This window comes from Dreissena polymorpha, chromosome 2 (assembly GCF_020536995.1).
Source record: "Dreissena polymorpha isolate Duluth1 chromosome 2, UMN_Dpol_1.0, whole genome shotgun sequence".
In the NCBI taxonomy this organism is placed as follows: Eukaryota; Metazoa; Mollusca; class Bivalvia; order Myida; family Dreissenidae; genus Dreissena; species Dreissena polymorpha.
The window spans coordinates 134,675,892-134,797,589 of record NC_068356.1 but is presented as its reverse complement, the minus strand read 5'-3'; the positions used below and the strand labels follow the sequence as shown (position 1 = coordinate 134,797,589).

The 121,698-nt window shown below is 35.6% G+C and overlaps 4 protein-coding genes and 1 long non-coding RNA gene across 6 annotated transcripts; 4 read left to right on the top strand and 1 right to left on the bottom strand.

Annotated features, from left to right (window-relative positions):
* The first annotated feature begins 428 nt into the window (after positions 1 to 428).
* Positions 429 to 3,676, top strand: LOC127869088 (uncharacterized). The gene is made up of 3 exons (XM_052411403.1): positions 429 to 1,788; positions 2,296 to 2,485; positions 3,407 to 3,676. Exons 1-3 carry the CDS (start codon positions 536 to 538, stop codon positions 3,482 to 3,484), a joined length of 1,521 nt encoding a protein of 506 aa, XP_052267363.1. The 5' UTR covers positions 429 to 535; the 3' UTR covers positions 3,485 to 3,676.
* A 5,545-nt stretch (positions 3,677 to 9,221) lies between these two features.
* LOC127869081 (leucine-rich repeat serine/threonine-protein kinase 1-like) lies at positions 9,222 to 89,909 on the bottom strand. Its single transcript, XM_052411370.1, has 32 exons — positions 89,785 to 89,909; positions 88,731 to 89,025; positions 82,084 to 82,127; positions 80,122 to 80,287; positions 79,026 to 79,061; positions 76,843 to 76,969; positions 71,879 to 72,011; positions 67,304 to 69,126; positions 63,764 to 63,938; positions 62,429 to 62,596; positions 61,432 to 61,577; positions 56,643 to 56,754; positions 54,759 to 54,905; positions 49,859 to 49,981; positions 48,675 to 48,933; positions 47,793 to 47,925; positions 41,606 to 41,703; positions 41,039 to 41,158; positions 40,355 to 40,533; positions 36,977 to 38,026; positions 34,958 to 35,068; positions 33,246 to 33,314; positions 31,363 to 31,608; positions 30,438 to 30,692; positions 29,130 to 29,252; positions 27,825 to 28,032; positions 23,907 to 24,022; positions 20,924 to 21,015; positions 17,677 to 17,913; positions 15,752 to 15,945; positions 13,857 to 13,964; positions 9,222 to 13,076 (listed from the first exon to the last, which is right to left on the bottom strand). Exons 2-32 carry the CDS (start codon positions 88,924 to 88,926, stop codon positions 12,685 to 12,687), a joined length of 7,386 nt encoding a protein of 2,461 aa, XP_052267330.1. The 5' UTR covers positions 88,927 to 89,025; positions 89,785 to 89,909; the 3' UTR covers positions 9,222 to 12,684.
* Positions 89,910 to 89,940: 31 nt separating this feature from the next.
* On the top strand, positions 89,941 to 102,373 carry LOC127869093 (ADP-ribosylation factor-like protein 6-interacting protein 1). Its single transcript, XM_052411410.1, has 6 exons — positions 89,941 to 90,068; positions 94,143 to 94,282; positions 94,734 to 94,853; positions 96,519 to 96,636; positions 99,422 to 99,506; positions 100,402 to 102,373. Exons 1-6 carry the CDS (start codon positions 89,964 to 89,966, stop codon positions 100,515 to 100,517), a joined length of 684 nt encoding a protein of 227 aa, XP_052267370.1. The 5' UTR covers positions 89,941 to 89,963; the 3' UTR covers positions 100,518 to 102,373.
* A 564-nt stretch (positions 102,374 to 102,937) lies between these two features.
* Positions 102,938 to 106,020, top strand: LOC127869094 (uncharacterized). The gene is made up of 2 exons (XR_008044395.1): positions 102,938 to 103,694; positions 103,831 to 106,020. It is a non-coding gene; the product is annotated as an uncharacterized LOC127869094 (long non-coding RNA).
* A 977-nt stretch (positions 106,021 to 106,997) lies between these two features.
* LOC127869089 (WSC domain-containing protein 1-like) lies at positions 106,998 to 120,954 on the top strand. Of its 2 annotated transcripts, none has more exons than XM_052411405.1 (4): positions 106,998 to 107,067; positions 117,910 to 118,481; positions 119,136 to 119,287; positions 120,286 to 120,954. In XM_052411405.1, exons 1-4 carry the CDS (start codon positions 107,024 to 107,026, stop codon positions 120,313 to 120,315), a joined length of 798 nt encoding a protein of 265 aa, XP_052267365.1. In that variant the 5' UTR covers positions 106,998 to 107,023; the 3' UTR covers positions 120,316 to 120,954. The 2 variants fall into 2 exon arrangements, with proteins under 2 accessions (XP_052267365.1, XP_052267364.1); XM_052411404.1 differs by having other exon boundaries at positions 119,136 to 119,420.
* The last annotated feature ends 744 nt before the right edge of the window (positions 120,955 to 121,698 follow it).

The following is a 121,698-nucleotide window of genomic DNA, read 5'->3' as shown; positions in this document are numbered from 1 at the left end:
ACTACATTTTCTTTAAGTTACTTTTTAATCTTCGGTCATAGAAAATATGAAAAAATGCCGACATGCATAGAAATGCGAAAATGTGTGCGTGTATGCATATAGTTGTACCTACAGGCTTTTCTTTTTTATTCAAACGAAAAGACATATACGCGTGCATGGACGTAATGCCGCCTACCATTACTATAATATCTCTGCGCCTTTCGGCGGGTACCATAATCCACATGATTTTATTGTACGCGTAAGAGTGTTATCATTTTGGTGTGTTTATCAGAAAACCCCTTTACTGTTCATCATTATATAATGTTTTAATGTTTGACGGTTTCTTCAAACGTTTTATTCGTAGGAAATCAAGCTCAAACTCTGATATTGATGACACGTCAAAAGATATTTAATGACCGCATACCGGGAAAATGAAGCTTAAAGATTGACGCCGAAATCAAAATGACGTCGTGAAACGCGACGTCATCAACAAAATGGCTGCGCCCTTAAAGCCTTAACTAAAGGTACCATAAATAGTAAATATTTAGCATTAAATATGTCTATCGTTTTACCGAAACGAAAGAAGAAGAAAGATTTCTTCGTTCCACGAAAGTCATTCCAAGAGGTCAAAGAAGCCATAGGGCCGGCGTTCTTTGATCCAACATTATTGGAATGCTCGAAAAATGTTGCAGAGTTAACGAAACTTACCCACCGTTACGAAGATATAGATAAAGAACGGAAAACGGTAATACGTGAGATAGATCGCGAGAAAAGGATCTTAATGCGATCCGTTAAACACACTTTCTCATCTTCGAGAAAAGATGTCACAAAATCGCAGCAACAACGGAACATCGATCTTATTGAGACAAAACAAGGTATTGAAACGCTTGACGGCAGACAGGTGACGCCTGGTTTCCGGTACACGTCTTGTGGGAACATCAAACCTTCGACGATGTCACTACCCCTGTGCCATATGGATTCAGACAGTGACAACGAAACTGATGAAAACCAACGCGCCGCTGAGTGGAGGAACATGCTAGCTTACGACACAAGTCGCGCGTCGCATCCCACTTTAAAAGTTGCATACTCGTATAAAAACGTCTCTGATTATGAAAGCATCGATTACGATCAAGAAATAAAGAATCTCAAGATGGCAATCGACGAATTGTGCCAGGAGCTAGAGAAAAGCAAACTAAATCCAAGCGACAAGACACCATCAAACCAAGACGGGAAAATTCGACCGTTTTTACGCGCTCATACAACGGATTATCACTCAGAAAACTATTTGACAGTTTTACAGATACCAGACAGACGAAACTCGCTTCAAAAGCGGTCTCCCCATCTGAAGCATTCCAAAGGCGATCTATACCGTAGAGCGGTCAGCACGCCGTCTCATCGCTCATGCGTGGGGTGTCAATTCCGGTTGAAAGAGCAGTTTGACTTAACGTTCTCGGATCAAGTCCGAAAATTCGACGAAGCTAAAAACGTTTTAAAGCGTAAATGGAGTTATGTTCCTCACGGGAAGTACGTACATTCTTCAACAATTATGGCGTCACAAACGACACTAGCTAAGTCATCGTCGTCGCTACCGTCTACGTCGAACAGGAGCTTTCACCAGAAGCGGACGACGCATGCAGCGCCGCTACACGACGAAGCAGACGAAATAATAGACACGAACGGCAGGCGATCAGTTGTGCACTTTAACACAGAACATAACAACGTTCGAGAAAACAATAAGAGTTCAAAACTTAATAATGGGCAACCAAGAATGTATGCCAAAAGCGCTTCAGATGTGAACTATTGGGACAGGTAAAGTGTACATGAACTGTTTCCATGATCAGTCATGCTTTTAATTCCGCCTCATTCGGGTTTGGTAGAAACATTCACTTTTTAAATTGGCCTCACATGAGTAAAAATTGTTTATTGATCCATTTTATTTATAACGAGGGTCTCCGCACTTAAAATTGCATTGAGAACACGATTTGTCATCGGCCTGCATGAATAATATAGGACGAAACTTGCATTATGCCAAGTTTTCCCTGAACGATTCTGAATTTTAGTGTAGCTCGATAGACAATAAAGCTATCCACATAAATGTGTCTGTCCGTCTGCAATTAACACAAACTGAGCATTCCTCGTGTGTGTACTTTGCCTTACTAAACGTTGTGAATCATCCATTTTCATTGATATTATGTTAAAAATTGCTCCAGTAATAACAGTGTTCATCAAGGTATTTCTGTGAAATAATTGTTTCAAGTTGCGTTCCACGCTTAGGGTATTCGTTACTTTTTGCAAAGCTGTCATTATTTCTTTTAGACCCACAACCACACGCTCGAACACCAGAACCGAGAGCGCGCAGACCGGAAGTACGGTGCTTGAGATGCGCGCGGGACTCAGCCTCGATTCGGCTATTTCCGGTAGATCCAGTGGCCGCATGACGTCTCGAAACGCCTCTCGTATGCTCATTGACTACGACTCTAGGCTAGAGATACTAAAGGAATTACAGGCGAGTTACCTCTTCTTTGTGTGTTGAATTTTTTCCACTACGTGTCGCTTTTCAAATTATCCTTTAGAATACAACACCAACGTCATTTTAAATCTATTTGTAAATTAGCGTTTTTTAAACTGTATGTGCAACATTTTTATAGTTACTTGTCGGATGGCTTACCAGATTGTTTTTGTTGTTTTGTGGCCTGCCATGCTTTCAACATTCGCCCGCGCACATCTAGAAATCATGCCTGTAAGGTGTGGTCAGACAGTGAGGTCCCTGGGTCATGCGTGGAAGCACGGAACAACGTGTGAATAAACATATCTGAGATACGAAATCACAAAAGTTTATGACTACAAGATAAAACAAACGGCACTGAAAATACAATGTGTGTATATTTTTGCAGGTTCGCTAGCGAATCGTCTGTACTTTTTGTTAATTGTTGCCTGTTCGATTCGTTTTTCTTTACGCACGTGCAATTAAAAGTAACCCAAAAGTAGAGATATATATCCGTCAAGCAAGCGGCATCAAGTATTCAAAATGAAAGCCAAGTTTTGATAACTTACATCGTCAGAATCAGAGAGACGTAAAGGCTGACGGGATTCCGTCGTTGAAATGGCGTAGAAACGAAAGAGTTTATACGTACATTATTGATTTGAAAAGACAAAGACGATTCAGCAATTCAAAATCGTTATTTTATTTTGCTTACTAGCATCTTTGCACAATTGACTTAACGTCGCACAAGCCAGCATGAGTAAGCGGATGCATAATGAAATCCATATTGAGAGACCTACCGGTAATTCATTTAACGTCAGGCCAAGTCTGCAAATCGATGTATTAATGCGCTCCGTTCGCGGTGCATAACGGGTTTAAGCACTGCAAAAGTAGTTCATTTAGATAGCTGAATTCAAAATATAATGTTGCTTTACTGCTTTTCAGGTCGAAAACGACAAACTTTGCGACATGCGAGTAAAGAGTTTCCTGTCCACCATACAGCCGCCGCAGAAACAGCGATGAACCGCCCATCTGTAATGTCACATGGTGTCGTTGTTGGTTCATAGTTCGTCTCTTCCTCGCCGACATGAGCCGGGCCATTTTTCCCCGTGTAAAAGTATGACAACACGCCATTCAAACTTTTCAATGGTCAAAGCTGGCCCGCACATATCATGTTTTTTGTACATTCTGGTATAAAATAGATAAGAACATAAAGTCCGTCGTCATTCTCATGATGATAATAATTATCCTTGTGTTCATCATCGCCGTCTTCCTCTAGATCATCATCATCATCACCACCATCATCATCATCCACCTCCTCCTCATCATTATTATCCCTTCCACAACAATCACAATCACCTTAATTGTCATCCATCATCATCATCATCATAACTTGCATAGAAATTATCATCACTATCATTTGCAGTTGAAACATCACATTAAAATTAGTCTAATTAGCAAGCAAAATCTTTCAACATAATGAATAAGAAGTTGAATATAATTTTTTGCATTGTTAATGCCGTCTTGTATGCGTCCTTACAAAAGCAGGACAAATGTTAAAAGTAGGGCCAAAAGAAAAGTAAGGCCAATAATTTAAGACAAGATGGCCATGATTGCCCTAAAGCGCTCACCTGATTTCATGGTCGCCAATTGCTGAGTTCACGGACATCAATTGTTGAGTTCACGGACACCAATTGTTGAGTTAACAAACACCAATTGTTGAGTTCATGGACACCAATTGTTGAGTTCATGGACATCAATTGTTGAGTTCATGGACACCAATTGTTGAGTTCATGGACATCAATTGTTGAGTTAACAGACACCAATTGTTGAGTTCATGGACACCAATTGTTGAGTACACGGACACCAATTGTTGAGTTCATGGACACAAATTGTTGAGTTAACAGACACCAATTGTTGAGTTCACCAACACCAATTGTTGAGTTCACGGACACCAATTGTTGAGTTCACGGACATCAATTGTTAAGTTCATGGACACCAATTGTTAAGTTCATGGGCACAAATTGTTGAGTTCATGGACATCAATTGATGAGTTCTTTGACACTTATTGTTGAGTTCATAGACACCAATTGTTGAGTTCACGGACACCAATTGTTGAGCTCATGGACACTTAATAGTAGAGTTAACAGACACCAATTGTTGAGTTCATGGACACCAATTGTTGAGTTCATGGACACCAATTGTTGAGTTCACCGACACCAATTGTTGAGTTCACCGACACCAATTGTTGAGTTCACGGACATCAATTGTTGAGTTCATGGACACCAATTGTTGAGTTCATGGACACCAATTGTTGAGTTCACCGACACCAATTGTTGAGTTCACCGACACAAATTGTTGAGTTCACGGACATCAATTGTTGATCTTGGACACCAATTGTTGAGTTCATGGACACCATTTGTTGAGTTCACAGACACCATTTGTTGAGTTCATGGACACCAATTGTTGAGTTCACCGACACCAATTAATGAGTTCATGGACATCAATTGTTGAGTTCATCGACACCAATTGTTGAGTTCATGGACACCAATTGTTGAGTTCATGGACATCAATTGTTGATCTTGGACACCAATTGTTGAATTCACGGACACCAATTGTTGAGTTAACGGACACCAATTGTTGAGTTCATGGACACCAATTGTTGAGTTCACGGACACCAATTGTTGATCTTGGACACCAATTGTTGAGTTCACAGACACCAATTGTTGAGTTAACGGACACCAATTGTTGAGTTCACGACCACCAATTGATGAGTTCATGGACACCAATTGTTGCGTTCACGGACATCAATTGTTGATCTTGGACACCAATTGTTGAGTTCACGGACATCAATTGTTGAGTTCACGGACACCAATTGTTGAGTTCAAGGAAATCAATTGTTAAGTTCATGGACACTAATTGTTGAGTTAACGGACACCAATTGTTGAGTTTACGGACACCAATTGTTGAGTTTATGGACACCAATGGTTGAGTTCATGGACATCAATTGTTGATCTTGGACACCAATTGTTGAGTTCACGGACATCAATTGTTGAGTTCACGGACACCAATTGTTGAGTTCATGGACATCAATTGTTGAGTTCATGGACACTAATTGTTGAGTTAACGGACACCAATTGTTGAGTTCACCGACACCAATTGTCGAGTTCATGGACACCAATTGTTGAGTTCATGGACACCAATTGTTTAGTTCACGAACACCAATTGTTGAGTTCACGGACATCAAATGTTGAGTTCATGGACACAAATTGTTGAGTTCACGGACACCAATTGTTTTTTGAGTTTACCGACACCAATTGTTGAGTTTACGAACACCAATTGTTGAAGACTTGACCAGGTAATTGTTTTTACCACTCTTGACCCAGACTACAACATGGCTTCTATATTGGTGGATGCATGTGATCAAGATTTAAACTTGACCTACATATTGTCTAAATAAACATTCTGAACAAGTTTTATTCTAATGGAGTCATAAATGTGGCTTTCAGAGTGGTGACACGGTTTTTCTAAGATTTGACCTGGTGATCTAGTTTTTGGATGCACTAAGAATATATTATGCCTTGATAAACGTTCTGGGCAATTTTCATCAAGATTGGTAAAAAATGTGGCCTCTAGAGTGGTAACAAGCTGAAAGTTGACGCCACACGCTTCAATGATAATTTCATATTTCGTTTAAAGAAAGTGTCTTCTTAGGAAAAGTCAAGTTTAGGCAGAAAGTGTTGTCCCTTATTAGCCTGTGTGGACTTCACAGGCTAATCTTGGGACGGCACTTTACACACATGCATTAATACCCCTTTTCATAGAGCACCACTCATATCTAAGTGATTTAGGGTTAAGCACTTCATGCTCAGGTGAAAAATATAGTAGAGCAAGTTTATTTTCCCTTGCTATTTTTATTGGTTTACAAGAACATATCATAATCATTCATATAAAATTCATAATATATTTATTTTTTATCTTACCACTTGAAAACAATTAACAGCATATATCTGTTAGTAATTTGCAATTATAACAATTATAAGAAAACTGTAAAATATCAAAAACTACACTGAACTGTTAAAATATAAAGGTATTTTTCAATGTATCAAACAGTGATTTACTGATTTTAGTTGTGAAATTAATGATAAAGCCAAGCAAAGCATCAATTAACAAAAGCACCGCCTTGCGGGTGCAGACCGCTCATCTATTTTCTTTTTAAAGGCGAAGGGACTCTCATTTTCAATCACAAAGGAGGGAGGGGTGAAGAGGGGTGTATAGTGTGGGGGTGTGGACATTTATTACATTATTTTCCAAGAATGCGGAAAAAAAATGCAAAAAATTCGGGGGTGGGGGGGGAGGGGGGGGGGGATTCTTGGGTGCGATGGTTGGATGGTATTTCAAACATAAAATAATAAAAATAAATATTTGTGATTTGTGTTTTTAACCGTTTCAAAAAAAAAAAAATTGATGGGGGGGGGGTGGGGGTGGGGGGGGGTATAGTGTGAGGGTGTGGTGGTCATTTGTGAGATGATCTTAAAAAAAAAAAAAAAAAAAAAAAAAAAAAAATTTAGGGGGGAATTCGGGTGGAAGGAGGGTGGAGGGTGGGGGGGATTCTTGGGTGCGATGGTTGGACGGTTTTTTAAACATAAAATAAAAAAAATAAAATATTTGTGTTTTTTAACCGTTTAAAAAAAAAAATTGGGGGGGGGGGGTGGGGGGGGGGTATAGTGTGAGGGTGTGGTGGACATTTGTGAGATGATCAAAAAAAAAAATATGGGGGGGGGGGGATTCGGGGGTGGGAGGGCACGGGGGATGGTTCGGGTGGAGTATATTGTGGTATGTCAGGTACGAGTAGTTTTGTCAAAGTATCAATCAAATAATCAAATCCAATCATAAATAAAGAAGTTATGGCAATTTTAGCAAAATTTAATAATTTGACCTTAAGAGTAAAGGTCATTCAAAGGTCAAGGTAAAATTCAACTTGCCAGGTACAGTAACCTCATGATAACATGAAAGAATTTGAAGTTTGAAAGCAATAGCCTTGATACTTAAGAAGTAAAGTGGATCGAAACACAAAATTTAACCATATATTCAAAGTTACTAAGTCAAAAAAGGGCCATAATTCCGTAAAAATGACAACCAGAGGTATGCAACTTGTCCTTGTACTGTACCCTTATGATAGTTTGCGAGTGTTCCAAGTATGAAAGCAATATCTATGATACTTTAGGGGTAAAGTGGACCAAAACACAAAACTTAACCAAATTTTCAATTTTCTAAGTATAAAGGGCCCATAATTCCGTCCAAATGCCAGTCAGAGTTACATAACTTTGCCTGCACAGTCCCCTTATGATAGTTAATAAGTGTTGCAAGTATGAAAGCAATAGCTTTGATACTGTAGGAATAAAGTGGACCTAAACACAAAACTTAAACACATTTTCAATTTTCTAAGTATAAAAAGGGCACATAATTCTGTCAAAATGCCAGTCAGAGTTACATTACTTTGCCTGCACAGTCCCCTTATGATAGTTAGTAAGTGTTGCAAGTATGAAAGCAATAGCTTTGATACTTACAGAATAAAATGGACCTAAACACAAAACTTATCCAAAATTTTCAATTTTCTAAGTATAAAAAGGGCACATAATTCTGTCAAAATGCATGCCAGAGTTATCTTACTTTGCCTGCCCAGTCCCCTCATGATAGGAAGTAAGTGTACCAAGTTTGAATGCAATAGCATTGATACTTTATGAGAAAAGTGGACCTAAACGCAAAACTTGACCAAAATTTTCAATTTTCTAAGTATAAAAAGGGCACCTAATTCTGTCAAAATGCACGCCAGAGTTATCTAACTTTGCCTGCCCAGTCCTCTCATGATAGTAAGTAAGTGTACCAAGTTTTAATGCAATAGCATTGATACTTTCTGAGAAAAGTGGACCTAAACGCAAAACTTAACCGGACGCCGACGCAGACGCCAAGGTGATGACAATAGCTCATATTTTTTTCAAAAAATAGATGACCTAAAAATGATGTCAATTAATAAGCTAGAAGACAAGTTGAATTTGCTATTACAAAGGAACACAATTTAATAGTTAACAAGTTTAATAAAACGAATCACCAGTAAATATATAAAATAAAAACAAAGCAGAAGTAACACTCGTTGGGTCATTGTCGACCTGAAATGGCCCAAAAGTCACCCGGTGGTGACTATAGAAGCCGATTGTTGTCACGCTAAGGTGACTTCAAGCCAATCCATGTTACCCTGGGGTGACATGAATCCGATTCTAGTCAGCCAGGAGTGACTAGCATCGGCATGAAGTCACCCCAGGGTGACATGAATCAGCTTGAAGTCACCCTAGAGTGACTTCAAGCCATTTCAGGTCGACAACGACCCAATGAGCAGTAGTAACAACAAAGCAGTTGTAACAACAGCAGCACCAATAAAAGCAACAGTATAAAAAAGTCTGCAAAAACACATGAAAATCATTGGCACAAGTAGAATTGACTGAGAAATATAATCTGATCTGCTTAAAAAAAATAATTTAAAATAATTTCTGTATTTTTATGTAACTTTATTTACGCACACAGTGATAAAATTATACACACTAGAATAATATAATATACATAACAATGTCATGGGTTACAAATATGGAATATAACGTGTAAAAAAAAACAAAAAACAAGTTATTTATTTTTAAGGCATAAAAGATCATCACATACTGAATTAATCTTAAATAAATTATCTCATATCAAAACAAAAAGAAAACAGGTTACTGCCTTTTTATTTTGTTATATATCAGGTAAGGCTTAGAATAAGATAACGTGTGAAGTCTAATGTAATACAAAACGATAGGACAGTAACTTTTCCTTCTGATTATCCAACCCTTATAATCCCATTAATAATTATTTTTAAAAAATCGTTGCAGCTATGCATTTTCAGCGGGAAACATTTTGATGACATTTGAGTGGTTAACCATTTTGTCTTCAGCACATGCTGTTAAAGTATCAAATTGTTTACTTCATTTAATCTGATACATTTCTATCGAAAAGGATGACTTTATAGTTGAGTCTGAGAATATATGATAATGTCAAAACATTGATTAACATTAGCACCTACTGACCTGATATCAACATTTATATTCGGCACCGTTCTATCAGGTCGAAATCAGCAGTAGGATGAGACAAAATTTCAACGAGTTATACTGAACAGAAGTATTTGATCTCCTACCCAGGGAAGGGTTTATTGGGTCTCCTGGGTTTATTTCTCAAACATAAACCAATGGGTTTATTTCTCAAACATAAACCAATCACACATAATGTAAACAAATAATTACTTATTTACAATGGACAACGGTTCAAGATTTGCAAAGGACAAGGATACAAAAATCACACACAAAACCAAATATAATACTGAAAATGTCTTATCAATTGGTTAAAAAAGTAAACAATCTGTGTGATACAACCCCCAAACAATCATTAAATTTTCATAATAATACAAATACAAATAATAAAAAAATAAGCAGAATACATCTGACCAATATAAAAACTACAACCAACAAGCTACATTAATCAATAGGTCATTACCAGACAAGTCTATGCCTGTATTAGTGTTGAGAAGATTATGAGGTCTGTCCACAATGTTTGGACCTAGAGCATGTCCTTACAACCTCACCAGACTCACCAAACGTTGGGACGAATTTCGAATTCGAAATGTAATTTTATCTGATTAGTTTTTACTGCAGTACATGTATATTCAATTTTGGTGTTGTGTTCTGCTGTTGACCTAAGTACTCATGGGAAACTCCACCTGCCCAGTATGGCAATCACAAATTTAAGTCACGTGCAACATGTGAGGTGGGGATTGAATCCAGGTTGACTCGATGTAAAGGGGGCATTACAAGAACTGCACTAAGCCCAATGTTTACCCCAAATTAACCAAAGGGTTATATATCTCATTTATGCAGTAAGCAAAATATATTTTGTATCCAAAATAAGTATTAACAATTTAGAAATGAGATCCGTTGTATTTCCTGAATCAAACAGACAGGTTCACTATAAGATAAAACTGCTAAAACCTTCGGTGCAAAATCTTTCAAGTTTCTAACACGCTAGAAGACAAGAGCATTTAAAAATTGCACTGATAATATTTCCTGAGATATATGCACAACTATGTAATTACTTTTACCGTCACTGCTCAAGATATTAAGACCTGATTTCTCAATATTTTTTTTCCGTACTCAACTTCAGTATATTAAATCATTAGTTGAACACTATCATTTCAAGATTAATTTTTAAACAGAAATTATCAATTATTGTCATCATCTGACAATCAATTTTCATTTATTCCTTACATAAAAATTTGCATAAAAAGCAATATTTATCTATTGCACTATAAAAATAAAGCGCATTAGGTAATGCAGTCCAGTTAGATCACACTTAAGACTGTTTGAGACAACAGGCCCATGTTCAAAGATAAACTAAAACTTGACTGAGTGTCAATTGCAAATACCCGTTCTTACCAATTCGAATTCTTGTCACATTTGAGAGTTTAGTTTGAATGATTTAATGTTTAAAACAAAGAATAAAGTTATCTTATGTATCTTTTTAAGTATTTTTTTTAATACAACCCGGTTTCACGCAACTGAATTAAACACACTTCACCTTCATATATAAAGCATAATGTTGACTTAGACCAAAACCAGCTGTTGACATAAAATCACCAGACATGTGTCATTTGAGTGGGACACAGTAATACTTATTGCAATGGATGCACCATGTTAACCGATTAAACAACTGAAACAATCTGTTAGGCATTTTTCTAAAAGTTTACCAGAAATTTTTTGGAATAACGATCTTTTTACGATTCTAATACTTGTGCGTGACATACTGCCTACTTACACTGTTGACTACTATGAATAACATGCACCACAAAGGGACATTATGACACTGTATTAAAGCAATAAAGCAGTACTTTTGCTAAAACAAACATGGGGTAGGTTTTGATAATTGGCATTATTGTTTTTGTTTTAATCCTGAAAATTTAAATTAAAAACTGTTGGGAGTTTGGGCTCCTAGCGTAGAGGTTATTGACACATTTATTTAACTCGCTATAAAAATGAATTAGTTCAGACTTTTGTTGGCTTATGTTGATGTTTTGTTACCCAATATCCAACACAGATTGCATGCAAAAATGAAGTATTTAGAAATAACAAGACTATTTCCAAGCAATAAAAGTCCCTTACCTACTCAGGATCCACCATTTTCAGAAATATTTCTAGTCTATTTGTTGCCATAGCAACCAGATTTCTTGATGTAGGAACACAATGAAATGACGTGCATAATCTCCATATTGCCAACTGTCCATGTTTCAAGTTTCATGAAAAAAATATGAAGAACTTTTATAGTTATCGCAGGATCCAGAAAAGTGTGAGAGACTGACGGACACACAGAGCGCAAACCATAAGCCCCTCTCCAGTTTCACCGTTAGGGGACTAACAATTGTATCAAGATTATAATTAGTTGTTAAAATCTTGACAAGTTAATGTCGTGTTTGCTCTATCAGAACTTTTTAGTAGTAGTAATATGCGTCATCAAAATTGCCACCTACCTGCAAATTTCAATAAAGATAACACATTATTAATATAATTAAATTTTAAAACAAACAATCAAACATTTATTTAAAAAATAAAATCATTAACAGTAGTATTTATGTAAGTTTTCCAAGTTGCGCAGTAAGGAACAGTATGATAAAAACACATTAGTGACTTGCGGTATCTGAGATCATAATACTTTGAAACATTCCTTTTTAAAGCATACTTACACATGATAAGGTTGTTCAGTTAACCGGTTAATAACTGGTTACATTAATAGGTTAAGCAGTTTTTTTGCAACATGTTGCATCCTTACTTATTGTCATTTTGTCCTTCAAAAACTTGAAAACACTAGACAATTTTGTAATCCGAAAATTGCACAATAATAATCACAAATTTGCATTCATGAGCACATTGAAAAATTCTAATTAATTGCTTATGAATACACAGTATTTCTCCCTTATCTACCACAGACTGATAAAAAAGTTGAGCATATTTGCGCAAATGCCAGTTCCAATAATGGGTAAAGATGTACCATGACATTGAATAAAAAAGGGTCAGAAAGACAACCTGGAATGTTCTGGCCACCTTAGGCAACTTAAAAAAATACAATGGCAATAAACATTTCATGATGATAACTTAATAAAATTTCCAGTGATTGGCATTCCAGGACAGAACATATGTGTTAAAACGTTCGGGCAAAATTGAATTATTTTCGACAAGGCCGTCAGTTTCCTCTATTTTTTGTCCTTTCTGCATGACACGTTTGATCATGTCAAAGTATCCCTGACCAATCGTGACAACCCCTGAAGCAAAATCGCTGGCATTGTTATCAGCACTTTGAGTCATTCTGCACGGGTTGCAGAATGGACCAATCGGCAGAATGTTCTGGCACCTTTCGTTTCCATGACAACGAAATATCGATAACAACTTCATGTTCGCGGCATCTGCTACCAGAATGCACCCCCATGTTGTGCTCACGTAGAGAAACGTCTGGTACACGAGGAGGGACAGCACCTGGGCATGCGCAACTGAAACAATAACAACAATAGCGGCCACTGAAATTCCTCTGTAACAAGAGATGTGTTTGTCAGAAACACAATGCCCCCTATTGCGCTACTTTGAAATAAAATTTCAATATATCATTTGGCAGGTTTCGAAATTATCTCCCTTTTAAAGCTCATTACTTCCCTTGGATTGTATTTTTTACTTTTGACCTTGAAGAATGACCATGACCTTGCGTTTCACCACTCAAAATGTGCAGCTTCATGAGATACACATGCATGCCAAATATCAAGTTCCTATCTTCAATATTGCAAAAGTTATGGCCAATGTTAAAGTTTTTGGACAGACGGACTGATGGACAATTCAACTGCTTTGTGCCACCCTACCGGGGGCATAAAAAACAGATTTTCTACAGGTAAAATTTGTGCAATGTGGTTATAGAACAAATATGCGGCCACTGAAATTCTTTAGTAAAATTTGCAGATTCTCTACAGGCAAAATTGGTGCAATGTGGTAATCAAGTAAAATGATACAATGACCACTATTAATAAAGTTATAGTCTTTAAACAGTTATTTATATCTACTAGCAACAAGCATGTGGCCAACCAAGGTCAAATTCAACATATTAGTTGAAGAACGTGTATGAAGTATGAGGAAAATATTAAAAGACAATGATAAAGAAATAGAAAACATAATTATTTGGGGAAAATCAATAATTTTTTCATGACAACATTATTAAATACCCCATACACAGTTTAAGGAAAACCCATAATGACTTTCAGTAAATGTGTAAAAAAACTTCTTACCATTTAACCTGTGCGTGAATGCTGACTCGAGTTTTGGAATACAGAGGGAGCAATCTAGCTCCAAAATCTTTTCGGTGGTGTCTGTGTTCCACATATATACCTTGTTACCTGTAACAAAACATGTAAAATATTATTGGATATTGCAAATGTTTTACCATTTAAAGCCACTAACAAACAGATTACAACGTATCACAGAAAAAGCAACAACAAACAAGAGCTGTCTCCATAGGATGACATATGCCCCCAATAAACGCTTTGATAGAAGTTATGAGCATTTTTGGAAACCTATACACATTTTTCGAAACCTAAACGCGGACCCTAAGTTCAAGGTCAAGGTCAAAGGGGTCAAAATTTGTGTGCATATGGAAAGGCCTTTTCCATATACACATGCATACCAAATATGAATGTTACATCTGAAGTGACATAGAAATTATGAGCATTTTTCGAAACCTAAGCGCAAAGTGTGACGGAAAGACAGACTAACAGTACGATCACTATATGCCCTCCTTCAGGGGCATAATAAACATTGTTTGTCCAAGATATAGTTCAAAATACAGTTACACAATTCTCTCATGCAACTCCTGTTACAGAGATATTTCCATCTAAAACTAATATCTTCAAAACACTGCAATTTATTAACTTCATGCCAAAACCAATAAACATAACATTATTAAATAGCAAATAAACAGTGATCATCTGCATGTCATTGAGGCTTAACAGGAGTTGTACAAAAAAAATTATATAATGACACCGCTTGCATAAATCTCCAAGCTAATGTTATCCTGTTTCTGTTGCGAACAGTGACCTAATAAAGCAGTGACCATATAAACTAGTTGATATCACGTGATATACATGTACCATAAATATATTATATTCATATGCACTCATAAACATGTTCTCGTATTTGAAATTTATTAAATTGCGACATCTGAAAGGTTTTGCTGGATTGAATGAGCGGGGAGATCAAATTCATTTGAAAACTGATTCTTTCTGTGCATTTGATGATAACCATCGTTGTCGCAGAGATTTTAATACCCATGTCTTAATGTGTGCTATATTTAGACGTCCAGCCAAGCTCTGCCGTGTGTTGTTGTTTAGATTACATATCATCCTATATTGCTTCTACACTGAAATGTATCTAAAAACCGGCTTTCAGTACTTTTAATTGTTCATTCAAATGATAACGCAATTTATGACTTATCACAGGTGATGAAATTTCTGTGACATAACACACCAGTTTCATGTAAATTCTCTGGATTTTAATGGCGACAAGTCAGGCATGGTCCAGTGTTGGTATTTATATAAATGTAAATATTTTTTAAAGCATCAAACAAATTCAAAACGTATTTCAGATGGTGTGATTTTGATGCATAATTGTAAAACTTCATAGGAATAAAACAACTCACTGCAACATGATTACGATTTCTAAAATCATGTTTTGGGTCAGAATGGTATATCAACATTTTGCCTACTGAAAAGTAGAAATGAATTCTGTTAACAGGAGTGTAATCTTTAAGCTAAAACGTTTTGATCAAATAACCAAAGAACCCTTTTATCACACATTTTTTTTTTATTAAGTAAAAATGCTGTATTGAACCCTCTCCCCCATCTTTGTCAGTTATGTTCGATGGAAAATAAAACAAAAACTCGGTAATGTGTAAATTATAAGAGATACAAAATGAAAACCAAAAGAATGTTTTACCAGCGGTGTTACCTAGGAACAACCTTAGAAGAAAATATCACACCCTTGGTTCAAGTTAACTCTTAATTTGTACATAGATCCAGGAAAGTTATCAACTATTTGTCAAATAAGTTGACATTAAAAGGGAGAATAGAGCTGAATGGTCAAGGAGGAATCACACAACTGTTTTACTGATACAATTAGCAAGCCATACCTGGGTAGTTGTAGGTCCATGCAAACCCCAGCAGGGAGGGGCTGTGCTGGGGCGTGGCTATGAGCAAACAGTGTACGTTCTCCCCACAGCTTGTATTGGTGGGCTGCAGGTATGTGGACAACTCCGCGGAGCAGGGGTTATCTCCCTCCAGGACCATCGTCCGGCCTTTGTTAACCCCCACCCATATCTGATGACTTGAGAAAAATGGTGCATATTTAGTTTAAACTAGGGATGGCAACCAATATCTGAACATGCGAAAATTGGCTGAATATTGGAATCCAAAATTTATATTTGATTATACGATTTATACTCCAATAAACTTTAAAAGTCGCAGTTATGGTTCAGTGTATAAGTTGAGTATAAGTCATTGTTTGGAAAACAGCTGCCATCAATTAACAAGCCGATAATTCGAAAACAGGAAGGTATTAGGAGAGGTGTAGTGTCTTTATTGGTCTTATGTGGGAGTGAACATGGATGTTAATACATCGTCAAAAGACATCTATTAACTAAGATAATTGACATGTTATTTATAGTTCAGCTTCTCGCAATTAAGACAACAAAGACACGATCCACTTGGGTTACATTCAAAAGGCCAATCATTTTAATTACTATACCTATATATTTAATCATTAATTATCTAATTTAGAATTTAATTTTTCAAATATTAAAAAATTGTATCGTCGTGTTTCTTGATTCCATTCAGAAAATAACAGAGAAAATGAAATCCTAAATCTTTTGTAGGGGAAGCAGTCCAAATCAATAGGAAAGTATTGAAATAAATTACAACTACGTTAATGTATTTTTGAAAATGTCACATGTTATGAAAATAAACAATTTTTAGTAAAAATTTAGAACATCATTTTTCATTTTTTTTTGTATCTATCCAGTTCTTCAAAGCTGCATATATGATAAAATTTATAGTGGCATTTGTTGCTCCGGACGGTCCTAAGTTGGGACATTCGAATCAAGGTCTAAAAATCGAATATTTGAATATATTCGAATAATGACAAATATTTGAATATCATTTTCAGTATTGATTCCCATCCCAAGTTCAAACCGATTTATTTATGATCTATCGCATCCAAAGCTGAAGGCTTATTGAAAGGTTTGTGAGTTTGTTTCCTAAGAAAAAACCAGTACTAGATGTCTTTTCGTGTGATCTCCAGAAAACTCCCACAGTGGTGATCCAACCCATGACCTTCCGGTGGCTAGGTTTTACATCCTATCAGATATCAATTAGGCCACTGATGTTTATTGCTGGTTTAAGCTTATGATTTCATTTTACTTTATCAGTTGTCGAATAAAACATTTCATCCGAGTAACAATATCAGCTATATACATCCATAGGTGACAGAAATGTTTAGAACATTACAATTTCTTATTTTGACATCATACATATTAACTTACTACAATAACAAAATGTTCATCTGCCATGTACAGAGAACAAAAGTGCCATTGCTTTGTAGTCATTATTGCTTGATAACATCTTTGTTTAAAAATCAAAACATTCTGTGCTGTTTGAAAATGCATAGATTCACACTTAAAATTTAGTCGTTGACATTTTACAGGGTTTACTGGCAATAGCTTTTATTTACTGAAAAATGGATTATATATATCATTGTTTTAACCCTTTCCCCCATATGAAGCAAAGTGAAAATGGCTTTTGCAAACAGCATAAAACCAGAACAGCCTGTGAGTAACTCGCAGTCTGTTCAGGTTTTATGCTGTTTGCTGCTCATCAGAAACTAAGGGTTAAATAATGAAGCCTTTAAAACTTAAATCTAGTAAGAAAGGTCTTAAATTAAATATAAATTTCTAAGGGACTACAAATGCTTGAAAATATGTATCTAAGTGATGAAGGGTTAATTAACATACATACAGTAGAACAATTCGGCAAGTGCAGCTTGTCATGCTAGATGAGATACCTGTTTTTTGATTGGACGATGGCCGCACAGGAAGCACTCCTGACCATCGGTATGCTTTCGGTCTTCCGTAATTTCCCATCTTCAAGAGACAGAAGCACCAGTGTCATCTGGTGCGTGTTGTTCTGTGCCAGTATCACAACCCGATCGCCACACTGATGAAAGTAGGTCATTGTGCGGACATAAACTAGTTGACTAATAGGCAGTTGTTCACATTCTGATTTTTGGAAGGTTATAGAGCTGAAAGGAATAATAGTTTTTTTTATTAAAAAAAGAAGACAAAAATGAATTCAGGTGCTTTGCTAATGCAGAGTGTTGAATTGATAATTAGTATCAAAGCCCTTAATAAGAAGTATTAATATTAATCGAATGGTCAACTTGGTTTAACCAAGAATTTCAACTTTCTGAATTCATTCTAGTCCAAAAGTAGATAATTGTCAAGGTCAAAAGAAGGTCAGGGTGACATGGATGTATTTTTAGATTTCCTAGATAACATCCATGCTTGTATCAAATCTCTGTAGCAAGTGATATTGATGTTAGAAGACTTAGTCCAAGATAATGTGAATGTAATGGTCAAAATGAGGCGCGATGATGTGGGTGTGTTGACAGTAATCACAGGTAACAGCCAAGCAAATATCAAAGCTTCGAAGCAAGCAGTATTGATATAAAACGAAACGCGTCATTTTGAGGTAACTATAAATATTGAAGAAGGCAATGTCAACATCAAAATTAGGTCAGGTGATATGGATGTGTTGAGAGTGCTTATAGATAACATTGATGCAAGTATAAGACTTTGAAGCAACGTTATTGATGTCATAAGAAACATATCACAAATGGTTAACCTTGTAAATACTGACAAAAGGACGAAAGGACAGACCAATTGCTATATACCTCCCAGCATCAATAGAAGTCGAGAGCATACAAATATAACTTGGTTCAAAACAATTTTTGAAAGTTGGCAGAATTTATACACAAGAAAAAAAGAAAAGCCTTTTTATATAATTTAATTATAAACTATACAACTTATAACTTTTATACAATTTTTACACTTTAATTTTGTGCTTAATATAGTAAAATTGAAACTATTTTATTTTATCTATAAAAGTGAGGAGACACGTTATAGTTTTTGCTTATGGTATCATAAACACCATTGAAGCATAAACAAGTAGCAGGATTCACATTCTTACATGAGTGGCATGGTTTATTGATGATTCAATATATACTACATATTACTTTTTAAAGGTTTAAGGGATGTTAACACATTTGTATTTAAGACTTGAACCATTCTCATGGAAAACAACAAATTTTAGTTTCAACTGAATTGGTTGCTCACAAAAAAACATTTATGATTAATAGGTCTAAACAAGGATATCAGTAAAACAAATGGATGCTCCCCATTGATGCTTTGACGATATATGGTTTTATTGGGTGGAAAAAAAGGGTGACCTTGAGAAATTCTATTATAAGCCTCAGTGACCTTGACCCTGACCCTAATGACCTCAAACCTCATCAAAAAAGTAGAGGTCCATGCAAGGTACCTACATCCCAAATATATAAGAGATCGATCAAACATTAAAGGAGCTATGAGAAACTGTAACCAAAGTGTGACCTTGAGAAAATCTATTATTAGCTTTGGTGACCTTGACCCCAGTGACCTCAAACCTCATCAAAAGGTAGAGGTCCATGAAAGGTACCTACATGCCAAATATGTAAGAGATTGGAAAAATATTGAAGGTGCTTTGAGAAACTGTAACAAAATTGTGATGGAAAAACCTATTATTAGCCTCAGTGACCTTGACCCCAGTGACATCAAACATCATCAAAAGGTAGAGGTCCATGCAAGGTACCTACATGCCAAATATGTAAGAGATCGGTAAAATATTGAAGGCGCTATGAGCAACGGTAACAAAAGTGTGATGGAAGTAAGAAAGGAACCCCATAATATATATGGCGAGCATAAAAAAGGCCATATGAATTTTTGAAAGGAAATGAATTTTACTGAATTAGAATAACCATAAAGGTTAGTGGTTAGAAATTGTACTTCGTAAAATTGAATGGACAATATACATTTTGTATACAGTCAAAACTGAGAACAGCGGTCAGTAAAGGGAAATTATCAAAGTGGCCGTTATCCACAGGTGACCGTTGTTTTCGGATCAAAATTTTTAGATGGTTGGTCAGTTGGTAGTATTGATACGTCGTAACCCCACCCAGTCATTTGCATACAGTGTAAACAAGATGTGTTTGAGAAACACTATGCCCCCCAGCATGCCAAATATGAAGTTGCTATGTAGTGTTTATTAAATGAGCAATTTTGACCCATATATTTGACCTTTGACCGTGAAGGATGACCTTGACCTTTCACCACTCAAAATGTGCAGCTCCATGAGATACACATGCATGCCAAATATGACGTTTCTATGTTCATTATTGCAAAAGATATGGCAAATGTTAAAGTTTAGTGACTTTGACCCATATATTTGACCTTTCACCTTGAAGGATGATCTTGACCTTTCACCACTCAAAATGTGCAGCGCCATGAGATACACATGCATGCCAAATATCAAATTGCTATCATCAATATTGCAAAAGTCATGGCCAATGTTAAAAGTTTTGTGGACACACACACAGAGATACACACAATGACAGACAGGCCAAAAACAATAACCCCAAATCATTTGACCGGGGCATAAAAATACGCCCAGTGTTTGTAGAATTGCATTTCGTGACGCATGTTTTTTTACGGGAATTATGTAATTAAATTTGTATTTGCGTTTTTGTACGCTTTATTTTGAATTTGATTACATTTTTGGTTATTTTAATTGCGTAATAACGCAAATACGCTTTTTATCTATAGCCCTGCGTGTTTTTACTTTTTGCTACTTGAAACGACTGACGCGTGACCGTTGTTTTCAGTTCAAACATGAATTTCAGAGAGGAATATACTGGCGGTTTGCCGTTATTGACCATTGACCGTTATTCTCAAGTGTAATATAGAGTGATTTTCGTCGGGGGGAATCCAAACTGACCGTTGTATGCAGTTGACCGTTATTCTCAAGAGACCGTTTGGTAAGTTTTGACTGTACATTTTTGTATACAATATACATTTTGTACAATATTAAATCATTAACTCTAGCTCTGTCAAACAAATCATTCCAAAACTTACTGTATGGCTAAACACAATTTAAATCAAAACTCATTATGAGGTATATTACAAGAGTATTTTTTCAAGCTATTCTATTTCCCGCACCTGTATTTATGCAGCCCGCCATGAAAATCGAGACACCAGACGTTCTCGCCAACAGAGCAGAGCGCCAAAAGCTTCAAGTCGTGAATCACCTCCTGGAATATCAATTAGAAGAGATTCAAGCATAAATGACAGCATCTCTTTCAGATATTTTAACTGAGCCTCGCTCTGGGAAGAAAACATGGCTTAATGTAAAGTGTCGTCCCTGATTAGTCTGTGCAGTCTGCCAGGCTTAATGCATGTGGGTAAAGTGTCGTCCCTGATTAGCCTGTGCAGTCTGCACAGGCTGATCAGGGATGACACTTTCCGCTTAAACTGCATTTTCTCTAAGAAGAGATTTCCTATAAACAAAAAATATCATAAATGTGGAAAGTGTCGTCCCTGATTTGACTTGGCAGACTGCACATGCTAATCTAGGACGACACTTTATAACAGTTTCACAAACTGAATTAGAGCTCCTCTTAAAATACTTATGCCTCATTTAGGTTTAAATGTATTTCAGATGTAAATCCCCCTGAAATATTGATAAGTTGAGAATCAAATGTAAAATTACAGTACAGTCAAAACTGACCTAAAGGTCACTTGAGAAAAACAGTCAATTGCAGACAACGGTAAGTCTGGATTTCCTCCAACGAAAATCACTCTATATTACACTTGAGAATAACTGTCAATTGTCCATAATGGTCACTATTTCACAGCATATTTCACTCCAAAAGTCATGTTTGAACTGAAAACAATGGTTAAGCGTCAGTTGTTTCGAGTTGCGAAAATTAAGAACACAAACACAACAGGTGCACATAACAATAAGAATGTGTATTAGTAGCAATTATCGGCTGCATTCAAAACGACTAAGCATGAGAGTGTGAATAAAGTCAATAGATCTTTATCGCTGATAAGGTGTTAAAAACAACACTAAGCTGGTGAGTGTTATCATAAGACGGCGATAAAATGATAAGTGATCATCTGTTCAGGAAAAATATACATTGAATTGCAAACTAAATATTTTTTTTTTAAGATTTTGGAGTCTTTTTCTTCGACTTAGAACAATACAGTTATACTGTACTTTCGGTTTATGACAGTGAATCCGCTTTTATATTTGTTAGGACATGACGTCAATGACACGTGACAATCTTTACTTAAAAATACATCCCAATTAATGTAATACGAACTGTCGGATTTACGGAATGAACGAGATGCATGAGTAAATAACAATTCTATTGTTAATAAAGTCATATATTCAGTTAGAAGATAGTTATGAAATTTAATCAATTTATAAAACATTATTCTGTATTATTGAATAGAAAATAGTTATGTTGTTATTCTTCAGCCTAGTTTTTGGCAATGAGCCTTTGTCTTACACTGTGTGCGAACGACTGGGTGGGGTACCGACGTGGCAATACATGAACTACCAACTGACCAACCAACTAAAATGTGGTCATCCAAGAATAGCGGTCACTCACTGACAACCGTCACTTTGGCCATTTCCCTTGACTGACCGCTGTTCTCAGTTTTGACTGTATATAATTAATTAAGAGTAAAATTTATACCTGATATTTGTTTGCTTTCCGCATAATAAAAAAAGACAGTAAAGTGAGAAAATAAATATTTTGTAAGCGAATTTGGAAGTGTAAATGTGTAAATTTTAAGCTTTACTGAGAAATATAACTAAGGATATTACCCCAAAAGCAAACTTATTTTATTTTAATTAAATATCAGTTACTTTTCACATGTTTTCTACCCGTATCATTTCTAACTGATGCGTAGTATTTGGGTTTAACAAATCAACATTCAACAATCATATGACACGTATTTCAAACGTTATTTGCAGGAGATGCTTTTGGCCCTCCTATTACACAAAATGAATAGGCCCATCATGTGTTTTGAGCCGAGAAGTAGCATTGCATAAATTAAGTTTTATAGTGCAGTATAGGCATAGACAAAGTGTTAACAACAAAGAGGCCCGGTCAGAACATTGCAGTGCAGATTGATCTATTGAAATATCGCCCTAAAATGAACAAGAGCTGTCTCCATAGGATGACATATGCCCCCAATAAACGCTTTGATAGAAGTTATGAGCATTTTTCGAAACCTACACACATTTTTCGAAACCTTAACACAGATCCTAAGTTCAAGGTCAAGCTCAAAGGGGTCAAAATTTGTGTGCGTATGGAAAGGCCTTGTCCATATACACATGCATACCAAATATGAATGTTACATCTGAAGCAACATAGAAGTTATGAGCATATTTCAAAACCTAAACGCAAAGTGTGACGGACAGTACGATCACTATATGCACTCCTTCAGGGGCATAAAAAGTACTGAAGATGTACCAAGTTAAAGTTTTAGTAAACTGGATTAATGATGGGTATTTTTTCTGTATTCCAAAAATTTCAACTTAACTGAATTGAAAGGGTGGCCAGGTAAAACCATTGTCCAATATGAACAAGTTTTGATTGAAAATAATCTGGATTTTAGCTCCAATGCCTGGTGGGTTTAATCAGTGCCCTTGATATAATGTCAGAAGGTTGCCTTTGCTCAACACAACTGAGGAGGCCAAAGTTGTGTGGATTAAAGGGGTAAGATCAAATGTTTTGTTTTCCAATAAACACTTTTATAATAAGTTTTTGTGATCATTAACAGTACTTATAATATTTACAGCTATTTGTCTCCTTTTTTTAATGATTTACCAAATGAATGTGACAAGATATTCAAATAAATGTCAAATTAAAATTTTTAAGAATTTAGTCCCTAGTCAGGTTCATCACTTTAAGTCTTAGCATTAAATTAATGTTTCTCATGTAAGACTCTCAAGAAATATTCCTACCCAATAACAGAAACAAAACTTTTTGGGGGGTCACATAATACACGTCAAGGATTAACTTCTTTAAAACTTGCGAAACTGAAAAACATATTAATGTCTCCCAAACAAAAAATCTGTTCAATTATTGTGCATGCCACTAACCTCAATTCCAGCCCGGTTACGTACCTGGTGTCGAATGCACTTGTTGTTCGTGTTGTAGGACAGGATGTCCATACGGTGCGTGTTGGGATCATGGTTGAGCAGGGACAACACCCACACCTGGCTCTCCACCCCAGTCTCCTCTGTTACAGAACATATGAGTCTCGATTTGGAAAAACTTGTGCATAAATTATCGTCTCAGATTAGCCTGTGCTGTCCCCACAGGCTAATCAGGGACAATACTTTCCTTATCGAAGAACTTTTCCATTTAACCCTTTACCACTTAGATACGTATTTTTACGCATTTGTAGTCCCGTAGAAAATTATATTGAATTTAAGACCTTTCTAACTGTATTCAAGTTATAAAGACTTTATTGCCAACCCTTAGATACTGATGAGCTATTTTCACTTTGCTTCTGAGTGGGAAAGGGTTAAAGGAAGTCTTTTCTAAGCAAAATCCAGTCCAGTAGGAAAGTGTACTTCCTGATTAGCCTGTGTGGCCTGCACAGGCTAATCTGGGATGACACTTTACGCAATGCATTAAGTGTTCAGATTGTGATCAAGCAACAACAACACCTGGCTCCCCACCCCTGTCTTGTATGTTACAGAACAAAAGAGCTGCATTTTGGGAAAACTTGTCTTAATACATATATGTAAAGTGTCGTCACAGATACTTTCCGCTTGAAATGGACTTTTGCCAGTTCAGAACGGACATTCTTTAAACAAAAAATTCAATACAAGCGGACATTGTCCTCCCTCATTAGACAGTGCTAAGTAAATTCCTTTCATTAGAATTATCTAAACATAAATTAATTAAACATTGAAAGTTTGATTGTGATATTCCCAGTATTTAAAGAGGAGTTGAAAACACAACATTTTGGGTCTCGATATTCTATGGTGGGAAAACCAGACAAAGGGCCATAATTCAGTAAAGGGAAAGTAAGGTAATTAAACTGCAAAAGTTTTAGCGCAATGCACCCAGTAGTTAAAGTTTACTAAAATGTGCCGATCAATAATAATTACCGATTTTTAAATATTCTTTGCATATTTTATTTATAAAGGTTATCAAAAAATAATAAACTTCAACACCGTTATTTCGAACACCGATAATCCGAAGTCACCGTTATTTCGAAGTATTTTTCCGGTCCCGACTTTGGTTCTTCTTTGTTTAATGTAAAATTTCATTGTTAATCCGAACTTCGTTAAACCGAAAAAATCGTTAATTCGAAGTGATTCTGTCGGTCCTAACACTATAATTCGAACCTTATCATCAATCTTTAATCTGAAGTCAAAGCTGTAAAACGCTTCGCATAATTTCACACCTTTGTCGTCTGGGCGTGGCGCGTCAAAAGCTGATAATTACACCTTTGTCGTCTGCGCGTAATGTCGTCAAAGGCCCATAATTACTATTTATGTAGTTTTGCATTCTTTAGCAACAAATAAACGTGTCACTATAGGTCTGAGTAAATGTGGTCCAATGAACTTCATCTTATATAAACTCTAACTTCTGCGAGCAAAACACGGGCGGAAGTGAGTTTTTTAATGTCCTTGACAAGTTGGAGAAATATGTTACACGCGTCCAGTTTAGTGCTGCTAAGGCCAGTGTTCAGAGAGACATCACGTCTTATTTACGAAAAATGTTAATTCATCTCCGAAAATGTACTTAGAGTAAACATAAAAAGAAGAACAAGAATCCTTTTATTCCTTCGTTTGTTAAAACAGGGACCTATACAAACAAATTTTGTTTGTATAGGTCCCTGGTTACAAGTACAAATCTATTGCAATCTGACTAGTTTACGTTTTTAAGTAAAACAATTATTAATAGTAGCGTGTAACCGAACCATGCGAATTTCACAACGTTTTATTATTACAGAATCAAAGAAGTCGTCTGTCAAATGTTTATTTCGAATAATCGTTAATCTGAAGTTTTTTTAACGGTCCCGATGACTTCGAAATAACGGTGTTGAAGTGTATATATATGCTATTGGACATTACTATAAAAAAATGAGCAATACAACTTGTTTTGAGCTCAAAATACAGTGTCCTCCAAGTCAATTGTGTTTATAAACAATCAGTTTATTTACATCGCTGTTTACTCAATCATGCCGGGCAATTCCAAGCCGGTTTTACCGATAACAAATTTTGATTGGTCGGCACAAGACACGTGCAAAGTCGCAATTACAATCAAGGCAAAAGATTATATTTGGAAAAGTAGCACATGGGGAACCCCAGATTGGGAAATGTAGCCACATGGGGAACCCCTGATTGGGAAATGTAACCACATGGGGAACCCCTGATTGGAAAATGCAGCCACACGGGGAACCCCTGATTGGGAAATGTAGCCACATGGGGAACCCCTGATTGGGAAATGTAGCCACATGGGGTAACCCTGATTGGGAAATGTAGCCACACGCGTAACCCCTGATTGAGAAATGTAGCCACATGGGGAACCCCTGATTGGGAAATGTAGCCACATGGGGAACCCCAGATTGGGAAATGTAGCCACATGGGGAACCCCTGATTGGGAAATGTAACCACATGGGGAACCCCTGATTGGAAAATGCAGCCACACAGGGAACCCCTAATTGGGAAATGTAGCCACATGGGGTACCACTGATTGGGAAATGTAGCCACATGGGGTACCCCTGATTGGGAAATGTCGCAACATGTCGAACCCCTGATTGGAAAATGTAGCCACATGGCAAACCCCTGATTGGGAAATGTAGCCACACGGGGAACCCCTGATTAGGAAATGTAACCACATGGGGAACCCCTGATTAGGAAATGTAACCACATTGGGAACCCCTGATTAGGAAATGTAACCACATGGGGAACCCCTAATTAGGAAATGTAACCACATGGGGAACCCTTGATTGGGAAATATAGCCACATGGGGTACCCCTGATAAGGAAATGTAACCACATGGGGAACCCCTTATTGGGAAATGTAACCACATGGGGAACCCCTGATTAAGAATTATAGCCACATGGGGTACCCCTGATTAGGAAATGTAGCCACATGGGGAACCCCTGATTGGGAAATGTAGCCACATGGGGTATTCCTGATTTGGAAATGTAGCCACATGGGTTACCCTGATTTGGAAATGTAACCACATGGGGTACCCCTGATTTGGAAACGTAGCCAAATAGGGTACCTCTGATTGGGAAATGTAGCCACATGGGGTACCCCTGATTGGGAAATGTAGCCACATGGGGTACCCCTTATTGGGAAATGCAGTCACATGGGGTACCCTGATTGGGAAATAAAGCCAGATGGGGTACCCCTGATTGGGAAATGTAGCCACATGGGGAACTCCTGATTGGGAAATGTAGTCACATGGGGAACCCCTGATTAGGAAATGTAGCCACATGGGGAACCCTGATTAGGAAATGTAGCCACACGGGGAACCCCTGATTAGGAAATGTAGCCACATGGGGTACCCTGATTAGGAAATGTAGCCACACGGGGAACCCCTGATTAGGAAATGTAGCCACATGGGGTACCTTGATTAGGAAATGTAGCCACATGGGGAATCCCTGATTTGCACATTGAGGCATAAGCGTACCCCTAAGCTAAAACGCCGTAAAGAGAATCCCGATACAAGTGTTTTTTATCACAATTTAAGGAATGGGGCCATGGCCCTTTAAATTGGGAAAAAAATGCTGTTTTGACTAAAATTGGGGATTTGTGTACGTACTTGTTTGCTTGCAAATACTTTAAAATTTAGATTAAGTGTTTAAATAATTGTTTTTACTAAAGTTGAGCCAATAGAGCCGCATAGGAAAATGAACTAAATATTGCATTAATGAAAAAAAAATTTTTTTTGGAAACCTTCAATTGGAACTTTAGGCAGAAATTTTCGAAAAATATATACTTTATAATTAAAAGAATGGGACTAAAGAACTGCCCCAAGTTTGACACAAAAAAAAACACTGGACATCATACCAGTGCTGTATGATGATGACATGTCCACGAAGGTTGAGCATGCTGACAGCACTGCGCATTCAGTCTCCATGGTGACCACGTCTGCAAGGTGACAGAACTGGGGTGTGGCAGCCATGTCCCTCACCTGGTCTGCAGACGGACGGTTGCTGGGGTTGTGGTCCCAGCAGATCGTCATCAAGTCGAGCATGTGTGATGGAAAGATGGCCTCCTGAAGCGCGGAAATCATATGTGTTAACAATTTGAAATATTGATGTCATATTTCCCTTTCCAACTCACAAATAAAATGAAAATGACTATATGCAACAAGCATAAAACCAGAACAGCTTGGGAATAACTCCCAGTCTTTCAGTGTTTCATTTATTTTCATTTTCTAAGGGAAAACCAACAAATAAAAATATGTAACTAAAAGAAAAGAAAAAAGAAAATGACAGAATGTGTAAAAAAATAACGAAACTTATGAATTGGACAGATTGGATTGAAAAATGTATTGCATATCCTCCTAAAAAGAGCAGTCCGCTTTTCTTGTGCTTGTCAGAATTTTCCAGTATTTGTAATTTTCTTTTTAAGTATTAAACAAGAGATGTGTTTGTCAGAAACTCAATGCCCCCTATTGCGCCGCTTTGATGCCATAAATTTGACCTTTGACCTTGAAGGATGACCTTGACCTTTCACCACTTAAAACGTGCAGCTCCATGAGATACACATGCATGCAAAATATCAAGTTGCTATCTTCAATATTAAAAAAGTTATGACCAAATTTTAACGAAGGTTTAAGTTTTAGGAAAGAAAAATACAATGATATTTGACCTTGAAGGATGACCTTGACTTTTCACCTCTCAAAATGTGCAGCTCGGTGAGATACACATGCATGCCAAATATGAAGTTGCTATCTTCAATATTGCAAAAGTTATCAAACTTTAACCAAGGTTAAAGTTTTGGGACACACACAATGAATGAATGAATGAATGAATGACAGACAGACAGGCCAAAAACAATATACCCCCGATCTTTTGATCCGGGGGCATTAAAACGATGGAGCAAATCAACATAACTAATTGAGCCTAATTCTGAAAGAACTGGGCTAAATGCATGTTCATAAGTGTTGTCCGAGATCAGAGACCACAGCTTCCGCCTAAACTTGATTTTCATTAAGAAAAAACTTCCATTAAACAAAAAATTCCATACAAGAAGAAAGAAGTGTACCTGATTAGCATATGCAGACTGCACATGTTAATCTGGGACAACACTTTACAGCCATGCATTAAGCCCAGATTTCCCAGAACAAGGCCTAATTTCTGCCCATACCTCAGTGGTGAGTGTGGGCCTACCGCCACTCAGGACGTGCATGCTGATGTTGTGTATCTCCTCCAAGGGCTGTCTACACGTCAAAAGTTCAAACAGGAACATGCCGAATGAGAAAATGTCCACCTGAACATTGAAAATAATAAAATAAAATTTTGCTTGCATTATGAATATACCAAATAAGAAAATGTCCACCTAGTTTTTTTTATTTGTGTGTGTATTATTATGAATACATGTATGCCAAATGAGACGATGTTCATCTAAAAAAAGCCTTGCTCTTGGGAAATGTACGTGCATAAAGTGTCAACCAATATTAGCCTATGCAGTGTGCAGTGTCAACCAATATTAGCCTATGCAGTGTGCAGTGTCAACCAATATTAGCCTATGCAGTGTCAACCAATATTAGCCTATGCAGTGTGCAGTGTCAACCAATATTAGCCTATGCAGTGTGCAGTGTCAGCCAATATTAGCATATGCAGTGTGCAGTGTCAACCAATATTAGCCTATGCAGTGTCAACCAATATTAGCCTATGCAGTGTCAGCCAATATTAGCCTATGCAGTGTCAGCCAATATTAGCCTATGCAGTGTGCAGTGTCAGCAAATATTAGCCTATGCAGTGTGCAGTGTCAACCAATATTAGCCTATGCAGTGTCAACCAATATTAGCCTATGCAGTGTCAGCCAATATTAGCCTATGCAGTGTGCAGTGTCAACCAATATGAGCCTATGCAGTGTGCAGTCAGGCTTATCAGGGACAACACTTTCCGCCTACCGTGGTGTTTGTAAATAAGAGACTTTTTTAGACGAAAATATACAATAAAAGTGGAAAGTATAAACCCTGATTAGCCTGTGTGGACTGCACAGTCTTATTTTGGATGACACTTTAACCATATGCATTAAGCCTAATTTCTCCAGAGCAAAGCTAAAATCTTTTGGGCTACTTTGTTTGTAGACTAGGATCCCCTATAGTGAGACTCTAGGCTGTATCCCTGCATCTTGTGCAATGTTGGCTAAATTTTAATTCTTCATTTAATATAGAGGTTTTCATTAAAAAGGTCTTCATTATATAGGTGGTCTTCATTACATAGGTCTTTATTACATATGTCTTTATTATATAGATACATATAAATATTTAAAAGAACAATTACATACTTTACAACATCAATTTCAAAATATGATGACTAACTCATATTTTAATATAAGTCAAGATATATCATCTTTTATTACAACCAGTATTTTTTTATAACAGAGAGCAGAATTTGTCTTGTTTATTTTATGTTAAACAAAACTTACAAATCAGCATAGTTATACCTTTTCTGTATATGTATCCCGTCCAGTGTGCACGATTATTTCAGGGGCAATAAACGGTGGAGTTCCAGCAAAACCCTTTGCCTCGCCTCCCGGAAATACAGATTTGCTGATCCCATAATCCGCTAATTTTACAAGGACCGCCGCAGTCGGGTCAAGGTTATTTGGTGCAGGGAAGTGCCAGACCAGAACGTTGTCAGATTTCAAATCTCTGTACACGATTTTTCGGTTGTGAAGGTAGTCCAATGCATCGATCACCTTTTGGAAGAAACAAGGTACATGGTATTCTAACTGAGGTATGTCCCGTGAAATCACGCTGAAATGCATCTGCTTGCAAAATGAAAAATGCATGGCAAAAGGTTTTTCCAGAGAACATTGCACGACAGTAAATTTGAGAGGAATGGCCTGACTATCACATTTTGTTTACCCATTATGCCCACAAATGATTTTCATCAAATTTCATGAAGATCAGACAAAAACAACTGGAAGTAAAAAAAGTGCTCTTTAAGAAATCCTCACCTGAACAGACAGAGATAAACCTTGACAAATTTGAAAGGGATGGGTAGGGGGGTCATTAAAATGCTTGAAATAAAAACTGCACCAATGTGGGGAATTTTTTTTTTTTTTAATCACTGACGCAGTATCATCAAAATTCTCCATTTTCTTGCTCAACTCAGAAAATGAGATTTGAGTTTTCTCTCAGCTAAGTATTTAATACATTGAACAATCTCAAATCTTAGCTAGAAGCATTTGCTAATATCTTTCATCAAACTTAGGATTGAGTCAGACTCAAAACTCAAAAAAAAGCTTTTGTTAACGCCAAATTGAGCATGGTGGTCAATCTCATCTCAAAAATTGAGAACAAAAATCAAAGTTTGCTATGAATATTGACTTAAGTATGTTTGCAATACTAGGCCTAAAGTCTCACCTGCAGAGCAACCTGCCTGACCACCCACACAGGCAGCAGCAGTCCATCTCTGAGCTGAGTCCTGAGGATCTTGGTAAGGGAGCCCAGAGGGGCCAGGGAGAGGAGCAGGGCCAGTGGGCGCCGCGCGAGACCCAGCAGGGGCACGATGTGGGGGTGCTCCACGGTCTGAAGGATGCTAACCTCCTGGCGGGCGTTTGTGTATGCCGCGCACACTGTTTCTAGGCAGATTTGAGGCATCAGCTGACCCTGAAAGGAGATTAGAACATATACCTGGAGATATTATCGAACATCGATTTATATTACATTGAAAATTTTGAAAAAGTTAAATAACAAGACAACTTTCTTTTAAAATAATTGTAATGGTTATGCACAAATCTCTATGATTACAGAACTTAATTTCTTTCCCCATCTTTCACATGCCCTTTATGTTGGAAGCATTTTTATAATAAGTTTGAGCCCCGCTTTCGGAAAACCTGGCATAATACATCTGCCTAAAGGTTCATCCAAGGTTAGCCTGTGCACAGGCTAATCAGGGACAGCACTTTCTGCTTAAACTTGATTTCAGTTTAAAAGAGACTTCCTGTAAATAAAAAAAAAATCCATAAAAATGCAAAGTGTCGTCACTGATACGCCAATGCAGACTGCACAGGTGAAATGTGTAGACATTTTACGCACATGCATTACCGTAATTACTCTAAGTTTTCGGAACTCTTAATTTTAGGACACCCCTTTTTTGGGCTAAAATAATTAATTTTCCTGCCTCAAAATTTGGGAACAGACATATTTTTGTCCATAATTAAGACTTTAAATTTCGGACGGTCAATTATACAGCGCTATTTAACCAGATTTCCGCCCTGTTTTCGCATACCCTCCGATCATTTTTACGACCAGTTTAATTTATAGCTGCCTGAGTGAAATGGACCATTAAATGTGCATTATTGGGAAACCAGTAATAAACAGTTGTGTCTTCCAACAGCATATGAAATGATATTGTATTAAGAAAGCAATATGTTAATGTTTGTTTTTGTTTTTTATGTAAAATTTCTGGTAAGTTATTGCAAAGATGTGAAGTTGTATTTATTTCAAATTAGAGAAAGAAGAACACAACACAATAAAATCATTGCACTTTTATTTATTGTTTTTATATAAATATAATTATTGACAAACAAACATAACATTTTTGTCTCTAAATTTTCGGACACCTGTATTTTTTGAATATTTTTTGTATCTAAATTTTTTCTTATTTTTAAGTGACCAAAAACTCCGAGTAATTACGGTAAACCCGCTTTTCTCAGAGATTGCTATAAATTATAAATTTATTGTGAGCTCAGAATTCAGCCTTGACTTATACTTGTTGAAAGATCTTTGATAAGGCAAAGCCCAAGAGCATAATTTAGCAAAAGGCCACAAGCCAGTGTTTCCCACATTTGGTGGTGGGAACCGAAATTTCTGTCAAAACTTCTTACGTCCTGTATATAACTAGCACTGATAGAATAAGTGTGGGAAATTGTAGTCAAAAGGTTATTGTTTATGACATCATGAGATTTCAATTATACAAATGTATGTCATGTGCTTTAATACTGATACTTATTTGATATTAGAATGAACAGAAAAAATAGACACTAACGTTGACACTTTGTGTTCCAACAAATTTCAAACAATGCGTTTTGTGAACCTGGGAATAGATAATTCGGTCACTGAAAGTAATTATGTTAGGGTCCCCATAACATTTGTCAGTATATAGGGATTTTTTTCAGGTTCCTAGACTCCTGATTAATCATTTCTTTCATCAAACTAAACATGTGAATGTAGGACACAGATGTCTCAACATTCCACCTCACTTTTGTAGATTTTATCTGAATTTACCAACAAACTTTACAAACCTTTCTCTTGTCTTGTGCCTGCGGGTCATACAACACTTTGACGGCTACACTACACTGATTGTGCTCATCCTAAAAACGATAAAAGCAAAGAGAACTTAGATGACTATGATTCACAAAAATGTATATGGGGAACTTTTATTCCCTTTTTCCCCCAATATGCTCAGTTAAAACTATTTAAGAACAAAATTAATATATACTTTGCATGAACTATTTAATATTAGGTCCTAAATTGAATGAAATAACATTTATGCATGGTAACTCCTTCAAAATAAAAAAATATTTGTCATTTCAGAAAGTTTAGGTTATGAAGTCATAGGAAAGCCAATTAAGCGTTGGCGTTTGCATGGTGAAAAATATTGGGCTACTATTTTAAGAAAAACACTCAAAGATTCTGAATGATTTAGTCATAATCAACAGATACATGAACTGTCTGTAAATACATGAAAACACACCTTAATAACACAAATAATTAACTACAATTATTTATAATTAAGACTGCACAGTGTTAAGAAAAACATTTTTCTCTTGGTTCAAGCGTCCACAAGGCACTCATGTACCCCCACCCCCCCCCCCCCCCCCCCCCCCAGCGCAAGACCACATCAAAATTGAAATTCTTTCAGTAAAAAACTATAACAGCTTTTATATTGCAGTTAAAGTTCAAAATGTGTCCCAACCTTTGTGAGACTAGAAAGTTTTGCACCCTCAGTCTTGGAAGGATATAATTTTGAAATACACACACAGAGCATTTATTGCTCAAGTTCAGCACAGAAATAATAAGGGACTTTATTGTGGACCAAACACACTGTGCAGCAAAGCATATCAGTGTGCCAGACATTCCTGAAACTAGAACATTCAAGCACCAAGTCCACCTGATATATTTACCGTAAGTAATCGTGTGTGTATGATGCACAATTTTTTACCCCCAAGTTTCAATTTAAATAGTTGGTGCGCCCTATACATTGATAAAACGCTATCCCAGCTATCATAAAAAAAAAATCATTACGTTATAATCATTATTCATTCACTGCGTTTTTGCATTTTGATTCATTATAAATTCATAACAAAAAACAATAAGATTGTATTGTTCTGTATTAACAATATTTGTGTAATGACTATTTCATATCACACTAGCATACACTCTTGAGGACTCAAACACACCCTGTTGAGGACTCCATCATACCCTCTTGAGGACCCCAACATACCCTCTTGAGGACCCCAACATACCCTCATGAGCTCAGACCCCAACATACAATCTTGAGGACCCCAATATACCCTCTTGAGGACTCAAACATACCCTCTTGAGGACCCAAACATACCTTTTTGAGGACCTCTGCATACCCTCTTGAGGACCCCAACATACCCTCTTGAGGACCCAAACATACCCTCTTGAGGACCCCAATATACCCTCTTGAGGACCCCAACATACCCTCATGAGGACCCCAACATACAATCTTGAGGACCAAAACATACCCTCTGGAGGACCCCGTGCATATCCTCTTGGGGACCCCAGCATACCCTCTTGAGGACCCCAACATACCCTAATGAGGACCCCAACATACCCTCTTGAGAACACCAACATACCCTCTTGATAAGCGCAACATACCCTCATGAGGGCTCCAACATACCCTCTTGAGAACCCCAACATACCCTCTTGAGAACCCCAACATACCATCTTGAGGACAAAACATACCCTCTTGAGGACCCCAACATACCCTCTTGAGGACCCCCGCATACACAGTGCCAAACGCCCCATGACCCAGCTGCTCGGTCATGTGGATGACTTCATCCTCAACCAGCATGGACAGGTCAAGGTCGTGGAACACCTGCCAACAGATTGGAAAGAAGAAAAAGTAAGCAACTAGTGGTGACTGTCATTGGCACCAGTCTGCAAGCCCTGCACTGATAAATTGGCACCAGTCTGCAAGCCCTGCACTGATAAATTGGCACCAGTCTGCAGGCCCTGCACTGATAAATTTGCACCAGTCTGCAAGCCCTGCACTGATAAATTGGCACCAGTCTGCAGAATAAAACAAGCTCAAAGTTTGTCCAAAAATGCAAAACTAACGAAAATTTCAAATAAAAAGATTTAAGGAACAATATGCTTTAACAATAATCACAGGAAGCATCATCCATTCTTTATCTGTAGCATTGTTATAAATCAAAACAATAAATCAGAGCACCTTCCTTCTTCTCTTCATCACATCATCATCATCATCATCACTATCACAATTTTTAAGGTAACATGAATACTCAAAATACAAAAATATTTTGCAATATAGTTTGTAAAACAAGAGTTCCGCGGTCGGAGATGACCGCATTGAAGCCGGATTTTTGATTTAAATGACAGGAAAGTACCTTTCGTGTTTTTGTCAATGCAATACTTAAATTACTGAAATATTGTTCAAAGGTCAAAATGAAATGTAAGTACTTTTCAAGGCATGAGCAAACCTTGTGTTATGTTTTGAATGCATGCATATACATGAACAACAATAACATTTAAGGTCACAGTGACCTTGACCTTCAAATGAATGACCTTGAAATGTCCAGTGGTTACTTACTAGTTCTGGCCAACCTTCATGTCAAGTTTCAAGACTCTAGGTCCAAGCATACCAAAGTTATAACAACTTTAACATTTTTACATTAAAGGTCACAGTGACCTTGACCTTCAAATGAATGACCTTGAAATGTCCAGTGGTTACTTACTAGTTCTGGCCAACCTTCATGTCAAGTTTCAAGACTCTAGGTCCAAGCATACCAAAGTTATAACAACTTTAACATTTTTATATTGAAGGTCACAGTGACCTTCACCTTCAAATGAATGACCTTGAAATGACCAGTGGTCATCTGTTAATCCTGGCCAACCTTCATGTCAAGTTTGAAGACTCTAGGTCCAAGCATACCAAAGTTATACCATGAAATAAGAACTTTAACATTTTTACATTCAAGGTCACAGTGACCTTGACCTTCAAATGAATGACCTTGAAATGACCAGTGGTTACTAACTAGTTATGGCCAACCTTCATGTCAAGTTTCAAGACTCTAGGTCCAAGCATACCAAAGTTATAACAACTTTAACATTTTTTATATTGAAGGTCACAGTGACCTTGACCTTCAAATGAATGACCTTGAAATGACCAGTGGTCATCTGTTAATCCTGGCCAACCTTCATGTCAAGTTTGAAGACTCTAGGTCCAAGCATACCAAAGTTATACCATGAAATAAGAACTTTAACATTTTCGAGCACGCCGCCACCCCGCCCGCCCGCCCGCCCCCCCGCCCGCCCGACAACATCAATCTATAAGCCGAGATTTTTTCGAAAAAAATCCGGCTAATAAAGTTATTGCATACAAAATCAGTGTTCTTTATTGCAATAGCCAAAATGTCAACGCACGATGTGGTATGGTAACATAGATTTAACAAGATATAAAATCCTCATTTATGTTTTTTGTGCGACAATATATTCCATCTTAATTTCTCACCACAATATCCACATTTACAAAGTTGCACGAAGCCAATCTCGCGTTTGCTCGTAAATATACGAATATTTGTTGATTTTGAGTGTTTACGGGCTTTTAACATGTATAAAAACATTAAGATAAACATATAAGCATAATCACTTTCTAGAAAGAAAGGTCTTTAATTTAAATTTATTTTCTTTGGAACTCAAATACAGAGTTTAAATGCATATGTGTGATAAGATCAAATCTCTTGCTAAATAACATGCTACTAACGAAATCTGGAGCAATGTAAAACTGCCGGTGGATGCCGTCTTTGTCTGTCATCATCATTGGGGAGACCGCATTATGGATGTCACAAATCTCGTCCAAACCATCGAATACATTCTTTATGCATCGCTCAACCAGGAAGGTACACATCACCCGAGTTTTGGCAGTGGCATTCTTTGGACTGTCGGTCATTTCCGGATTGACGTCCGATACCGAGACAGACAGGGATGTGTCATCCACAGAATTACTGATAAGGTCCCAAGAATTTTGCGCCCCAGATTGGACAGAGACCTCCTTTTGAAGGCATAACGGGCAAGGAATTACCCGAGTCACAAGATATCTTCCGAGGCACGTCTGGTTGAATCGGGATTCCCCAATTTCGGGAAACCAGTCTTGCAATAAATTATCAATATGCTCGACTACTTTGGCAAGTATCCCTGTCTTTGCTCTTTCGTCATGAAAGAAGTCAATCTGTTCTATGAAAGGCATCAAGGGTTGAACGGAATTCTGAATGTTTAGACTGAAGTTTGCCGTCAGCTTGTCGACCCGAAAGGAAATTTCGAGAATGACGCTGTCTTTGATGTCGAGTTGGCGCCACTCATTGTCGAAATGACACCGAATGGATAAATGTTCGTCGGCATAATTGCATAGTCCTCTTCCGTAGACTGTGTCCCCACAATGCACCTCTTTCACCTGCATGATGGTGTTATTCAGGTACTCAAGTTCAAAACCAGTCTGCCAACATCTCCAGGAGGGTTTCGCCTTTTGCAAATCGGGGCATCGCAGTTTGAGCTCTTTTGGTATGAAAAACAAACTTGCGGCATGTTCTGAGAATGATTCATCTGACAACACTTTTGTGATTAGCCGCGGCCAGAACCCGCTTGGAAAGTAGGTCAGAAGATACAGGCGAGTGTTGGAAAAAATTGGATTCAGGAAGGGCCTGACACTATTCATGACCATTTCACCACGATGAATTGAACCATGTGGAAATTCTGGTTCCATATGTGTGCCCACTGGTCCAGAACCATTTGATATTGTCCTTGTGCGTAAAGGGATCTGAAAAGATAGAAGGCAAAGTTTGGCAACATTTATGTTTTCGAATGCTCTTAAATTTCAGACATCCATGTTTTTGGCCAAAACAATAATTTTTGATGACTTTATTTTTTTCAGACATCCAAATTTTTACCCATATTTAAAACTTTTTATTTTCGGACATGTTGTATGACACTCATAATGTAAAACCTGATTTCTTTAAAATCCTATGACATATTCAACATAAGTTTTGCCACAGGATGATGGTCATTAATTCAAAAGACAATTCATTTTTTACACCGAATTCTAATGACATTGTACAGCGAACAACAGTATGAGTCTCAATTTGTATTTTTTTTTATCACACGCTGCAACTTTTGAAGATATTAAAGATATCAGTTGAAGAACAAACACCAAACTATTAGTCCGCATAAGGTATTGGATAAATTACATATTCTCATTTCATGAGATGGTAAAATACATAATTGTGGCTTCTTTTTGTAAAACTAATTCATACCTGTGCATGTGACATTATACAGCATATGTCTGTATATTTGTCATTGTGTATCTTAATTATCCAACACCTGTCATTCGGGATTTATTGTTTTTCAGTTTAAAGTTTTCAGACACAATTTTTGTTTAAATTGTATATAAACTTATAGAGTTTTTACAGTAAAACAGCTGAATTTATTATCTCCTGTTTTCTTTTCTTTTTTTTTAACCTTAAGGACTCTTCAATTAAATTTCATTCCTTTTTTTACAAGTAAATATCTACCAATACAAATTCTTAACACAAATCTTAAGACACAATACATAAAACACAAAAACACCCAAGAAGTTTCATGTTAATATCTTATATAGTTTCTGAGATATACACTGTAACTCCAATATAGCGCGGTCAATGGGGTCCAAGCCGCGAAACAGCGTTATAACGGATCCGCGTTATAGGTTTTGAGCTCATTTACTGCAGGGCGCTATAAACAAAACAGGTATAGATTAGCCTATAATATAGGTCATGTATATATATATTGCCATGCTGACGCAAATACATGAATATAAACCGAATCGTATCGATAACAGTATACATACTGCTTTTCTTATGTGAACATTTATCCGATAATCCAATAAAATTGCAACATCACTTAAAAAATAATAATCTTGAACATTAATGACGATATATGTTTAAGAAATTCGTAAACACAACCGTACGCATATTACTCCTATAAATATGAGGTCGATTTACATTAAGCGGGGTAGCTTACGTCTAATTATTTGGACTATACGCATATATGCCATTTTCAGAAGTGTTAAGAGTACAGTGCATTATGGGGCAGAGCTTTCATTGGACGAGCGACTTTAAATTTAGATTGAATGCAATACGACTCATGTACAAAAATTGTTTTATTGCGTCATACGCATGCAAAAAACGTGTTTCCCGGGGACTTTCTGATACCGCGCGAAAATGAAAGTGAAGCTCTGTTAACAATTGCCGGTACACTGCGTTCGCATGTAAATAAATCGTCTGCATTATTTAATTTCTTATACACGAACTGAAAGATTTAATGACATAATACTAGAACGATAATAAAATGACAGAAAAAGTAGTTTTATACAGTAGGCAGTATATTTCACAGCCGCTCATTTAATATAGTCAAACTGCAACCATATCAAAGAAAGAATGTTTCAATCGTTTTGAATTACTTGAATTGTATAACTATCCCGCTTGCACTTAACTTATGGAAATTATCGCACTGAACCGCACTGATGAGGAAAACATGTAATGAACACTGACACGCGAGTTTTTCACACCTTTATTGACATTACACAACAGATTAACACCAATTAGCTGTCGGTGTTGTTTAACCTCGAGGCGATTATAATCGGTTCAACGGACGGTTGAATAAAGCAATCAACATAACTGTGATTGCCGCCATCTTTGAATTGTCTGAAAATACATGAAGTTGCATTATACGGATTTGAATCAGAAATAAAATGGAAGGTTGGAGAAAAAATGGGATCCAAGCACCCTCCGCGTTATATTGGATTCAGCGTTATAACGGAGCGCTTTATATTGGAGTTACAGTGTAGCCTTGAAACGTTTTGTAACTGACGGACGGACGGACTGATGGACGGACAATGCTTATTCTATATCTTTCCCCCTTTTGCAGGGGATATTTATCTCCCTTTAAACAACCACTTCTTATATATGCCTAACTTGAAGCTACAAAGACAAAATCGCCCTTAAAACCGTTAAATGACCATCCTGGAATGTCACTAAACAAGACCCAGGAATCTGACCAGAAATTTAGCAGCAATTCGCCCCTTTTTGTAAGTTACCTCCCTTCACAGTACCTTTGGCATTTTGCCAGGATCTGTTATATCCTTGTGTGTAGGCAGCAGTGAGGGCAACAATATTTGATCGTTGTCAATGGCGAGTGCTACTTCAAATTTGTTCAGCAAGCTGTCTATCACCAGCGACATATTCCGCGACTCCTTGTAGATATCCTCCAAAACAGTCTTCTTCATAACTCCTGGGGAAAAAAATACATGAATTGACTGCACGTTGTAAAAAAGGGGCTAAATACATTTGCGTAAAGAGTCGACCCTGATTAGCCTGTGCAGTCTGCTTAGTCTAATCTGTGACAACACTTTCCGCCTCAACTGGATTTTGTATAGTAAAGACTTAGGAACCTTTCAACAACAAAAATCCATAAAAGCAGAAAGTGTAGCCCATGATAAGCCTGTGCAAACTGACACTCTACACACATGCATTAAGTTCTGTTTTCCCCGGCTCATTTATAAGAAACCGTAGAAAAGATAGAAATTTTGGGATCATACTGAAATGAAAGTACATTTATGTTGCACTTTAACAGTTTTTCTCTTAGATAATGCAACATTTTTTTTAAAGTATCATGTTTCATGAATATATTTGACTAGTGTCACTTATATATTGATATTTATGGAATCTTTCAAAGTATACATTTTTTCTTCTTTAAACAGGATCTTGAACAGTTTGGGATAGGAATTTTGCAGTACCTTCATTGCGATATCCCTGCAGCTTATGGCTGACCACCTTGGCCAGTTTGTCGCACAGCCACTGAGGCTGTATGAAGTACCAGTCCCGCAGGGCAATGTCCTCAAAATGGAGTATCACACCTGGCAATTTAAAATAGAAAGGTATCTAAAGTTGTCCTTTAGCAAGCCAGATTGGGCAGGGGTGCGGGGAAGGGGAGGGTATCAATTTTTGTGGAAAATAGATTGTTGAGACTGTCTGGCTTGCAATTAAAGATCGGTAACAAGAGAGATAAAATCCAAAAAATATATAATTGTACAGCCATAAGACAGAGGGCGGGGGAGGGTTCCTATTTGGTTTCTTATACATTGATTAGACCTTATGGCATAAATTGAAAGATAGGGAATAACTGAAACTTGAGCAAGTCACAATAGTGACTCTGCAGGTTGTTACATGAAACAAGTTGTATTATTTATGTTTTGGAAATGCTAAGCAGAAAAAGGAGCAAACCAAACATCAAATCTATCATTAACATTTGACAAATATCCTCTACCTCAATATTGGTTTACAGATATGGTCAATTTAAATACCATTTTCATGGAGGAATCTAGTTGCCTGATCCACATCGTTCTTGTTCCTGAAGGTCACATCTGGGTCCAGTTTCTGCATCTCATCCATGACAAGTAACCTAGAGAAATATGGAAAGTGATGAAATAATACAAGCAACCTAGAGAAATATGGATAATGATGAAATACTACAAACAAGCTAGAAAAATATGGATAATTATGAAATTATACAAGTAACCTAGAGAAACATGGATAATGATGAAATAATACAAGCAACCTAGAGAAATATCGATAATGATGAAATAATACAAGTAACCTAGAGAAATATAGAAAATGATGAACCAATACAAGAAACCTAGGGAAAGATGGATAATGATACATGAAACCTAGAGAAATAAGAAAAATGATATAAAAAATAAGAACAAGAGGCCCATGAGGGCCTGAATTGCTCTTCTGCTATAAACACTGTGCAAGTTTGGAAAGAATAAGATGGAAACTGTGTACTTAATCATGCAAACAAGGAGAATTTTCTCAAATCCAAGGGGAGATTATTGTGTACTTATTTCTCCGATACTGCTCATATTCAATAGGGTTCAAGTCCTCATTGATATAAAGATACTGTGCAAATTTGGAAATAATTGGATGAAAACTGTGGAATAAATTGCGAGAACAAGCGGGATTTTAAAATTTTCTCATATTCAAGGGGAAGTCATTCTGGACTTATTGCTTCGATATTGCTCTTTTTAAACAAGGGCTGTTTGTAAAACATGCCCCATATGGGCTGTCAGTTGAAGTGGCAGCATTGTGTAAATACGTTTTTTGTCACTGTGACCTTGACCTTTGACATAGTGACCTGAAAATCAATAGGCGTCATCTGCCAGTCATGATCAATGTACCTATAAAGTTTCATGATCCTATGCCTTATTATTCTTGAGTTATCATCTGGAAACCATTATACTGTTCTGAGTCACTGTGACCTTGACCTTTGATCTGAAAATTAATAGGGGTCATATGCCAGTCATGATCAATGTACCTATGAAGTTTCATGATCCTAGGCGTAAGCATTCTTGAGTTATCATCCGGAAACCATTTTACTGTTTCGAGTCACTGTGACCTTTACCTTTGACCTAGTGACCTGAAAATCGATAGGGGTCATCTTCCAGTCATGATCAATGTAGCTATGAAGTTTCATGATCCTAGGCCTAAGCATTCTTCAGTTATCATCCGGAAACCGTTTTACTATTTCAAGTCACTGTGTCCTTGACCTTTAACCCAGTGACCTGAAAATCAATAGGGTTCGAGTCCTCATTAATATGAAGACACTGAACAAGTTTGAAAAGAATCGGATGAAAACTGTGGACTTTATTGGATAAACAAGAAAAAGTAACTATTTTACTATTTCTATTTCAAGTCACTGTGACCTTGACCTTTGACCTAGTGACCTGAAAATCAATAGGGGTTATCAGCCAGTCATGATCTATGCACCTATGAAGTTTCATGATCCTACCCTAAGCATTCTAGAGTTAACATCTGGAAACCATTTTACTATTTTGAGTCATTGTGACCTTGACCTTTGACCCAGTGACCTGAAAATCAATAGTATTCGAGTCCTCATTAATATAAAGACACTGAACAAGTTTGAAAAGAATCGGATGAAAACAGTGGATTTTATCAAATAAACAAGAAAAAGTAACCATTTTACTATTTTGAGTCACTGTGACCTTGACCTTTGACCTAGTGACCTGAAAATCAATAGGGGTCATCAGCCAGTAATGATCAATGTACCTATGAAGTTTCATGATCCTAGGCCTAAGCATTCTTGAGTTAACATCTGGAAACCGTTTTACTATTTCAAGTCACTGTGTCCTTGACCTTTAACCCAGTGACCTGAAAATCAATAGGGTTCGAGTCCTCATTAATATCAAGACACTGAACAAGATTGAAAAGAATCGGATGAAAACTGTTGACTTGGCCGGATAAACAAGACAAGAAGGCCATGATGGCCCTGAATCGCTATCCTGACTAACCAAATAAAATCCCAACCCAGTTTTCATCAAGATAAACATTCTGATCAAATTTTATAAAGATTGGATGAAAACTGTGACCTCTATTGTCTACACAAGGTTTTTCTAATATTTGACCTATTGACCTAGTTTTTGACGCCAGGTGACCAAAATACAATCCCAACCCAGATTTCATCAAGATAAACATTCTGATCAAATTTTATAAAGATTGGATGAAAACTGTGACCTCTATTGTCTACAAAAGGTTTTTCTATTTTTGACCTAGTGACCTAGTTTTTGACCCCAGATAAGCAAAATACAATCCCAACCCAGATTTCATCAAGACAAACATTCTGACCAAATTTCATAAAGATTGAACGAAAACTGTGACCTCTATTGTCTACACAAGGTTTTTCTATTATTTGACCTAGTTTTTGACCCAAGATGACCCAAATACAATCCCAACACAGATTTCATCAAGATAAACATTCTGATCAAATTTCATAAAGAATGGATGAAAACTGAAACCTCTATTGTCTATACAAGGTTTTTGTATTATTTGACCTTGTGACCTAGTTTTTGACCTAGTGACCTAGTTTTTGACCCCAGATGACCCAAATACAATCCCAACCCAGATTTCATCAAGATAAACATTCTGACCAAATTTCATAAAGATTGGATGAAAACTGTGACCTCTACTGTCTACACAAACAAATTGTTGACGGTTTTTCTATTATTTGACCTAGTGACCTAGTTTTTGACCCCAGATGACCCAAATACATTCCCAAGCCAGATTTCATCAAGATATCAAATTTCATAAAGATTGGATGAAAACTGAGACCTCTATTGTCTATACAAGGTTTTTTTATTATTTGACCTAGTGACCTAGTTTTTGACCTAGTGACCTAGTTTTTGACCCCAGATGACCCAAATACAATCCAAACCCAGATTTCATCAAGATAAACATTCTGACCAAATTTCATAAAGATTGGATGAAAACTGTGACCTCTACTGTCTACACAAACAAATTGTTGATGGTTTTTCTATTTTTTGACCTAGTGACCTAGATTTTGACCCCAGATGACCCAAATACATTCCCAAGCCAGATTTCATCAAGATAAACATTCTGATCAAATTTCATAAAGATTGAATGAAAACTGCGACCTCTATTGTCTACACAAGGTTTTTCTATTATTTGACCTAGTGACCTAGTTTTTGACCCAAGATGACCCAAATACAATCCTAACCCAGATTTCATCAAGATAAACATTCTGATCAAATTTCATAAAGATTGGATGAAAACTGAGACCTCTATTGTCTATACAAGGTTTTTCAATTATTTGACCTAGTGACCTAGTTTTTGACATAGTGACCTAGTTTTTTACCCCAAATGACCCAAATACAATCCCAACCCAGATTTCATCAAGATAAACATTCTGACCAAATTTCATAAAGATTGAATGAAAACTGTGACCTCTACTGTCTACACAAACAAATTGTTGACGGTTTTTCTATTATTTGACCTAGTGACCTAGTTTTTGACCCCAGATGATCCCAATACATTCCCAAGCCAGATTTCATCAAGATAAACATTCTGACCAAATTTCATAAAGATTGGATGAAAACTGCGACCTCTATTGTCTACACAAGGTTTTTCTATTATTTGACCTAGTTTTTGACCACAGGTGACCCAAATACAATCCCAACCCAGATTTAATCAAGACAAACATTCTGACCAAATTTCATGAAGATTGGAAGAAACCTGTGACCTCTATTGTCTAAACAAGGTTTTTCTATTATTTGACCTAGTGACCTAGTTTTTGACCCAAGATGACCCAAATACAATCCCAGCCCAGATTTAATCAAGACAAACATTCTGACCAAATTTCATGAAGATTGGAAGAAACCTGTGACCTCTATTGTCTAAACAAGGTTTTTCTATTATTTGACCTAGTGACCTAGTTTTTGACCCAAGATGACCCAAATACAATCCCAGCCCAGATTTCATCAAGAAAAACATTCTGACCAAATTTCATAAACATTGGATGAAAACTGCGACCTCTATTGTCTACATAAGGTTTTTCTATTATTTGACCTAGTTTTTGACCTAGTGACCTAGTTTTTGACCCCAGATGACCCAAATACATTCCCAAGCCAATTTTCATCAAGATAAACATTCTGACCAAATTTCATAAAGATTGGATGAAAACTGCGACCTCTAATGTTTACACAAGGTTTTTCTATTATTTGACCTAGTTTTTGACCCCAGATGAACCAAATACAATCCCAGTCCAGATTTCATCAAGAGAAACATTCTGACCGAATTTCATAAACATTGGATGAAAACTGTGACCTCTACTGTCTATACAAACAAATTGTTGATGATTTTTCAATTATTTGACCTAGTGACCTAGTTTTTGACCCCAGATGACCCAAATACAATCCAAACCCAGATTTCATCAAGATAAACATTCTGCCAAAATTTCATAAAGATTGGATGAAAACTGCGACCTCTATTGCCTACAAGGTTTTTCTATTATTTGACCTATTATGTGACCTAGTTTTTGACCTAGTGACCTAGTTTTTGACCCCAGATGACCCAAATACAATACCATCCCAGATTTCATCAAGTTAAACATTCTGACCCAATTTCATAAAGAATGGATGAAAACTGTGACCTCTATTGTCTACACAAACAAATTGTTGACGGACGCATGCACATACAACGGACGCCGGACATCACACGGTCACATAAGCTCACCATGTCACTTCGTGACAGGTGAGCTAAAAATGAATAAACAAGAGATGTGTTCGTCAGAAACACAATGCCCCCTACTGCGCCGCTTTGAAATAAAATTTATATTTAACATTTGGCAGGTATATAAATCATCTCCCTTTAAAGCTTATTACTTCCCTTGGATTTTGTCCAATCCAACCGGAGGGGGGGGGGGGGGCAGTCAGACATCACTGACAACCAAGGCCTGTGGTTTATCAAAGAGATCATAGCCAGCGTTCATCATTTATCTATGGACATAAGTCCACAGGTATGTAATTAACCCTACCATTCACAAATTAGTACAGGAAAGAAATTATAATTATATCATTTAAAAAAAAACTTTGACAAATCAATCATTTGAGTTATCAATAATCAAAAAAAATAATCTGTACAGTAACTGTGAAAAGAACTTAAATTCTTGGTAAGGAAATATATAGTTTGAGATTTATAATTATATAAATTACTTCCCTTGAAAATAATTGTCTCTAACAAATCTCTATTTTTAGTAGCAAATAATTAAAAGCCACTACCGTGACTGTCGATTCACCACTCAAAATGTGCAGCTCCATGAGATACACATGCATGCCAAATATCAAGTTGCTATGTTCAATATTGAATAATTATCTCCCTTTAAAGCTTATTTCTTCCCTTGGATTTGTATTGTTGACCTAAGACCTTGAAGGATGACCTTGACTGTTACCTTTTACCACAATGTGTTTGTCAGAAACATAATGCCGCCTACTGCGCCGCTTTGATTTATTTAACAAAAATATATAATTTGGCAGATCAGATAATTATGTCCATTTAAAGCTTATTTCTTCCCTTGGATTTGTTTTTTCGACCCCGTGACCTAGTTTTTGACCTGGCATGACCCATATTCGAACTTGACCTAGATATTGTCTAGATAAAACTTCTGACTAAGTTTCGTAAAGATAGGCGTTAGGCCCATTCATTGTAAAGCACTGCGTCTTTTTAACGCTTCTTATAAATGTTAGATATTTTTAAACCTATAGATTTTTATTAAGGCACCGCACCAACACTGCAAAGTTTTATATTTATACCAATGGTACAGCCCAGTAAAATCGGGCTGTCCATTTTATGGCCGTTTTCGGCTTTTTTATGAGTTCTATGTTAAGCAGTGTGCTCGGGCAATGGTTTTTAACCGAAGTCCCGAGGGTAAATAACCCCATTAGTCAGTTTCGTAAAGAAAGATGAAAACTATTTGAATAAGAGAGCGGACACAAAAAGTGTGACAGACTGACAGACTGACGGACAGTGCAAAAACTGTATACCCCCTTTTCTTTAAAAGGGGGCATAATAAAAATATATAAGCAACCCAGAGAGATATGGTAAATGAAGGACTAATGCTGTACACGTAACCTAGAAAACTTTGAAACATAACACAATTATAGAAGTAATATGTTTGCCTACATGTAGTGATTGTTGTCCAGAATGGGGTCCTTCTGCTCCTTGAGGCGGCTGTTTGCAATGATCTCTATGCATTTCTGTAAATTCAGGTATTTTTTTGGTACCTTGTGACCCAGCAGCTTCTCGGTCTTTCGAGCTGTCGAGAATTTTTTTTATTGCATGACATTCACATTCATAGAAATTTGAAGTTTGACCAAGAAAACCAGAGCAAAATTATGTTATGAGCCCACCAATGAATTTAAAACCCAAGCAAGCAAAACTAAACTTGAAAGCTAGACTTAAACATTTAAAGGCACCAGCAAATTGTCATCAATGAGTAGATTGTTGACCTTGCCATACAATTATAGGGAATATTTATAGGTGCAGGAACATTTTAAATGTTTGTATTACCTTTGTGAGAAAAAATTTCTCCATTTAAAATTCTGAACATGTACACAAAGTGAACAATTCCATATGGTATACACAACCAACTCATGTGCATCTAAATATGACAGAATTTTAATTATCAAGTCAGATGCCCGTGAAATGAAACAAACCTTGATCAATAACAAGAGCTTGTACATAAATATTACAGCTCATGATGCAATAATACCTGAATAATTAACCCTTTCCCAATCAGAGGCAAAGTGAAAATGGCTATGTGCAAACAGCATAAAACCAGAACAGCCTGCAAGTAACTCGCAGTATGTTCAGGTTTTATGCTGTTTGCTGCTCATCAGCATCTAAGGGTTGGAACTGAAACCTTTAAAACTTGGATCTAGAAAGAAAGGCCTTTAATTAAATTAAACTTTCTAAGTGACTACAAATGTGTTAAAATACGTATCTAAGTGGTAAAGGATTAATCGACAAGAGTTCATTCAAAAGTTAGTATTAACACCGCCACACCTGGATGCCTCAGCTGAAACACGTGACTGTAGATCCTGTTCTTCAACTCCTCGATATACTTGGGACTCTTTCCAGCGGCCACGCTGAAAATGTCAATAACGTTTGGAAGACCGTTGTTCTCGTTATCTTGGCGGCAATACTTGTCTCTGATCTTTTGCTCCATTTCTTTCTCCCAGGTTTTCGTGTACAGGCCCCTGTTTTTCTGAATCTCGTCCAAGTGGGTGCCCACAATCATGACAGCTGACCCCTGGGCTTGCGCCTGTATAAAATGTTAAAACTTAAACATTTGAGCATTGATCTGGGAACACGGGGCTAATAAGGGACGAAACATTAGTGAGTATGTGTGCTAAAGTATGGCAAGATTGCATGTTGAATGATGAAGTTACTTCTGATCAAGCTGGTTTTTGGCCAAATTTAACCTTTGACCTTTAAATTTGACCTAGACCTTTGAGGTAGAGACAGATTTTACATGAAACACATTGTCTCCTAATGGTGGTAATGTGTGATAATTTATTTTAATTGCATGATTGAAGTTATTTAATGGCACAGATAAACTTCATAAAGTCTTGTAAAGCTGTTTAATGGTATAACCAAATTTGACGTTTGACCTATTAGGATGACCTTGAGGTAGTGAGACAGGTGTCTCCTTGGACTTCATTTCAGAAAAGTATTTAAGATATTTTAAAATTGCATGATGAATGAGAAAATAACAGTCTTAACGAGCCATTTAATTGCAAATTTGACCTTTGACCTTTTAGTCCTACCTTGACTTTGAGGTAAGGAGACAGTTTTTTATGTGACATGCCATATCGTCATGGTTGTCTTAAGTGTTAAAAGTTATTTTAATATTGCATGATGAAGGACAGTTAAACAGTTTATGGTAAAATTAGACCCTTGACCTCTCTACCTGTAACCTTGACCTTTAAGGAACAAAGAAGGGTGCTACATGTAATGTTATGATGGTGGTCATTTGTGGTAAGTTATTATCAAAGTGCATGCTGAATAAAAAGGTTACAGTCCCGACAAGGAGAATGGCTTTAACAAATTTGTATATGGAAAGACAGCAGGGTGGCAGTCTTATGAAACAGAGTGATAGCAATATAGGCACCGCTACCTTGTGGTATTGAAGGCATGGCAATTATCATAATCATTGCATAGAACACCGAAATACCTGGACAGCTCACCTGTATGTTGACGAGCCACTGCTTGAGATCCTCTATGCCCTGTTCCCCCTGCTTGAGGTTCCAGAGCACCAGGTACAGGGAACGGGGACTCAGAAAATACTGATGGGTTGCGTAGTACTCTTTCTGAAATGGCGGGAAATCGTCAGTATTGGAAATGGTCAGCTGAGCTTGACAGTCTTCTAGTGAGAGAATTTCAGAATGTTAGCCATGTTCTGGAAACACTGGGCTAAATGCATGTGCCTAAAGTGTCATCTCAGAAAAGTCTGTGCAGTCTGCACAGGATAAATAGGGACGACATTTTTATGTTTTTATAGAATGTTTTGTTTAAAGGAAGTTTCTACTAAATGAAAAACCAGTTTAAGCAAATAGTGTTGTCCCAGATTCACCTATGCAGACTGCACACACTTATCTGGGATGACACTTTACATACACTTATCTGGGATGACACTTTACATACACTTATCTGGGATGACACTTTACATACACTTATCTGGGATGACACTTTACATACACTTATCTGGGATGACACTTTACATACACTTATCTGGGATGACACTTTACATACACTTATCTGGGATGACACTTTACATACACTTATCTGGGATGACACTTTACATAATTATATGCAATTTTCCCAGTTTTGCCAGAAACAGGCTCATTTTATTTCTTCATGATACCAGCATTAAGGAGGTAACACACGTCTGGTAAATTTTCATATATTCAACAGTATTGATACAGCAAACATACGCATTATAGTGATGTATTTTTGTTTTATTTTTGTGACATCATTTGATGTTTTAGGGTTATTTTCAGTTACGTTTACCTTTAAAACGATGAAAGAACAAGAGCTGTTTTTGTGAAACACAATGCCCCTACTGCGCTTTGCAGCCGCACGGCAGCTATTTTAGAAACAAGGTTATATTTCGAATGTATGATAAAGCTCACAGTGACCTTGAACTTTGACATAGTGACCTCAAACCATGTTTGATTGTAGATCTCAATGAGATGCATGCACATGTGAAGTTTAACGAACATAGACCCAAGAGTTTTCATTTTATGTGCAAGGTTAAAGTTTTGGGACAAACACACACATACAATGACAGACAGACAGGCCAAAAACAATATACCCCCTCTTCTTCGAAAAATACAAATATGATGACAAAAAAAGAATACTTGAAACGTGTTGAACACAGATAAGTTTATGCTATCCGCAGAAAAACCCGAAACCACCTGCCAAGGCACGTGGTCTAGCCTTGCTAAACAAACTTGTTTGTATTTATCACTTAACAAGTATTCTCTGCTTTGTTCATTTGAGGCCCGATAAAGGGAGATTGGACAGAGCAGTACTGGTGGATCACCAAGTACACAGTCTAAAAAGGTGGGAAATTATCATGCATTGATGACTCTATAAAAAATGGCATTATGAATTTTTTTGACCTTGGCCCTGTTTCAAGCCTATACTTAAAATTGAAAGAAGACCATTTAAAATCCATCAGGTCAAATTGACAAAGTAATTTTCAAGAAAAGCTTCAAAGTGACCATGCAGGGACGTTCTCATAAATAATCTTTCAGTTTTTCTAGCAGTCATATTAACACTTTTTCCTCCGACAAAACCTCCAACAATATTAACTGCAACTCTGTTATATTGAAGATGTCCAATAATTGGCCAAATGTTTAGGTCATTGGGACAATGTGCAGAAGGCACAAGTAAGTTATGCTGGCTCAAAATCAAAGTCAACATTTTCAAGTTAAAAAATGTTGGCAGGGAATATAGCTGTCTCTTAGACTGTCTTGTACAATATACACAAATGTATTTGAAATTATTAATGCATTGTTGTATGGCAGAAGATGATTCTAATAATGGAACAAGTGTTTTCCTACTGTCTCTATGATTTCTGTATAATAATAATAAAATACGCCATTAAAGTTGTCCAGTTGGTTTATAATTAACCAATATATTAAACTACTCACATTAATTGTACATATGAGTTTATGAAGTACTTAATATTGCACTCTTTGTATATCAAATATAACAATGATAACCATGTAATTTTGATTCCATCTGCTGTATGAATAAGACTTAAATATTTATTCATTTTACTGTCTGAAAATTGCTTGAATGATTTGTACATACAGTCAACCCTGAATTCAGCGGTCAGTCAAGGGAAATAACCAAAGTGACCGTTGTCCACAGGTGACCGTTGAATTCGGATCAGAATTTTAAGATGGGTGGTCAGTTGATAGTATTGCTACGTCGTTACCCCACCCAGTCGTTTGCATTCAGTGTAAAACAAATGCTCATTGCCGTTATCTAAGCATAATAACAGAATTTACTTACATTGAATAATACAGAATAATATCTTATAGATTGATTTAATTTCATATTGTTAAACTAAAGCAATGACTTTATCAACGCTAGTATAATTGTTTACTCATGCATTTCATTCATTCAGTAAATAAAGCTTGTCACATGCCATTGACGTCACGTCCGTACAACTCTAAAAAGCGGATTCACTGTCACAAACAGATAGTACGGTTTAACTGTACCATTCTCATTCAAAGAAAAAGACGCAAAAATTTTGTTAAAATTTATTCGTTCACAAACATCACACAAACAGCATTTTCATTCAACAACCTCATTCAAAATACAAACATTCATTCCTTCTTTAAAACAACAAAAAAACATAGCACATCATGCACAAAAAACAAGATAACTTATCACGCAAAAAACTTCAAAATACACACAACCATTATCACTCGCAACAATCAAAACAATTCACTCCACGCTAAAAAACTCGCTAATCTTCTTTTGAATACTAGAACACTTGACCCGGTGCGCAAAGAATTCGTCTTGAAATTTCATGATGGAGTCAAGCATTGCCTGGTTATTCTTTGACAAAGCAACGCTCTTTAAGTGACCGATGTACTGGCATGTTTTGCTGACGGAGCAAACGGTGCTGGATGGTGGAAGTGCAGAGTACTAATTAGTGGTAATTTAATCAGCTATAATTACTTTAAACGTGTCACAAACGCTGACATATTTTCTTTTGAAGATACCCCCACGATTATCCCCAGAAAACAAACCTTCTCAACACCTTATTATTTGTTTACTCGCAGCAGGCCGCTTTTATCATATCAAAGGCAATTACATTTGTACCACTATCAGAGGCTTTAACCGCAAAATAGACGGACAAATTACGTGCTGTGTTTTTAATTTTTGCGACTCGAGACTACTGAGGCGTGACCGTTAAATTTAGTTCAAACATGAATTTTGGAGTGGAATATAGTGGCCATTGGCTGCTATGGACAGGTGGCTGTTATTTTCAAGTGTAATATAGAGTGTTTTTTGTCGGGGGGGATTCCAGACTGACCGTTGTCTGCAGGTGACCGTTAATTTCAGGTGGCCGTTAGGTCAGTTTCGACTGTTAATGTTTCATAGTTCACAGATGTTTAGTTAACAAGTAAAAATGAAATATAATGTGTTTTACCTTGCCATAAGTTGAGCACTGTAGCTATCAAAATAATCTCCCAAGAAATAGATCTTAGATCTTTAAAAATATGCCCCACTTATGTTCGAAATATCAACAACTTAACTTATGAATCAAGATTCCGGACAGACCATGACAGACATTGTTTGGAGCTAAAATCTAGCCTTCAAGCCATGAATCCAGAAGGAGATGTATCAGATGATATCTGGAGAGGGGGGCTGCCCTCCATAATTAGCATTCAATTGCAGTGGACTATATGGTGCGGTGTAACCTGTCTATGTCTGTTACAAATGTGGGATTAAATATAGGGGTCGTGGGGAATTATTTTTAGATTTTCTGTTTAAGCGATACCATACTTTTTTTACAAATCACCATTTTGAAATTGCCTGATACCAGATGGTGGTAAAAAAGTATGTAAAATATATCAATTTGAAAAATGCACCTAATATTTAAAAGAATAAACAAGCAAATAGTTTGTTTTTTTATATTGAACAAACTGAACGGCAAAGAAAAACACATATAATAGATATTCAGGGTTCTTTTTTGTCCTTTAAACATCTAATTATTCATCACACTTCAGTAGTGCGACAAACACTAACAAAAATAACCCCCATTTGCCGTACATCAAATATTGCCAGTTTTATGTCATCGCACGTGTCACCTTTGACAATGTTCTCTATTGAATTCGCTTTTACAGCCAGTCCCCACTTAAAGGTGTAGACAATTACTGTAAATGTAACAGATCAATACTGAGCTACCTACAGGACTTTAACCCTGTAGATACAACGTTATGACTTGTTTTTAATTAAGAGAAAATGTTTCCACATTTTTTTTAATGCCCAAAAGTATAAATCTTAGAGTTAGTTGTCTCAACTGCGCAAAGAAGTTTGTATTCAGCAGTCAAATATTAAAGCCCTCGCTTTCTCAGAGAATGAATGGTGTGATGTTGTACATTAAGTGCAATTTTTGCATGCCTTTGATCAGTACAAAGGATTTAGACGCAATGCATGAGAAATATTTATTTGTAGCTAAAGTTTGTTAACTTTACCTGTACGATAAAACTTGTCAATTATTTTCAGATAACAAACTTAATCAAACGCATTTGAATATACTTTCCATAAATATATTTGTTTGTTATACCTATGTATAACAGATGGATATCACACATATTGAGATAAGGCTGGTAAATAACATGTTTTGAGATTGCCAAACTATGAAAAAGCATACATATGTGTGCATGAATAGTTGTATTGCGATCAAGATATATCCTGATCGCGATCTGTGGATCCTGCAAATTGAGATGTAACGAGATGTAACGGAGTTGCAGTATCCATTGTGAGGCGGCATAAAAATCATAGAAAGATTCAAAGAGTGAGTCTAATTCTTATTCAACTCCAATGTGGTCTTCTTACCTGCCCAGCAAAATCCCACGTGCGGAAAACGACCTTTCCTTGGTTTCCCTCAATCTCTAGCTGGCAGATGTCGATACCCACCGTTGACAGAGGCTTTCCCTTCTGATCAGAATAAGTCAGCCCGCCTTCCTCTCGTTGGCTGTAAACCTACGGCAAAACAAGGAAAGGGTTCTTTTTTCCTCTGTAGAACAATGTATTTGTTTTTATAGAGGAAACAATTTGAAAGAGATATATGCATGTGACAACTTTTCAATCTCCTGAATCCTACCTTCCTCACACTGGTTGAAATGCTATAATTTTAGAAACACATTTACATATGTTTAACCCTTTGCATGCTGGAAAATTTGTCATCTGCTAAAATGTCGTCTGCTGAATTGCTAAAATTAGCATTTTCTTCGATTTTTTTTCAAAGAATACTTTCAGAATAGCAAACAGTTTGGATCCTGAAGAGACGCCACGTTCTGTGGCGTCTCATCTGGATCCAAACTGTTTGCAAAAGGCCTTTAAAATTCGGTTCCCGCACTGAAAGGGTTAAGAGGTGCAAAATCTCATTTTTGAAAAAAGCCTATGTGCAACTTATCTGTAAATGACAATTTTTGATTGTTTGTTAAAGGGGCCTTTTCACAGATTTTGGCATATTCTGAAGTTTGTCATTAAATGCTTTATATTGATATTGTAAACATTGGATCTTAAAAGCTCCAGTAAAAAAATCAAGAATAAAATTTAAAAAAGTAAAAAAAAGTAGCTGGTACCAGGGCTTGAACCAGTGACCCCCGGAATCCTGGAATTTGTCTGAAGTAAAAACGCATTAGCCCTCTCGGCTATTCCGCCGGGTATACACAGTTTAAGTATTTTATACCTTATATAAGCAATCTTCGTAGTTTCATAAATCTAAACGACAACAACAGAACTCTCCAAATTATTCAATCGTTTGGCATTGCCACGCTTTATAATTTTTAGGTTTTCAAATCGTCAAAAGATACATATAATGGCTATATTGGACTATAGTAAATGTTCAGTAATAGTGTTTCCTCACAAATATCATAACTAAAACGAAAATTTGCGAATCTGAAACAACTTTTTTCAATTTTGTCAATTTACCAAACCGTGAAAAGATCCCTTAAAGTAGTTTTTTCTCCGTCTTCAAAACTATTTCAGTCATATGAGGGCAGTTAGAATACCAACTCACATTGTTCCTGGGAACATACTGATGCCAGTAATTGACAAATGAACTACTTGAATGAGAGGAGGGGAAGATTGGCCATATAAATTGTTTCATGACCTATTTTCACACAAGTTATATGTCACAGGAATCAAACCTGCAATCCTCTAAGCAGCCAGTATACTTTAAAATTGTATAAATGTTTAATTAACACAAACACACCATCTTTTGAGTCGCTTTCGTTATTGTTAATCTTCATTGGTCATTAAAGTTAAAAGAAACTGGGCCCAAATATCAACACAATTTATTAGTTTTCACAAGCAAAACTGATCTTGAAAGTTTGGTTGAGTATTCACAAGCAAAACTGATATGGAAATTTAACTTAAGTATCCACAAGCAAAACTGATATTTAAAGTTCACTTAAGTATTCACAAGCAAAACTGATATTGACAGTTTGGTCAAGTATTTACAAGCATAACTGAAAATTTACTAAAGAATTCAAAAGCAAAACTGATACTGAAAGTTCACTTAAATATTAAAAAGCAAAACTTACACCGAAAGTTCACTTCAGCACATGTATTCAGAAAAATTATAAATAATTGAAAGTTTATTTAAGTGTTCAAAAGCAAAAATGATTACCAAAAGTTCACTTAGGTATGACTGGTTACCACAAACCAATTTGATCTTTCTAGAGGTTGTTTGTCACACCTAGTGAAACCTACTGTGTAAGGATTTGTGATGCGTCCTTTCTTCATGAGATGGCCCAGCAGTGACGTCTTCCCGATGTCGTATGACCCAACCAACATCAGGTTCATACAGTTGTACTCTACTGCTCTGTAAAAAGGTTACAAGCCTTCTGTGAAAGGTCTATTTGATGTGTAACATTATGAAAAATATAGGGCCTTCTTTAAGGCCTTGTTCTGGAAAAACTAGGATTAATGCATGTGCTCAAAGTGTTGTCTCAGATTAGCCTGTCCAGTCTGCACAGGCTAATCTCACTTTCATTCTCACACAACTCATTTCGCTTTTATGGAATTTTTCAATTTAAAGTTGTCTCTTTAAAATGAAAATCCACATTAAACAGAAAGTGCCATCCCTGATGAGCCTGTTAGGATTGCACAGGCTAATCTGGGATGTCACTCTAAGCATATGCATTAAGCCCAGTTTTTCTAGGACAAGGTCCATTCAATGTGTAACAAAATGAGAAATTAGTGATTTTAGTTGTCTTCCTATTATCTCCCTTGACAGATTAAGACCAAGTTAGATCAAATTCTTCATGGTTCCTATTTGGATTCCTTTGTTTTTATTACTCACTGTACAATGTTTTATTGTATTTGTATAGTCTTTATGTTATATTAAGGACGCAGCAGTATTAAAAGGCTTTTAGTAACGCTTTTTTGACAATCATGTATTCAAAAACACAATCTTTTTATTTAAAGCAGATTTAGGGACAACTTTTTCTTGTTATAAAAATTAACATTTTTATGAGATATCATATAACCAAGACATATAAACACTTCCTTTTCCACATATAATCTTATTTTTGAAAGTAAAAATAATGTATTAACAGTTGATATGCCCCTTTAACATATTTAATGCTCAAGTTGTTTTCACTTTAATGTATTTGTAAAAAGCATTAGTGCATTCAACACTTTGATTTTATCTGCTGATATTTTTATGCTATTTCTAGATAGTGCAATCATTAAACAAAAAATAAATAAATATCTCCTTCTAACAGTAATTTCACACCAAGCACGTGACTGACCTGTTTCCCAAAAGCTTAAAATCTTTTAATTTAAATTAAAATAATAGTTCACATGATGGTTAACACACATGTCTTTTAAAAGTTACAATAAAATACCAATTAAAATGTTTTCTCACAAATAAAATGTTGCTTTACACATTTAAACAAGAAACTGTCGGAGACGGGTGATGCTCCCCAAAGGTTTTTTGGGTCACAATATTGCACTACATAATTATTCAGATAAAAGGAAACGTCTTGAGGGCACAGTAGTTGGGGGGACAAGAATTTTTTATAGAAAATTTCAAAGGGCTATAACTCTGTGAAAAATCATCCGACCAGAACCCGCTGATAATATGCACATCTCCTCTTGGTAGTGAAGCTTCCCATAAAGTTTCATTGAATTCCGGTCATTAGTTGCTGAGAAATAGCCCGGACAAGAATTGCACTATATGTACAGTTAATGGAAAATTTCAAAGGGCCATAACTCTGTGATAAATCATCCGACCAGAACCCGCTGATAATATTCACATCTCCTCTTGGTAGTGAATCTTCCCATAAAGTTTCATTGAATTCCTGTCATTAGTTGCTGAGAAATAGCCCGGACAAAAATTGTGCATGGACGGAAAGACAGAGGCACACACACCACACGGACAGACAAAGCAGCAACTATATGCTCCCCCCAAAATAAATTTGGGGGGAGCATAAAAAAATCATCAATATTTTCCTTTTAACGATAGTAAGATTGGATATTTGCGTGTATTATTTTGCAATTTGATAAGGATATTAAAGGTACTGTCAACCACGAAGACGAAGAAAAGTTGTAAAATACCGTATTTTTTTACAATAACAAGTTTATATTGATTAAAATATCACGACTGGTAAATAACATTACTTGAAAAAAGTTGTTAAGTTTTCATATTTTCAGTATATTCGGTAATAAATTTTACTGGGTACCAGTAACTACAAGTAAACGAAAGTAGATTGATCATCATCGTCACGTAGTAAACCCAGGAATGCAAACTGTGCATGCATAGTGAATTGTATATATTTTATGTATAAAATGATCAATCTACTTGCATTATTTATAGTGCGTGTATCGTTATGTCACCTATTTTCGCGATGTACTTTCGATTTCACATCGCACAATTTTATTACCAAATATACTGAAAATATTAACTTTTTTCAAGTAATGTAATATACCAGTCGTGATAATTTATTAAATATAAACTAAAAATTGTAAAAAAAATAAGGTATTTTACAACTTTTTTTTTTTTCGCCGTCGTGGTTGACGGTACCTTTAAGGGGAGAAATCTTCCAAACATCTCTTTCACAGATATAATTTTTAAATGTAACACTTGACTTACACTAAATTTTGCAAATATGATTATATAAGGTATGTATAATACAAAAAAACTCGCGCTAAAATAACCCAAAAAATTTAAGGTCGACACACAATGTGGGGTCAGTAGTTCATTTGAAACACTCGACTTTATTTCACGCATTACAAAAACACAAAAGGTAAGAAACATCACTTGGGACAAGAGTCACCAGACATAAAGGATAAACTATTATCCCACTTTTACAGCGAATTCGTTTGATTAAAGCCCCATTGATTAAATATCAATATATATTCAACGGCGGGAAATGACCTCAATATTTCGACGAAATGACGTCATAAATCCAGCGAAATTATCCAGTCAAACTAATTTTGTTTAAATAAAAAGGTTTACAAAATAAAAAGTGGGATAAATAGAATAATAGATTAGTGTTGATTATAGATCAGGTTTGTCATGCTGGGCACGAAAACGAAAAAGCACTCGCCAAGGCTCGTGCTTTTTGTTTTCTAAGCCTTGCATGATAAACCTGATCTATAATCAACACTAACCTATTATTCTCTATATACAGGACTTTGCAAACGCAGACATGCACAGAGGATGTGGGATAAAATAATAAAATCTGTATACAACAAGCAAATTCGTTGATTTGGTATCCCCTGCCAGATTAATTTTGTTTATGGATGGGTGCAAATCCCTTGAATAACAGTATAATCCTAAAATAATAATTAAGTTAGGGTAATTGTTTTTATGCATTCCAATTCTCTTCAATCATATCTATACACACATGAAGTTTCATATTGAAATCTTGTAGCGTATCTGAGATATAGCCCTGACAAGTGACATCATACAACAAGGGACAAAATTGTCACAAAACCAGGTTTTCATTGTGAAAAAAAAATCTGATAAAGGGAGAAAACTCAAACTGAACTTTTGAAATGAACAAACAAAATTAACCCCCTTTGTAAGTTTGTTTTTAAAAAAAATCTATTTTTAGTCGTGGCGACCTTGACATTGGAGATATTGACGTGATTCTTTCGTGCGACACACCGTCCCATGATGGTGAACAAATGTGCCAAATGATTTTAAAATCTCACAATGAATGACATAGTTATGGCCAGGACAAGCTCATTTATGGCCAATTTTGACCTTTGAACTCAAAGTGTGACCTTGACCTTGGAGATATCGACGTAATTATTTCGCGCAACACACCGTCCAATGATGGTGAACAAATGTGCCAAATGATTTTAAAATCTGACAATGAACGACATAGTTATGGCCCGGACAAGCTTGTTCCGCCCGCCCGCCAGCCAGCCCACCAGCCCGCCCGCATTTGCCAATCTCATAACCAGTTTTTTCCTTCGGAAAACCTGGTTAAAAACAATAATTGGCAATAACTCTTAGTTAAGAAGTGTAGGCTTATGGGTCTTGTGTGGCACTTCTTCCCATTTATTTCTACACACCCATGTTGAAATATTGTATCATTTCTAAGATATAGCTCTGGAAAGTGCCATCATACAAAAACAACAAAGGGCAATAACTCTTAATTAAGAAAGTGTAGGGCTATGGCTCTAAGCATATCACTTCTCCTAATTGATATCAATACACCTATAAAGTTTCATGACATTGTTTAAGTCTCAATTTCGGACTCAATGAGAGTATGATTTATTTGTAGTTACGTAACTTTTTCTTAGGAATATTGTTGGACCAAGTGTGGCATGGGTTTTTATCAATCGCTGGATGCATGCAAACACAAGACAATGCATCAATACAAAACAAGTATAAGGGCGAACAAAACTTCGCTAAACGGCCAAACTAGCAACAACAAGTTTTACCTTTCACTTCAGGAAACATTGAAAATAAAACAAATTGAAGGTACATAATCATGGAAAAAACATATGATCATATCAATTTATATTTTTGTATGTTTTTTTAGCCATTTCGAACAGTATTTCAGTGAAATGATGGCCATCAGTTAAGCTACTCACACTTGTTGTGGTAAGCTGGTTTACAAACTGCACATTCTTATTTTCAGTAATTGACAACAGCTCTTCTTGAAACAGAGGTAGTGGAAGAATGGCCACAGTAATAATTTCATGACCAATGCCAACACAAACCAATGCCAACACAAATCAATGCCAAAACAAATTGCATGGAAGCAGAGGCAATCCTGCAATCCTCAGATTTGTAATCTAGAATTCTACAAACTTAGTCAGCCGGCCCAGTTTGAGAACATATTGAAAATATTTCAATTGTTTTGCCATGAAAGCAAAAAGAGATTTGCTTGATATAGTAAGCTTCCTAAATCCTGTACCAATCTAAGGTTAATGTGGAACATATAACAAGTTATCAATTTCAGACTATAAACCTGACTTTTAACCCTTTGTTAATCAGATTGAAGGGTCAATATGAAAAAAGCAGCATGGGACTCACTCTTCATGAATGGAGCGCAGGAAACCAGTGACATCACTGGCCTTGCTTTGGCTGGTCCTGATCACGTCCTGTATGGGGCCCTCTAAGGGGCAACTCTGTACCTCAAGACAGTGGAGTCGGTCCAAGAGGCCCAAGGCAGGGGGAAGCTAAAAATAGCATCAACAATAAAGAATGGGGCCCTCAAAGGCGCAACTCTGTATCTCGAGACAGTGCAGATGGTCCAGGAGGTCCAAGGCAGGGGAAAGCTAAAAAATTTATAAAAAATAAAGAATGGGTCCCTAAAAGAGGCAACTGTTTACCTTGAGACAGTTGATTCGATCAAAGAGGCCCAAGGCAGGGGGAAGCTTAAAATAGAATCAACAATAAAATGGAAAGCTAAAAATAGCATAAACAATTTGAATTCAAATGTCTGTCTGTCTGTCATATATATGGTTTTCAATCGAGAAAACAACATTTGGTTAATAATAGAACATACTCACTTTAAATAGGAATAAATAATTTTTAAGCATGAGGATGAGGCCAAATTAAATATTATTGGGTACTTGCGCAATTCTCAGAGAAGGTAATTTGTTGTTTATTTTTTTATGAAGGAAAATGTTCAAAGTAATAGAATTTTTTAAAGGGATAGGAAGCTTTAAGGACACATACTTTTTAAGAAAAACAATGGGACCTCGTTTTGGACCCATATTGGCCGTACAAATAAATATCAATATTGTAAATAGCTTTACAGAACAACCCATGCTCTTGGAAAACAGTGCTAAATGCATGTGTGTAAAGTTTTGTCGCAGATTAGCCTGTGCTGTCTGCACAGGCTAATCAAGGACAACACTTTCCGCCCAAGCTGGATTTTCATTTGAAAGAGACTACCTTTAAAGAAAATATTCCATGAAAGCTGAAAGTGCGGACAGCACAGGCTAACATGAGACGATACTTAACGCACATGCAATTAACCCTGTTTTCCCAGAGCAAAGCTAACATCCACACGGCAAGTACTTGCCGCTATGAGATGGTAGTTCTGGTTGAGATACAGGGATCGGAGGCACTTCAGTTCCTTGATCTCGTCCGGGAGGCTATGTAAGTCGTTTGCGTTGAGGTTGAGAATGCTCATCGAGGGCAGCAACACAAGCCGCTGTAACTCCTCCTCCTTCTGCTCCTTGTCATGAATCTATGACGGAAATACATATATCACTCAGAGATCCCACTGACTTAAAAAAAATAACAAAATTTATTGAAGAAAACATACATTCTTTACATTTAATCAGTTGTATGGGGTTTTGTGACGAAAAAAATGTAGCCATATGTAAATTTCTCTAGCCAATTTTTCCTATTTGTAGCCATTTGCTAATTTGGCAAATGGTGAATGGCAGAGCAGGCCCTGCCATTAGATATTTCTAATGTTATAAAACTGTTGAAGCTGCTTACATAAATGTTATAGCATCAGGGTATTTTTAAAAGTTGTTCTTCTAACATTCACCATTTGATTGTTAGACTTAAAAGTCTATAAAAAAAATAGTCTTAAAACTGTAATTTTATATAACTACTTGTAAGCCATGTCTTACATGGCACTTAACAACCATAACTACATCATTTTTTTATTAGGAAATACGTTAAGGATAAAGTACCATTTTAAGCCTGTATGTGAGGAATTTTTATTGAGTCTAAGACTATTCTTTATTATTAACTTGACAGAAATGAGAAATTTGGTCTCTGGACATTGAGCATACTCTGTGAAAGTCTAGGGGAATTGAAATACATTTGATGAAAATCTGCAAAAAATTGTTTTTTAGACCCACCTTATTTAAACATTTATCAACAAACCAACTGATCCCATATCCCCTAACTGTGATTCAAAATTTGTATTTAAGATAATGCAGAATAAAAAAAAAATGCTAACGAGAATAACATAAGAACTCTTGATTAACCTTAATGGCAGTACTAAATAATTCGATGTATTACTCCCGGCCTATCTTGCATTTTCAGTTTAATAAATCTATTTATTTGATATGATTAGGGTCGATCTAGATCAGTGTTGTATTATTTTATATGAATATGGTCAAATTGATATAGAATCATCAAGCATATTATCCTTTGAATGTACATACTAATAAAATTCTCCTTTTCCCCATTTTGCTCATGCCATTATATAAGAAATATTTAATCAACAAAAAGACCTTTCTTCAGTAAGATTTTTTATTAACGTTTTGGGTATACAGTCTCTTCATTATAATAACCACCATAGAGCAAATGTTAAGTCAAGTGACCTGATGTAAAACGGGAAGAATATATAGAACTTGTTTGTTTCACTGACTGCAGAGTAAATTCAAACACTTACCGACTTGCTCAAAATCATCTCTTTCAGACTTGACCGCAGAACGATCAGAGACTTAATTCGGTTGTTTGAGAGGTCCAGGTTCTCGAGATTTTCCAGCCGCACATTCCCTCTATGCCTGCAGCACCCAGGGTATGGATTTGGATTCACAAAATTACCAGACTTGGTTACCTGTACTCTGTAAACAAAATGAAGGTCTATGAGGCTTGCAAAATAAGTGTTACATTAAATACTATAAATGAGTCTAGGTGCGGAAAACGGGGCATAGTGTATGTGCCTTTAGTGTTGACCCAGATCAGGGTTCTCAATAAGAGCCGGCCGCCGGCCAAATCGGCCGTTTTGAATCAGATTTTGGCCGGTTGAAAATCGCTCAGATTGGAAAAATCGGCAATTGACTTTTCGAAATTTGCCTGTCTTTTAGGTAAGTTTGCTCCTTTTTGCTATTAAGCAAAGACGTCGCTTGATTATCTCCCTTAACGCATTACAACAACAACAACAACAATGAAAAGGCTCAAATTGGAATCGGTCAAAAAGCAGTCAAATATTTTGACGTTCTTTTCACCACATGGTGAGTTTTTGTTCCTGATTGCTTGCGTTTTTTGTGTTAATGCAAAGTTTTTGTTGTTGTGAAAGTTTGTTTTAATTCAGTTACGTCTCAAACTAGAAGTGTCACGCAAAATGTGCATGGTAGACGGACGATCAGGAAATGTCAATCTGCAACCCAAGAGATGAGATATTAAGGTCTGTCATCAAAGATATACTATTAGAATAGATGCTGAACTAAGCGTTTGTGAATCTGATGACAGTAATGGTGACTGGGATGATTAGTAAATGTCCAGAATCACGAGTTAAAATTTTACAAAAGTAATAAAGAGCTTTTTTCATTTATCTTTTGTTAGTTAAAAAAGCTTAAATTCATAAAATGCACACAAACATTCTCAAATTAAAGTGCCTGGTTGACCATTAAAATAGCCATAATATAAATGCAGGAAATCAAGTGCTCAATAAAAAAAAAATCCTGGGGAGCAGGCCCCGAATCCCCCAAGAAGACCTGTTGGTTTCACATTTTGGCCATTTGGCGCAAAAGTTATTGAGAACCTGGCCAGATGTGGACTTATCAGGGACTGTACTTTCCGCTTGTATTGTTTTATTTCTTCATTTTAGTGAAGTCTCTTCTAAAGGAAAATCCACAAGAGACAGAAAATGTCCACACAGGCAAATCAGGGACAACACTTAATGCACATGCATTAAGCCTAGTTTTGCCAGAGCAAATCTTAAATGTACCACATTGCGCCACGTATGACATCATGTGCGGTCGCTAAAAAGCAGTGAAATTAATTTATCTTACCATTCCAGGCCTTTTCCTGGCATAAACAGACCCATTTCCAAATGTATTTAACAATGTCAATTTTTTTTATAGAAAAGAATGTCTTATTATTATAATGTTCCTCAAGTTTATTTCAATATCATCTATAAAAAAGTATATAACTATTATTTATATGATCTTGTTCGTCTAATTTGAATTATTATAAAGAATTATATTAAATTCGTTTTTTTCCCAATTCAGTGGACTTTTTGCCCCAAAAATACCAATTCCAACATTTGTTTTTCCCAAAATGGCCAGGAAAAGGCCTGCATTCTTTCCCAAGCATTAATTTTATAACAGGACAAAACTTAGCTTACATTGATAAATGTAGCTAACGTGGAATCACGAATTGTCATGGAGGTCTACTTTTCACCGTAGTTAAGCAAACACAATTGCCCTTATTATGGAGAAATGAGAATATCTACCAATTTAACAATAAGTCAGTTTCTTTGCAGGGAACACATTCACCAATATTAAAATGTACATTTATTTTGTTTTATATATTTTAAGTTTTACAACATAAAATAATTATTGCATTTTATGCCATATTGTGCAAGATTAAAATTTCGAAGATTTTCGAAATCTGAACGATTGCTGTTCAAATAAGGTAAACTGACATTCCTTATCAAATTAAATTGCATGTGTCGGCTGAGTTTTTCTTAAATTCTGCTTTAAAAACATGCAACATCATCATGCTGACATGTTATCTGCATGGAATCATGGGACTTCAGTTGGCAATGTAAGAGCATTGAAGCGCAGAGAACATTATCATCTTTACTTTTGTGTGAAAAATTTATTGGGAATAAAATTTGTCTATTTATGAAAGCATTATACACTGTTTTGCAAGTTGATATACTGAGCAAAGAATGTACGAGCCAAATTGGGAGAGTTAATTGAAGACAGTTTTCAATAAACACAAAGGTTGTCCATTTGTCATAGTGTGATACAAATTATCTGTAGTATACATCAAACAATGCGACCCCTATTATCCAGATGATGAGACATGGATCCCTGCCAAATAAGACCCTTATCCTCTACCAAACAGTGCACTTATTTATTTTAAAAGCAGTAATAAAAGATTGTGAATTGCATAGATCAATCCATGCACATTCTGCTGAATAAAATTTAGTCTCTTTCTAACTTTACCATTTGCTTATTTAATACATGTACAGCATAAATATTTCCGAAATTAGAATGCTGTGAAATTTGAGTCAAACAAATTTAAAGGATTCCACAAAACAACATATTAAAAGTAATCTTGCTTATTTTTAATGATGTCACAGTGCTCCAGCTAGGATTTGAAAAGGGCAGTGGGGGGGGGGTTTTGTCAAAAGGGCACTTTGGACGCGCAGTATTTTGTCAAAAGGGCACTTTCGAGCGCCCGGGCATTTCTGGAATGCTTCCTCTTGCATGTTAATTCATATGTTATTATTAATTATTAGAATATATTATTCCCATTATTATTAAACAATTCAAATATAAGGTCTACAAGGAGGAATAAATGAATTACAATGTATTGTAATAAAAGATTTATTAACCATCATTTTTTTTAATAAGAGCAGGGGGGGCCCTAGGAAGGGCAGGGCGGATGTTCAGGAGGGCAGGGTGGGGCGCCCTTCAATTTAGGCCTAGCTGGAGCACTGATGTCATTTTTTTAAAGTAAACTTTGCTTAAATATTCAGAAAAATGAAAATACCATTATTCAACTCAGGGGCCGTAGCATAAGTTAATGATCTCAAAAATGTATATCTCTCACCAATACTTTAAAAACCTTATGCAAAAAAGCGAGCTTCAAACAAACCTTAGATCAACTAATATAATTTTCTGTCAAAACTTTTACATATGAGCAAACCTTCCGAAATCAGAGGCTAAAAATTTAGTTTTGAACACAAGGCTTGTGCATATCTTTGTTTGATAAACATAACATGTTTTTAAATCAGCTATATGTAAAGTGTCATCTTGAAATAGCCTGTGCAGTCCACACAGGCTAATCAGGGATGACACTTTCTGCTTGGACTGGATTTTTTTTAAAGAAAAATACTTCCTTTGAAGAAACAATTCCATTAAAGCGGGAAGAGGTGTCCCTGATCAGCCTATGCCGATCACAGGGTAATCTGGGACGACCCATCACATGAATACAAGAGCCTTGCTCAAACATATTCTATCAATATACTTACATTCTCTCCCTTGAGTAGCACTTCTTTCTCTCATCCTTTTCCTGCCAGTCGGCCATGCTTTCGATGCGATTGTCGCTGAAATCCAAGTTCTTCAGTGACCGGGGATAAGCAGAAAGGTTTCCCAGGCGAGTCAGCTTGTTCTTCTTCATTTCCAATGTGTCCAGATGCAGGCAGCAGCAAGAGAGAAAATCAGGGAACACTTCGATGCAATTGTAGTTTAATTTCAGGACCATGAGACCCAAGGTCTGCGAGTTTTTCACGTCGTCGTCGCTGACCACCAATTTGTCCATCCAATGATTGGCTCGTTTAATGCTGTGTATGATCACGTGATTGTCTTCCAAAGAAATGGATTGGTCGGACGACAAAGATCGATCAAACATACCATATTCCTCCATATCCCCTTCCACATGCTCTGAATTACGTTCAGCCGACACCCTCGGCAACGGTAGCTTTTTAATTTGATTATAACTGAGGTCAAGCCACTTAAGCGAGTTTGCTTCCCATAAATTGTATGGAAGCGTTTCTATGGCATTGCTGCTAGCATTCAAGGTCTTAAGTTTTGGAAGTCTGAACAAATATTCCGGAAGTTTTGTCAGTTTATTTTTTTGCAAAAGGATTTCTTCGAGGCTGTCAGAAGCCACACCAAAGTCTTTTTCTGATGGGAATGACGTGATGGCATTGTCCGACAGGCAAAGTGTCACTAACGAAGGCAGCTGCAACACACAGCTAGGAACAGTCGTTAAATAATTGACTGAAACATCTAGTCTTGTAATTGCAAAGCGGTTGAGTCTGAACTCACCATGTTGAGCGTTTACAAAATTGATCGCCATCGAAAGCCATTTCTCTTCAATTGTCATTAAAACTCGAAGTTCTTTCCATCGAGCGTGCACAGGCTTTTTTGGAACAGCGTTGTCAAATTCCAAACTTGATGCAAAATTATTGGATCCTCCATTTTGCAATGACCAATCCATGAAAGACTTTCGCATCAACGCCTTATTTATATTGTTTTGCTTATCTTCGCTGGCTTTGTACTTCAAAAAATGGCCCACATAATTCGGTTTCGACTTAACAGCTTCTTTTAAAACAAAATTATTAACATCTGGGACTCCATAATGAAGCAATTTGTTGAGCATTAACAGGTCATTGTTATCAAATGCCAGTTTCAGCAGAACGGAGTACTTTTCATCATTTTCCAGTCCAACCAAATTTGTAGCAGCATTTGCTTTCACTAACGCATCAACTACCTCCAGATATCTATTTTTCACAGCAACATAAACACAAAATCTTGAATAATCACCCGGATTCACCCTCTTGTATATTACTGCATTAGTCTCACCCGATGAAACTCTTTCACCGATTTGCCTTTGATACAAATCTGGTGGCGCTGAATCCATTAAAATTGATTTAACTGGCACAATTTCATCGTTTTGAACATTAATGGGATGATAATCAAACTCGCCCACATCTGAACCATCCTGATTGGAATCAACACTTTTCATAGCAGGACCATCGCCTTGGCTCTGATTGGACGATTTAATCTTGCGTGCACTCACAGTGAAATCCAGTAGGTATTTTACAATTTTAGCCTGATCAGCCTCACAGGCCAAAAACAAAGGTGATTTATTGTCAGAATTAGTACTGTTCAATGGAATGGCAATTTTGTACTCAACATCCTTTGAGCGGTCGACCACTGTCTGGTTTAAGTTATCCGGATAGTCCCATCCCAGTAGCAAACGGACCATTTCCAGGCAACCAGTCTTGCAGGCAATGTGAAGGGGTGTATCGTTGCAGTCATCAGAGATTTGGACGCACTCTGGGTAATGCTGAAAATATACATCATTGCTTTGCAATTATACAAAATTTCCACAAATAAATCAAATTTCTACAACTCCCCTCTTATTAAGTACACCTCTACTCTAAGTTAAGAGCAATCTTAAAATATGAAAAAACAAGAGATGTGTTTGTCAGAAACACAATGCCCCCTAATGCGCCGCTTTTTTTGGTGTTGACCTTTGACCTTGAAGGATGACCTTGACCTTTCACCACTCAAAATGTGCAGCTCCATGAGATACACCTGCATGCCAACTAAGAAGTTTCTATGTTCAATATTTAAAAAGTTATTGCAAAACTTTACTGTACAGTAAAGTTTTGAGACATAATGTTTTTACCTTTGACCTTGAAGGATGACCTCGACCTTTCACCACTCAAAATGTGCAGCTCCATGAGATACACATGCTTGCCAAATATCAAGTTGCTATGTTCAATATTTCAAACTTTATTGCAAAACTTTACTGTACAGTAAAGTTTTGGGACAGAATGACAGACAGAAAGAAAGAAAGACAGGCCAAAAACAATAAACCCCCGATCTATCGATCCGGGGGCATAAAAAAAGTTTGGTGAACATCTGTTTATCCATTTTAATACAGAGCAGGAACTGACTAAGTATCAATTGAAGGACAGTTTGTTTGAATCAGTGGTCGACAGTTACAGAAGTATACGAGTCCAAGAGTCAAATGAGACTCGAACTCCTTGTTGTTGTATCAAAGAAGTCCGTTGGTTTCTTTTAAAATTATCTTTGAATGATAAATAATCCATTGGTTTATTCATTTGTATCGCAAGATTAGAATCTCCAAACTTGTGCGCACCTGCAAAAAATATGCCAATCAAAAACATTCTGTTAAAACACATCGACAAAAACTAATCGATCCAAAAATATTTATTTTGGTTCTATGTCACAGTGCGGTTGTGCAGTAATAGGGGAAACTCTGTTACTCCGAAACAACCCGACCATGGATGTGTTTTTTTCTCGAATATTTTCCCTTATGTAAACTAGTTTTTGCCCCCTACATTGTAATTCTCAACAATAAAATCGTGGCCAGATACTTTAGAGAGTGCTGAAGGCAATTGGGTGTAATGATCGTGGAAACTGTGCTTTTTATGCATAATATTATCAAAACACTTTTTCGAACATATAGTGTTTTAAAAAATTATCATTGAAATCATTTCAGACAATCATACAAGGTTTCGTTGAATTCTCAAATGAGCATAATTGAATGAGTAATCCAAACGTACACTTCCACATTTTAATGTTAACATGATGTTAACAATTCTAGCTTCAAATAAATAGTTTACATGTATTTCCTCTTGATCCCTTGCCCCAATAAAAAGCGCATGAAAATAATGCTGCTCAAGAAAAATGGCATGTTATCCGCAAGAAGGCATGGGTTTATGGTAATTGATTTTTGCATAAACACTTTGTAGCGCAGAGATTTTTTATTAAAAGTTTCTTAGTTCATTTTAACAAAATTATATCGCTACTAGTTTTGAATTGACATTTTATATAAATTAATTTCAAATCAAACGCACTCTATCTTTATTGTTAAGGTCTTTAAAATAAGTAATTATTAAATTTTTTATTTTAGTATGATAAAACAGAAAATCCAGAAAAAAAAGGAATTAGTGTTGCATAAATACACTAGACTACGCGTAGACTGAGATGTTTTGACAAAAGTGATTTAAATGTGCAATTGCAACTCTTTGCTTTTATGGCTAATAATTACCAGTAATACTTTGTTCTGAATCTCATTAATCTTTTATCAATACCTTCTTAAAATTATGTAGACAATTTATAAAGCACTAACAAATATAGGACTGTTACACCCTCACGACACTAGGACATAACAAATAACCCACTGTTACACCCTCACGACACTAGGACATAACAAAATGCTCCTATTATGATTGTTAACCTACCGGTAATCCTGAGATTTAACAGGCTAGCATATTTATAAATATATAATAGAACGTAGTATTTTTCAAAATTGTACAATAATTAAATTAACTTAAATATTACTTGAATGGGTAAAATTATTTTGCAACATAAGATAACAAATACAACAAATATTGAAAAGCAATCACTTTGAACTTTGCTCTGAAACCAAACAAGAAAGAGAGTTAACATTTTATGGATTAACATGTGTTATAAAACAAGCAAGCGATGTGTTTGTGAAACACTATGTCCCCATATATTTCACCTTTGACCTTGAAGGATTACCTTGACCTTTCATCACTCAAAATGAAGGATGACATTGACCATGACCTTTTACCACTCAAAATGTGCAGCTCCATGACATACACATGCATGCCAAATATGACGTTGCTATCTTCAATATTGCAAAAGTTATGGCAAATGTTCAAATTGGTGCAAACAAAGCAAGAAACCAACAAACCAACATACAGGGCAAAAAAAATATGTCCCCAACTATAGTGGTGGGGGACATAAAGATATGTTAAGTATATAAAAAAGAGTGTCTCAATTTTGGTCCTAGAAGTCTGTTAAGACTCCTAAATTTTAAAGTAAGGAGTCCAAAGGACTCCTTCCTCAATTTAGTTACTGTCGAACACTGATTACTCAAAATTATCTTCTATTTTACACACCCTTACACGTCTATTTCTCCTGTTTTGAAACCAACTTTGACAACCTTAAAATGCAAGACCTGACTAGTATTCGATTAAAAAAGTTTGTGTTTTTTTCACATGAATATTAAAACCATGTTGATCGCTTGCTACGCATACCTGCAGGATAACTCGTGCACATTCCACGTTTCCCCACTGCACAGCCAGATGCATGGCAGACGGACGCTGCTTCATTTCAGCTGCAGCAGACAACAGCTCTGACATAATGGCCGCCTTTCCACTTCTTGCGGTGCTGTTGGATATAACAATGTCACACAGGAATTAGCTTGCCACATTTTTAATTTTAAAGAATTAACGTTATAAATATTGACCAGAAAAAGGCAAGATATAGGCGCAGCTTTTAAATATAATCATTTCACACATGAATTAGCATCCCACATTTTTGTTTTTATGTTTGAAAGTTGCTAACATTCGACCAGAATTCGGTAAGATATAAAATTATTGTCAGGAATGAAAGACCACAGGTGATCAAGATAAAAATATTTATGAAACAAAAGATGTGTTCGTCAGAAACACAATGCCCCCTATTGCGCCGCTTTGAAATTATTATTTTTTTTACCCTTGACCTTGAAGGATGACCTTGACCTTGAACTTTCACCACTCAAAATGTGCAGCTCCATGAGAATGTTGCTTTGAAAAAAAAGTGTTTTTTTTACCTTTGACCTTGAAGGATGACCTTGACCTTGAAGGATGACCTTGAACTTCCACCATTCAAAATGTGCAGCTTCATGACAACGTCGCTTTGATATTTTTTTTTACCTTTGACCTTGAAGGATTACCTTGACCTTGAAGGCTGACCTTGACCTTGAACTTCCACCACTCAAAATGTGCAGCTTCATGAGAACGCCGCTTTGAAACAATTTTTTTTTTTGACTTTTGACCTTGAAGGATGACCTTGACCTTGAACTTCCACCACTCAAAATGTGCAGCTTCATGAGATACACACGCATGGCAAATATCAAGTTGCTATCTTCAATATTGAAAAAGTTATGGCCAATGTTAAAGTTTTCGGACGGACAGACGCCATTTATTTGACATTTGACCTTGAAGGATGACCTTGACCTTCACCTTTCACCACTCAAAATGTTCAGCTCCATGAGATACACATGCATGCCAAATATCAAGTTGCTATCTTCAATAGTGAAAAAGTTATGGTCAATGTTAAAGTTTTTTTCGGACGGACAGACAGACTGACATACACACATACTGACATACTGACTGACAGACATTTCAACTGCCATATGCCACCCTACCGGGGGCATAATAAAAATTATTATTTCAATTATTTTAAGTTTCCAGGGGATAAATACATTTATTTATTTATATTTATTTACATTCTAGGTCAAACGCATAGCAATATCACAATACCGTAAAAACGCAGTCATAAGTCTACCCGGCTCATAAGTCGGGGGGTATACTTTGGTACCAAAATTGGAGATTTTGAGTATGTTAGCTTCATAAGTCGAGTCAGAAATTTTCTGTTTACGAATTTCATAAACAGACGCCATTTTAAATGTACATGAAGTTGCGGTAGTATTCTATACATTGCACATGACGTCACTGTGGAACTGTTGAACGTAGGCAAAGCCAACACATGTATTCTAAATTTCGTTTAATATATTCAATACGATTTATTGTGGAAAAGGAAAATAATATTTTTCAATATAGACGAGCAAAGCATAGGTCCACTCACAATTGTGTCCTTATTCTTACGCCAATCACTCACTAGTTTCTCACTTATACCAAACTCACCTTCAGCAGCACTGTTGTTGTTTAAATTCTCCGCAAAATCTATCACACGTATTTTAAATGCATTGTCATAAGCCTGGCGTTTGCGTTTGCCAGGCATTTTCAAAGATTTATCGTAAGTCCAGTTGTGTTTCTGTTTATCTAATTAATAAATGGTTGCACTCAATAATCTATGCTAGTAATTATCCACAAACTATTTTCAGCTTTTAATCCGATGAAACAATATTATCACTGTAATCCAATCTTTGTACTTTTAATCTGACTGTCAAAACAATTGATTAGTGTTTCGGTAAAACGTGTTTTTATAACAATGATTGACATACCCAAGAGACCGCTAACTCCACCTTTTTCTCTGAAACAGTTTCAAAGGCGGAGCTATACACGTGCTCAAGCATAATGGGACGATTGCAAGCGAGTTACAAACACGCGATTGGTTAAGCATATCGCTTCTCTAAACAAAGGAATCCAATTTAGTCGGCGAGAAAGGTGTTCTTTATGGCTTCTTGACAGGAAACGGCTTTCTTTTGATGACGTCAAACTGTCGATTCACACATAATGCGAATTTTCGCGAGACTTTAAATGATGTCCTTGATTCTTTGTTTACATGAACAGTAAAAAAACAACACCTGCTTACATGAAGACTTTGGATTAAATTATCAAAATAAAAAGAAGAGTAACTGCAAACTGTGATTATATTAATTGGTAAGTATCAGTAAAAATACGACGTTTTGTTAGTCGTAAATCAACGATTTTTTTTATACAAAAAACAACAACTATTGCCGCGGAGATCAATCTTCATCGAATTTCATTATTTTTTTCATGGAATTTCATTATTTTTTTCATGGACCACCTCATAAGTCGATACCGGTTTTTTAATCAAATTTTGGAGGTAAAAAATCTCGACTTATGACTGGGTTTTTACGGTACATAAAAGTATAAAAACATAGTTACACCAATGTTGTTCTGACAGCTGTAATTATCAAATAATATATAAATATTTAAATAAATTTAAATCTATATATTATAATAGTTATAACAAGAGCACCGCATAACGGGTGCCACGCTCGGCTGCGAAAGCTTGTAAGAGTTTTTTTTTTAGAGGTCACAGTGACCTTGGACCTATAGTGACCCAACAAGAGATGTGTTTGTCAGAAACACAATGCCCTCTACTGTGCCGCATTGAAATAAAATTTCTATTTATCACTTGGCAGGTATAGAAACCATCTCCTTTTAAAGGTTATAACTTCCCTTGAATTTTGTCCAATCCAACCGGGGGGGGGGGGGGGGGGGGGGGGAGGTCTCACCGTCAATTATGACCATGTCAGGCATCACTGACAACCAAGGCCTGTGGTTTAAAAGACATCATAACCAGAGTTTTTTTCTTTTTCATAAAATCATAACCAGAGTTGATCATGTATCTATGGACATAAGTCCACAGGTATGTAATGAACATCAAAGAAATTATAATTATATCATTAAAAAATAAACTTTGAAAAATCAATCATTTGGGTTATAAATAATCAAAATAATAAATCTGTACAGTAACTGTCAAAAGAACTTCAATTCTCGGTAAGGAAATATATAATATGAGATTTATAATTATTCAAATTACTTCCCTTGAAAATAATTGTCTGTAACAAATGTCTATTTTTAGTAGCAAATAATTAAAAGCCACTACCGTGACTGTAGTTGATTGTAGACTGTAGACTGATTCACCACTCAAAATATGCAGCTCCATGAGATACACAAATGCATGCCAAATATATAAAGTGGCTATGTTCAATATTGAATAATTTTCTCCCTTTTTAAAGCTTATTACTTCCCTTAAATCTGTATTTTTTACCATAGACCGTAAAGGATGACCTTGACCTTGACCTTTCACCACAATGTGTTTGTCACAAACACAATGCCGCCTACTGCGCCGCTTTGATTTATTTAACAAAAATATATACGTGGGCAGGTCAGATAACTATGTCCATTTAAAGCTTATTACTTCCCTTGACTTTGTTTTTTTTCGACCCTTGACCTTGGATGATGTTCACCTTGAAATTTTACCTCTCAAAATGTGCAGCTCCATGAGATACACATGCATGCCAAATATCAAGGTGCTATCTTCAATATTTAAAAATTTATGGCCAATGTTAAGGTTTAAGCACGACGCATACGGCGGACGTTGGACGTCGGACGACGAGCTGGCTATGACAATCGCTCGGGTTTTCTCCGAATACAGCCTCGCTTAAAATTAGTTATCAATTCAAATGCTATATTTGACCTATGGATAACCCATTAAGCTAAAAGCTTATTTCCAATGGGGTCCATTAAAAGTACGAGAAAAAAATGATCAAGTTGTTATATGATCTAACTTACACACGTATACTTTGGTGTTTGATTGAGAGAAAACATGTGAATTACCTAGCGTTTTATCTTAATCCGACAACTTAACCAATGTTAATCAAAAAATGAATAACATTACCAAACAGGTAATGAGGCTTAACTAAATAAATATTATTGCAAATATGGAAACAGTTCAGTTCAAAGAGTATATATCACAGATTCCAATTGTTTCTATATCACAGTCATATTCTTATATTAATATAAATGTCATACATATATATGTCCTCACTTCTCTCAGTTTGTTTCTTAACCATTCTTTTAAATTTGTCAAAATTTTCCACTTTTTTGATGTCCTCTGAAAGGGAATACCAGTCTGTAGACCCAGAGTAATTGAATGTTTTTTTTAAATAAGCATTTGTCACATTTGTATTATGAAATTACTTTTTCCACATCTTGATGATTTTTCAAAGTTTTTGCTGAGATATGAAGGACATTTTCCATTATAAATTTTATGCATATAACTTAATTTAAGTTGTTTCACTCTGTTTTTCACATTTAACATTTTCAATTGTACAAAATTATCATTGGTAATGGAGGTTTTTGGTTCGTAATCTTTAATAAATCTGATAATTTTATTTTGAATAATTTGTAATTTTTTCGTTTGGGCTTTATTTAAACTATGGAACCAAGATGAACAACAATAATCAAAATGACATTGTAAAAGAGCTGAACTAATATCTAAATATATAATATCTAAACTTGTCAAGCAAAAATAAACAAGCAGAAAGTGAAAAAAAAACGTTACAATACAAATTAACAACACTGAAATACAAAAATGACCATAAAATGATTACTTGCATCTGCTTCAAAAAAAATGGACCACTAAAGGGAGCAAGCATTTATTCTGCAATAACAGCAAGTGTGTAACATTCAACATGAAAATTTCTCTAATTTCAAACCCGTCTGCTACATTATCATACACAGTGATGGCTGTTCTTCCATCTCCATCTGGTGCTAAATTGACTATGTCCCATCCTGCAGGTGGGGGAATACGCAGTAAGTCTCGTACTTGCCCCAAGTTGTGCTCGTCACAGGCCGTTATCAGATCTGCGGAAATACAAATGAGCAGTGTTCTGAGAAAACGGGGTTTAAAGCATGTGCATAAAGTTTCTTCCCAGATTAGCCTGCACGGACTCCGCACAGGCCAATCAAGGACAACAGATTCCACTTTTATATTTTTCGTTTTAAGGAAGTTTCTTCTTAGCCAAAATCCAGTTAAGACAGAAAATGTTGTCCCTGATTAGCCTGTGGGGACTACACAGGCTTATCTGCGAAGACACTTTACGCACATGCATGAAACCCCCTTTTCTCACAGAGCGCAACCCAATTGTTTAAAGCTTAGTTTAAGACAATAAAAGTTTGTTTTAGCCAAATTGACTGTGGTAAAGCAAAATTATCTGATTGCCTATTTCAAGGATTTATATATAGACATATATAGTCAATGGAAACAAGTTGTATTCATCCTACACTAATCAATATTTACACAGTTCTTAGTTTGAGGGGCATCAGTATGATATTACTGACGTATTTTGTAATCTCCTGGACACAGGTTCTTTTTTCTTCTATGCTTTATTTACACTGTTTAGTTTTTATTGAAATGTCACCTTCTGACTATTTGCAAAACGTCACTCTGATAACAAGTCGCTTAAGATGAAATAACGAGCATGTTTCTTCCAATTTACCACAACGCTAGGAATGGTCACTATCCATGGGGACAAATATATAAGGTGGTATACCGTATCTATGCCTGGCGGGCATAACATTGCGTCAGTTGACTGACCATAAAATTCAAGATGGGATTTGGACACAACTTAACACTTCTTTGCAAAGAAGCAGGTCGCCATGGCATAGTGCATATGGTGCCCACCTAGCCACTGGCAGATCACGGGTTCGATCCCCACTGGGGGCATTCCTGCTATCTCCCTTAAAGATACCAAGTACTGGTTCTATTCCAAAGAAACAGACTCGAGAGCGTTCCAATCAGCCTAAGGCTTTCAATGCAATCAAGCTAAAATAAATAGGTTTAAACTTATTAACACTTTGTTTGAACTATATCAATGGAGAATGGAATGGAAAGTGTAATTATTGTAATATTGTTGAACCATAAACTGGGCAAACAAGTTTTCTTTGAAATAAGACTGTTTCTAAAGTAAATTTCAATAATTCTGCATAAAGAATTTGTGTCTGTGACAAGCTCCTATTAAATATAGCTCTATTGGTTACATTTTACATTCTTTTCTCATCTAGCACGAACCTGAAAATCTTATTGAAATCTTCATCAGAATACTAGGACAATCTGTGTTTGTCAGACAATATGGCGGTAATAAGGTGCTGCTAAGGGTGTGTCGAAAATTGATATCTGATTGGTCAATCGTGCGTTCATCAGCTCTTTTGATTGACAGCTGGCGAGTGGTAAATTGGCAAGAAGGAACTTATTTCAATCAGTGGATAAAACTAGCCCTTAAAATGAGTGTATATTTATGTACATTCCCCTTCCTCTGATTCCAGAAGGGCAGTTTCAGTTACTGGGATACGCATGTGCACATAGTACTGGGTAACAGGCTAGCTCAGGAAAAGTAGGAGTTGGTAGACTGATCTCAGTGATCAAACTGAAATACTGGTAAAAACAGTGGAAACCCAAATGAACAAACAAGCAAATTCATTGAATTGATATCCCCTGCCAATATGATTCTGGACACAAAAGTGTTATATTTGACACTCAAAAAAGCATTTTTTCAAGATACAAAGGGCCATAACTCCGTTAATATCCGATGGCGTACAATGCCATTTGGCATGCATCATCCTCTCATCCATATATATACTCATACCAAGTTTCAATGAAATCCCCCAAAGCACTTCCAAGATATGGCTCCGGACACAAAAAAAGCATTTTTTCAAGATACAAAGGGCCATAACTCCGTAATTAACAGATGGTTTACAATGCCATTTGGCGTGCATCATCCTCTTATCCATATATCTACTCAAACCAAGTTTCAATGAAATCCGCCAAAGCAATTCCAAGATATGGCTCCGGACACAAAAGTGCCGGACGGACGGAAAAACGGACGGACAACGCCTAAACAATATAACAAATCTTACCTACCACAAACAACACCCCATGCATTCTTTTTTCTTCTTTCTGTAAAAAAAATAAGATTTTATCAGTTTTTACTATTATAATACACTTGCCAATAAAATTATGAGAGCAATTCAAAGTTTATGATTCCAAACAATGACATTTAACAGGAAACAGATTTGATTTTACCATTTTATGCAAAAAATTTCAAACTGTTAGTCGCTAAAAAACTTTTTATCTATTTGCTATTTTGAAAACAAAGAACTTCATAACTAATGCCACTTATTATTCTTCAAACAGTCTCCATTTTGATAATTATTTTATTAAAACAATTATCAATTTCCACTCTGGCAGTGTTATTGACCACTGGTTCCACCCATGGACTCTAAAACATTGATTTTAGTCTTCTGCTGAAATCAAGCTCAATAAATACATTTTAAATAAATGATCTGCCCAGAAAAACATAAATAGAATTTGTTCTTACTTACTGTTTGACGAAAGCAAAAAAATTAACTTTAAGAGCCTTGTTCTGGAAAAAACAGGCTTGACCCTTTGCATGCTGGGAAATTTGTCGTCTGCTAAAATGTCGTCTGCTGAATTTTTTAAAATTAGCATTTTCTTTGATTTTTTACAAAGAATACTATCAGAATAGCAAACAGTTTGAATCCTGATGAGACGCCACGTTTTGTGGCGTCTCATCTGGATCCAAACTATTTGCAAAGGCCTTCAAATTCCGGTTCCAGCGCTCAAAGAGTTAACCTTTTACCACTTATATACATATTTTGACACATTTGTAGTTACTTAGAAAGTTGCATTTAATTAAATACCTTTCTAACAAAATTAAAGTTTTAAAGACTTCATTTCCAACCCTAAGTTACTGATGAGCAGCAAACATCATAAAACCTGAACAGACTGCTAGTACTCGCAAGCTGTTCTGGTTTTATGCTGTTTGCAAAAGCCATTTTCACTTTGCTTCTTATGGGGGAAAGGGTTAATGCATGTGCGTAGTCAACGCTTTCCTCTTAAAATTTGATTTTCGCTTAAAAAAGGGATTTCCTTTAAACGAAAAATTCCATAAAGGCGGAAAGTGTTGTCAACAAAAGTTCTCAAGCCTGTCCCTTACCGTCTTCATTTTTCAGCAATTGGATCAGCTCTGGGTTCCCGGTGGCCTGCGCAAGCTTCATGCCAGAGCGACCAGACTGGTCTGCGCGGTTCAGGTCAGCGCCGAACTCCAGCAAGAGCTCCACAGCTTCCGTCAGGCCCTCCTGTATCGCCTTGTGCAGTGGGGTCTGAAATAGCGAGGAATTTAAATTACGTGCCACCTTTCAGTATTTGAGACTCGATCTGGAAAAATGGGGCTAAATGCTAAGAAGAGACTGCCTTTAAATGAAAAATACCTTCAAAGCAGAAAGTGTCATCACTGTGCGGAATGCAAAAGCTAATCTGGGACGACACTTTATGCATGTGCATTAAGACCCGTTTTCTCAAAGTGTGGCTAGCTGTTTTTTTATTGTACCCTATGTTCTTTTGTACCAATCTAATGTTGAGGCATCAACATAGCTGAACGACAGAGTTCTCCATATACTCTTGTTTTTAATACCGCTTTAAACATACTAAACACATAGCTTTCACTATAGTTAACATTAAACAAACCCTTTTTAAAATATTAAATCAGTATCTATGTTGAAAACTTAGCATCTACATGTTTATAACCCAATATTTTACAAAATATGTTTGTCTATTGCCCCACATCAAACTATTATTGGTCTAATTATGGTCTGGTGATCATTATAACTGCAATATTCAAGCATATTTATTGAATTGATATCTCCCGCAAAATAATTTTTTTTAATTAGTTGATGGGTGCAAATCCCTTTATATATAGTATAGTCATAAATATAATATCAATAGACCCATGAAGTTTCATGTTGAAATCTTGAAACATATCTGAGATATAGCCTTGAAAAGTTACATAATACAAAAATAACAAAGGGCAATAACTATAATTAAAAAGTGCAGGGTTATGGTTCTTGTGCATGCACTTATTCCAATTGATTTCTACAAACCCATGAAGTTTCATGTTGAAATGTTGTATCGAATTTGAAATATAGCCCTGAAAAATTCCATCATACAAACTCAACAGAGGGCAATAACTCTTTTTTAAGAAAGTGAAGGGTTATGGTTCTAATGCATGGCACTTCTCCTCATTAATATCTATACAACCATGAAGTTTCATGTTGAAGTCTTGCATGGTATCTGAGATATAGCCCTGAAAGTTACATCATACAAACAAACAAGCAAATTCGTTGAATTGATATACCCCGCCAATATGCTGCTGGACACAAAAGTGATATATTTGACACTCAAAGAGCATTTTTTCAAGATACAAAGGGCCATAACTCTGTTATTAACAGATGGTGTACAATGCCATTTGGTGTGAATCATCCTTTTATCCATATATATATATATACTCATACCAAGTTTCAATGAAATCCGCCAAAGCACTTCCAAGATATGGCTCCGGACGGACGGACGGAGAGACGGACGGACAGACAACGCCAAAACAATATCCCTCCGCCTATGGCAGGGGATAACAAAGGGCAATAACTATTACATGTATTAAAGAAAGTGTAGAGTTATGGATCTTGTGCATGGCACTTCTCATTATTTATATCTATACACCTATGAAGTTTTATGTTGATATCTTATATAGTTTCTGAGATATAGCCCAAAAATGCTTTGTGACACACAGACAGACAGGGCGGACTGACAGACTGACGGACGGAAAAACGCCAATTCTATATCCCTCCCCTTTGGCAGGGGATAATAAGCCAGGGCATTCATTGGATCAAAAAAAGTTCCCTTCTCAAAATAAGTTGCCAATTTGCATGAGAATAATATAAATATTGCCAATAACTAATATTTTTACATTTCAAGATAATAAACATCATTGTCCCATAAAGTAGAATAAATTCTTGGGCTGCTGTACTTTTACAAGTTAATGTAACCTTTTCAATAAGTATAAATCAAAGCAGATTTCTTGAAACTTAACATTTTATCAACTGAAACAAAGAACACTAATTACCATATGGTTAAGTTCCGCTGATGTAGCAGGCATGCTTGGGTCAGCTACAAAAAATCAAGAGCAAACACAGATTAAAGGGGCCTTTTCACCTTTTGGTAAATTTACAAAATAAAAAAATTTGTTTCAGATTCGCAAATTTTCGTTTTAGTTATGATATTTGTGAAGAAACAGTAATACTGAGCATTTACCGTGCTCTAAAATAGCCATTATATCCATCGTTTGACGATTTAAAAACCTGAAAATTATAAAGTGTTGCAACGTGAATTTTTGAGAGTTCTGTTGTTGTCGTTATATTCAAAGACCTATAGCTAACACAGATTGGAATCTCTCGTCTCCGCTATAGCGATATGCGATAATATCTATCGGCGGACGCGGGTCACGTGACATTGATTTTGGAGATGCCGGTGTACCTGTAGATTATTCCCTGTTCCAGCTGCTGTCGGCCATTTTCTTATAAAGCAAACAATTATTCTTCGTAATTAGTCGTTAATATTTGATGTCGTAGGGTATTCTGAGCATGATCTGGTTAGTTTATATTATTTTGATATTGTTATTAGCAATATTAATGTGTTAATTAGTGTTTTTAGCGCTCGGTTGTCAGTTTGCAGAGCAATGGATGCCTGAAAGCGCAACGTTACGAACTTTACGTAGTGAGCAAAGTAGGTCTCCGAAAATAGACATATTGAATATTTTTTGTGTGATTAGAAATAAGTTTTTATTTTCTGTCTTGATAATTCTTTAGGTTTTGGTAGTTATTATTCTAATTAATTATTAATTTATCGGAATTTGAAAGAGAACACTGGATTCGTTCATTTTCGATAATTTTTGAAAAATTGAAAGGCCCGAAGCATTTTTCTATAAACTTCTTCATTCAGCATCACATATTGATAACGTAAGATTTTTATGCTAGGTGAGATGTTAATCTATGTATGATTTATAAAAAGTAGACGAAAATGAGGTATTTTAAAGGATTTTGCCTTTGTACAATTTGTACTATTTATACTGTTATTTCATTCAATCAAGTGGTTTGTATTTTGTTGAAACACTTTTCTATTTTATTTCTCATCCAATATATATGAAGTAAGATTTTTATGCTAGGCAAGATGTTAATCTAAGTATAGATTTAAACAAACTACAAGAAAATATTCAATTTAAAGGATTTGGCCTTATACACTGTTGGTACAATTTTAAGCTCTTTTCTTCTGTTGTACAAGATTGCTGTCAAACGTGTTTTTGTTCTTATTGATAAACTTTTTCATTTTTCATCCCAAATCGATTAAGTCAGATTGTTATGCTTGGTGATATGTAATTCTAGGTATGATTAATAAAAAGTAGACGAAAATAAGTCATTTTAAAGGATTTTGCCTTTGTACATTTTGTACAATTTTATACTGTTATTTCATTCAATAATTTTTCACACCTGTCGCCAAAGTGGTTTGTTTCTTTGTGAAAACTTTTCCATTTCTCATCCCATATCGTTGAAGTAAGATTTTTATGCTTGGCAATATGTTAATCTAAGTATAGATTTTAAAAAACTAGAAGAAAATATTCAATTTAAAGGATTTGGCCTTATACAATGTTGGTACAATTTTAAGCTCTTTTCTTCTGTTGTACAAGATAGCTGTCAAACGTGTTTTTGTTCTTTTTGATAAACTTTTTCATTTTTCATCCCAAATAGAGTAAGTCAGATTTTTATGCTTGGTGATATGTTAATCTTGGTATGAATTAATTAAACTGGAGGATAATGTTCATTTTAAAGGATTTTGGCCTTGTACAAAAATGGTACAATTTTAAGCTCTTTTACCCTATTATACACACATGTTGTCAAACGTGCTTTGGTTCATTGTGAAAAACTGTCATTATTCACCTCAAATTGAAGAAATAAGATTTTTATTCTGGGTAATATGTTTATCTTGGTATGAATAAAAGAACTAGATGAAAGTACAATGTATGGGTTTAAATTCTCATTTAATATCTTATTTTATTAGTATTACCAGTTTTCCTGTCAATGTTACACATGCAAGTTATTATACAAACATATTTTAACAGATAGCTGTGAGCTTACTATTAAAACACAAACAAAAGCTGTGAGATGACTATAAAAACCACAAATTGTCATTGTTAAAAGCGTAAGCAATAGCAGAGCACATGTTATTAGTTTCAATATTCCCATACTGATAGTCCTGATGTTAAACTTCTGGTACAGACCTATAGTCCCAGTTTATTTCAAATTACCGGTATTCAGTGACTTTAAAGCATCTCTCAGGCTGGCGGATGTTTTCTTTACATTTTTTGCACTTTTCTCAGTTTTCTTATTTATTAGTTTTGTAATTGCAAAACCTCTTACAGTAAGAAATATATATAGTCTTGTATTCTCGTGAACAAATTGGACACACATATATATCTTTCTTATCAACACTAACACTATGTTTATAAGTACAAACAGAGTCATTGTCAGCATAGTCCCCTTCAAAAAGCTCATCAAGGTCTAAATCACTATCACTCCAAGCGAAAAAATCAGGGTCTCTGTTACGCGACATGATTGCACAAATGATACAGAATTTAAAAATGTAAAATCCAAAATATGTACTAGTATGTCCAACTTATAAGATACACAATCGAGAATAGCCTTTTTTAAACAGTTTTATACAGCATTTCATGTGTTTATAACGTACTATTTATAAACAAGTATATTAAAAACTAACACATTCACAACAAAGACTTACCTTAATTGGACATCACAATGACATATAAAGAATGAATTCGCCGGCCGCGGCCACTGATCACACAATTAAAATCAATCAACAACGCAAACTGATAATTGAAGTAAGAATCCCTTCTTTTAATTAATTTTCAAGAGTAAAGAAAATACACACAAAGCATCTTCAGTTCGCTAATTGATCCGACGATTAACACGCGCGTGAAATGTTTTTGTTTTTTGCTTTTCGCGAAATCCTAGCCCACGATACTGAAAGCTTAATTTAATAAACAACAGAAAAAAACTGGCTTACAAACAAAACTTTAATAACCTATAACTCATGAATAAGATCTAAATAAAAAGAGAATTAAACAATTGAAAAAAATCTACACAATCAATATTGAAATAAGTCGAACTAAAACCGTTTTTGGATCGAACGATCATAGCATTTATTATACTGTAATGTTGTTTTAATCAGAGACCTAGATCTATGTGTCCACATATATCTATCCGTTTTGAAATAATAATATTTTATAAGGTTTTAACTGTCTGAAATACCAAATTATACAAGAATATTTTATCAGCAAAAGCCTTTCAAATAAACTATTCAACAGCATTCTCGCCGCGATTTGGAAGTTCTTAGCTTAATTGCTTCAATGATCGCGGCGTTATGAATTCTTTTTGTAGGTAAATAAAATCGAGATTTTATAACAAGGGACAAAATTGTCACAAAACCAGGTTTTCATTGTGAAAAAAAAATCTGATAAAGGGAGAAAACTCAAACTGAACTTTTGAAATGACCAAAAAAAATGAAGCCCCTTTGTAAGTTTTTTTTTTTTTTTAAATCTATTTTTAGTCGTGGCGACCTTGACATTGGAGATATTGACGTGATTCTTTCGTGGGACACACCGTCCCATGATGGTGAACAAATGTGCCAAATGATTTTAAAATCTCACAATGAATGACATAGTTATGGCCAGGACAAGCTCATTTATGGCCATTTTTGACCTTTGAACTCAAAGTGTGACCTTGACCTTGGAGATATCGACGTAATTATTTCGCGCGACACACCGTCCAATGATGGTGAACAAATGTGCCAAATGATTTTAAAATCTGACGATGAACGACATAGTTATGGCTCGGACAAGCTCATTTATGGCCATTTTTGACCTTTGAACTCAAAGTGTGACCTTGACCTTGGAGATATCGACGTAATTATTTCGCGCGACACACCGTCCAATGATGGTGAACAAATGTGCCAAATGATTTTAAAATCTGACAATGAACGACATAGTTATGGCCCGGACAAGCTTATTCCGCCAGCCCGCCAGCCAGCCAGCCCGCCAGCCAGCCCGCCCGCATTCGCCAATCTAATAACCAGTTTTTTCCTTCGGAAAACCTGGTTAAAAACATAATTACTCATGTTTCTATGAAACTTAATTTTATGAAAATCGGATCATTATTGACCAAGTTACAGCCACCTTTCTCAGCGCCGTAACATTTTCGCATAACTTTTCTCGATAATCGTAGCCGTTGCTACTGACGCGTCGCTATCTTATCGCAATCGTGATACACCGGCTATCTCCGGACTACTCCGATTGATTCATGGAATAAATCGTCTGCTGATCCCAAGTGGTCTTATCAGTTTCTCGACCACGTGACCCCGCCGAGAGATAGCCCGATAAGGCGCGAAGTTTCCAATCTGTGTTATCTATAGGTCTTTGTTATATTTTGTGAAACTACGAGGATTGCTTATATAAAGTATAAAATACAACGGTTAACCTATTTTGTATGAGCACGGATGGCCGAAAGGTCTAAGTGGTAAACTTTTACTCCAGGACCCAAGGGGTCAGTGGTTTGAGCCCTGTTGAGGGTTACTTTTTTTTCTGTTTTTAATTTTATTCTTTTTTTTTTACTTTAGCTTTTTAGATCCAATGTTTACATTTATCAATATAAAGCATTTAATCACAAACTTCCATACATGCCAAAATCTGTGAAAAGGCCCCTTTAACCCATTATAACTTAGATAAGTATTTTCACGCATTTGTAGTCCCTTTGAAAATTCAATTTAATTTTAGACATTTCTTACCAGATTCAAGTTTTGAAGGCTTCATTTCCAACCTTAAGATACTGATGAGCAGCAAACATCATAAAACCAGAACAGACTGCGAGTTAACTCGCAGGCTGCTCTGGTTTTATGCTGTTTGCACATAGCCATTTTCACTTTGCTGAGTCAGGGAGAGGGTTAAAAAATGACACACATACTACAGTTTGCAGTTGTGTTTTGGAGAAAAATAAAATCATCTCATCAACTAAATAAACAAGTCTGGTTTCAGCAATAATAAAACAGAAGATCATAGAAGTTAGAGGTTGTTAAATGGGCCTGTATTTTAAACACTCATCTGATGAGTGTTTAAAATACAGGCCCATTTAACAACCTCTAATTTCTATACCCTTAACAAGCAAGTGATGATTAACAAGCAAATTCGTAGAATTGATATCCCCCCCAAAAAACTTCTGGACACAAATATTTCTGGACGGATGGACAACGCCAACATCCTCTCATCCATTTATATACTCATACCAAGTTTCAAGGAAATCTGTCAAAGCACTTCCAAGATATGGCTCCGGACACATTAAAAAAATCATTTTTTCAAGATAAAAAGGGCCATAACTCCGTTAATAACCGATGGTGTATAATGCCATTTGGCGTGCATCATCCTCTTATCCATATATACTCATACAAAGTTTCAATGAAATCCGCCAAAGCACTTTGAAGCTATGGCTCCGGACACAAAAAAAGCATTTTTTCAAGATACAAAGGGCCATAACTACGTTATTAACAGCTGGTGTACAATGCCATTTGGCGTGCATCATCCTCTTATCCATATATATACTCCAGCAACCAAGTTTCAATGAAATCCGCCAGAGCACTTCCAAGATATGGCTCCGGACACAAAAGTGCCGGCCAGCCGGACAGAAGGACATACAACGCCATAACAATATCCCTCCGCCTATGGAGGGGGATAAAAAATGGAAGTCTGGTAATTAAAATGGTGTTTAATAATGTCCTTGTGTAATTATTTTATACATACAACAGGCACGAAAGAAAATAAATTCAAAAGAAGGAATTCACTCCAAAATCACATACACATTAACCAACCTTAAAGAACCTTAATTAAACATAACATTTAACATACTAGGCTGTTTGAAGTATTGAGTTTTTGGCTTGTATCAATAAATCTTTTATAGTCAAAGGTATTAATAGAGATAATGCTTGATGTTTTCACATAATTAACACAATTTTGAATCATTAGTGATTTTTTTGCTCAAAATTACAGCCGATTTTCGGCTGCTTCCCAATCGCAAAATTCCATGTTTTTTCCCCAAAATCTGACCAAAATTTCCCCAAAAAAGCCCAATTTCAAAAAAAAATAATTTTTTTTTAGAAAGAAGTCTCTTATGACTTAATTATGATTTCTTAACTCTAGATCTCAACTTTATTTTTTAAACATCCTACACAATATATAACTTTAATTTAGTCCTTTTTGTCAACAAATAATTCCCAAATTTGCCACTTTTATTGATTAAAATTAAAAAATCCCAATTTAACCAGACTCCTTTTCCCAAAATGGCTAGAAAAACCCCTGAACATGCACTTAAGAACAATATTAATTCTGTTATTTATAATCATATTTATAATACTTAATTTTTCCGAATTTCATGGTTTATGGCGCTATTTTTCTCAATTTCACTATTTATCGTGCTTATTTTCCCAATTCAAATGGCACAGGCTGTAACAAATAAAAGCAAACAAAATCACTGTTACAATACTCGCTTTAACTCATGGTTTCATATTGGCGGGTTTGTTACATTTCTTCAGTCTAAAATAACAACAGAATAATTCGGGTTTGCTTGGTCAAACTTTTGATTTTGATGGCTGCATTACCTCCGTTCTGAAGAAGCACTTTTAAGCACTTAACGCTGCTATTCGAGACCGCAGTGAACACTGGTGTGCGGCCCATACGGTCCCGAGCATTTATGTTTTTTCGCCCTGTCCCCTGCAGAAAGTCTGTCATCGCCTCATTGTTGTCGTATAATGCAGACTGGTGTAGGACCTGCCCTGGCCAGTCTTCTTCCATCATAGTAACAAAGGACTTTATACTTGGGACCTTATAGTTTACAGTGGCGTCAAAATGTTAACCCTTCATGGCAGACGATGAACTATGAACTCTCTGCTGGCACTAAAGAAAATTCTATTTAATGAGAGAAGTTACACAATTTTAGACACCTAAAAAGCTATATGTTAAAAGCAATATCTTTTTACACATAGTGTGGTGAGGATCAGATGAAAATTGACTTTGCTCAACAAAGTATTAATCCATACAATAAAACATGTTCAACAATGTTTGATTTCAAATATTTGTTTAAAAGCGTGTAATCCACAGAAAAACGCAATATTGAATCCATAAAAGCAAATGGCAAGTTCTAGATAATTTCTTAATGATTTAGAAGATGTTACCTCAATGGAAATATTACAGCTAAAAAGAAATTGTTTTTTTTAATTTGTTATATAAGGGTAGCATTGACATTAAAAACAAATTGTCATGGGGCACAGTGGTGTGGCTCTTACTTAGTGATGGGTACAGGAACATCATCCCACAGGCTTTACAGTACTGATTAAATACATATGTTCGTGCAGTCAGAAAATAAAAAACGACATTTCTCATGGCATTATGAAGCCAGCCCAGAACTAAGTAGAGCAGTAGATGACTGTCTTATAATGACATATGACCATGAGTCAACTTAAATTTTATTGTATCATTCAATGAATGTGTATGATATTGCATTGTAATTTTATATTTTCTGATTAACTGATTGTGCTATAAAAGGTGCTATACGTATTTACATTATTGCAACTTAAAAAGTAAGTATCTGTTTCAGCTTCCATTTTTATGTGAACGTTAAGTACAAGAGAATTCAGATACCAGTATAACACACACCAATGCAATTGTTCTGTTTTCTTCTGCAATTTGTAGTTTTTGTTTTAACGTAAATCCCCAAAACGTTCCGAATCATGTGACATTTTGAAGACGCTCGTTTGTTCAATCAGAACATATTGCAAAAGTAAAACAGGCGCCTGTTTGATATTGAAGTTTGGTTCCGTGCCCAATGAACGTACATGAGTGTTTGGAACTCATCAAATGGTAGCCAAACAGAAATTTCATTCAAGATGGAGGAAGAAAGAAGTATTGATTCCAATAATTTTAATAGCGACGAAAGTCAGGTATCTGTATTTTTTAGCAATAAAAATTGATTCATTTGTTGAATATCAACGTATACAGTTATATTAAAATATTTACAAATGCCCACTATGAATGGTGCAGTTTGTTGCGTAGAAGCTGTAGTTTTGTTGCCCTTCTCCTGCTTCTTGCGGTTTCCAGTCAACTCGTATCCTAGTCAACTCGTACCCGATTTGGTCAACTCGTACTTTAGTCATTTTTCAGATTGGTCAACTCGTACCTTTTTAATATTTGTTCTTTATGGAAACAAATTGCGATGGGTGTTTGCATGCATTTGATGTTTTTTATGTTTATTGCAGGTACGAGTTGACCAAATAATTCGGTTGTACTGAGCAAGTGTGACACCTAAAAAGTATACAAATCGTTCTGATACAAATTTCTTTGTTTCATTTTTTTTTGTATTGTGGCAAAAATAAGATTAATGCCAAATTCTATTATGACAATGCCATTTTATTTTTTTAAATTAACTGTAAGCAATATTGAATTAGTTATTTAAAAACGTAAATTAGTTATATATCATCACGTTCCATAAATACATCAGTTCTCATTGTATATACATATGGGGCCTGCTTTCTGCCAATCTTGGTATTAGTGTACATTGTACAACACACCAATGGCGGCTGAGCGCAGAATACTGCAATCGGCCTTCAAAAAAATCTATATGGATTTGCGGACAGAAATACAAAGAAGGAATCTGCGGACGATATATACAATTGTTGCGTTATAACTCGTATACAGATAACTCTATTGATAGTTCTGTGTTCTTTATTCAGTTCTTTACATAATGTTTCAAAGTCCAATACATCCAAGTCCAAAAGTTAATCAACAATATATTACAAAATCCGTTCAAATCCATCCGTATGAAATTCTAATTAAATAATGTATTGAATTAATACATCAAGCAAAAATACTATGTTAATTGCGGAAGAGAAACCTATCACCGAAGACGTAATTTATCATATATATCGGTCATTTTGGTTTGCTTATACAATAAATGGTCATTTTAATTGAAAAGGCAGACGAAATCGACTAAAGTTTTAATATAAATTGACGTTTAATCTCTCCATTTGGAGACCGTTTACATAATTTACGAAATTGGCCTTTAAGTTGGGCTGCTTACCATTTTGATATTTATATAATTAAATAATAATAATCTAATACCTTAAAGCGGGTATATACGATTTTTATATGTGTTGAATTGTAAAATATTGATACAAATATGTTATAATAACACACAATATGCAAAAAAAATGATACATTTAAGACGAATTTCATAAAATACAGCAAATATAAATTAGAGCCCCGAGCCGATTGTGACGAAGATAATTCGTAATTATTTTCCTACAATAACCGATGCATTCGTCTTTTTAGTAAGTGTTCGTGTGTCGTATGAATCGATATCGCTGCAGGAATTTCAAATGAACCGTTAAACTAAATTTAGATTCACATCGTACATGCATGATATACATGCTGGCGAATTCGGCTGTACAGCCTTTTTCGATTTCAGAATTAAATATCTGGCTTATTTAGCATTTTTCGACACATGTTCTTCTTAACTTTTATTTTAGTTTATATTGAAATATATGTATAATAAGTTTTTACACATTTTATATTAATAAATAAATATTTGACAAGATCGTATATACCCGCTTTAATGTTTTTATTATAATTGAGCATTTTCTTTGAGGCCAATTTCTACAAAATTTAAAATATACTGCTCTGTTTTATTTACATAATTCGTGTTTATTTACTTAATCATACGCTAATAATCATATTAAAAATCATATTAAAGATAATTAAAAAAAAATATAATAATAACAGTTCTGTTTTATAAACATGATTTATGCATTCATCAATATTTAGTATACTCTTTAGGATAATAGTTTCAACTTAATAATCATATTCTACATAACTAATTTCTGTATGATTTAGTAATTGTTCTCAATGTTAACTATTAGTGCTGCAACAATATACCGGTATATCGGTATATATCGCAATACGCAATCCGCATATTGTATTGCGATACGATTTTCGTCATACCGGTACGAAAATTTTACAAACATGCATCTACATTTCGTTCAGAAAAGCCATCCAAAATAATGATATCAAGGTAAACAAAACAAAGGGGTATTTTGTAAAAATAAATTGTTACGTACAAATGGCATTCTAAAAAGTCTATTATACAGAGTAGCGTTGTTACATGGGAGCATTCATTCTATGCTTTTAAACGAATTATCGTTGAATTAATTACGCACAACTAAATGTTTCTTTCGATTCTGAAATGAGCATTATTAAATTTGTAATCCGAATTTCGGAAACATGCTTCCGAAATGTAATGCTAACGCGACAATAAAAAAAGTGCTTTATTCTTTTTCTCAATAAAAAGCGAAAGCGCGCAAAAATTATACAGACATGTAGAACGTCGCGTGCAAAGTGTTGGTGTATTTGTGTTGTATAAAACGGGAACATCACGTCAGGCGATTTACGCGTGTTCAGTGGGAGAAAAAAAACGCCCGATTGGAAGTTATTTCATCACATCTTTAAATAGTAACAAATGCCAAAATGTATTTGATATGTAAGAAAATTGGTGAATGTTTGTGTTTTGTGTTATTCTTGAGCATTTTTATAGTAAACATTTACCAGAATTTGCTTTAAAACTGGAATATACGGGATTATCGGGTAATTGGCGAGTCATAATTTTGGTACAAGTAAGCAATATATTGCGATATATTGCAATACGGGTTTTTGAGCTGACAATATATCGCAATACGCTTTTTGGCGTATTGTTGCAGCACTATTAACTATATTAGGTTAATACGACACTCAATCAATCAATTAACACAGATCGTTATCTCTTTAATCTCTTAATTAATCGACATTGATCAATAAAGGCCAGTTGCTACTTCACACAGCACAATACACGCGAGAATTATTGGAAGTTGATCAGTTTAGTAAAATGAATATTGATGATGTTTTTATTGAGATTTAATGATGTTTATATGAATTTTAAATTTACTTGCCTATGCAGGAATCGACAAGATTACAATAAATTAGATAATCCGACAGACGGTGGTTATATATTGCTGAATGAAAGAACCATAAACAACGCAAGAAGTTACACTCAAAATCTCATAATCTTAATGATTATAATGCACATATTAATTTACAAATAATTTATAAATTTAATATATACAGCTTATATATAAAATAATAAATGATGCACTTTATATTGTGTACATTTTAATTTAGACTTTACATACTCACCAGTTCCAAATAGTTTATTATATCCTTTAACTTCAAAGTGGATCATACCTTTAATTGGTTAAGTCATCATACAATCAAACATTTTATCAAAGAAAATGCCGACAACTACCGCGCGTGTCATTTTAGATGCACGACAAACAAATTGTTTAACAAATCGCCGACGGTCCTGTTGTCATAAAGGTGTTATTAGTCAACATTTTATCAAACAAAACGCAGACAAACACGTCCTTTATAATTATACACGTGTGAAAAATAATGAACTTGTCTACTTTTGAAAAAAACAACTTTTTTTTATATAACCTTTATCTATATTAATATCAAAATCATATACAAAAACATATTTCACGTCTTTGATATATATAAATAATTTTTAGGAGGGTATGTGTTGACCAATTTGGGTACGAGTTGACTAGTGGGGGTACGAGTTGACCAAAAATCGGGTACGAGTTGACCAAATCGGGTACGAGTTGACCGAAGGTACGAGTTGACTAAGGTACGAGTTGACTAGCTCCCCTTCTTGCAAGTCCTTTGCTAGTGCCACAGTTCGGGCACCAGAAACAGATCTTCCCTTGGATAGGGTCATCTTTTTGAAACAATCATTCTGTTTCTCTAACTCTTCAGACCAATTCTGGACAAATTTTATTTTGAACAAGCGTGCATGCGAAAGACAACACAAATCCATAACATAACATACAATTTACAAACAGAAAGTGAAGTCCCTGATTAGCCTGCGCAGATATATTAAGCCCTGTTTTTAAAGAGCAAGGTTCATATGTGTGTGTTTTTTCCTCCAGGAACGGAAGGATCCCTTGAGTCAGATCAAACATGACTTGGAGGGTTGGCGGGAAGTGCTGTTGCCCCTCAACAAGCTGTTGAACTGGGAGAAATCCGTCTACCCCGGGATCATTGTTGGAAGCACCACTTTCATCTTTATGTAACCACAGTTTCACAGTGTTATGCGATTGTCCCTAATTAACAGTACATTTTAAACTACTTATATTATTTATTTGTTAATGAATCATAGTTTTATTGTTACCATATAAATTCATGGCCGTTTGGAAACTGTTAAGTTAATAAAAAAATTATTTGCAGTTTTGTTATTGAAACAAGACTTATTGTCCATTGTGTTCTGTTCCATATTTGAAATGGATGAGCTTATAGTTTTATGAGGTAAAGAATTGAAAGAAAGATGACACGTTTTTATTTAAGCTTTTTCTCTTCAGGTTTTGTTCTCCAAAAAGTGAAATTGTATTCAGTTTTGATGCAAAAGTAATAATCTGATTTATAACGTGTAAAACTGACTTTATAAAAGTAAGATAAACAAATTAATTCTTAAAAAGCAGGCAAATTGATTTTAATTTATATAAGCAGCATGTTTCTTTCAGGCTTATCTGGTACTTCCAGCCATCAGTGTTGACCACCTTCTCCCTTATAGGTCTGACTCTCAGTCTGGTAGACTTCCTGGTTCCCCTCGTGGGACCAACTGTGCTTGGACGCAGCAAGTGGTGAGTGCAAACTGTTTAATTTCTGGGTGAATTCTGACGCAGTGAAACCTTGCTTTATTTGTTCCTTGGAGCCGGGTTCAGAAAGTGGTGGCTGTCAAATTGTTTAATATATTTCTCTGAAATGACGTGCTCCAGCCAGAATTTGCCAAAAGGGAACCTTTGTGCGAACAATCATATTATACCTGTTTCGTATTTCAATAATTTAATGAACATGTTTTATAGATATTTCAAATGGTATGTTTTTTTATTGACAACATTGTTTATTTTGGTCTTATAACTAGTTTTACTTAGAAACATTGTTCCTATGTACATAAACACAATTGGTGACACCCTCAAAAACTTAGTCATGTAGGCATGATCATATAGGCATGATCAGATCACAACTCTCAGCATTTTTTCTTAGACAGAGCTAATTCCAAACATGACCTATTTGTGTAACAGATTATTACAAAACTTAGCATACCATAATGCAGTTAAGCAAAGCATGGTGGAGGTTTGAGGTGACATTTTTTAAATAAAAAAAGTAATAATATAAGTAAGAATGCATATATTGTTAAAAAATCTTGTATTGCTCATTACTGTTGTTTAATTCTGCCGATAGCGTTTTCGAATACCAAAAATATTGTTTTTCAGCACTCTGTTGTTAGCTATAAGGTATGCATGTTGGAAGATGTGTGAAGACTTTTTTCTGAGTGCATCTTTCAGTTCTTCTTACATACATGTATTTCATTATGCAGTGTGTCCAAAGGGGAAAAATGCGTCGTTTTTAGGAAAAGGGGAAAATTAAAATTCACTTGTTTATATGTAATGATATTTATTATATTAATACACATGTTTGTATGAATATAATATTGACAGCTGAGTGTCTTTGTCCTTTTTCTTAAAATTAAAATATTTATCAATGATTTTTTCAACATTAGTTTCAGACATTTCAGCCTTCATGCACAGTCTCAGTTTTCTTAGCCATTTTGAGTCTAATTGGGATCTTTTAAATTGATAAAATGGGAAATTTGAGCATTTTTTATAAATAAAATGGACCAAATTGGAATGATTTTATCAACAAATATTGACACAATATAGATACATCAGGCCTTTTCCTGGCCATTTTGGGAGAAAAATGCAATTAATGTGAATAGTCAACTGATTTGGGAAAAACTATTTAATATAACTCTTTATAATAATTCAAAATAATATAAATTATAGTTATATACTTTGTTAGTTGTTTATGAAATAAATTTGAGATATATTTATCATGATTATGAGACAGTTCTTTCTAAAAAAAAAAAAAAAAAAAATTTTTTTTTATTTTTTTTTTACTTCTGGAGGGGATTTTTTTTACAAAATGGGGGAAAAATATATGCTCTTTTTTGAGGGGAATAGGGCAGAATATCGGCCCCGAAATTGCCATAAAAAAAACACTGTTATGCATGTATGCGCTTGCTTGTTCCTAAGTGCTGAAAAACAATTCCAAATTATAGATGCATTGCAGCTGGTTTTAAGTTCTTAATGTTGACACAAGATTGTTTACTAATGGACCTGGGTACATGCATCGCAGCTTGTGTTTCATTCTTAATTATGACACAACATTGTTTCCTACAGGACTGTGGTTCATGCATCGCAGCTGGTGTTTTGTTCTTAATTTTCACTCAAGATTGTTTCCTACAGGACTGGGGTACAAGAGAAGCAGTATGAGCAGATTTGCATTCGAATCCTCAACTTCAGATACCATGTGTGTGAATTCACCAACTCTGCTATCACCCTGAAAAACGAGCGGCCAAAGATTGTGAGTTAAAGTTGAAATGGTCAAAACTATGTATTTGGCCCGATTGCCTTGAAAGTTTATAGGCTGATGTCCTGTTTGATACCCTTCATGTCTCTTTGATGAGAAGAACCAGTGTTTTGTGTCTTTGGATCAATATTACGGCTATTTTGGCTGTTTTATTGAGTTTAATGGAGAACATGTTGTAGTTTGCTATGTCAGAGTTAACCCTGATAAATGGTTTCAATGTTTGAAGTTTTTTGGAGTAATATATATGCCCCCCTTCGAAGAAGAGGGGGTATATTGCTTTGCTCATGTCGGTCTGTCGGTCTGTCGGTCGGTCTATCCGTCCACCAGGTGGTTGTCAGACGATAACTCAAGAACGCTTGTGCCTAGGATCATGAAACTTCATAGGTACATTGATCATGACTAGCAGATGACCCCTATTGATTTTGAGGTCACTAGGTCAAAGTTCAAGGTCACGGTGACTCGAAATAGTAAAAAAAAAATTTGAATGATAATTTTAGAATGCATACGCGGCCAACAGGGCACACTCTGAACAATATTACTGAAGCAACTGGTCTGTAATCCTAAATCTATAATTATCAGTCCAATGAAACATCATCCTTTTAGTAAAATACAGTGGATCAGTAAAAATATTATCAGAATATGAGAAATTTTTGTATATTTTGTATATTAAATATTGTGTTAATGTTTAATTTTGTTGATTAATATAAATATAAGCAGGACAGGGGAGGTAATACACTACAGGGGAAACAAATGCAATAAGTTTAAATTTATTGTTACAGATTTGCCTCCCTTGTAATATATTTAAATTTTACCAAATGTAAGGCTAACTGCATTTTTGTAATGCATTCTACTACTACTACTACTACTACTACTACTATTACTACTACTGCTACTACTGCTGCTGCTGCTGCTGCTGCTGCTACTACTACTACTACTACTTCTACTACTACTACTTCTACTACTACTACTACTACTACTACTACTACTACTACTACTACTACTACTACTACTACTACTACTACTACTACTACTACTACTTCTACTGCTATTACTACTACTACTCTACTACTACTACTACTACTACTACTACTACTTCTACTACTACTACTACTACTGCTATTACTACTACTACTACTACTACTACTACTACTACTACTACTACTACTACTACTACTACTACTACTTCTACTACTGCTCTACTACTACTACTACTACTACTACTACTACTACTACTACTACTACTACTTCTACTACTACTACTACTACTACTACTACTACTACTACTATTTCTTTTGCTACCACCACCACCACCTACTACTACTACTACTCTATTACTACTACTTCTACTACTACTACTCTATTACTACTACTACTACTACTACTACTACTACTACTTCTACTACTACTCTACTACTACTACTTCTACTACCACCACCACTTCTACCACCACCACCACCACCACCACCACCACCACCACCACCACCACCACCACCACCACCACCACCACCACCATTCACAGTGACAAAAAACGTATTCAGTGACAAAAAACATATTCACACAATGGCTGCTACTACAACTTATAGCCCATATAGGGGGGCATGCATGTTTTACAAACAGCCCATGTTATTAATATGTTTTTTATTATTATAATTATTAAAATTATAAATGTTAAAGAATAAATTGTTTGAAGCTAAATTCACATGAGTGAAAACCATTAAAGCCTACCAAATACATTCCCATATGTTTGGGAAAAGAATTATTGTTCATTTCATAACAGTATGTTTTAAAATTCCGAATATAATATGCATCCATATTTGTTTTGAGAATTTCCCATTGGTTATTAAAATCTAATGAAATGCAATTTATTTTCAAGATGATATTTTTATTTACTTTTTTTACAAAATATTCAGTGGCGAGTGCCTTTTTGGATCATACAACAAGTATAAGTTACAACCAAATTTTAATGCCAACACAGAATGGGAGGTATTAGGTGTGCACTGCCAACACAGAATGGGAGGTATAAGGTGTGCACTTGTTTGTTGATCTGTATAACTATAAGTCCTGAAGTTTGTTTTTGGATCTTTTCTAAAATTAATGGGTGGATTTTGCTCAAACTTTCACAGTTGAATAACCTTAATATATTAATGATATTTTGTAACGGATTTCGGGTTGCGACGACTTTTGGGATAATTATGAATCTTTGCCTGTTTTACCAACATAAAATATACAGCCCTCTGTTTTTAATTCCTTTTAATTACTGGATGGTTCTTGCTCAAATGTTCACAGTTGAATGAAAATGTGGAGATGAGCATAAAGACAAGACTTTTTTTTGGAAATTATTTTACATTTGTTTTCAACTAAAGGATATAAAGTTTCAAAATTGTGTGTGTTCAATTCCTCAATTTAGCAGATTTGCTCAAACTTTAACAAAATGTGTAGATAATCATTATAGAAAGGACTGCGACTTGTTTATGCCTTTTTTGTCCACTGTAGAACAAAAGTGGATTTGGCGGTGGTTAAACAATCTTGGGGGCATGTGACAGATTTCTAGTTAAGCTCATGATTTAAAAAATGGTACTGTATGTGAAAGGTACCAATTTCAAAGGAAATTAGGGGAAGGAAATTAACCAAGAAAATGAACATAACCTAATCACGGCTGTTGGTGCTAATCAATAATTCTTCTTCAATATTTTTATTGTTATTTTAATTTGTCGTACGCAGTTAATATCTGCAATAAACTGTCAATATTGAAGATGGTTTGTGTGTTCTGCGATTTCAGTACTTCCTGCTGGTCATGGGATTCCTTGCCTTGTTTGCCTGGATTGGGAGTCAGATTGATAACCTCTTCCTGACCTACTTGATCTGTAAGAACACTCTGAATTACCTTACTCTCTGGCCTACCTGATCTGTAAGTACACTCGCTGAATAACCTTGCTCTCTGGTCTACCTGACCTGTAAGTACACTCTCTGAATTACCTTACTCTCTGACCTACCTGACCTGTAAGTACACTCTCTGAATTACCTTGCTCTCTGGTCTACCTGATATGTAAGTACACTCTCTGAATTACCTTACTGTCTGACCTACCTGATGTGTAAATACACTCTAAATTACCTTACTGTCTGACCTACCTGATCTGTAAGTACACTCTCAGAATTACCTTACTCGCTGACCTACCTGATATGTTAGTACACTCACTGAATTACCTTACTCTCTGGCCTACCTAATCTGTAAGTACACTCTCTGAATTACCTTACTCTCTTGCTTACCTGATCAGTAAGTACACTCTCTGACCTACCTGATCTGTAAGTTCACCCTCTGAATTACCTTACACTCTGGCCTATCTTACTTTCTAAACTTATCTGTAAATACATTCTTTAACTAACCAAATTCTATGGCCAAACTTACTTTCTGAATAATCTTCTGTCTGTACACTCTCTAAACTATCTTACTCTCTGGCCTACCTCTCTGACTCACTTTGATCTATTAGTTAAATGTCTATCCATTCAAATCCCAGAATGGGCTGCCACTACTCAGATCCTATTTAGCTTGCCAGCCACTATTTGAAATTGGCTTCAGCTTGAAGTGTTTCTTATCGACATCTTAAACAATATTAATCTCCCTTCTTGGAGCTCATTTTCTATTGCTCCTTTCAGTTCCCATTGAGCTCATTTACAATTGCTCCTTTCTATTTCCATTTAGCTCATTTCCTATTGCTCCTTTCTATATCCATTTAGCTCATTTCCTGTTGCTCCTTTCAGTAAACCTTGCCCTGTTGATGCCAGGACTTCGAAATCAGAAGGTCATCCAGGGTTACTTCAGCAAAGCTGGCGCCCTCTTTAGGAGCGTTGTCCTTGGAAAACCAAAAACCAAGTGAACACTGTCATCATCTTCTGATTTATGTGTGTGTCATTGTGGTGTGCAATATGTTTTGTGCTTCTTAACTCAAAGCCCCATAGTAACATAAAATTTACAATTTAAAATGCTCTGTCATGATGTTTTAATGTTTACTTTTTCTTTTATTTGAAAATGTAATTTTACATGTTTTTTTCACCAATTATTTTCTTGCAAAAATAATGAAAGCTTATAATAACCATCATGAAAATCAACAAGTAAATGTGATGATATTTTTCAGAGACTAGTGCTTTTTTAAAGTAATTAAATGCAGTCTATTGATTATTAGTTTTCTACCAAAGAATATGTATTGACAATATTGAGGACATCAATATCTGTTATTGTTTTTTTAATGTACTTTATTCCATGCATTTGTTTGACATCATTTTATTGTAAATAGTTATTGAAAATCGTTTGTGTCCTGATGATTTTTAAGTTTTTGTATTGCAAGAAATCCTGTTTTTGCTTTTTTGAACTGATTACCCATTTTCTAGTCAGTCTTTTGTTTGTTTTTCCATTTCAATTCTTAAGCAGTCAAAACTGCATTATTGCAAAATTTACAAATTGATTTTGTTGAATTGATTTTCTGTAACTGGCAGATTTTTTGCTATCAAATATCTGGACATGTTGTTGTACAAGCCATTGTATGTCTCTTTTAAAAATACTTTGTAAAAAGATATAATTTTTTAGATGTTTATCCTTGTAGCATTTGATATTATGTTTGGCAAGGTGAATGAAGAAAACTACTAAATCATCAGAAAAATGTTTGTACAATGTTTGTGAAGCATTTTTATAATTTTAGTATGTCATAATCTATGTCTTGTGACATTATTTTCAATTTTTCTTCGACGGTAAATCACTTTGTCCATGCTTTTAGTTTCAGTACACTAAAATACAGTTAAAGTTACTAGCTGCCAAAGTATTTGTTAGAATGCCTGAATTCCTCTTTTTCTGGATACCTGTTAGAACCCTATGACTTGCACACCATTTTTTTGGGCCGTGCTCTGTGAAAAGGGGGTTTTATGCATGTGTGTAAAGTGCCGTCCCAGATTAGCCTGTGCAGTCCTCACAGGCTAATCTGGGAGGACACTTTTTGCCTAAACTGGATTTTTGAAAAGAAGAGACTTTCTGTAAACAAAAAATACCATAAAAGCGGAAAGTGTCGTCCCTGATTAGCCTTTGCGCACATGCATTAAACCCCCTTTTCACAGAGCACGGCCCATTTATTTTGGGAGTTTGGCACTGTTGGTTCACTCAATGGAGATCATCATGAGTATATTGAAATTAATTTAAAGGGTTGAGTGTAAAACTGTCATATTTGCATCAAATTTCTATGTAATATACAATATTTTCAAATTCACCTATTTCATGTGTGTTACTTCAACCTTATGCAAATTGGTCACAATGTTGTCTTCCTGTGGTTTATAAGTGTTCAATTTAGAATTGGATGGGGATATTCCAGTGGTGAGAGGGAGTGATTGTGTGCATTTTCCTGTGAGTGAAGGATTCGTCTTGTTTTGCAGCTACATTTTTTTCATATGAATAATTGTTAAATCCCATTCATAAAGTTTTGCTGTTTGTTTACATAGCCTTTAATTGTAGCAGTTTACGTATTACAAACTGGTTAATTTTTGTATATTTTGCATGCTTGTTGTGTACAATGGGCCAATGGCTGCTCTACTTGACATTATTGTAATCTCATTGGTAGACTTATCAGTATTCGTTTTTGAGCCTTGCTCTGGGAAACACAGGGCTTTATGTATGTGCAGTCCACAGAGGGGCTTTATGTATGTGCAGTCCGCAGAGAGGCTTTATGTATGTGCAGTCCGCAGAGGGGCTTTATGTATGTGCAGTCCGCAGAGGGGCTTTATGCATGTGCAGTCCGCAGAGGGGCTTTATGTATGTGCAGTCTGCAGAGGGGCTTTATGTATGTACAGTCCGCAGAGGGGCTTTATGTATGTGCAGTCCGCAGAGGGGCTTTATGTATGTGCAGTCCGCAGAGGCTTATCAAGTATGACACTTTCGGATTTTACGGAATCATGAGTTTTAAGGCGTGTCTTATCTAAATTCGAATTATGACGAAAAGTGTTGTCCCTGATTAGCATGCCCAGGTTAATTTGGGACGACACTTTATGGACATAAATAAAGCCCTGTCTTTTCAGAGTGATGGTCATTTGTATAAAATGCATAATGTGTGTTGTACTCTGAATTGTGTGGCCCATACTCTATTACATTGTGTAGTGGTGTAACACTATGGCCTATTTCTTTGTTTTTCGCTCAGTAAATTGTTGTTCTTCTGGTCATAATAAAATATAGCATGTAGATTGTTATGTACATTGTTGCTGTTAGCATTTATACAATGTCCTTACTTTAAAAGCTATTTGTTACATATTATTGCATATTCCTATTTTCGTGTGGAGTTCTTATATCTGGAAGAAAAGTTATTAAAAAAAAAATTATACGCTTGAATCATCCTGTATTAATGCTCAGTTTTTCAATGCATAATTTTATATTTTACAAGATCAAACAAGAACAAATTTATTGTTATGCCCCCCTTCGAAGAAGAGGGGGTATATTGCTTTGCACATGTCGGTCGGTCGGTCTGTCGGTCGGTCCGTCCACCAGGTGGTTTCCGGATGATAACTCAAGAACGCTTAGGCCTAGGATCATGACACTTCATAGGTACATTGATCATGACTCGCAGATGACCCCTATTGATTTTGAGTTCACTAAGTCAAAGGTCAAGGTCACTGTGACCCGAAATAGTAAAATGGTTTCCGGATGATAATTCAAGAACGCTTATGCCTAGGATCATGAAACTTGATAGGTAGATTGATCATGACTCGCAGATGACCCCTATTGATTTTCAGGTCACTAGGTCAAAGGTCAAGGTCACGGTGACCCGAAATAGTAAAATGGTTTCCGGATGATAACTCAAAAACGCTTAGGCCTAGGATCATGAAACTTGATAGGTAGATTGACCATGACTCGCAGATGACCCCTATTGATTTTGAGGTCACTAGGTCAAAGGTCAAGGTCACGGTGACCCGAAATATTAAAATGGTTTCCGGATGATAACTCAAGAACGCTTATGCCTAGGATCATGAAACTTGATAGGTAGATTGCTCATGACTCGCAGAAGACCCCTATTGATTTTCAGGTCAAAGGTCAAGGTCACGGTGACCCGAAATAGTAAAATGGTTTCCGGATGATAACTCAAGAACGCTTATGCCTAGGATCATGAAACTTGATAGGTAGTTTGATCATGACTGGCAGATGACCCTATTGATTTTCAGGTCACTAGGTCAAAGGTCAAGGTCACGGTGACCCGAAATAGTGAAATGGTTTCCGGATGATAACTCAAGAACGCTTATGCCTAGGATCATGAAACTTCATAGGTACATTGATCATGACTGGCAGATGACCCCTATTGATTTTCAGGTCACTAGGTCAAAGGTCAAGGTCACAGTGACAAAACAACATATTTACAAAATGGCTGTCACTACAACTGAGAGCCCATATGGGGGGCATGCATGTTTTACAAACAGCCCTTGTTGGAATATCCTTTTATCTATTTATGCCTTTTCTTGTTCCTCAACTGGCCTGTTCACCAATCAAATGAATATTTGCAAAAAGCAGAATCCAACAATGTTTCCTGCTCATTAATGTATGTAAGTTATGCACACTGATAGACGTTATATGTTGAGCCATATCTCGGTAAAATCATGTGAATAATGCAATAAGTAAATTGTGTTGTTGTACATTTAGCTTTAGTATCAGTTTTTGCACTGGCTATTGATGAAGTACATTGTATCTTCCTACATACAGCCAACCAGTCCCAGCCAGTCCTACACATACAGCCAACCAGTCCCAGTCAGTCCTACACATACAGCCAACCAGTCCCAGTCAGTCCTACACATACAGCCAACCAGTCCCAGCCAGTCCTCTATACAGCCAACCAGTCCCAGCCAGTCCTACATACAGCCAACCAGTCCCAGCCAGTCCTACCCAGAGCTGAATTGTACAAACTGCTGTCATCAAAGTTGCCTTAATCGTTCCCCAGTGATCTCTTCTTAACAAGTACATAAAAATGATATAATTGTGTAGTTTCCTTTAAAGACCCAGCCAGATGTCCGTGTACAACTGCTTTTGTCCTAACCACACCCCTGCAATAATTCAGGAGGGCAAATAAAGTACATGTTAATGAAATTTACATATTCTGCAGGTGCCAGTTGAGGGAAAAACTTTTTGAAAAGGTTGACAGTACTTTTCCTTATATAAATGTACTAAAACCTTTCAATTTCTTCTTGCGTAGAACTGCAAAGCCTAGAGGATTGGTATTTGGAATGTAACATCACATACCTATGGTGTTTCTCAATCAAGTTTGTTTAAAAAACTGGCCACTCCCAGGGGTCACCAGATTGATATAGATTTATTTGCAAATAACTTTCAAGTATTCATACATTAAACTGAAAGGATTATGGGTTTGATATAAGATGTACAGTATTGTATAGTGGTTCTCTACTAAGTTTTATCAAATCAAGCCCTTGGGGTCAAAATTAGCCCTACCCTCAGGGTAACTTGTTATGTTTTTGAGAAAAAATTAATTAATCAGTTCTAAAACTATCTCACGCCATATCAAATCTGCTAATATTTCATGCACTGGAATATTTTTGCAACTTTTTAAACTGCCAGTTTTATCCAAAACTACAAATAATTGTGAACTAACGGATTATTTCAAATGCAAAAGATGACAATTTTACCCCCCACAAAATTGAACTGTGCAGACTGTAGCTGTATACACTTGAATAAACTACTATAAATGCAAACATCGGCCATTAAGAAACAAAAACACAGGACTATGTTTCGTAGACACTACGTTAAATAGAATTGTTATTGCTTGTGGTGCTTTGACTATTTATGCATGTATTCAGCTTGTATTATAGGATTTCCACCATTCCATGTTGATTTGTTTTGTATTGAAAAAGATGCGATTTTTAATTTATCACTTTTAATTGGTCAGTTTTTGAGTTTTCGTTTTTCATGTGCCCATTAATGAGTGGAAATTCTGACTTCATCTATGATGTTATATTTAAAGCTAGCCATTTGGAGCTTAAAGCCATACACACATCAGAAAGACATAGTGTTGTTAATTGACTGATTAATAATGATACTACAAACATAATTTTCAATTATAAAATGGTTTAACATAATAATGCAATTTTAATGTGAAATACTTTTGTTAGGGTCCCCATCCAGACACAGGACTAATTTATATGTGGCTTAGCTATTATAAGTGTGGTCTTTTGCAATAGAAAATTTTGAGTACAATTGAATTATGTTTGAAACATACATGTGTACATCTTTGATGTTGCAGTTATTTTATGAGTATGGTCTTGTATACTGTAGTCAATAAATTTGCTTGATATGGACTTGTTTTTTAATAGAATCATGTTTTTTTTAATAAATAAAACTTATTACATCCATCACAAGTGTTGTATTTCTTCCAACAAAATATGCTCACTTGTTTCCATAAGATGTTTGTCGATATTGATTTATAATGCAGTCAATGAAGCAGGATACAAGTATAAGAAGTTGCAGACAATGTCAGATAAGGAATATTTGCCGACAAAAAGCACTGTGGGGACAACAGATGAATGAACCAGGTTTACAATTTGCTCATGTATTTTGGTACGGAAAATTGATAAGTTTTGTTTCATGTGGTTTTTTGTGGTACCTTTAGTAAGACCCTATTACATACACAAACAGTTCCTCTTAATTGAGTGCCTTTGGTTGTGGCATAACGGCCGTCACTTTTGTGGCAATTCGAAAAAAGTTACAGATATACTAGATAAGGAATTGTTCACTGTATTCTTTTAGTCACTATAAATAACAACACCATCAAAGTTAACGATGTTTCAATAAAACAGTTCATTGATCGACACATGCAACATCTCAAGAAATTTCCTGCAGCAGATAATTATAGCATAAAAACGGTCTCCTATTCGGACTGAAGTTACATTAAATGTTTCTGGAATGTGGGTTGTTGAGATATAGTGAAGAACGAAATGTGTTAAATTTTTATTTTGTTACCTGTAACTTTTAAAATTAATGTATGAAATTGAATTCAGGTTCATTCATGTTACATTTAATTAAAGAAAGTAAGGTTTTTAAAAATAATGTGTTTAATAGATTCACTTCTCATCTCACATACAATGCACCCTATAACATGAAAACGGCCTGTAAGCCATTAAACACTTGACCACAAAAATATAAATACCCTCATTCCAATTATATTACGGTTCAGATCTTTTTATTAGTTTGAAGGTTCTTAAATGTTCAATTATTTGCTGATAATCGATATGCTTAATAATTGTATGAAAACAGAAATGTAAATATTGAAGAACGGGACTGTCTTGCTTTCTCAATTTATTTTATTGTATTGATCAGTTTAACGGACGTTGTGAAATTTAATGCACGGTGTGATTAATGGCTTTGGTAAAATGGGACTTATTACGTGTTAGACGATTAAGGTGAGGCTTTAATTGAGTACTTCTATATTCATATTTGGTCATAATTGTTTGTGTTCGTGTTTATTTAGCCAACCATATTTTCTTTTTTACGACCTCCGCCAAGTTGTCAAACTACGGAAACGTATATGGTACACCCCAATAATGTGGTCATGCCGGAATAATCCATATCGACTTACTGTGAAATAACATGGTATGTCGACATAGTTTTGTAGCTTTCCCCACCTTAATTTTACTCGTCATAACGACATTAAGTTGAAGTCTCGACGTAAATGTTTCCGGCTTTTCCCGAAAATATATTTGGTCGACATGATCTAAGTCGACAAATCTACATAACTTCTAGCGTCATGCTCTTGTGAAAATGACTTGCCATCATAGTTTTAGTCGACACGATGAGTTATTTTTTACGCCATGACACCTTTTTCATATCATGTCGTTGTAGAATTTTGACATGATCACATTATTGCAATATTGGTTCATGACTTCCGGCGTCGAACAGATTTTTAGTTTCTGGTATATTCTTTCGAAACACGCAAAACCTCAGACAGTCCATTTTTACAGCAGGAATGCTTGGTATAAATGTTAAAATAACATACACTGTTTGCAAACAATAAATATTAATGTGTTCGTTGGGTTTTATGAGCATTTAGAGAGCTTAAATCTCGATTGATTCATTTAGATATTTTTCTTTATCTAATACATGCAAAACGTGTGTTTAACGACTCACAACTTTTTTATATTGCAGATTTGTGTCTTAGTGGCACTGATATATGTTGACTCATCATTAGCTGTACTTTCAAATCAAGAAAGGGATGTTTGGATTTCCCGTTATCACAAACAGGGCTATACGCGTCTGGATATATGTGGATTTTTGCTTTTCCTACACAACACTGCTCTCAGTTTGAATCAACTGAAACGGATACTGCGAAGGTCTCAAAAGACGCAACGCGTAATCTCCTCTTCCACACGTTATACGAGCAATTCGCTCAGTAGATAAAGGAGGGATGGCTGTATGTGGTTATAAAACTATATGGAAACTGGTCAACACAACCACAAATGTCAAAGTAACTCAAGAAACACCAAGGTGTGTATGCAGGGTAATTGATCCTGAGGGTGTTGCTCTCAGGTCTGCACATCGCCTGCGACGCAGAGTATATACCAATAAAGGTCCTAATTTTACTATACACATTGATGGGTATAATAAGCTAAAGCCTTTTGGAATTGCTATACACGTTGCGGTGGATGGATTTTCCAGTTGCGTATTATGGCTGGAGGCATGTTATTCGAATAATGACCCTCGAATTATCGCGGGCTTCTTTATTAACTTTGCGAAACGGCTTGGTCGCCTTCTACGTCTGGTTCGTGGTGATGCAGGGACAGAAAACGTTTGGGTACGGGCTATGCAGATAGCGTTTAGGTTTAATGACAGAGATAACATGTCTGGAATGAACAGTTACACGACTGGGAGATCCACTGGCAATCAAAGAATTGAACGTTTTGGGGTAAATTTAAGAGTCAAATTTACTGTGTTTTGGAGGAACTATTTTAAGGATATGGTAGACAGCGGCTTGCTTGATTGATTGATGATCCTGTGCATTTAGAATGCTTGGGATTCTGTTTCATACCATTAATACAACGTGATCTGAACTCTTTAACCCATCTATGGAATTCTCATCGGATTCGGCAGCAAAGACATGTGGAAGCACCAAATTGGATACCGATAGTAATGTACCACCAGCCTGAGACGTATGGAACCCGAGATTTTTCATTTCGGCTTCCTTGCGAATTGGAAACCATTGATCGCTTTCAAGAGAGATACTTTGTAAAGAATCCTAAGTTTGGATGTAAAGATGACGTCATACCCGTCCTAGAACATGTGTGTGAAATGCAGCGGGAGCAACTGCCAATTCCTGAATCGATTGAAAGTGCAACTTCTTCGTTCTTGGCCTTGACATGAAATATTAGATGGTTTTTACTAATTACATATGTAAAAATATATGTTTAAAACTTGGTTATATTTTGCAAATTTTGCAAATTTAATCGTTAAGTTAGTTTAGTTTAAGTAAGTTTCGTTTCGAGTTTTTTTTACAATGCGTCGATAAGAAACACAAAATTGATAATCTTGTTATTGATATTGATCATGAAGTAGTTAAACGCTGTTTTTTTCTTTGCCAAAATAAATTCACTCATATTGTTGTACACATTTACAGACATTGCAAACTTGGCAAAACAGATTAATCATGTTCATCATTCAATTGTTAGATTGCAAAAGAATGAATGAAACGTCACTAATTGTTTGAAAACATGGCGGTCATTTAATTATGAAATCCTCGTAAATTGTGGAATGTTCCTTTCAAAATATGGTTCTTTCAAAAGATTTATTAACATTTCATTTCAAACTTCAATATATTAAACGAAACGACTGTTGTTAATCTTATATTTACAATTAACAATGGGGGCAAATATATGATATGTTTATTTTGTATTTTCTTACTTGATTTGCTGTTCCTGAAACTCTAGTGTATATAGTACATGTTTGAAATAAGTGTTCATACTGCAATTCGATCTTTATTTTTTTGAATGGTCAAATAATTCGTTTTTTGAGAAAATGGAAAATTATTCAAATGTGACACAAAATTGGGCTATTTGAAGATCAATTTTAGGGCTAGTTAATGTGATCGGTCTTTCTTCGCCGTCCGTCAAAATTTTCACTAATGTCAAAAATACCAAAACAGTCTTTAAAGCTAGTAAGGTTGTAGTTTGCTTTTATTTCCATATTATGTCCACATCGCACATTATTTATAAAAATATTTTCAAAAATTTGAAATATTTGTTTACGAGCCGGTATAGTTTTTGTATGAGTTGTGATACACGTACCCTTTGACTAGATCGGTCTATGGTCTGACCCTACATATATATATATATATATACTCAACCGGATTATAAATGTGTTATTGAAAGCGAATTATGCATTTAATCGCCAATTATACGTGCCATCATCATTGTAAAACGACAAAAATGAACGGCGAATAAAAAAGTAACGCTTGGCTTTAATGGCATTATATTTTTCTTGCAGTTGATTACATAATAATAATAATAATAATAATCTCTTTATTTACCGAAGGTAACTCATTAAGACAACACATTGATACAAAGTCATGCAGACAGTTTAACAATGGCAATCTTATTTTCAATGAGGCCTTCAAACAACTATGGTATGTATAATGCATTTCTACAGTATAATGCAAATATGTAGACTTTGACGGACATAAGAGTACTGTAACAGTGTAATAGAAGTGTCATAAAAAGCAAGTATATTATATGACTTCTCTTATACTATTAAGTTCTCTTCCGATAATGAAATGGTCTCAAGGAACAAATATTTATAAACAGAAAGTATTTAAGAATATAAATGTATTGTTGATTACATTTTCCCATATGCACACACTCTAACGCACGCACGCACACACACACGCGCGCACGCACACACCTATACACACACACACACTTATACAATTACCATATCTTAATTAACACGACCAATATCAATAACAAAATGTTAACAAAGCAGTCGCGTACATTATTGTACAAAGTCAGAGTTTAAAAACGTGGAATACATAATTCTTGAAATAGTTAACGATTGATAGACGCGGCTGATGTACACAAATATTATAATTACAGAAAACCATATTCATGACCAGTGTTGTTCACAATAGGATATGAAATTACCCAACTGTTATGAAGAATAGCCTGCACCTCCTTGCTATATAAATAGTTTGAAAAAGCAATATGTATATTTGATTGCAGATTTTAAATCTGCAGTAATCATTACGACACTTATGGAGGAGTATTTGACTTTTGAATAAGAGGAAAACAGAAAAATGTTACTACGCGTGAGACTCATTTTGCGCCTCAAAGAGGAAATATTTCTTAAGCCTATGTTTGAAAGTGGTGAGAGTGAGAGATTGGCGAATACTAACCGGTATGTGGTTCCATATTTCCATACCAGAGTAACTAAACGACTTTTTTAAAAGGTTTGAGTGAGGTGTTTTATGCGTCAAATCATTGTTTGATATCGATCTTAAATTGTAATTATTGTTTTTCACCAGTTTTATCAAGTCGTCAATATATGTGGGCGTTAACTTATGAAGAGATTTGTAAATAATTATACATGTGAAATATTTACATCTGTTTTCAAACGAAAGCCATTGTATTTTTTGTGATTAATCATAATAATTTATATTTAAGTCATTACGTAATATTACTCTTAAAACCTTCTTTGCAGTTTTGATATTCTGTTTATGTCTCTAGTATTTGCATTTTGCCATGTGACACATCCATAATCAATAATTGGTGTTACATACGCATTATAGAACATAATTTTCATCTCAGGTGTTAGAAAATATTGTATTCGCCTGAATAGTGATAATTTCGATACAAGTTTTGAACAAGTTATATCAACATGGGCCTTCCAATTAAAATGTTTATCAATATGGATACCTAGAAGTTTTTGGGTTGCAACATGTTTTATTTTTGAGTTATTTACAAACAAATTTAGATCTTCTGAATGTTTAAGTTTTTGGCGTGATCCTATAGTCATGCAAGTAGTTTTATCTGGGTTGACTGCCATATTATTTATCATACACCAGTTTTGTGACCTTAGTAAGTCGTCTTGAAGTGTGCAATTTATCATAGTTATATTATTCCCTTTACAGTGGATTGTTACATCATCAGCATACATGTCAGATTCTGATGTTAGTTTTAAGGGTAGATCATTCACGTAAAGTAAAAATAGCACAGGTCCTAAAATGGAGCCTTGTGGTACACCGGAACTTATCATGCAGGTGTCTGATGTTACTCCATCTGCCCGAATTAGTTGCAAACGGTTTTGTAGATATGATTCAAAAAACTTCAAAGACGAATCCGAAAAATGATATAGTTTCAACTTGTGCAGAAGAATGGTGTGGTCTACTAAGTCGAATGCTTTTTTGAAATCTACAAAAACAGTTCCTGTCATATAACCATCGTCCATACAATTTAACCATGAATCAACGAGTCTGATTAAAGCAGTTTGGCATGAGTGGTTTTGTCTAAAACCCGATTGGTGTTCATTTAGTATACAGATTTCTTTTAAATATTTATTTAATTGAATGGCTACATGTCTTTCAATTATTTTAGAAATTGTAGGTAATAAAGAGATAGGTCTAAAATTATTTGGATAATGTTTATCTCCTCCTTCATGGAGAGGTACAACACTTGCTAATTTAAGTAAGTCTGGAAAGATTCCAGTTGAAATTGAAGTATTTATTAATGTCGTAAGTGGTTGTACGATATAATCTTTGCAAAGTTTAAGGATATCAGGTCCTATTCTGTCTAAGCCACTACTTTTATTAGGATTAAGTTTATCAATTAAAGTAAGAACTTCCATAGGCGATATATATTCTAATTTGAACTCTCGATTACCCAATTTTTCATCTAAGAAAATTTTTAAATATTCAAAATTTTCAGGTTTGAAAACTGTTTTCTTAATTATATGAGATATGTTAACAAAATGTTTGTTAAGTTCATTAGCCACAAGCTGTCTTCCACTAACATTAACATTGTTTATGTTTAATGTATAAGGTAAAATTGCTCTTTGATTTTCATTATCATTTGATATGCTTTTGATAGATCGCCACAATTGTCTAATATCTTTCTTCTCTTTTACATAATTACAAGTACCCTATGTTTCACTAGTGTACATTATTCTGATTGGCTATAGTATATCATTTGACTGGGCTTTAATATTCAATGAAGCGAGTTGCCTCCACGAAGCGCAGGAGGAAATCAAGCGTGGGACTACTTGGATTAATTATGCCATTTGCGACATGTACACAGTCGAAACTGCGAATTGGAAAAGGAGGCGCTTACTAAATGCATGCACGAATAAATCCCAAATTATATTGTCTTTTAGCCAAACCATTGAAAACATATGCACATGCAGAATGATATTGCAATTACATGTATAAGAATTGAAACGCTCTTTTTTTCGCTTCATCGATGTAAGTAGGTTAGTTTTGGTATTTAATTCGGCTTTATGCAAATTAGTTCCTCACAAAAAACATGCACATTTTCAACTAGAGACAACTTAACATCTTACATTTAAAAGACCGAAAAGCGCGTTCAAGATAACACTTCAATAGATACAGTGAAGTATCAATCAGATACTATAATGTTGAGCATTAAAATCCGATTCAATAAAAGCTTTATTCAGATTTAACAAAAGTTGAGCTTCAAATCTTCGCATAGAAGCTGATAATTTAAATTATAAATCGTTTATTCTAAATGTCAAATTTAAAAAGATGAGTTATAAAACAACATAACAGCTAATGAGTTTCAAACCGTTCTTCAGTATTTATTCAGAAAAAGTAAGACAAATGAAAACAAAGTTAAGGACATATGAAATGGTCAGAAGTTGGTGGGGTAATGTAATTGCTTGCATTAACATTCTATTATGAAGTTTGGGACAATTTGCACAATTAAAATAGCATATACTTCAGTGATACATGAACCAGTTCTAATGAAAACTTTCAAAAAAAGTAAATAATAACATGTTTTCACCTTATAAACCACTTACTTCTTGGGCTTTGGAAGTCCTTATTTTCATGTTTTGTTCATAAATCTATTGACACCAGCTGGAACCTACAATTTATAGCCATGTCCGGAAAACTGTCCCGCCCCCTGGCGGCCATGTTTTTTCAACCGACCAAAACCATTTTCAAACTCAAGAAGTGACATATCCTTTACACAAACATTTTGGAAAAGTCAATGCGACTTCTTGTGTATTCACAAGGTCTTTATTTTTTGACCTAGTTTTCGACCCCACATGACCAGTTTAGAACTCAGTTGAGGTATGATTTGGGCAAATGTCCTGACAAAGTTTCATGAAGATCGGACAAGAAATGCGGTCTCTAGTGTTCATAATGCAAAGGTTCACGACGGACACAGGTCAATCAAATATCACCATGAGCACTAAAGTGCTTATGTGAGCTAAGCACTGGGCAGCCAATTTGTTGACATAGGCATTGAAAGGACCAATAGCTGTTGAAGGACGAGGCGCTGCATGCATGCATGCATGCATGGCATGTCTGTCTGTATGCATGTATGCATGCATGCATGCATGTATGCATGTATGCATGTATGCATGTATGTATGCATGTATGCATGTATGCATGTATGCATGTATGTATGCATGTATGCATGTATGCATGTATGCATGTATGCATGTATGTATGTATGTATGTATGTATGTATGTATGTATGTATGTATGCATGCATGCATGCATGCATTCATGCATGCATGTATGTATGTATGTATGTATGTATGTATGCATGCATGCATGGTTGTATGTGTGTATGTGACCATATGCGCATCTTGGTACTTCTATATTTTTAATATAAATTCAATAAGTGGCTGCTGAGTGCAGAAACCGTAAAGGTTATACCTTGTAGTGCCTATGGCATCAAGGGCAATAACTCATCGAATCAGAATGATTAACATTGACATGAATAACATTGTTTTGTAGTTTCATTCAAATGTTTTGAAAATTATAGAAATGGTTAAAGTTGAAAAAAACAACAACATTTGAACGTCCATCATTGGGAGAAAAATATATCATAAACATACAAACATTTTGGAAAATAACTCATCGAATCAGAATGATTACATTGGCATGAATAACAGTGTTTTGTACTTTCATTCAAATGTTTTGAGAATTATAGAAATGGTTAAAGTTGAATAAAGAAGAGTTGTCTCCATGGAATGACATATGCCCCTGAAAAATGCTTTGATAGAGTTATGAGCATTTTTCGAAACCTAAACGCTGATTTTGAAACCTTAGCGCGGACCGTAAGTTCAAGGTCAAGGTAAAAGGGGTCAAAAATTGTGTGCGTATGGTAAGGTCTTGTTCATATACGCATGCTTACCAAATATGAAGGTTACATCTGAAGCGACATAGAAGTTACGAGCATTTTTTGAAATCCTAACGCAGATTTTAAAACCCAAACGCGGACTCTTAGCTCAAGGTCAAGGACAAAGGGGTCAAAATTTGTGTGCGTATGGAAATGCCTTGTTCATATACACATGCATACCAAATATAAAGGTTACATCTGAAGTGACATAGAAGTAATGAGCATTTTTCAAAAAAGTATGACGGACAGTCCGATCACTATATGCCCTCCTTCGGGGCATAAAAAACAAAAACATTTGACCTCCATCATTTGAAAAATAATATATCATAACCATACTAACATTAAAATAACAAGCAAATTCCTTGAATTGATATCCCTGCCAAATAAATTGTGTTTATGGATGGGTGTAGAACTAAAAGAAAAGATATAAGTGAAGGGTTGTGCCTTTTCTCAATTATTTTTTATAACTCATTTGATGGGTTTGCAGACAATAAAATGCAGTTATTACAAAATCCTTTGATGCATAGTAAATGAATAACCTAATAATGAATCAAATTTGTGACCTTTGACCTCAATGTGTGACCTTGACCTTAGACCCTAGGATTATGGGTGTTGAATGTGAACACCCCCTGATGATTGAGATCAACTATGGCAAGTTTCATGGCTCTGACTCATGTGTTAATGGAGATAAAGCTCTAAGCTTATATTAAAAAACATTTTTTTTTCAAGATATAAAGGGCCATAATTCCATTATTTACAGATGGTGTACAGTGCCATTTTGCGTGCATCATCCTCTTATCCATATATATACTCATACCGAGTTTCAATAAAATCCGCCACAGCACTTCCAATGTATGGCTCCGGACACAAAAGTGCCGGTAGGACGGACGGATGGACAACGCCAAAACAAAATCCCTCCGCCTATGGCGGGGAATAACAAAATCAAGATTAACAACAGACATATCATGTTTAAACTTAAAAAAGTGTCCCTCAATTAGGTTTATCTGAAAGAACTGAACAAAAGTGTCACTATCTATGTAAAAGCCATACAGCACTAGTGTATGGATGAATCGTATTGAAAGTACTGAAGTACGCTCAATAGAACATTTGCGATAAAAACTGAACTAAAAATGAGCAAAAATAAATAAAACAATATAGCACAATAAAAACTGAACTAAAAATGTTATTTCACAGTAAGCCGATATAAACTAATCCGGCATGACCATATTATTTGGGCACCATATACGCTTCCATCATTTTTAAACAACGACCTTTGTCCACATAAATTATATCGACTCCTTCAGTTATATCGCCATGTCAACATTATGTTTCTTGCAAGTCATCAAGATATATGCCGTCATACAGTAAACAACACAGAAATAGTTAAATTTACAAGACGGCTAAAGGTTAAAATATCGTCAGAGATTTAGGCTCTTATGTCAACATGCGGGTTGTTTAAGTCTTGACAACTTATCTTATGTCGACAAATCAACATAATTTTAGGCGTCATGCTCTTTTGAAAATGACTTGCCATCGTAGTTATAGTCGACACGATGAGTTATATTTGACGACATGACACCTTTTGCATATCATGCCGTCATATAATGTTAACATCATCACAGTATAAGGGTGTACCATATACGTTTCCATATCAAACACACTAATGTTTTGTTAAAGTTTACCATGATATAATTTGTTACATTATCTGTTAATCTTCGATCAGTTTATACATAAAATATTTTATAATGATGATTTGATTTTTTAAGTGAGCTCAATAGTTTGAACTTCGTGTATAATAAGTCGAACATGTTTTTTTTTCTCGACCTCGGCCGAGTTGTAAAAAATATAATGCCGTTTAAGCTGACCATGGTGATTGTTTTAAAGCGAACATTATTTGAGAATCTTTAGTCAAGTTATCACTGCCAAAACCAGCACATACTTCTAACTTCTGTAGTGCTGCAGTATTAAGCATTTGTGGTGAAAATCTTTCCAGGTAAAACAAGAGAAAGTTCTCTCCATACGTTAAATTTGGTTATTTTTAACAGTCCAATGGTAAAGAATTTAAACAACTTAGTCCTTGGTTTCACTCAGAATAGGTCTTCAACTAGCAAACGGAAAATGCTAGTTTTCTTTTCTTCATATACATTAGTGGTGGATGTGAATATATAGTCTATTTTTTCAATGAAGATAATTATATATCTGATCAGGGGTGATTAAAATTTAAGCATTATCTTATTTGTGGAAAACTGTTGGAAGGGAGCAATTCACTAGGCTGATACAACCGACATGTTGTGAGACATATTCAAACACTTCCTATGCAGCAGCTTTTTTCACGTCATATGACAAGGGTAAACGGATGCTTCACATTCTAATTTTATTTTCGAATTCGCTAGTTTTGCATACTTTAAATGTATATGCTTGATAGAATCTTGGTTTAAAATGACCGCCATAATATGTAGGCGAGTAAAACTGTTTGAAAATAGTAAAGTTTAAGTGACTTCACAATATATAACTGTCAACAGTGTAAAATAAAAACGGATTATAATTGAACAATTTACAGATTCTTGACACGCGGTCAACATCTTGTTACCTCACTGGCACCACCAATCTATGACTAAAAGTAAAGAAGATGAGAAAAAATTATCCAACATTATGAAAATAAAAACAACAACAGACACAAAAACACAAAGCATTTTCATTTACTTAAAACTGTGACTTTTGTATAACTATATTTGTATTGTAACCATCAGTAAGCCGAACAAACAACAACACTTTCCAAACTTTGGTGAGGATAGTTAGCATGTTGATTTAAATGAAATAAGCGAAATGCTTTAATGCCGTATGCAATATGTCAGTAATGGAATCATTTTGTTATTAGCGCTCTGTTTCTTTCAGTGTATGGAAAGTGTTTTCTGGTGTAATCGTGGTCGTCACAATGTGGATTTCGTTTGAAAATTCTGTCCTTCGCCTTATACCAATATTGAAGCCGCCAAGACGCATGGTAACCATCGCAACAGTATCATCTACTAGATCTAATCACAGCACAACGAAAACGTTTGTTAATGTTCAAAGTAGCACATTTAGCAATATAAATAGTAATTCAACAAAACACAAAGTATTATATACACTAGCACATATTAATTTGAAAACCAGCAATTCAAATTCAAATCACACAAAGCTTAGAATAAACTGTCCGCGTGATCACGTGATATACACAGACGAGGAAACATGGTTAAAGGGACTTCCACGCGTCAACGATTCACACAATCAGCGTCTACTTGAGCGGTTAACGGAAGCTAATATAAGCGGTACGAACGCGGTGTTCCGCTCCGTTGGAAACCTAACATGCCGCCAGAGGATGCCACGTGATCTGCGATTGACGCCGTGTGATCTTCCGGTTACCGCCCTTGCGAGCCCCTTTCGGTGTGGAAACACATGGTTGCGACATCTCGTACAGCAAGCAACAGGTGAGCACAGGGATTGAAAAAATCCCGTAACTGAGTTGACCTTCCCCATAGTTCTTTTAAAACGTCTTAAACAGAGAAAATACAATTAGATCTTTGTATATAAGGACATACTAAAAAGTATAGACCGTTGGCTAGAGAGCCTCTACTTATTTTCTTTAATGATACAATGATCTGTAAGTGACTTTTATACGCTAGTGTTTCAGACTGACGTAAGAAGCCAACAGGAATAAATATATTAAGCGTGTGCAGAAATCTTTCTTCGTGGAACTATTTTTTTGCTTTGCTGGCTACAAGGCAGTAAACTTCCACATATAAAATGCGCACTTATAATTGAGCAGTGTGTCTTTCTGTAATCGATATATCTTTTTTTGACAATAGATAACAATGAATAAATCTTACTTCAAACGTTAATACACAATTATACTAATTTACTTTGATTGAGATGTGTGTTTTAATAAGACCTAGGAATGATGTGTAAATTAGAAATCAGTTGATGTAATTAAAAATGCTAAAATTATTAGTCGAATGTTATGACAGATCAAATTTCACAGATACCAAATTATAATTCCTATATTAGTAAAGACACTTTTGACGATTTCCAAGATAATATAAACGATGACATGGCACACAAAGACGTTTCGCATTTTTCTGTAGGGTACGGAACATCGTCGATCTACTGTGATCAGGAGTTGAAGACCAAAGGTTTCCCGTTCGAGTGTGAAAGGTCTCAACAGAAAAAGACGCTGCTGGTCAAAACACACCAACCGGAGCCATCCGATTTGAATGAAGCTGGAAAAGTGTCTATGGTACAATTGAAAAGGCGTTTTGCTAAGGCTGTATATCTTATTCGAAATCCGTACGAATTCATTGTGGCGAATCACCACAGGTTCCATCTGGATAATGTCCCAGAAGACCAATTCCTGGGACAGGCCGGTTCTAGTAAGAATCGTTCAGCGTTTTATTTTACGACGCTTTCATCCAAAGCATTAGCTATTTTGCAACATACAGTTGTTATCGTTTGTTGATTGCTAGACATACGCATTGGTTAAATGATATTAATCTCTTTTTTGAAACAAAAATGCAATAACATAGTAAATGCACATTATAAATGTAAACTTATATTACAATAATATATATAAATGCAATTGTCATCAACAGAAACTAATGCAGGACTCAGATTCCCCCCTCGTTTGACATATTTGCATGCTCATTTATGGAGATGAAAACAGTCCTACTGAGATATCATGCTGCCATGTGCATTCTTTTAAATGTACAAATCAGGTTACTTAAGTCTACTATATCAGTTTCGTTTCATGTCTTGGCCTATTACAGATCAAAGTAAAGAAATATAAGAAATGAATTTTAAATGATTTTACAGAATATTGTTAATTTGATGAATACCCTCACAGTTACACATTTGTTTTATGCACAGGATTTCGAGCGAAACACCTCCACTTCTGAATGGGTTGTTGCTGTCGACAAATGGTTAAATGACATAAATCTTGTAAAAACGAAATTGCAATAACATATTAAGTGCACACTCTAGAATTTGACTTATAGTAACATAAGAATGAAAAAAGAAATAATGAGGTACTTGGACTCCTGTTGTAGGAACTATGTTCATGTCCATTTATGCAGACGAAATCAGTCCGCAGATGGAATCAAAATGATTGCATGAGACTGCACTGTGCGTTCGGTTAGAAGTTAAAATTATTTAAATCAATTATATATTGCAGATTGTTGTCCATAAAAATTATTATTTTATTTTTTATACTAAAAACTTCAATATTTGTTTTGTGCACAGGATGGCGAGCAAAACACCCCTCGCTTTTGAAATGGTGGCAGGCGATGAACCAATTTTGGCTGCACGATTTTTCCGGGCCAGTATTTCCCGTCGTCTATTCCAATCTCTTGCACAAAACCGAGACGGAACTAAGGGGTCTGCTGGAATTTCTGCGCGTAAACGTTAGCAAAACGGACATCCGGTGTGCTGTAATCAACGGCGAAGGAAATTTTCACAGGCAACCTCGGAAATGGACTCAGATTCGAAGCATCCTTCAACTGTTTGATGTTCCCATGCAACAAAACATAAACTCGAGCTTTTTGGAGCTTAAAAGACATTTAAAGGAGAAATATAACATCGATTGGCATATGGAATAGGTCATCGTCATAGCGAGTGAAATTGTGCCAAGCTCAATCGTTCATCTCTCTTAAGCGATTACAGCAACATTCAGCGCGGTATTTAAAACAACTAAAACGCAGTCAAGACAGTTTTCTTATCTGGAAAATGAGTCCTCCGTATGCAAAACTGTGAACACGTACTTTTTCATTTCTGAAAAATGAAACAATACATCCTATTTCATTTAACACCTTAAAGTACACGTACAAATTAAACAAAATGTTGTAAATAATTGTATTTGTGTGGTATAATTATCATGGAAAATGATACGGATTGTTTTAATTATCGCATGGATCCAATTGAAATAAAACAAAAAAATATTTGAAATTGATATTATTCATAATGTTTAATATTTATAAATGCAAATGTCCGTTGTAAATATTTATTAGAATAAATTATAACGAACTGCAAACAGTCAAAATGATCATGTTGTAGAAAGAATAATGGAGTAATTTTTTTGTGTTAATTGATGCACGATAATTAAAACCTATCATGTTTCTTCATAATCCCTGATTAAATATATAAATAAATATAATACAATAAATACAAAGTACAAATCCCGCTAATAGAAAGGCGATACTTTAAATAATGAAAGTCATTTATTTTAATTATCCAAAAGTAAAAAAAGCTTTACGTGACACTACAAAGGACATAATCTGCTTGACCCATACAGGTGGTGGTATAGTGGACATGGTGTACACTTTTGCCTTTTAATCGGAATCCAATTTGTTACAAATTTCGAGGGCCCGATTGCTGGTAAACACTTTAAAAAAGTTCGCTTTTAAAGTCTGCATTAAATGTTAAAATGGTATGTTGTTGTTTGTTAACTTTATATCCACTTTTGTTGTATTACAAGTATTTATGATTTGCATAATGTCTTGTCGATATAGATAAAAAATACCGCAGAATCACGAGTGTTCATAAAAATGTACAGAAATTTTATAACGTACATAGTGTTCCCTACTCAATTGCTAGTATATGTCATGTCTTCCATTTTATGACACTAAAACACTTTATTTAATTTCCTTCGTATACATG

Coding starts and splice junctions, on each gene's coding strand:
- LOC127869089 (XM_052411404.1), top strand. CDS start 107,024: ATGGCTTTGGTAAAATGGGACTTATTACGTGTTAGACGATTAAG. Junction 107,068..117,909: donor TTACGTGTTAGACGATTAAG/GTGAGGCTTTAA, acceptor TGTTTCTTTCAG/TGTATGGAAAGTGTTTTCTG. Junction 118,482..119,135: donor TCTCGTACAGCAAGCAACAG/GTGAGCACAGGG, acceptor ATTTTTCTGTAG/GGTACGGAACATCGTCGATC.
- LOC127869093 (XM_052411410.1), top strand. CDS start 89,964: ATGAGTGTTTGGAACTCATCAAATGGTAGCCAAACAGAAATTTCATTC. Junction 90,069..94,142: donor TTAATAGCGACGAAAGTCAG/GTATCTGTATTT, acceptor TTTTTCCTCCAG/GAACGGAAGGATCCCTTGAG. Junction 94,854..96,518: donor GTGCTTGGACGCAGCAAGTG/GTGAGTGCAAAC, acceptor TGTTTCCTACAG/GACTGGGGTACAAGAGAAGC.
- LOC127869088 (XM_052411403.1), top strand. CDS start 536: ATGTCTATCGTTTTACCGAAACGAAAGAAGAAGAAAGATTTCTTCGTT. Junction 1,789..2,295: donor GATGTGAACTATTGGGACAG/GTAAAGTGTACA, acceptor TATTTCTTTTAG/ACCCACAACCACACGCTCGA. Junction 2,486..3,406: donor AGATACTAAAGGAATTACAG/GCGAGTTACCTC, acceptor ACTGCTTTTCAG/GTCGAAAACGACAAACTTTG.
- LOC127869081 (XM_052411370.1), bottom strand. CDS start 88,926: ATGATGGAAGAAGACTGGCCAGGGCAGGTCCTACACCAGTCTGCATTA. Junction 80,288..82,083: donor CAGCGGAACTTAACCATATG/GTAATTAGTGTT, acceptor TCGCTATTTCAG/ACCCCACTGCACAAGGCGAT. Junction 28,033..29,129: donor GGCCCACACTCACCACTGAG/GTATGGGCAGAA, acceptor TCCGCGCTTCAG/GAGGCCATCTTTCCATCACA.